Consider the following 144,179-nt stretch of genomic DNA (forward strand, 5'->3'; position numbering starts at 1 on the left):
CATGGTTTCACCACAGTGTCCCTGATCAACCTGACTGAGCTGCCGGGAAGCATTTTTTTAAATATTAGATGCGGCAATAAACTTTAATCGCCGCATCTAAAGGATTAATACCGGGCATCACCGCGATCAGTGATGTCCGGTATTAGCCACCGGTCCCTGCTAGGTGCCGGGCCCAACCCGCGTGACCCTGTGTTACAGCACGGGAGCGGACACACCCTGTGTCCTTAAGAGGTTAAGTTGATAGTGGTCTGTGTACAGGGGTTTTATTCAGTAACAGTACGGTAGTATTATCCCATCACTATATGATCGAGAGAGGCATAAGAGGCGATGGAGGCATGGGAGGTGAGGGAGACATGGGAGGTGAGGGAGACATGGGAGGTGAGGGGGGCATGAGAGGTGAGGGGGGCATGAGAGGTGAGGGGGGCATGGGAGGTGAGGGGGGCATGAGAGGTGAGGGGGGCATGGGAGGCGTGGGAGACGTGGGAGGTGAGGGAGACATGGGAGGTGAGGGGGGCATGAGAGGTGAGGGGGGCATGAGAGGTGAGGGGGGCATGAGAGGTGAGGGGGGCATGAGAGGTGAGGGGGCACATGGGAGGTGAGGGGGCATGGGAGGTCAGGGGGCATGGAGGTGAGGGAGGGAGACATGGGGGGGTGAGGAAGACACGGCAGGTGAGGGAGACAAGGCAGGTGAGGGAGACACGGGAGGTGAGGGGGACACGGGAGGTGAGGGAGGGCATGATAGATGGCCTCCTCAAAGGGTTCCCAAATGGTGATCTCTCTCTCTCTCTCTCTCTCGGAACCTAGTGTCTATTAGGATGGTGAAAGACAAAAGTTCCTCGAGATCTCTGATCACAATCTCATCTTGTATAATATGGGAGAGTCCACGAGAGAACGTGTCCACCAGCGCTTCCTTATCCCAGCACACTTCTGCTGCTACAATACACAACTCTATTGAATTCTTGGCCACAGTTCTCGTCCCGTTACATGGACATGAGCTGCTCTGCCGCAGAGGGAGAACGGACAGGGAGATTAAAGGGGTACTTCACTGCCCCAGCGGTCAGAACATTTAGTTCCAAACGCTGGGTGTGGGCTGCGGGGTCATGATGTCACACCATGCCCCCTCAGTGGGAGCGGTCGTGATGGCCTCGTACACATAGGGATATTTCTTGTCCATATTCCAGCTGTAGAATCACATTAGTTTGCATTTTGGGTGAATAGAAGAATATACAGCAAGAGAAAGGACAGAGAGATTAAAGAATTCTACACAATTACTACAGCAGAAGAATCTGTGACTCTGCTCTATATTAAGTTGTTACTACTCACCTGGGTGGTTACCTGTAGGAATGTCCTCCTTATACTGTTCATCACAGCTCACATCTGTCTCTTCTTCTTCCTCCCTATCTGTAGCATTAATATTGTGCAGATCTTTTCCTGTCGGAATGTCCTCCTTATACTGCTCATCACCACTCACATCCGTCTCTTCTTCCTTTATGTCTTTAGCATTAATATAGATCAGTTCTCTCTCTGTAGGAATGTCCTCCTTATACTGCTCATCACCAATCACATCTGTCTCTTCTTCTTCCTCCCTATCTGTAGCATTAATATTGTTCAAATCTTTTACTGTCGGAATGTCCTCCTTATACTGCTCATCACCACTCACATCTGTCTCTTCTTCTTCCTCCCTATCTGTAGCATTAATATTGTTCAGATCTTTTCCTGTCGGAATGTCCTCCTTATACTGCTCATCACAGCTCACATCTGTCTCTTCTTCTTCCTTTATGTCTGTAGCATTAATATAGATCAGATCTCTCCCTGTAGGAATGTCCTCCTTATACTGCTCATCACTGCTCACATATGTCTCTGGAGCATTAATATTGTTGGGATCTTCACCCTGATACATACGATGTGGAAGAAATATAGTAAAAGTCATCGGTCAGCAGGAGAAGTCACATGGGATGTTATAGATGAGAAGTCATGGAGGGTGAGGGGACTGACCACAAGAGCTTCACAGCCCTTCTACAGATCATAGGGAATATCTCCATCTACCTGATCATCCTGTGGAAGAAGAGGACGGGGACACCTCTCTGGTGCTGTTCTCTTACTGGATCTGACTGTAGGGAACACATACAGAGACTGAATTCATTCTTTACATACAAATAATGAGAGGACGTGTGTATATAGTCATGTCTATTACCTGGTGATGTGAGGGGCTGCTGATCCTCCATCATGACCTGATCCTTGTACTGATCCTTGTGTCCTTCTACATACTCCCACTTCTCCATGGAGAAATAGACCGCCCCCTCCTGACACCTTATAGGAACCTGACACATAATGATACAGTCATCACCCCGACCCCTCCAGTGATGTTACTGTATAATGTCTCAGCATTCCCAGCAGTGTCATCACCAGACCCCTCCATTACTGTATAATGTCCCAGCATTCCCAGCAGTGTCACCTCTCCAGTCATCACCAGACCCCTCCATTACTGTATAATGTCCCACCTCTCCAGTCATCACCAGACCCCTCCATTACTGTATAATGTCCCAGCATTCCCAGCAGTGTCACCTCTCCAGTCATCACCAGACCCCTCCATTACTGTATAATGTCCAGCAGTGTCACCTCTCCAGTCATCACCAGACCCCTCCATTACTGTATAATGTCCCAGCAGTGTCACCTCTCCAGTCATCACCAGACCCCTCCATTACTGTATAATGTCCCAGCAGTGTCACCTCTCCAGTCATCACCAGACCCCTCCATTACTGTATAATGTCCCAGCATTCCCAGCAGTGTCACCTCTCCAGTCATCACCAGACCCCTCCATTACTGTATAATGTCCCAGCAGGGTCACCGCTCCAGTCATCACCAGACCCCTCCATTACTGTATAATGTCCCAGCATTCCCAGCAGTGTCACCTCTCCAGTCATCACCAGACCCCTCCATTACTGTATAATGTCCCAGCAGTGTCACCTCTCCAGTCATCACCAGACCCCTCCATTACTGTATAATGTCCCAGCAGGGTCACCTCTCCAGTCATCACCAGACCCCTCCATTACTGTATAATGTCCCAGCAGTGTCACCTCTCCAGTCATCACCAGACCCCTCCGTTACTGTATAATGTCCCAGCAGTAACACCTCTCCAGTCATCAACAGACCCCTCCATTATTGTATAATGTCCCAGCAGTGTCACCTCTCCAGTCATCACCAGACCCCTCCATTACTGTATAATGTCCCAGCAGTGCCACCTCTCCAGTCATCACCAGACCCCTCCATTACTGTATAATGTCCCAGAATTCCCAGCAGTGTCACCTCTCCAGTCATCACCAGACCCTCCATTACTGTATAATGTCCCAGCATTTCCAGCAGTGTCACCTCTCCAGTCATCACCAGACCCCTCCATTACTGTATAATGTCCCAGCAGTGTCACCTCTCCAGTCATCACCAGACCCCTCCATTACTGTATAATGTCCCAGCAGTGTCACCTCTCCAGTCATCACCAGACCCCTCCATTACTGTATAATGTCCCAGAATTCCCAGCAGTGTCACCTCTCCAGTCATCACCAGACCCTCCATTACTGTATAATGTCCCAGCATTCCCAGCAGTGTCACCTCTCCAGTCATCACCAGACCCCTCCATTACTGTATAATGTCCCAGCAGTGTCACCTCTCCAGTCATCACCAGACCCCTCCATTACTGTATAATGTCCCAGGATTCCCAGCAGTGTCACCTCCCCAGTCATCACCAGACTCCTCCATTACTGTATAATGTCCCAACAGTGTCACCTCTCCAGTCATCACCAGACCCCTCCATTACTGTATAATGTCCCAGCAGGGTCACCTCTCCAGTCATCACCAGACCCCTCCATTATTGTATAATGTCCCAGCAGTGTCACCTCTCCAGTCATCACCAGACCCCTCCATTACTGTATAATGTCCCAGCAGTGTCACCTCTCCAGTCATCACCAGACCCCTCCATTACTGTATAATGTCCCAGCAGGGTCACCTCTCCAGTCATCACCAGACCCCTCCATTACTGTATAATGTCCCAGCATTCCCAGCAGTGTCACCTCTCCAGTCATCACCAGACCCCTCGATTACTGTATAATGTCCCAGCAGTGTCACCTCTCCAGTCATCACCAGACCCCTCCATTAATGTATAATGTCCAGCAGTGTCACCTCTCCAGTCATCACCAGACCCCTCCATTACTGTATAATGTCCCAGCAGTGTCACCTCTCCAGTCATCACCAGACCCCTCCATTACTGTATAATGTCCCAGCAGTGTCACCTCTCCAGTCATCACCAGACCCCTCCATTACTGTATAATGTCCCAGCAGTGTCACCTCTCCAGTCATCACCAGACCCCTCCATTACTGTATAATGTCCCAGCAGGGTCACCTCTCCAGTCATCACCAGACCCCTCCATTACTGTATAATGTCCCAGAAGGGTCACCTCTCCAGTCATCACCAGACCCCTCCATTACTGTATAATGTCCCAGCAGGGTCACCTCTCCAGTCAGCAGCTCCATCATCTTATTGATGAGTTCTAGGATCTTCTGTTCATCCATTTCCTCATGTATCAGGGAGTGAGGTGGGGGTCCTGGGATTGGGCTCAGGTTTCTTGCCCATCCTTCACACCCAGGGGCCCGACAGCGCCCACTAGAGGACTTCTTCACTACTGTGTAATCCTGTGTATGGAGAGACACATTAATATCACTACATACATTCCCAGAATCCCTCACCTCTCCAGTCATATCCATCTGTTATTACATAGATAAGAATGAGGTCATGTGACATCACTCCCAGAATCCCTCACCTCTCCAGTCATATCCATCTGTTATTACATAGATAAGAATGAGGTAATGTGACATCACTCCCAGAATCCCTCACCTCTCCAGTCATATCCATCTGTTATTACATAGATAAGAATGAGGTCATGTGACATCACTCCCAGAATCCCTCACCTCTCCAGTCATATCCATCTGTTATTACATAGATAAGAATGAGGTCATGTGACATCACTCCCAGAATCCCTCACCTCTCCAGTCATATCCATCTGTTATTACATAGATAAGAATGAGGTCATGTGACATCACTCCCAGAATCCCTCACCTCTCCAGTCATATCCATCTGTTATTACATAGATAAGAATGAGGTCATGTGACATCATTCCCAGAATCCCTCACCTCTCCAGTCATATCCATCTGTTATTACATAGATAAGAATGAGGTCATGTGACATCACTCCCAGAATCCCTCACCTCTCCAGTCATATCCATCTGTTATTCCATAGATAAGAATGAGGTCATGTGACATCACTCCCAGAATCCCTCACCTCTCCAGTCATATCCATCTGTTATTACATGGATAAGAATGAGGTCATGTGACATCACTCCCAGAATCCCTCACCTCTCCAGTAAGCCGGAAGAGTATCTGTAGGGTGAGGTTTATGATCCTGTCGGCCATCTTGTTCCTGTCTCTCTCCATGGTGGATGGGTCATCCAGGAGAATTCTCTTATATAGAAGATATCAGCAGAGGATCCTGGATTGGAGAAACCTGAAGGAAAGAAGAGGAGACGATGATAAACCGCACCAGATTCTATGGAGAAATAAAATCCATTTCCTGGAGATAATCTGGGGAAACATCTGAGGAGACATTATGGGAGTTTTCAGATTTCTCTATAAAACAAAATCCATTGTCCGAGGGCTGTAAAATAAGAGACTAGAGCGCACTCCCCTCTCCCGTCCAGTAGTGGCGCTCTGGTCCTCCAGGTCTTCTGAGGTCGCTCTCCCTGCTCTGCTGAAGACGTTGTGAATCCATTTCTCCTAATCTCTGAGGCTGCGGTGTATTCAGAACGTCTTCATCAGAGCAGGGAGAAGAATAGAGGGATTCAATATGACATTGTCCAATGAAGAATACTGAAATGTGTCCACTAGGGGGCACAATATACATCACAATTACATCAGGATTTTATGTGAATTGTGATATGTCCCCCCGGAAGAACCTGCTATTACCTGCAGCAGAGGCCGAGCATCATATACCGTTACACACGCAGGGTCTGGGCCACCACCGGAGTCAGGGTTTCCCAAGCAGGGTGCCTCCAGCTGTTACAGCATTTGGCTGTCAGGGCATGCTGGGAGTTGTAGTGTTACAACAGCTGGAGGCACGCTGGTTTGGACTGTCTTAAGTAATAATAGGGGCGCGGGAGAAACTTAAAAAACCTGATGCTTACATAGTCCTGTATGGAAGAAGTGGCTGATACCCGGAGAAAAGAGACTGACCAGGTGACAGGATGGGCGGGTAAGTGACCTGATACCTTCACCATCCAGACATCCCCTGGGGGGCAGTATAGGCAGGAAATCAGGAGAACAACCGCTGGTCGGCACGGCGCTCCCTAGAAAAACAACCGTACAGCGCCATGTCTAAGCCACACCCACCTACATTAATTTATTACAAAAATGGGATATAAACTTATTAGGGGAGGGGCTTCTATTACAAACCCTGAATAACGCTCTGCCATAGTGATGTGTTATCGGTGCTCGGCTTATACAGGCTGTGGAGGTGTCTGTATACTTAGAGCCCCGATCTGAGCACAGAGCACGGTAAGGGGCCCTCCGGCCGTCATCTCAGCTGATCTAGACTCCGCCCCCCAACAACTGCATTTTACTCATTTTAGATCCTGCAATCGACTTTGATCATGGAATCTAAAGGGTTAATGGCGATGAGCGTCATTAGTGGTGAGTCCTGGCTGCTTATAGCTCCTGAGCTCACAAGTCCCATATGGGGCACAGAATGTAAATATACACCGTGTCCTTAAGGGTTAATGATAAACATCCCCAATAATCCTGATCTGATGGTGACCGCACACACATACCTGTATCTATAGAGGAGCCGTGTGCTTACAGGACCTGCGATGATGTCACCTTCATGTGATCAGTCACATGGAGGAGGAGGAGTCACATGATCAGGGGCTGCTGCTCTGAGAGATCTCCACACACAACACAACAGCAGTGACTGCCCCACCAGGACCTGCTCTGTATCTGCTACATGCTGGAGGTGTAGGACCTGTGATGATGTCACAATCATGTGACCAGTACATTTGGGGGCAAAGTTTAGCAGTAAAGATGTGAGTGTGGCTGAAGGACCTGTGGGGAGGATCATGTGACAGGAGTGGGCGGAGGTCAGCAGTGCAGGATAGACGGGATGATGATTTAAGGACCTGTGAGAATGGTCATGTGACAGCAGAGTCCCGATTGATCACATGACTGTGACTTCATCGCAGGTCCTGTAAGCACACGGCTCCTGTACAGTCTGCAGGTGGAGGTATGCGTGAGGTCACATGTTGCTGTTAGATGGGTTTTTTGTACTATTAACCCCTTCAGAACCCGGTAGTTTTGAGTTTTAACCCCTTAAGGACACAGTGATTTCTCTTTTTAATGTTTTCCTCCTCGCCTTCTTATAGCCATAATGATTGCAATTTCCTCTTTACAAACCCATATGACGCTTCTTGTTCTTGTTGTTTTTTTCACCACCGGTTTGTACTTTGTAATGACATCACTCATTTTACTGCAAAATCTACAACAAGGGACAACAATTTTTATTTGTGGGGTGAAATAGAAAAAAAAAGCAATTTAAAATTTTTTTTTGGGTCTTCTGTTTGGACGCAGTGAACATTACGGTAATAATTCTCTTTATTCTTTAGGTCCAAACGATTACAATGATAAATGATTTATATAGGTTTTATTTTAATACTTTTAAAATATAAAAAATTCTAACTTATTGTACAAAAATTAGTATGTATCAGATTGTCCTACCTTGTCCCCTATAACTCTCTTATTATTCCGTATACGGGGATGTATGAAAGTCTTTTTTTGCGCCGTGATCTGTAATTTTTATCGGAACCACTTTAGTTTTGATGAGACTTTTTGATCGCTTTTTAAGACTTTTCTTTTGGACCATGAAGTTGTATTTTTTTACGTTTACGCCATTGACCGTGCGGTTACACATAAGTTTAGATTAATTTTTGTTTACATTATTTTATTTAAAAATAATTGGTAAACGGGGAAGATTAATAGTATATTAGGGGAGGGGCTTATTCACATTAAGTTAATGTTCTTTTTACCTTATTCACAGTTTTTTAGTCCCTGTAGTAGACTATTACATGGAATCTATAGATTACATACACTGATCAATGCTGTGATGCTGAGGCTGCCTGCAGGATTGGAGCGTCGTTCAGACAGCGTGGAGCGAGGTTAGGGACCTCCACCCGTTCTCTCAGCTGACCGGGACCCCGCTATTTCACTGTGGGGGTCCTTATCAGCTCCACTGAGCTACCGGAAATAGATTTTTGGCATTGGTTATGTCCTGCATTAGCAATGAGTCCCAGATGCTGATAGCAGGTAGGACCTAGGGACTATGAATCGTGCTGAACTCCTGACTGTGCTTCATAGACTGGCAGCGGCCTCCCTCCCCTCCAAATCTTATCACTTTAATGACAGGAGTCCCTGCTCTGAAAGGGGTTTCCTGCACAGGAGCAGAAGATATGCCAGATTTGATGCGTCTCCTGCTCCGGAGCTGGGCCCATGGCTGTACATTATATACCTCCTGCCCAGTCAGCCATGAAGGAGTTAAATGGTGGTGATACATTGCTACTTAACTTTTCTGGGGCCACACACTATACAGATAGCTGCTTATTGTCCCTTCTACTCGCTGGGATAAGAGCATCCAGTCTAGCTAGGGTTAAGTGGCGCACAGCACTGCCAATTCTATCCTTAGGGGCCAGACAGTAAGCAGCCATCTATATAGTCCCGGGGGAGGGGAGCAGTGATACTATGAAATATCACTTAACTCCTTACACTCCATGGGACGGGCGCTTTGGGTATAATGACCTGAACTGACAGCTGGATCATCAGACTTGCGTTCAGTTTGGGACATGTGACCATAATATAGAGGATCTGCCCCGACAAGTATTCACCTCATCATCCGAGAGCAAGAAGATAAATCATGTGCAGGAATATCCCCTCAAATGTCTCCATATAACATCCTGGAATTGTATAGAATTAAATGTTTATTCACGATACAGGTTCCTATAAGGTGTCAGGACGTGGCGGTCTATTTCTCCATGGAGGAGTGGGAGTATGTAGAAGGACACAAGGATCAGTACAAGGATCAGGTCATGATGGAGGATCAGCAGCCCCTCACATCACCAGGTAATAGACATGACTATATACACACGTCCTCTCATTATTTGTATGTAAAGAATGAATTCAGTCTCTGTATGTGTTCCCTACAGTCAGATCCAGTAAGAGAACAGCACTAGAGAGGTGTCCCCGTCCTCTTGATGAACAGAATATGGAGACATTACTACAGGGAAAGATCTGATCTATATTAATGCTACAGACATAAAGGAAGAAGAAGAGACTGATGAGAGCAGTGATGAGCAGTATAAGGAGGACATTCCTGCAGGGAAAAATCTGATCAATATTAATGCTACAGACATAAAGGAAGAGGAAAAGACAGATGTGAGCAGTGAAGAGCAGTATAAGGACAACATTCCTACAGGGAAAGAGCTAAACAATATTAATGCTACAGACATAAAGGAAGAAGAAGAGACAGATGTGAGTGATGATGAGCAGTATAAGGAGGACATTCTGACAGGAAAAGATCTGGATAATATTAATGCTACTGATATGAAGGAAGAAGAGACAGATGTGAGCGGTGATGAGCAGTATAAGGAGTACATTCCTACAAGTAACCACCCATGTGAGTAGTAACAACTTAATATAGAGACTGTAGTAATTGTGTAGAATTCTTTAATCTCTCTGTCCTGTCTCTTCCTGTATATTCTTCTATTCAGCCAAAATGCAAACTAATGTGATACTACAACTGGAATATGGACAATAAATATCCCTATGTGTACAAGGCCATCACGCCCGCTCCCATAGACTTGCACTGAGGGGGCATGGTGTGACATTATGACCCCCGCAGCCCACACCCAGCATTTGGAACTAAATGTTCTGACCACTGGTGCAGTGGAGTACCCCTTTAATCTCCCTGTCCGTTCTCCCTCTGCGGCAGAGCAGCTCATGTCCATGTAACAGGGGACGAGAACTGTGGCCAAGAATTCAATAGAGTTCTGTATTCTAGCAGCAGAAGTGTGCTGGGATAAGGAAGCGCTGGTAGACACGTTCTCTCCTGGACTCTCCGATATTATACAAGATGAGATTGTGGTCAGAGATCTCGAGGAGCTTTTGTCTTTCATTATCCTAATTTACACTAGGTTCAGAGAGAGAGAGAGAGACCACCATTTTGGGACCCCTTGAGGAGGCCTTCTATCAGATTGTCGCCCTGCCTTTCATGCCCCACTATCCCTCCCTCACCTCCCATGCCCCCCTCACCTCCAATGCCTCCACAATTACACCGCACCATGACCACTACCATTACTACATATAGAGACGGGATAATACTACCGTACTGATACTGAATAAAACACCTGTACTCAGACCACTATCACCTTAACCTTTTAAGGATGCAGGATCCGCCCGCTCCTGTGTTATAAAGCGGGGTCACGCGTGTTGGGCCCAGCACCTAGCAATGACCGGGACTGGTGGCTAATACCGGACATCACTGATTGCGGTGATGCCCGGTATTAACCCTTTAGATGCGGCGATTAAAGTTGATTGCCGCATCTAAAATTTTTAAAAATGCTTCCTGGCAGCTCAGTCAGGCTGATCGGAGACACCGTGATGAAACCGTGGTGTCCTGATCAGCTGTGAGGATGCGGAGGGTCCCCACCTGCCTCCTCGGCGTCCGATCGTTGCTCTATTGCTCCATGCCTGAGAAACAGACAGGAGCAGTGGAGCAACGATAACACTGTTCACACCCCTTTTCCCATTTGCAAACAAAAATGCAAAGAAAAATAAATACAAACATGTGGTATTGCCGCGTGTGTAAATGTCCGAACTATGAAAATATATCGTTAATTAAACCGCACGGTCAATGGCGAAGACGTAAAAAAAAAATTCCAAAGTCCAAAATAGCGTATTTTTGGTCACTTTTTATACCCTAAAAATTTTTATAAAAAGCGATCAAAAAGTGAGATCAAAACAATATTAGTACCGATAAAAACTTCAGATCAGGGAACAAAAAATTACCCTCATAGCGCCCCGTACACAGAAAAATAAAAAAGTTATAGGGGTCAGAAGATGACAATTTTAACCCCTTAACGACGCAGGACGTATATTTACGTCCTGCGCCGTCTCCCGCGATATGAAGCGGGATCGCGCCGCAATCCCGCATCATATCGCGTCGGTCCCGGCACTCATCAACGGCCGGGACCCGCGGCTAATACCACACATCGCCGATCGCGGCAATGTGCGGTATTAACACTTTAGAAGCTTTGACTGCCGCTTCTAAAGTGAAAGTGACCCGGCTCAGTCGGGCTGTTCGGGACCGCCGCGGTGAAATTGCGGCGTCACGAACAGCTTACAGGACACCGGGAGGGACCTTATCTGCCTCCTCGGTGTCCGATCGGCGAATAACTGCTCCGTGCCTGAGATCCAGGCAGGAGCAGTCAAGCGCCGATAACTCTGATCACAGGCGTGTTAATACACGCCAGTGATCTGTGCAAGAGATCAGTGTGTGCAGTGTTATAGGTGCCTATGGGATAACAATGATCAGTATAAGAGATCAGTGTGTGCAGTGTTATAGGTCCCTATGGGATAACAATGATCAGTAGAAGAGATCAGTGTGTGCAGTGTTATAGGTCCCTATGGGATAATAATGATCAGTATAAGAGATCAGTGTGTGCAGTGTTATAGGTCCCTATGGGATAATAATGATCAGTATAAGAGATCAGTGTGTGCAGTGTTATAGGTCCCTATGGGATAACAATGATCAGTAGAAGAGATCAGTGTGTGCAGTGTTATAGGTCCCTATGGGATAATAATGATCAGTATAAGAGATCAGTGTGTGCAGTGTTATAGGTCCCTATGAGATAATAATGATCAGTATAAGAGATCAGTGTGTGCAGTGTTATAAGTCCCTATGGGACCTATAACACTGCAAAAAAAAAAGTAAAAAAAAAGTGTTAATAAAGGTCATTTAACCCCTTCCCTAATAAAAGTTTGAATCACCCCCCTTTTCCCATAAAAAAAATAAAACAGTGTAAAAAAAAAAATATATAAACATATGTGGTATCACCGTGTGCGTAAATGTCCGAACTATAAAAATATATCATTAATTAAACCGCACGGTCAATGGCGTACGCGCAAAAAAATTCCAAAGTCAAAAAAGCGCTTTTTTGGTCACTTTTTATACCATTAAAAAATGAATAAAAGGTGATCAAAAAGTCCGATCAAAACAAAAATCATACCGATAAAAACTTCAGATCACGGCGCAAAAAATGAGTCCTCATACCGTGCTGTACGGGGAAAAATAAAAAAGTTATAGGGGTCAGAAGATGACATTTTTAAACGTATAAATTTTCCTGCATGTAGTTATGATTTTTTCCAGAAGTGCGACAAAATCACCTATATAAGTAGGGTATCATTATAATCGTATGGACCTACAGAATAATAAGGTGTCATTTTTACCGAAATATGCACTGCGTAGAAACGGAAGCCCCCAAAAGTTACAAAATGGCGTTTTTTCTTCGATTTTATCGCACAATGATTTTTTTTTCCGTTTCGCCGTACATTTTTTGGTAAAATGACTAATGTCACTGACAAAATCAAACCTATATAAGTAGGGGATCATTTTAATCGTATGGACCTACAGAATAAACAAAAGGTGTAATTTTTACCGAAATATGCACTGCGTAGAAACGGAAGCCCACAAAATTTACAAAATGGCGTTTTTTTTTTTTTTTTATTTTGTCCCACAAATATTTTTTTTCTTGGTTTCACTATAGATTTTTGGGTAAAATGATTGATGTAATTACAAAGTACAATTGGTGGCGCAAAAAAACAAGCTTCATATGGGTCTGTAGGTGCAAAATTGAAAGGGCTATGATTTTTAAAAGGTGAGGAGAGAAAAAACTAAAGTGCAAGAACGGAAAAACACTGAGTCCTTAAGGAGTTAAGACCATTTTCACCTTAACCCCCTAAGGACATAGGGCGTATCCATACGCCCCCGTTTCCAAGTCCTTAAGGACCGAGGGCGTATGGATACGCCCTGAGCATTTCCGGCCCCCGCCGCTAGCCGGAGGGGAGCCGGGGCCGGTTGCCTGCTGAAATCGTTCAGCAGGCATTGCGGCATATCGCCCAGGGGGGTCATTATGTCCCCCCATGTCGGCGATTGCCGCAGATCGCTGGACAATTCAGTCCAGCGATCTGTGGCGGATTCCGAATTAATCGGGTCTCCAGTGACCCGATGACCCGGAATTACTGGCTGATCGGGGCCGTCAGAGACGGCCCCGAACAGCCAGAGCCTGCAGGGGTGAGGTGGCACTGGTGCCACCTCACGATCGCCCTGATTCGTCGGCCGGATTACCGGCCGACCAATCAGGGCGCCTGCTGCGGGTGTCACTCCCGCACCCGCTCCGCCCCTCTTCCGGAGAACGTGAGCGGGTGTGGGATGTGCACCCCGGGTGCTGGGGACCCCGATCCCCGTTGTCAATGTTGGGAACGGGGCCCCAGGAGCGGCGGCGGCGGTGACGACGAGGGACTGACCTGTGTGCCGGCAGCAGCAGGAGGTGAGTGACAGCCTCCTGCTGTTGCTTAGCAACAGCTCCCAGCATGCAAAAAGGGCATGCTGGGAGCTGTAGTTATGCAACAGCAGGAGGCAGACCACCACAACTCCCAGCATGCCCTTATGGGCATGCTGGGATTTGTAGTTTTGCAACAGCTGGAGGCACATTCTTTCTATGGAAAAGTGTACCTTCAGCTGTTGTATAACTACAACTCCCAGCTTGCACAATCAGCTAAAGTGCATGCTGGGAGTTGTAGTGTTGCATCTGGTGGTTGCATAACTACAACTCCCAGCATGCCCGTTGGTTGTCGGTGACTGCTGAGAGTTGTAGTTTTGCAACAGCTGAAGGCACACTGAGTTAAGTAGCAAACCAGTGTGTCTCCAGCTGTTGCATAACTACAATCCCCAGCATCCCCAGCCAAAGTAGTATGCCTCCGGCTGTTGCATAACTACAAGACCCAGCATGCCCTTCCGCTGTCCGTACATGCTGGGGGTTGTAGCTTTTGCAACAGCTGAAGGCACACTGGTTGCAAAACACTGAGTTTGTTACCAAACTCGGTGTTTCACAACCTGTGTGTCTCCAGCTGTTGCAAAACTACAACTCCCAGCATGCACTGATAGACCGTACATGCTGGGAGTTGTAGTTTTGCAACAGCTGGAGGTATTTCCCCCCCCCCCCCCCATGTGAACGTACAGGGTACACTCACATGGGCGGAGGTTTACAGTAAGTATCCGGCTGCAAGTTTGATCTGTGGCAAATTTTCTGCCGCTGCTCAAACTGCCAGCGAGAAACTACTGTGAACCCCCGCCCGTGTGACTGTACCCTAAAAACACTACACTACACTAACACAAAATAAAATAAAAAGTAAAAAACACTACATATACACATACCCCTACACAGCCCCCCTCCCCAATAAAAATGAAAAACGTCTGGTACGCCACTGTTTCCAAAACAGAGCCTCCAGCGGTTGCAAAACTACAACTCCCAGCATGCACTGATAGACCGTACATGCTGGGAGTTGAAGTTTTGCAACAGCTGGATGTTTCCTCCCCCCCCCAATGTGAACGTACAGGGTACACTCACATGGGCGGAGGATTACAGTAAGTATCCGGCTGCAAGTTTGAGCTGCGGCAAATTTTCTGCTGCAGCTCAAGCTGCCAGCGAGAAACTAATGTGAACCCCCCGCCCGTGTGACTGTACCCTAAAAACACTACACTAACACAAAATAAAAAGTAAAAAACACTACATATACACATACCCCTACACAGCCCCCCTCCCCAATAAAAATGAAAAACGTCTGGTACGCCACTGTTTCCAGAACGGAGCCTCCAGCTGTTGCAAAACAACTACTCCCAGTATTGCCAGATAGCCACTGACTGTCTAGGCATGCTGGGAGTTTTACAACAGCTGGAGGCCCCCTGTTTGGGAATCACTGGTATAGAATACCCCTATGTCCACCCCTATGCAAGTCCCTAATTTAGGCCTCAAATGCGCATGGCGCTCTCACTTTGGAGCCCTTTCGTATTTCAAGGCAACAGTTTAGGGACACATATGGGGTATCGCCGTACTCGGGAGAAATTGGGCTTCAAATTTTGGGGGGTATTTTCTGCTATTACCCTTTTTAAAAATGTAAAATTTTTGGGAAAACAAGCATTTTAGGTAAAAAAAAATTTTTTTTTTTACATATACAAAAGTCATGAAACACCTGTGGGGTATAAAGGTTCACTTAACCACTTGTTACGTTCCCCGAGGGGTCCAGTTTCCAAAATGGTATGCCATGTGTTTTTTTTTTTGCGGTTCTGGCACCATAGGGGCTTCCTAAATGCGGCATGCCCCCAGAGCAAAATTTGCTTTCAAAAAGCCAAATGTTACTCCTTCTCTTCTGAGACCTGTAGTGCGCCAGCAGAGCAATTTTCACCCCCATATGGGGTGTTTTCTGAATCGGGAGAAATTGGGTTTCAAATTTTGGGGGGTATTTTCTGCTATTACCCTTTTTAAAAATGTAAAATTTTTGGGAAACCAAGCATTTTAGGTTAATTTTTTTTAATTTATTTTACATATGCAAAAGTCGTGAAACACCTGTAGGGTATTAAGGTTCACTTTACCCCTTGTTACGTTCCCTGAGGGGTCTAGTTTCCAAAATGGTATGCCATGTTTTTTTTTTTTTTTTGCTGTCCTGGCACCATAGGGGCTTCCTAAAGGTGACATGCCCCCCAAAAACCATTTGTCGCTCCTTCCCTTCTGAGTCCTCTACTGCACCCGCCGAACAATTAACATAGACATATGTAGTATGTGCTTACTCGAGAGAAATTGGGTTTCAAATACAAGTAAAAATTTTCTCCTTTTTACCCCTTGCAAAAATTCAAAAATTGGGTCTACAAGAACATGCGAGTGTAAAAAATGAAGATTGTGAATTTTCTCCTTCACTTTGCTGCTATTCCTGTGAAACACCTAAAGGGTTAATACACTTACTGAATGTCATTTTGAATACTTTGGGGGGTGCAGTTTTTATAATGGGGTCATTTATGGGGTATTTCTAATATGAAGACCCTTCAAATCCACTTCAAACCTGAACTGGTCCATGAAAAATTGTGAGTTTGAAAATTTTGTGAAAAATTTCAAAATTGCTGCTGAACTTTGAAGCCCTCTGGTGTCTTCCAAAAGTAAAAACTCATAAATGTTATGATGCAAACATAAAGTAGACATATTGTATATGTGAACCCAAAAAAAATATATTTTGAATATCCATTTTCCTTACAAGCAGAGAGCTTCAAAGTTAGAAAAATGCAAAATTTTCATTTTTTTCATCAAATTTGGGGATTTTTCACCAAGAAAGGATGCAAGTTACCACAAAATTTTACCACTAAGTTAAAGTAGAATATGTCACGAAAAAACAATCTCGGAATCAGAATGATAAGTAAAAGCATCAGAGTTATTAATGTTTAAAGTGACAGTGGTCAGATGTGCAAAAAATGCTCTGGTCCTTAAAGGTGAAAAAGGGCTCGGTCCTTAAGGGGTTAAAGGGGTACTCCAGTGGAATTTTTTTTTTTTTTTAAATCATCTGGTGCCATAAAATTATACAGATTTGTAAATTACTTCTTTTATAAAATCTTAATCATCCCAATACTTATCAGCTGCTGTATGCTCCACAGGAAGTTTTTGTTTTTTGCACTTTTGCTTTTTTCCTTATGACCTTCTAAAAATCATAATGCGTTCAATTTTGCACCTACAGACACATATGAGGCTTGTTGTTTTTGCGTCACCAATCGTACTTTGTAATGACATCAATTATTTTATAACATAATCTGCGGCGAAACAAAAAAGAAATTTTGTGGGGGGGAAATAAAAAATAAAAAAAAACACGCCAATTTGCCTCTTTCAAGGGCTTCCGTTTTTACGCAGTGCATTTTTCGGTAAAATTAACACCTTATCTTTATTCTGTAGGTCCAGACGGTTACAAGGATACCCAAGTTAAATAGGTTTTATTTTATTTTACTACTTTAAAAAATTCATGCACCAACATTAATATGTTTAAAATTCTCCTCTTCTGAGCTCCATAACTTTATATTTTTACGTATACGCGTCTGTATGAGGGTAATTTTTTGCGCCGTGGTCTGTAGTTTTTATCGGTACCATTTCTGTTTTAATGGGACTTTTTTGGTTGCATTTCATTAATATTTTTATAGTATATGAAGTGACCAAAAATGCACAATTTTGAACTTTGGTATTTTTTTACGTGTACACCATCGACCGTGCGGTTTGGCCAACCTTATATTTAAATAGTTCGGACATTTATGCACGTGGCGGTACCACGTTTTGTTTTGTATATTTTTTTTAATTACATTTATTTATTAGGGGAGGGGCTTATTTACTTTTATTAGGGGAGGGGCTTATTCACATTTATTAACTTTTTCTTTTTATTTGACACTTTTTTTTTAGCCCCCATAGGGGACTATTACCTGCAATGTTCTGATTGTATATACTGATCAGTGCTATGCCATAACATTGATCATTGTTATCAGTGCTCTGCTGCTTCAGTCTTGGAGTAATAGAACACTGATCAGACAGCGAGGAGGCAGGTAAGGGCCCTCCCACCGTCCTCTCAGCTGATCGGGACATCAGGATTTTGTGGTGATAAAGGAATAAAAGGGATGAATAATTGCACCACATCATGACCACCACCATTACCACCATATAATGACGGGATAATACTGCCATACTGATACTGAATAAAACCCCTGTACACAGACCAATATCCCCCCATACAGTGCCCCCAGCTCTATACAGGCGCTGCAGACCATATAAGTGATTACAGTGCAGTTACATGTGGTGAATCACAGGGGGCGTCTTCCTGAAGTCGTTCTCTTTCCTTTTCATCCCCACAGAATCTGCCAGAGAAACACGTTAGGCGCCGCACGTTTCCAGCACATTTCCCAATTCTTTCCTACCCTCAGTGCCCTAAATAGTGTAGATAATGCCAGTATAAAGGCAGATAATGGCGGTAGGTAGATAGCATTGGTAGGTAGACGGTGTAGGTAGGTAGTGGTGGAAAGTAGATAGATAATTTTACCACCAAAAAATAAATAAAAATACATCATTTGTGGGCTTCCATTTTTATGCAGTGCACTTTTCCCCCCACGTCTCCACGACAGCACCCATGAGATTATCTCCTCCTCCTGATTGGGACAGGAAAAACACTGAGAGGTTAAATTCCCCACCCCTTCCTCTCCACACCAGTGTTTTTTCCTGTCCCTGTCAGGGAAGGAGCTGAGAGGTGCAGGGGGGTCTTCTCTCCTGCATGAAAAAAATTGGAAGGTCCTTACCGGGGCCTTGCAGACTCGGGGTGCTGGCACAGCACACCCCCTGTCTTGTTCTCTCCCATAGGTCCGGTCCGTGCTGTGGGTCCACTCCAGGAGTATGGAGCAGAGAAAACTCTGCGGGAGCACTGCAGGTGCTGGCGGCGTTCTTGCAGCGGTCTCTGCTCTTAGTGTGTCCAGGGCTTTGCCTCACGCGAGCGCTTCCTTGTTTAAAAGTCCCGATGAGCAGTCTGCAGAATCACCTTCCATCCGGAACGATGGAGTCTGACGTTACTTCCAGCCGCCATAGGTCGCGGAATTTGAATCTGGAGACCGGCTTTTTTCCTATAAGAAGCCCCTCTCCCAGATGGAAGCTGCTCTACCTGATTCCAGCGTTTGTTATTACAAGGCTGCATCATGAGCTCGCCTGCAAAGATTCCAGATCCTCCAGCGGTCCAAGGATCAGTGAGTACTGAGGGCCTATGCGTTCTCCCTGGCCTATCTTCGTTTGCATGGTGTTTTATCCTTCTCTTCCTTCTAATTGCAGGGAGACAAGGATTCTGCAGGTTCAAAAAAATCTAAACCCCAAAAAATGTGTAATGTGCTACAAAGAGTTTCCTTAATCTGCTTCTAAACTTCTGTGTAAAGCATGCATGGCATCAGCGGTTAAAGATGATTCTCCCACACTCATGCAAGAAATTAACTCCATGATTCATTCAGAGATTCACTCTGCATTGGCTTCTTTTACACCTGTTACCCCTGTGGCATCTACTATGGTTCATTTCTCAGCTGTAAAAAAAGACCAAAACGGTATCCTTTTCGGATTCTGAAGAAAGTGTATCTCCAGAATGGAGAATATGTGGAAAATCCTCATGAAGAGGAAGATTCTTCTTTGAATTCTGACTATATCGAATCCTTAATTAAGTCCTTTCGTACTACCTTGAATTTAGAGGAAGTTCAGGAGACTAAGTCTATCCAGGATGAGCTTTTTGGAGGCCTAGGAGACAGGAAATCCTGTACGTTCCCTGTTCATGCGAATTTACATAAAATTATTAAGGATGAATGGGCAAAGCCAGAAAAGAATGCTATTATTCCTAGGGGGTCTAAAAAGGTGATATCCCTTTGATGACGCAGACTCTACTACCTGGGACACGATACCATTAGTAGACGTCTCGGTTGCTAAGGTAGCAAAGCGTACCTCTCTGCCTTTCGAGGATGCTACACAACTTAAGGATCCCATGGATAAAAAGGCAGAGAGTTTGCTTACAAAGAACTGGGAAGCTGCTTCTTCACTGTTAAGGCCTCTACCTGTGTGGCCAGAACTTTAGGAGTTTGGTTAGACCAACTGGAATATCACCAGTCTGATACCCATAAAGGCCAAATTTTGGAATCCTTGCCTCTGCTCAAAATGGCATCTAATTTTTTATCAGATGCCTCTGCAGAATCGGTAAAACTTGCTTCTCATACTGCTGTTTTGTCCAATACCACTAGGCGTGTACTGTGGCTAAAATCTTGGTCGGGAGACATGACTTCAAAAAGTAAACTCTGCTCCCTTCCTTTCCATGACATTTTTTTATTTGGTCCAGAGCTGGATTCTGTATTGGAAAAAGCAGCAGACAAGAAAAAAGGACTATTCTTAAATAAGGTCCAACCTATGAAATCTCCTTTTCGTATTTTTTCCCAGTCAGACCAATCTTTCAGAGGAGGTAAAGGGAAAACAGGATGGTGGTCTTACAGGAATAGGGGTAGAAATATCTTCACTAACCCCGGTCAGTCCTCTTCCAACCCTAAACAATGACGCCAGGCCAGATTGGGGATCAAGTTGTCATCACCTCCCCCTCCGAGATACGTTGTTACTAGTCAGAGTCCAAAAAATTTGTGGTTTACAAAAAATTCAAGATTGAATCTGTGAAATCTGCAGTTCAGTTGATAAAGAAGGGGACGGTGATGGCGACAATCGATCTTCGAGATGCTTATTACCATATTCCCATCCATTCAAATTCCCAAAAATTTTTGAGATTTGCCATCCAGTGGGGGTCCAGTGTCCGCCACTTTCAGTTTGTCTGTCTCCCATTCGGCCTGTCATCTGCGCCTTGAATTTTCATCAAGGTCTTGGCAGAGGTGGTTGCCCTTCTCAGGAAAGAGTCTATTCTAATTATTCCTTATCTAGACGACATTCATTTACAAAGAACTATTCTTGTTCTCCAGAAGTTGGGCTGGATTCTAAATGTGGACAAATCAGATCTTATTCCCAGTCAGAGGAAGATATTCCTGGGTACCCTCTTGGATTCAAGGATTCAGACCTCCTTTCTTCTGGATTCCAAGAGGGTATTACTGCAGGCATTAGTGTCCCGGTTCCTATCCTTCCACTTTTGTACAATCAGGACGGCAATGTCCACTCTGGGTCATATGACATCATGTATCCAATCTTTAGCTTGGGCTCAGTTTCACTCCAGGCCTCTACAAAAGTGGATTCTAGCCATTTGGGACAAGTCTCAGAAGTCTTTAGACAAAAGAGTGATAATTCCCTCTCAAGTAAAAACCCATCTAAGAAAAAATTAGAGAAGGGAGTAGGTTGGTTCCAGACAAACCAGTTACTCATAACAACAGATGCCAGTGCAGGGGAATGGGTGCTCACTCAGAGATTCGAGTAGTCCAAGAAAAGTGGGATCCTCAGACAGCAAGGAAGTCTTCCAACTTCAGAGAGCTACTGGCAATATGGATGACACTCCAAGAACTGGAGGAAAACTGCAAGAATCGACATATCCTCATTTACTCGGACAACATGACTGCAGTGGCCTTTATAAGATGTCAGGGGGTCCAAGACATACTGCTCTTCAATCAATTTCTCATCAAATATTTTATTGGGCAGAAAACAAAGTACTTTCGATATCAGCAATCCATCTCAGAGGGATCTGGAACTTAGAGGCGGACTTCCTGAGCAGACATATATTAGACCAGGGGGAATGGTCTCTAGCCCCGTGGACGTTCGGTATGATTATGGAGAGATGGGGGGTTCCTCAAATAGATCTGTTTGCAACCAGGATAAATCACAAGATGGATCTATTCTATTCCTTAAATCCAAAAGACTCTCCTCTAGCAGTAGATGCTTTGGCTCAGGATTGGACATTCAGTATGGGATATGCATTTCCTCCCCTACCTCTGATATCTCGGGTCCTTCAAAAACGAATGAACTGCCATTGCATTCTAAGCCTAGTAGCCCCATACTGGCCAAAGAAAAGCTGGTTTTCTTGACTAAAAACTCTAAGTATAGAGGATCCCATCTGCCCTTTCATCGTCATATGAAAAACCTCAGCTTGACAGCATGGAAATTGAAAAGTCCATTCTGCTGAAGGAAGGTTTCCCTGAAAAGGTAGTAAATACACTTCTATCTAGCCATAAAGATACTACCTCTAGAATCTATGCTAAAACTTGGAAGAAGTTTATTTCTTGGTGTGGGGATTCTTTTTCTATCAACACTCCGGTGATTCCAAAAATTCTAGACTTCCTTCAGCAGGGATTTGATTTAGGTCTTTCCCCTAGTTCTCTCAAAGTACAGGTTTCTGCTCTCAGTGCTCTCTATCATGTAAAATTGGCTGATAACATGTGGATTTCAAGATTTATTAAAGCGTCCAGCAGACTCAGACCTAAGACTTTAAATATCTGTCCTCAGTGGAATTTAAATACAGTTTTAGGGGCTCTTCCTCTGGATCCCTTTGAGCCTCTGGATTCTATTTCTGAAAAATGTTTGACTCTGAAAACTATATTTTTAATTGCCATCACTACAGCTAGGAGAGTAGGTGAAATTCAGGCTCTTTCTATCCGGGAGCCTTATATCAGAATTTTGGATGACAAAATAATTTTTAAGCTTTATCATAACTTCCTTCCTAAAGTTGTCTCTACCTTTCATAGATCACAGGATATTGTGGTTCCATCCTTCTGTTCAAATCCAAAAAATGACTTAGAAAAATCATATAGTCTCTTGGATTTTAGAAGAGCTGTTCTCCTTTACATTGAAAGAACTAGTCAGTGGAGGAGGGATGATAATCTGTTTATTCAGTTTGCTGGCCCTAATAGAGGCAAGAAATCCTCTAGGAGTTCTATAGCCAGATGGATTAAGACCTCAATTTCAGAGGCTTATGTGGCCCGAGGTAAAGCCTCTCCTATACAATTGAAGGACCATTTTACTAGAGCAATTTCCTCATCATGGGCAGAGAGAGCAGGAGCTTCTGTAGAACAGATTTGCAAAGCTGCCACTTGGAAAAAACTCAATACTTTTTCCAGACATTATAGAGTTCACATTTTGTCTTCTGAGGATATGGCCTTTGGACGTAAAGTTCTCAGTGCTATAGTCCCTCACTAATAAATTCTTTGGTATTTCTCATGGGTGCTGTTGTGGAGATGTGGGGGGAAATGGTGAATTATACTCGCCAATAATTCCTTTTCTGGAAGTCTCCACGACAACTCCCATACATCCCACCCTTTGTTTTTTTATTGTGGTGTTTTATTGTACTTTTTTTCCTTTTCCTTCTGCGTTCTTTATAAATATGTACAAAGAAAGTTCCAACTGGCACTACTGTAATTGCTGTGGAGTGTTGCAAAAGTCCTGTGCCGAGTTCTAGGTCACTTATGGTAGCCTGTGGTGGTGCTCAGCGTACCAAAGTCAACACAACCGTAGTATACTTCAATAGAAGAAAAGAAAGTAGGCGGCAACTCACCAAACGTAGCTTTAGGCTTCTTTTATTGTATCAGGTTGTAGCAGAAGAAACACAGTATTATGTGAAACGGACGTCGCTCTCTGCATGTGAGTTTGCACTTGTTTGTTCACCTGCTACAATAAAAGAAGCCTAAAGCTACGTTTGGTGAGTTGCCGCCTACTTTCTTTTCTTCTATTGAAGTTCTTTATAAATACACTGGTGTGGAGAGGAAGGGGTGGGGAATTTAACCTCTCAGTGTTTTTTCCTGTCCCAATCAGGATGAGGAGATAATCTCATGGGAGCTGTCGTGGAGACTTCCAGAAGTGGAATTATCGGTGAGTATAATTCACCATTTTTTTTATCAACTGGTGCTATAAAGTTATTCAGAATTGTAAATTACTTCTATTTAAAATTCTTAATCCTTCCAGTACGTAGCCGCTGTTGTATTCTTCACAGGAAGTTGTGTAGTTCTTTTGAGTCTGATCACAGTGCTCTCTGCTGCCACTTCTGTCCATGTCAGGAACTGTCCGGAGAAAGAGAGGTTTGCTATGATGATTTGCTCCTGTTCAGGAAAGTTCCTGACACGGACAGAAGTGACAGCAGAGAGCACCGGGGTCAGACTGGAAAGAACTACACAACAAAAAGAACATACAGCAGCTGAAAAGTACTGGAAGGATAAAGATTTTTAAATAAAAGTAATTTACAAATCTGTTTAACTGTGCTCATCAGACCACATGGACCACCCAAAGTATAGTGGATAAGATGTCTGTGGGCAGGGTACCCCTTTAAGGTTCCCGGTTTAGGTTGTATTGTGTCTGTAGTCACTGACTGTGTTATGCAGCTGTCCTCACTCTGTATACATCGTGCTGAATGGTATTTTGTCATAGGCTTCCATGGTCTGTGCTTACACTGTACGTCTCTTTACTCTCTTTTCAGTAAAATAAGTTTAAAAAATAAAAAAGGAGTAAAATATAATGCTATGTTATACATATCGATCGTACCAACCTGATCTATGAGGAGAACAAGTCAATTTTACGGCACATAACATGATTGTTCCCGCAAAAAACAAGCATAAGGGTCTAGAGGTGGAAAAATGAGTGATGGCTCTTAGGAGAGGAGGAAACAAATGAAGATGAAAAAATGTAATTTCCTGGGTCGTTATTGGATCTAAATAGTGTAGGGCACCATTGAAATTGTGCTGGGGAGCAGGGACACCTGCCAAAGACAATGTTCCTGCTCCTAGTAAGGTGTCCCTGCTCTGCTATCATAGCTGCTTTGTGATAGAAGTAGCAGAGACAGATCCCTGCAGATATTACCGTAGAATAACAGGCAAGAGATGGAGCAGTGATTTATGGGACGACTTTTATATTACACAATGGAATCAGATGGTTAAAAGTGATTGATGAAAGGGCATAGGTCATGTGATCTGTACATGGGGGAGGGGAGGAGAGAGCGGCCGATGTGGGGAGAATGGGAACAAGGATAGAATGACAGAGGAAAGGAGACTGGGAACAAGGAGGAGCTATACACAGCGAGGAGAATATTATCATAGAGACATTACAGGATACTATACACAGCGAGGAGAAGATTATCATGGAGACATTACAGGAGACTACAAAGGGTGGAGAAGATTATCATGGAGACATTACAGGACTATACACAGCGAGGAGAAGATTATCATGGAGACATTACAGGATACTATACACAGCGACAGGAAGATTATCATGGAGACATTACAGGAGACTATGCACAGCGAGGAGAAGATTATCATGGAGACATTACAGGAGACTGTACACAGCGAGGAGAAGATTATCATGGAGACCTTACAGGGACTATACACAGCGAGGAGAAGATTATCATGGAGACATTACAGGAGACTATACACAGCGAGGAGAAGATTATCATGGAGACATTACAGGACTGTACACAGCGAGGAAAAGATCATCATGGAGACATTACAGGAGACTATACACAGCGAGGAGAAGATTATCATGGAGACATTACAGGAGACTATACACAGCGAGGAGAAGATTATCATGGAGAAATTACAGGAGACTATACATAGCGAGGAGAAGATTATCATGGAGACATTACAGGAGACTAGACACAGCGAGGAGAAGATTATCATGGAGACATTACAGGAGACTATACACAGCGAGGAGAAGATTATCTTGGAGACATTACAGGACTGTACACAGCGAGGAGAAGATTATCATGGAGACATTACAGGGACTATACACAGCGAGGAGAAGATTATCATGGAGACATTACAGGAGACTATACACAGCGAGGAGAAGATTATCATGGAGACATTACAGGAGACTACAAAGGGTGGAGAAGATTATCATGGAGACATTACAGGACTATACACAGCGAGGAGAAGATTATCATAGAGACATTACAGGATACTATACACAGCGAGGAGAAGATTATCATGGAGACATTACAGGAGACTACAAAGGGTGGAGAAGATTATCATGGAGACATTACAGGACTATACACAGCGAGGAGAAGATTATCATGGAGACATTACAGGATACTATACACAGCGACAGGAAGATTATCATGGAGACATTACAGGAGACTATACACAGCGAGGAGAAGATTATCATGGAGACATTACAGGAGACTATGCACAGCGAGGAGAAGATTATCATGGAGACATTACAGGAGACTGTACACAGCGAGGAGAAGATTATCATGGAGACCTTACAGGGACTATACACAGCGAGGAGAAGATTATCATGGAGACATTACAGGAGACTATACACAGCGAGGAGAAGATTATCATGGAGACATTACAGGACTGTACACAGCGAGGAAAAGATCATCATGGAGACATTACAGGAGACTATACACAGCGAGGAGAAGATTATCATGGAGACATTACAGGAGACTATACACAGCGAGGAGAAGATTATCATGGAGAAATTACAGGAGACTATACATAGCGAGGAGAAGATTATCATGGAGACATTACAGGAGACTAGACACAGCGAGGAGAAGATTATCATGGATACATTACAGGAGACTATACACAGCGAGGAGAAGATTATCTCGGAGACATTACAGGACTGTACACAGCGAGGAGAAGATTATCATGGAGACATTACAGGGACTATACACAGCGAGGAGAAGATTATCATGGAGACATTACAGGAGACTATACACAGCGAGGAGAAGATTATCATGGAGACATTACAGGAGACTACAAAGGGTGGAGAAGATTATCATGGAGACATTACAGGACTATACACAGCGAGGAGAAGATTATCATGGAGACATTACAGGATACTATACACAGCGACAGGAAGATTATCATGGAGACATTACAGGAGACTATGCACAGCGAGGAGAAGATTATCATGGAGACATTACAGGAGACTGTACACAGCGAGGAGAAGATTATCATGGAGACCTTACAGGGACTATACACAGCGAGCAAAAGATCATCATGGAGAAATTACAGGAGACTATACACAGCGAGGAGAAGATTATCATGGAGACATTACAGGAGACTATACACAGCGAGGAGAAGATTATCATGTAGACATTACAGGAGACTATACACAGCGAGGAAAAGATTATCATGGAGACATTACAGGAGACTAGACACAGCGAGGAGAAGATTATCATGGAGACATTACAGGAGACTATACACAGTGAGGAGAAGATTATCGTGGAGACATTACAGGACTGTACACAGCGAGGAGAAGATTATCATGGAGACATTACAGGGACTATACACAGCGAGGAGAAGATTATCATGGAGACATTACAGGAGACTATACACAGCGAGGAGAAGATTATCATGGAGACATTACAGGAGACTATACACAGCGAGGAGAAGATTATCATGGAGACATTACAGGAGACTATACACAGCGAGGAGAAGATTATCATGGAGAAATTACAGGAGACTATACACATAGAGGAGAAGATTATCATGGAGATATTACAGGAGACTATACACAGCGAGGAGAAGATTATCATGGAGACATTACAGGAGACTATACACAGCTAGGGGAAGATTATCATGGAGACATTACAGGAGACTATACACAGCGAGGAGAAGATTATCATGGAGACATTACAGGAGACTATACACAGTGAGGAGAAGATTATCATGGAGACATTACAGGAGACTATACACAGCGAGGAGAAGATTATCATGGAGACATTACAGGACTATACACAGCGAGGAGGAGATTATCATGGAGACATTACAGGGACTATACACAGCGAGGAGAAGATTATCATGGAGACATTACAGGAGACTATACACAGCGAAGAGAAGATTATCATGGATACATTGCAGGAGACTATACACAGCGAGGAGAAGATTATCATGGAGACATTACAGGAGACTACAAAGGGAGGAGAAGATTATCATGGAGACATTACAGGAGACTATACACAGCGAGGAGAAGATTATCATGGAGACATTACAGGAGACTGTACACAGCGAGGAGAAGATTATCATGGAGACCTTACAGGGACTATACACAGCGAGGAAAAGATCATCATGGAGACATTACAGGAGACTATACACAGCGAGGAGAAGATTATCATGGAGACATTACAGGAGACTATACACAGCGAGGAGAAGATTATCATGGAGAAATTACAGGAGCCTATATACAGCGAGGAGAAGATTATCATGGAGACATTACAGGAGACTATACATAGCGAGGAGAAGATTATCATGGAGACATTACAGGACTATACGCAGCGAGGAGAAGATTATCATGGAGACATTACAGGAACTATACACAGCGAGGAGAAGATTATCATGGAGACATTACAGGAGACTATACACAGCGAGGAGAAGATTATCATGGAGACATTACAGGAGACTATACACAGCGAGGAGAAGATTATCATGGAGACATTACAGGAGACTATACACAGCGAGGAGAAGATTATCATGGAGACATTAGAGGGACTATACACAGCGAGGAGAAGATTATCATGGAGACATTACAGGAGACTATACACAGCGAGGAGAAGATTATCATGGAGACATTACAGGAGACTATACACAGCGAGGAGAAGATTATCATGGAGACATTACAGGAGACTATACACAGTGAGGAGAAGATTATCATGGAGACATTACAGGGACTATACACAGTGAGGAGAAGATTATCATGGAGACATTACAGGAGACTATACACAGCGAGGAGAAGATTATCATGGAGACATTACAGGAGACTATACACAGCGAGGAGAAGATTATCATGGAGACATTACAGGAGACTATACACAGCGAGGAGAAGATTATCATGGAGACATTACAGGAGACTAGACACAGCGAGGAGAAGATTATCATGGAGACATTACAGGAGACTATACACAGCGAGGAGAAGATTATCGTGGAGACATTACAGGAGACTATACACAGCGAGGAGAAGATTATCATGGAGACATTACAGGAGACTATACACAGCGAGGAGAAGATTATCATGGAGACATTACAGGAGACTATACACAGCGAGGAGAAGATTATCATGGAGAAATTACAGGAGACTATACACATAGAGGAGAAGATTATCATGGAGATATTACAGGAGACTATACACAGCGAGGAGAAGATTATCATGGAGACATTACAGGAGACTATACACAGCTAGGGGAAGATTATCATGGAGACATTACAGGAGACTATACACAGCGAGGAGAAGATTATCATGGAGACATTACAGGAGACTATGCACAGCGAGGAGAAGATTATCATGGAGACATTACAGGAGACTATACACAGCGAGGAGAAGATTATCATGGAGACATTACAGGAGACTATACACAGCGAGGAGAAGATTATCATGGAGACATTACATGGACTATACACAGCGAGGAGAAGATTATCATGGAGACATTACAGGAGACTATACACAGCGAGGAGAAAATTATCATAGAGACATTACAGGAGACTATACACAGCGAGGAGAAGATTATCATGGAGACATTACAGGAAACTATACACAGCGAGAAGAAGATTATCATGGAGACATTACATGGACTATACACAGCGAGGAGAAGATTATCATGGAGACATTACAGGGACTATACACAGCGAGGAGAAGATTATCATGGAGACATTACAGGAGACTATACACAGCGAGGAGAAGATTATCATGGAGACATTACAGGAGACTATACACAGCGAGGAGAAGATTATCATGGAGACATTACAGGAGACTATACACAGCGAGGAGAAGATTATCATGGAAACATTACAGGAGACTATACACAGCGAGGAGAAGATTATCATGGAGACATTACAGGAGACTATACACAGCGAGGAGAAGATTATCATGGAGACATTACAGGAGACTATACACAGCGAGGAGAAGATTATCATGGAGACATTACAGGAGACTATACACAGCGAGGAGGAGATTATCATGGAGACATTACAGGAGACTATACACAGCGAGGAGAAGATTATCATGGAGATATTACAGGAGACTATACACAGCGAGGAGGAGATTATCATGGAGACATTACAGGAGACTATACACAGCGAGGAGAAGATTATCATGGAGATATTACAGGAGACTATACACAGCGAGGAGAAGATTATCATGGAGACATTACAGGAGACTATACACAGCGAGGAGAAGATTATCATGGAGATATTACAGGAGACTATACACAGCGAGGAGAAGATTATCATGGAGACATTACAGGAGACTATACACAGCGAGGAGAAGATTATCATGGAGACATTACAGGAGACTATACACAGCGAGGAGAAGATTATCATGGAGACATTACAGGAGACTATATACAGCGAGGAGAAGATTATCATGGAGACATTACAGGAGACTATACACAGCGAGGAGAAGATTATCATGGAGACATTACAGAAGACTATACACAGCGAGGAGAAGATTATCATGGAGACATTACAGGAGACTATACACAGCGAGGAGAAGATTATCATGGAGACATTACAGGACTATACACAGCGAGGAGAAGATTATCATGGAGACATTACAGGAGACTATACACAGCGAGGAGAAGATTATCATGGAGACATTACAGGAGACTATACACAGCGAGGAGAAGATTATCATGGAGACATTACAGGACTATACACAGCGAGGAGGAGATTATCATGGAGACATTACAGGAGACTATACACAGCGAGGAGAAGATTATCATGGAGACATTACAGGAGACTATACACAGCGAGGAGAAGATTATCATGGAGACATTACAGGAGACTATACACAGCGAGGAGGAGATTATCATGGAGACATTACAGGAGACTATACACAGCGAGGAGAAGATTATCATGGAGACATTACAGGACTATACACAGCGAGGAGGAGATTATCATGGAGACATTACAGGAGACTATACACAGCGAGGGGAAGATTATCATAGAGACATCACAGGAGACTATATACAGCTAGGAGAAGATTATCATGGAGACATTACAGGAGACTATACACAGCGAGGAGAAGATTATCATGGAGACATTACAGGAGACTATACACAGCGAGGAGAAGATTATCATGGAGACATTACAGGAGATTATACACAGTGAGGAGAAGATTATCATGGAGACATTACAGGAGACTATATACAGTGAGGAGAAGATTATCATGTAGACATTACAGGAGACTATACACAGCGAGGAGAAGATTATCATGGAGACATTACAGGAGACTATACACAGCGAGGAGAAGATTATCATGGAGACATTACAGGAGACTATACACAGCGAGGAGAAGATTATCATGGAGACATTACAGGAGACTATACACAGTGAGGAGAAGATTATCATGGAGACATTACAGGAGACTATACACAGCGAGGAGAAGATTATCATGGAGACATTACAGGAGACTATACACAGCGAGGAGAAGATTATCATGGAGACATTACAGGAGACTATACACAGCGAGGAGAAGATTATCATGGAGACATTACAGGAGACTATACACAGTGAGGAGAAGATTATCATGGAGACATTACAGGAGACTATACACAGCGAGGAGAAGATTATCATGGAGACATTACAGGAGACTATACACAGCGAGGAGAAGATTATCATGGAGACATTACAGGGACTATACACAGCGAGGAGAAGATTATCATGGAGACATTACAGGAGACTATACACAGTAATCATTAACACAAGGTAGGATGATGATTGTTCCATTGTGTAATGATCTGGACAAGATTTAACAAAAATATATAAACATTTTAACCCCTTAATGACTTATGATTTTTATTTACCTCATGGGGCAGTTAAGGGTGTATGGGGTGGCCCCGGGACCTGTGCCCCCTCTGTATCTGTTGGATCTTGGCCACATTCTTCAGCTGAGGGCGGCTGCTAATAGCTGACACAGAGCAATCTCTGATGCTGGATATTAACCACTTAGATGCTACAGTCAAAGCTGACATCAGCATTTATACAGCCTTACTGAGAATCATTGGTGGTGCAATACAGTGTAAGATCGGTCCCACAAAAACAAGCTCTTAAACCCAGTGTAGATGGGAAAAGAAAAGAGTTTAGGCTGGGAGGAGAGGAGGAAAAAAAAAGAAAAACACAAAAGCTTAAATATCCTGGGATGTTAAGGGTTAATACTGATAAAATCTGTTTTATTCTTGGCAGATTCTTGTAGCAGGAGATCAGAGGAGAATCTTATATCTTCAGATTATAAAGCAGATGATGATATCACACAAGATACATATGAAGAACATTCCATTATCCCAGATACACCCTCAGCCCTTCACAGCCAAGATCTGTCATCTCATCCTTATTTACAGGTCCTGTCTTCTCAGTCATCACAGGATGTTCAGCAAAAAAACGGTCACAGAAGGGATGTTGGACATCAACGAGCTCATACAGGAAAGAAACCATATTCATGCTCAGAATGTGGGAAATGTTTTCCTTTTAAATCACGTCTTGTTGTACATCAAAGAAATCACACAGGAGAGAAGCTATTTTCATGCTCAGAATGTGGGAAATGTTTTCCTTTTAAATCCGGTCTTGTTGTACATCAAAGAACTCACACAGGAGAGAAGCCAATTTCATGCTCAGAATGTGGAAAATGTTTTACTCGGAAATCACATCTTATTCAACATCAAAGAACTCACACAGAAGAGAAGCCATTTTCATGCTCAGAATGTGGAAAATGTTTTACTCGGAAATCACATCTTATTCAACATCAAAGAACTCACACAGGAGAGAAGCCATTTTCATGTTCAGAATGTGGGAAATGTTTTACTTTAAAATCAAGTCTTGTTCAACATCAAAGCGCTCACACAGGAGACAAGCCATTTTCATGTTCAGAATGTGGGAAATGTTTTACTCTGAAACCAAATTTTATTAAACATCAAAGAACTCACACAGAAGAGAAGCCATTTTCATGCTCAGAATGTGGGAAATGTTTTACTGTAAAATCAAGTCTTGTTCAACATCAAAGAGCTCACACAGGAGAGAAGCCATTTTCATGTTCAGAATGTGGGAAATGTTTTACTGTAAAATCAAGTCTTGTTCAACATCAAAGAGCTCATACAGGAGACAAGCCATTTTCATGTTCAGAATGTGGGAAATGTTTTACTGTAAAATCAAGTTTGGTTCAACATCAAAGAACTCACACAGGAGATAAGCCATATTCATGTTCAGAATGTGGGAAATGTTTTACTTTTAAATCCGGTCTTGTTGTACATCAAAAAACTCACACAGGAGACAAGCCATTTTCATGTTCAGAATGTGGGAAATGTTTTACTCTGAAACCAAATCTTATTCAACATCAAAAAACTCACACAGAAGAGAAGAAATTTTCATGCTTAGAATGTGGGAAATGTTTTACTCAGCAATCACATCTTATTCGACATCAAAGAACTCACACAGGAGAGAAGCCATTTTTATGTTCAGAATGTGGGAAATGTTTTGCTCTGAAATCAAGTCTTGTTGTACATCAAAGAACTCACACAGGAGACAAGCCAATTCAGATCAATAAATGATGCAGATAACACATCTATATATTATCCATGTACATAGGATATCTGACATTTATACATATATCATATGCTGCATCTCCAAACTTGTTACCAATGGTTAATAAAAGTTTTCTTTCTTATATTATTTATTATTCTTATAATCATCTCCGCACACTGGACTTATAATAAATGTAATATTGTCCCTGACGTTGTATATAGGGAATGTAACGCGTCAGTGTTGTCCCCGCCCCCTTCTCATTATGATTATAGAGACTTTAATTCAAGGCATCAGACGCCTTCAGATCCGCGCGTCTCCCTTGAAGACCGTCTCTTCTGAACATAAGACGCTGCAGATACTTTTATTTATCACAAACCCTAGACGAGCGTTTCCCGTCTTGACGTCTATTTTCGGTCTCAAATCTTAAAATCCATTTTTCTATATGAGAAGTCGTCAATATCTCAGCGTCCCCCGGGTTCAGTAAACATCGGTGTAATTCTTTTCCTTTTCTTTTTCCTCCCCGGGGTATAAAATCCCTAGAGATCTGATCACATCTGGTACAAGATCTCTTTACTTCACACTTTGCGCCATTATTACACGGATTGAAGACCCAGTTACACGCTCGTAAATTCCCATATATGTCGTGGATTGGAAGGAAAAAGGTTCTTAAATCTTATATTTACCAATAATATTTTATATTTGTACAGTCCGTCCCTATCATAGTACGGAATTGTTATTTTTCTTCTATCCGATGGTTATTTTGTAATTTTGTTATGATTCAGAAGAGACCACGTGTCCCGTATAGACGCTCACCCTGAAGACATTAGACGGCGGTTTTGTGTTTCCGGATTTACACACTTATTATAAATCTTTTCCTTCGTCTGGATTATTAGAGCTCGTTCGCTCTTCTTTTTCTCCTCCTCCCCTTTATATTCCTCCTCATGTGGATATGGAATTCTCCTCAGTCCCTCCTTCTATAGGGCCCATTTTGTGGCCCCCGCACTCCTCCTTGGCCTCTCTAGTTCTTTCCTCTTTTATATATAACTTTGTCGGTATTACGAGACTGCTCTACGACTGATTCTGATTTCCCTTCTCCCCTAACCCCACTTTCTTTATACCCTATGGTTATTACTAAACACATTTTCCCTATTCCCCTTTGTGGGAACGTTTACATTCTTTTACGTTACGAGATTTATATTCTTCTACTAAGACTTTGGCCATAGAGGAATCTCGGGCTTTCTGGGGTTTTATAAGTAAATTTATCTTTACTCTCCAATGTTTTAAGCATTATATTAACATACGTCCCCGAAATTGGTTAGAGAGATTGTATTTATTTCCTAAATAATAATACTATCTAAGCTTTATTCTTATTTGATTTCTTCTGCTCCTAATAGTAACCAAAATGCATCTTATATGAGAAGAGGAGCTGAATATCCAACTCTCTGAAGAACAGTGCGGATTCATCTCTAGTGCTCATGTGGCTTCTCCCCTGTATTCGTGAACAGGAAAGTTCATATAAGTTATATTGTCGGGGGTATGGGACTCCTCTCATTTTTTTTTTAAGTATTTATTTATTAAATTTTGCAAAAAATAAAGAAAGTGCAACATACAACCAGAGTCTCTGTAGGTCCATAAGACAACTCCATCACAATGACATGGATACGACAACAGAGTGGCAATCAAACACATAGGGAAGGAGCATCTCTGGCACCGTCCAGAGAGACCCAACACACAAGCATACATTCACACTACCACACATCCCAGTGACTCCGACCCCCTCCCAGAAGGATGGAAGGTCACCCGACACATCCAGTAAAAGCCAAGGAGTCCACACCTTATCAAACTTCCTCGGGCACCTACGACTCTTATACAAAGCTTGGTATAATGGGACATATTTATTTACCATATTCACCCACGTCATCACAACCACCTTATGGCACAAAATAATGAAAAACGGATCAGTGTACATCTATGCGCACCAGAGACCACCTCATTGAGGACTCCCAGCGGGCATATTACCAGGGTAAGCAAGAAATCTAGATTGTCTGCCAAAAACCCCATCACCTCCCTCGAAAAGGAGGCTGTAACAGGACATTCCCAAATCACATGTAGAAAAGTACCTACCTCAGCAGAACAACGAAAACATAAATGCGATGAAGACAACTCTATACATTTCAGCTTAGCAGGCGTATAATATAACCGCAAAACATACCGTGATTGAATCAGCATATCTCTGCTACTCATCACCATTGAGTTATATGAGCCCTCAACTTCCTTCCACTGGCCCTAAGACAGATCAGGGATATCAGCCACCCATTTATGATAAGCATTCGCAAATGGGCTAGGTTCTAGAGTCTGGAGAAGAGCATAGGAGCCAAACTGCGCCTGGACCGCGTGTTGAAGCTGAAGATACCTATAAAAGACACTGCCAGGGATATCATATCTGTCCTTCATTTCCGCAAAGGAGAGGAAAACCTGATCCTCCCGGAACAAGTGAAGCACAAATCTGACTCCATGAGAACTCCAAAAGCCGGCCTCCTGTAACACATGTAGGTGAGCTAAATTTACATTCCTCCACAAGGGTGCCCTAGGAGTTGCCAACGGTTGCGGAAACCTGCTCGACACCACGGACCACACCTTAGCTATAGTTTGCAAGGGAAGGGGATAAGAGGAGCCAGAATGATACCTGTAGAGTGAGTTAGTGAGAGCTTCATACAAACTCATCAGGGCTCCAGCCAAGGCAAGAAAATAGTTAGACATCGGGAGAAGCTAATCCACCATGCCTTTTAGGAGCTTGAAGGAGAGCCCGACCGAGTCTGGGAGACCTCCCCTGCCAATAGAAGGATCAGCACCACACAAAGTATTAAAATACAGGGTGGGCCATTGGATACACCTTAAACAATTGGGAATGGTTGGTGATATTAATTTCCTGTTTGTGGCACAGTAGTATATGTGGCTGGGGAAACTTTTCAAGATGGGTGGTGACCATGGCGGCCATTTTGAAGTCAGCCATTTTGAATCCAACTTTTGTTTTTTCAATAGGAAGAGGGTCATGTGACACATCAAAATTATTGGGAATTTCACAAGAAAAACAATGATGTGCTTGGTTTTAACATAACTTTATTCTTTCATGAGTTATTTACAAGTTTCTGACCACTTATAAAATGTTTTCAATGTGCTGCCCATTGTGTTGGATTGTCAATGCAACCCTCTTCTCCCACTCTTCACACACTGATAGCAAAACCGCAGGAGAAATGCTAGCACAGGCTTCCAGTATCCGTAGTTTCAGGTGCTGCACATCTCGTATCTTCACAGCATAGACAATTGCCTTCAGATGACCCCAAAGATAAAATTCTAAGGGGGTCAGATCGGGAGACCTTGGGGGCCATTCAACTGGCCCACGATGACCAATCCACTTTCCAGGAAACTGTTCATCTAGGAATGCTCGGACCTGACACCCATAATGTGGTGGTCACCATCTTCAGTGCATAAAGAGGGAAACACCATCATGTAGCAATTTTGCATATCCAGTGTCCTTGAGGTTTCCATTGATGAAGAATGGCCCCACTATCTTTGTGCCCCATATACCACACCATACTATCAATTTTTGTGTTCCAACAGTCTTGGAGGGATCTATCCAAAGTGGGTTAGTGTCAGACCAATAGCAGTGGTTTTGTTTGTTAACTTTACCATTCACATAAAAGTTTGCCTCATCACTGAACAAAATCTGAGTTTTTCCAGCAAGATGGTGCACCACCACATTATGGGTGTCAGGTCCGAGCATTCCTAGATGAACAGTTTCCTGGAAAGTGGATTGGTCATTGTGGGCCAGTTGAATGGCCCCCAAGGTCTCCCGATCTGACCCCCTTAGACTTTTATCTTTGGGGTCATCTGAAGGCAATTGTCTATGCTTTGAAGATACGAGATGTGCAGCACCTGAAACTACGGATACTGGAAGCCTGTGCTAGCATTTCTCCTACGGTGTTGCTATCAGTGTGTGAAGAGTGGGAGAAGAGGGTTGCATTGACAATCCAGCACAATGGGCAGCACATTGAACACATTTTATAAGTGGTCAGAAACTTGTAAATAACTCTTGAAAGAATAAAGTTATGTTAATACCAAGCACATCATTGTTTTTCTTGTGAAATTCCCAATAAGTTTGATGTGTCACATGACCCTCTTCCTATTGAAAAAACAAAAGTTGGATTCAAAATGTCCGACTTCACAATGGCCGCCATGGTCACCACCCATCTCGAAAAGTTTCCCCCCTCACATATACTAATGTGCCACAAGCAGGAAGTTAATATCACCAATCATTCCCATTTTATTAAGTTGTATCCATTAAAATGGCCCACCCTGTACTTCCTGGGGGGGGGGTCACAGGAACCAGATGGAAGAGATAAAGGAATTTAGGCAGATAAATAATTTAAAAAATATTAATCCTTCCAGCTAGGGAGGGAGGACCAGGCATTCAACCTATCTACCGTGGAAAACAAAAGTGGGTCTAAATTCAGGGACACAATCTGTCAGAGATGCAGTAACCTCTACCTCAAGATATCTAAATCAGGAAACCACTTGCACCCCTGCTGGGAGAGAAGAGGAAAGAGAAATGTCAGGTGAGAAGGCCACGAGAGAGGATTTGCCCCCAATTAACCCGCAAACCCGAAATGGAACTAAACCTGCCTAGCAAGTAAATCAGAGAAACTAGTGAACCCCCGGCATCTGCCAAATAAACTACGGTGTCATCCGCATAGACAGAAACCTCCACAATGGATTCCCTGGGGATGACTCAGATAGTGGGATCTCTATGTATAGCCACTGCTAAGGGCTTAATTGGAAGGGGATAGGGGGCACCCTTGTTTAGTCCCCCGGTCCAATAAAAAGGGGGAAGAAACATCTAAGTTAGTACAAATACGGGCCCTGGGGCAATCATACAACAAGCGGACCCAGGCACAAATCCTAGGGCCAAACCCAAACACTCCCAAGACCTCCCGGAGATATGGCCACAGTACAGAATCAAAAGCTTTATAGACAAAAGACTAGAGATGAGTGAACTTTTCAAATATTTGATTCGGACGATTTGCCGAATTTTCCGAAAAAGTTTGTTTAGATCCGAAATTTTTTGTGGCGAATCTATATTAAAAAAGGCTATTTCTAGCCTACATACAGCCTCTATAGGGGTATAGAACACTTTGATGTGTTTTAAAATGCATATGGAGTGTGCTGGAGTGAAATAATACTGTTATTCAGAATAACATGCAGAAAAATCAGCAGTGTTCGGTACAAATCCTATGGAACTAAAAACGGACCCTTTATCTACCAAACACCGCTGGAAGCTGCCGCCCACCCTCTATTTGGTCATTTATATGTTTCAATGTGTTTTCATGTTGTGTTCTGGGATGGAGATTGTCTCTGTCCTGGGAGATAATTGGATTTCTTCATCCTGGGAGATAATTGGATTTCTTCCCCGTTTTCTGGGGGATAGAGAGGAGGGAGGTATGGGTAAAGGGGGAAGGGCTTATGTTGAAGCCACTGCGATTGGCTACTGTCCACTATGTTTTACAGTCTTCCATCAGGTCCCCTAGGGGAGTGTCCACCTGGTGGAGACCTGCATAAATACCGGGCAGGTAGCCCCATTAAAGTCATTCCTGTTTGACCCTCAAGACAGAGCTGGTCTCGTTTGTGGGGGGAATTACTATTGGGACAGCGCTTTCGTTATTTCTAGCTATGGAAGGAGTTAGACTGATTTGCTGATCGGGAGCGTCCGCGTTCGTATCCTCCAGTCGGGAGTTGGACGATCAGCTGGAACCAACCTGCGTTCCTGGAGAAGGGGATCATTCCAAGCGGCGACTTCCTCTACCTGTCGGGGAGTGTCGTAACAATTGGTGGCAGCGGCGGGATGAATCCCATCGCCCAGAAGGCCAGCTACACATCCCAGGATGGAAATGCAGTATGGAGAATTAAGGCGGGCTACCCTTAATGATATATTGGAAATCAGAGGACGATCAGCTAGTAATCTCAAGAAAAGAGAGATTATTGCCATATTATTGGAAATGGATGCGGCACAGGGAATGGAGAGAGCTAATGTGCCTGGCATACTGAATTTAACACCCGAGGAGGTACAATTTAACCGGGCAGTCCAGATAAGGCTGGCACACTTTGGCCCCAACCCTGCAGCAGATATTGTAGTGCAGGTGCAAGCAGCAGTAGCAGCACAGCAGGCGCCTCAGGGAAGAGGACCCGCAGCCGCAGAATAAAAATATTGGAAGGAGGAGGGTACCCTTTGCTGCATTTAAAAATTTTGTTGAATCAGAAGGAGAGATTGACGAGTTCCTGGCTGATTTTGAAAGGCAGTGTGCCTTGCACCAGGTACCCGCAGAAGAATGGGTCACCATCCTTTCTGGGAAGTTATCCGGCCGGGCCAGTGAGGCGTTGTGGGCCATCCCAGAGGAGGAAATCACAAGTTACCGGGCAGTAAAGGATGCCCTTTTGGCCAGATACGCTGTAACCCCTGAGGCGTACCGGTGGCAATTCCGGGACACTAACAAACAAGCTGGCAATTCCTATGTGGAGTGGGCATGCAGACTACACCGCACCGCAGCCCACTGGATGGCAGGGTGCCAAGCGGTAACTGGGGAAGAGGTGCTACAAGTGTTTTTGTTGGAGCACTGCTTTGATCGTTTACCTGCAGGAGTCAGAGAGTGGGTTAGGGACCGCAAACCCGCTACCTTACCCGAAGCTGCTCGTCTGGCTGAGGAGTACACAGATGCACGGAAGCTGGACCAGGAAACAACCAAGGTCCCTACCCGAGTGGAGTACAAACCGGCAGCACCTCCAACCTCTACTGTGTATCACCCCCCAGCGCAACGCAACCCCACGATGCCACCAGCGAACAATTATGTTCAACCAGCCCGATTGATTGCCCGGGATTACTCCCAGCCTATCCGGTGCTATGGGTGCAAACAATTGGGGCACAAGAGACCAGAGTGCCCGTTGAGCAATTCCAACCAAGCCCAGTCATGGAGAAGACCAGCAGGCAGAAATCAGCAGCTACCCCAATCCTCCGCTCACTGTCTTGAGCAGGAGGAAGTTTGGGGTATACTACATGAGGCGGATCCAGTACAAGCAGCCCAGCAGGATAACCATCAACAGCACAGGCAGACCTTTAAACTGAATGGCAAAATGGTCACTGGTCTGAGAGACACCGGAGCCACTATGACCCTGTTTCAAAAGAACCTGGTTTCGGTACACCAACTTACTGGAAATACAGTAGCAGTGAGGGTAGCAGGAGGCGCCGTGTTCCGCCTACCTCTTGCCCGGGTTCATTTGGATTGGGGAGCGGGCTCTGGACATGTGAATGTGGGGGTCATGAAAGACTTACCTGCAGATGTTTTGCTTGGGAATGACTTGGCCCCTTTGGTTTCCGCTTATGCTCCAATGGGACCTGTGGATGTTAACCCAGTGACTACCCGTGCTCAGACCCGTGCTGCTGGAACCAGCTCACCTGCTGTTGAGACCCAGGTAAGACCCGATTCCCCGACTGGTAACCTAGAACCGACCTTTGTTAGCTGGGATTCCCCGGAGGAGTTTGGGAGGGAAACCCAAGCAGATCTGACGCTCCAGAAGTACAGAGACAGGGCGGATACTGAAGAAGAAGGAGTAGATGGGGAGCGGTATGAGTGGGTGGGGGACAGGTTATATAGGATCCCTAAGCCTTCCCCAAGGAGTGTTGCCCCTCCGCCGAATCGACAGCTGGTAGTACCCGCAAAATAGCGGCAGGAGATTCTGCGGATAGGGCATGACGTTCCGCTAGTTGGACATCTAGGATCCCGCCGCAAAGCCTATAGGATCCTGCAGAACTTCTTTTGGCCAAATTTCAATCAGGCTGTGCGGATATATTGTTGTACGTGTGACACTTGTCAATGGGTAGGAAAGTGGGGGGACCACCCAAGAGCTAGGCTTATTTCTATGCCTATCATTGGGGAGCCCTTTGCCCGCATAGCCGTTGACATTGTAGGTCCACTGGCCAGGGCTAGCCCATCCGGTAAGAAATATATTCTCACCGTGGTGGACTACGCCATACACTACCCAGAGGCAGTAGCGTTGTCTAATATAGAGGCAGAGACAGTTGCTGATGCCCTGGTTAGGATTTTTACCAGGGTTGGGTTCCCTAAGGAGATTCTCTCTGACCAGGGAACCCAATTTACCGCTGTGCTCACCCAACAACTGTGGAAGGTGTGCGGCATTAAACCACTGCTTCGCTCAACTTATCATCCACAGACTAACGGTCTCTGTGAGCAATTTAATGGCACCCTCAAACAGATGTTGAGGACCTTTTCCGACACTTGCAGAGACTGGGAGCGATTCCTGCCTCATCTGTTGTTTTCCTACAGAGAGGTGCCCCAGGAATCTACTGGGTTCTCATCCTTTGAGTTGCTATATGGGAGAAGGGTCCGCGGGCCCCTAGATCTCATTAGAGGCCACTGGGAAGGGGAGACAGAGCAAGAAGGGACCCCCATAGTGCCGTATGTCCTGGAACTCCGGGACCGCACGGAGAAACTGTCTCTGATGGTAAGAGAAAATATCCAGGTGGCCCAGGGGAGACGGAAGAGGTGGTACGATCAGGGTGCCCGACAGTGAGTCTTTCAGGTTGGGCAGAAAGTGCTAGTGCTCAAACCTGTAAAGGCGACCAAGATGCAAGCATCTTGGCAGGGCCCGTATATGGTGTTAGCTCAGGTATGTGATACTACCTATCTTATAGCCAGCTGTTCAGATGAGAGGATCCAGCGATCCTTTCATGTGAACATGCTGAAGGAGTATCAGGAGAGACCGGAGGATATCGCTGCAGTATGTGCCCCTGCTGCAGACGATACAGAGAGTTTACCCTTACCAGATTTGTTAGAGAGGGACTCCCAGACTGACCTTACCAGCCTTGTACAGTTAGGTGACCGATTGAGCCCCATAGAGAAGGAACAGGCAAGACAGCTTCTGTGGGAGAAGCAGGCGACATTCTCCCAAGAGCCCGGCTACACTACCCTAGCTGTACATAAGGTAGAGACCCCTGGACAGAACCCTCTGCGACAACCCCCTTACCGTATCCCTGAAGCAGTCTGAGAAGGAATGCGGAAGGAGATACAGGAGATGACCCAGCTTGGGGTAATCGAACCCTCCGATAGCCCGTGGGCTTCGCCTGTAGTCTTGGTGCCTAAGAAGGATGGGACCACCCAGTTCTGTGTGGACTACAGGCGATGCCCCGGGTAGATGAATTATTAGACCGCATTGCCAGGGGGCGCTATCTGACCACCATAGACCTGTGTAAAGGCTACTGGCAGATTCCCCTGGCTGAGGATGCTATCCCCAAGTCGGCCTTCATCACCCCATTTGGCTAGTACCAATTCAAGGTCATGCCATTTGGGATGAAGAATGCCCTGGCTACCTTCCAGCGATGGATTCCAGGAATTTGTAGGGGTAGTCCTGGACAAAGTTCGGGCCGCTGGCCTGACATTGATGCCAGAAAAGTTCCTTTTAGGCATAGCTGAAGTGCAATACCTGGGTCACAGAGTGGGGTGTGGGAGCAAGAGACCCGAGCCAGCCAAGATAGAGGCAGTAGCTAACTGGCCCACACCTATCACTAAGACCTAGGTGCTAGCCTTCCTAGGGACAGCAGGGTACTATAGACGCTTTGTTCCCTACTACAGCACTATTGCTAAACCCCTGACTGACTTGACCAAGAAAAATCTCCCTAAGCAGGTCCTGTGGTCTCCAGCTTGTGAAGCTGCGTTCAAGCCCTTAAACAAGCTCTTATGAATGCCCCTGTCCTGAATGCCCCTGGATGCAGATGGATTGTTTCGGCAAACCAACTTTCTTACCACCTCCTAGTCCGGTCATCCCCAAGTTGACCCGCCAAAAGGGTCAAGCCGGGTCTATCGGAGTGTCCCACAAGGGGGGAGCTGTGTGACGGATCCATCTGCTGGTTAACCTCTTGGCCCCAATTAGAACGTTGTGGTTAACTGCAGACACCTCTCCATTCCATTCGTACGGGTGGTCGTCGTTCTCCGACCACGAGGCGGCGGCCGTTTTTGGGACCCGAGGAAAAATTAGCAGTGTTCGGTACAAATCCTATGGAACTAAAAACGGACCCTTTATCTACCAAACACCGCTGGAAGCTGCCGCCCGCCTTCTTTTTCGTCATTTATATGTTTCAATGTGTTTTCTTGTTGTGTTCTGGGATGGCGATTGTCTCTGTCCTGGGAGATAATTGGCTTTCTTTGTCCTGGGAGATAATTGGATTTCTTTCCAGTTTTCTGGGGGATAGAGAGGAGGGAAGTATGGGTAAAGTGGGAAGGGCTTATGTTTAAGCCACCTCGATTGGCTACTGTCCACTATGTTTTACAGTCTTCCATCAGGTCCCCTAGGGGTGTGTCCACCTGGTGGAGACCTGCATAAATACCGGGCAGGTAGCCCCATTAAAGTCATTCCTGTTTGACCCTCAAGACGGAGCTGGTCTCGTTTGTGGGGGGGGGGGGGGAAATTACTATTGGTACAGCGCTTTCGTTATTTCTAGCTATGGAAGGAGTACGACTGATTTGCTGATTGGGAGCGGCCGCGTTCGTATCCTCCAGTCGGGAGTTGGACGGTCGGCTGGAACCAACCTGCGTTCCTGGAGAAGGGGATCATTCCAAGCGGCGGCTTCCTCTACCTGTCGGGGAGTGTCGTAACAGGTCTTTCCCATGGTAAGGGTCCCCTTAATCAGAGTCACTTCATGCCCTTGGCTCTGATCCCTGTCTCCCCGTGGACGTTTATGACAAGAACCCTATTTCTTCTTCTATATTCTCTGCCAGTTATAATTGAAGTTGTATAAATTGTATAGTATATGTGATTGGTGATATATAAAACCTTAAGTCATGTGATACGTTTATCATGTGATATTTGTATAGAGTTATATGTTTGGACCTGCGAGTCATGTGAGGTACCCATGATTCAATGGTCACAGGTAACTAAACAACTACCACCAATGAGCATTAGTCTAGCCCACACTATATAAAGGGCTGTACAGTGACCCCCCCGACATACGATGGCCCCCGACATATGATCAAATCGACATACGATGGCCTCTCAGAGGCCATCGCATGTCGATGTCAGCATCAACATACGATGCCGTTTTATGTCGGGGCCATCGCATTAAGTGCTATCCGGCAGCACAAAATGCTTAAGCTGCTGCCGGATAGCAGCTTAATGTTCCCCGTGTGTTGCGGTGAGTATTACTTACCCCTCCACGATGCTCCGGGGTGCCCTTCGGGTCCAGCGCTGGTCTTCCGGAGTCTTCTCGGCCCTCTCCGGTGACGTCAATACGCTGTTTTGCACGCCGTCCCGTCATCCAATAGGAACGGCGTACGCAGTGGCGTAATGACGTCGCTACGCAGGCCCAGTAAGGCCTTGCGGAAGACAGCGGAGGACCGGAGAAGACCAGGAGAGCCCAGCGGAGGCCCGGGGTCACCATCGGGAGCGGCGGGACGCGGTCCGGAACGGCGGGGACAGGTGAGTACAGCTTCCTATACTTTACATTGCACGAATCCCTCAACATACGATGGGTTTGACAAACCATGGCTTGTTTGGAACGAATTACCATTGTATGTTGAGGGACCACTGTATTCTGATCCTTCTTCCTGTTTGTTCCTGTTTTAGTTCCGGTATTCATCAGATAAGACAAGCACAGATTTATCTCTTATCTCTACTCATCTCAGATAGGCCTCAAGCCATCTCAAAGCAGCCACTTATAACTCCTTGACTACTTCCAAGCCAAAGTAACAGTAGCACATTGGTTCGCTCAAGTATGTGCTTAGTCCTGGCAAGTGTGCGAGGTTACCTGCAAACCAGATACCTCAGAACCATAAAGACTGTTAACACCTTAAGGACCAAGGACGTACCGGTACGTCCTTGGTCCTGCTCTCGTGATATAACACATCATATGACGGCAGGCCCGGCATCATAGTGAAGCCGGGACCCGCCGCCGATCGGCGCCACACGCTATTAACCCTTTAGCCGCGCGCTCAGAGCTGAGCCACGCTAGTAAAAAGTGCCGGTTAACTCAGTGGGCTGTTCGGGATAGCCGCGGCATCCCGAACAGCTTACAGGACAGCGGGAGGGCCCCTACCTGCCTCCTCGCTGTCCGATCGCCGAATGACTGCTCAGTGCCTGAGATCCAGGCATGAGCAGTCAAGCGGCAGAATCATCAATCACTGGTTTCCTATGAGAAACCAGTGATCAATGATAAAGATCAGTGTGTGCAGTGTTATAGGTCCCTATGGGAGCTATAACACTGCAAAAAAAAAGTGAATGAATATCATTTAACCCCTCCCCTATTAAAAGTTTGAATCACCCCCATTTCCCATAAAAAAAAAACAGTGTAAATAAAAACATATATGGTATCACCGCATGCGGAAATGTCCGAATTATAAAAATATATTGTTAATTAAACCGCTCGGTCAATGGTGTATGCGCAAAAAAATTCCAAAGTCCAAAATAGTGCATTTTTGGTCACTTTTTATATCATTTAAAAATGAATAAAAAGCGATCACTAAGTCCTATCAATGCAAAAATGGTACCGTTAAAAACTTCAGATCACGGCGCAAAAAATGTGCCCTCATACCGCCCCATACACAGAAAAATAAAAAAGTAATAGGGGTCAGAAGATGACAATTTTAAACGTATTAATTTTCCTGCATGTAGTTATGATTTTTTCCAGAAGTACGACAAAATCAAACCTATATAAGTAGGGGATCATTTTAATCGTATGGACCTACAGAATAAAGATAAGGTGTAATTTTTACCGAAAAATGTACTACCTAGAAACGGAAGCCCCCAAAAGTTACAAAACGGAGTTGTTTTTTTTCAATTTTGTCGCACAATGATTTTTTTTTCCGTTTCACCGTAGATTTTTGGGAAAAATGACTGACGTCATTACAAAGTAGAATTGGTGACGCAAAAAATAAGCCATAATATGGATTTTTAGGTGCAAAATTGAAAGAGTTATGATTTTTTTTAAAGGCAAGGAGCAAAAAACGAAAATGCAAAAACGGAAAAAAACCCGGTCCTTAAGGGGTTAATGGTTGTTATTGCTGCACAAGCTACAAGTAAAGAGTTAACGTTCTGCATAACTTCAGCCGTGGACATTCTATTACTTCCATCACCGTTTCTGGGCAGATTAGCGGCAGTGAACCAACTGGAAAACCTGCACCCTGGCATCACGATACAAGTAAGGGGTTAATACCAACTCGCCCCCACACAGGTTTAATACCACCAGACCTTGCAGCTAGCTTGCATCACCCGACTACCACACTACTTCCCCCTAATGATCTGCACTACTGCCCCCCTAATGATCTGCACTACTGCCCCCTAATGATCTTTGACACTGCCCCCTAATGATCTGTACTACTGCCCCCCTAATGATCTGTGCCCCTGCCCCCCTAATGATCTGCACTACTGCCCCCTAATGATCTGTACCACTGCCCCCCTAATGATCTGCACTACTGCCCCCTAATGATCTTTGACACTGCCGCCTATTGATCTGCACCAACGCCCCCTAATGATCTGCACTACTGCCCTAATGATCTGCACCACTGTCCCCCTAATAATCTGTACCACTGCCCCCTAATGATCTTTGACACTGCCCTCTAATGATCTGCACTACTGCCCTAAAGATCTGCACCACTGCCCCCCTAATGATCTGCACCACTGCCCCCTAATGATCTTTGACTCTGCCCTCTAATGATCTGCACCACTGCCCCCTAATGATCTTTGACACTGCCCCCTAATGATCTTTGACACTGCCCCCCTAATGATCTGCACCACTGCCCCCTAATGATCTTGGACACTGCCCCCTAATGATCTGCACCACTGCCCCCTAATGATCTTTGACACTTCCTTCTAATTATCTGCACCACTGCCCTCTAATGATCTGCACTACTGCCCTAATGAACAGTTTAGATGTTTTCAGAATACTTTACCCAGTTCCCTGCTTGTCTTTCCATTAACCTGTAGACCTGACCTCTTGGTTCCACTCAACACCCACCAGCAATCTTCTTTTGTTACTATTGCTTATTTTTACATGTATACTAGCTGAGTACCAAGTGTTGCCCGGTTTTTCCTTCCTAATCCTTGTTGGGGAGGAAAATAAACAAAGGAGGAAGCTTTTGTCTTCATATCCCGTCCTCATATATTGTTGTCATATCCCGACCTCCTATTCCGTCATCATATCCCGTCCTCCTATCCTGTCCTCCTATCCTGTCCTCCTTTCCCATCCTCATATCTCAACCTCCTTTCCCGTTCTCCTTTCCCGACCTTTTATCCCGTCCTCCTATCCCGTCCTCCTATCCCGTCCTCCTTTCCCATCCACCTTTTCCGTCCTCCTTTTCCGTCCTCCTATCCTGTCCTCCTATCCCGTCCTCCTATCCCGTCCTCCTATCCAGTCCATCTATCCCGTCCTCCAATCCCATCCTCCTATCCCGACCTCCTATCCCGACCTCCTATCCCGTCCTCCTATCCCGTCCTCCTATCCTGTGCTCCTATCACGACCTCCTATCCCGTCCTCCTATCATGACCTCCTATCCCGTCCTCATATCTCGACCTCCTATCCCGTCCTCCTATCAGGACCTCCTATCCCGTCCTCCTATCACGACCTCCTATCCCGTCCTCATATCTCGACCTCCTTTTGGTCTGAACTTTTGCTAATAATCAGAGGTGGCTCTCCTATTAGGCGAGCTGGGCTGCTGCCTAAGGCCTCGCGCTGGAGGGGGGGGCCTTAAGGGGGCTGTCTCTGCTTCTACTTCCTAAATGGGGCTTCTGCTACTACTGTCTAAAAGGAGCTGCTAATACTACTGCCTAAAGGGGGCTGCTGCTACTACCCCTTTCTAAAGGGAGCTGCTGCTACTATTGTCAAAGAAGGCTACTACCACTGTCTAAAGGGGGGGGGGTACTATTTATTTTACCGAAAAGGGGCTTCTGATTTTCCTACCTAAAGGGGGCTGCTTCTACTATATGCTGGGGGCTGCTACTACTATATAGGGGGACCTACCTACAGGTGACACCTACTTACTTGAGACACCTGTGTAATGCAGAAACCATGTAAGGAGAATCTATCTACCCTTCCCCAAACCCACGTATCTACCCACTCTACTATGTGGGACACTCGTGTTATTATTACTGTATAGAGCGCTAAAGGTGCTAGAAAAATCTAAAATGTTTGTCTGGCAGGTTCTGTGGAGTTGTGGCTGAAAGAAATCGTCATGACGGTCTGGGCTGTATAGAGAAGGAAAAGGAAAGTGATGAGAGAAGACGTCACCTGATATAACTGTATGTAATCAGTACTGTTATATGGTCTGTAGGGCCGGGGTCACTACTGTCTGTGTATAGCGGTGTTATAATGTGTAGTCATCGTGTGGTACAATCATTTGTCCCTTGTATAGTGGTGTTATTGGTGATACTGTGTATAGCGGTTTTATCCAGTATCAGTATGGTAGTATTATCCTGTCACTATATTGTGGTCATTAGGGCTGCAGCTAACCATTATTTTAATGGTCAAACAGTGAAGCTTTATTGATGATCGGTCAGAATCACATAGGAACTAGCAAAATAGCCAGAAAATTGGCAATAACATATGGGCCTACCAAGGCCAACATAACAAGAACATAGGTACAGATACATGAATTATACATTACATAGTCCACTGCAAACATGTATTCAGAAACAATGGCGGCTGGCGGTGGCAACTCAGTCTCATATCATACACAATTAATAGATTACATGAAACTCCATCAGTACATATTCATGCACTGACGAACATGAGAACAATATGCAGAAGACAACCAAGGTTCCCAAAGAGTATTAAACCTCTCTACCGTATCATCTCTTATCGCTGACAATTTTTCATTAATCATAATAGAGTTCACCCTCTCAATGCAAAGCGGGGATATGTCAGGACAAAAGGCATGAAGGCGAGCTGGGACCATGTATGTACGATGTAATACCTTCAACGCAGTCTCCATTAGGGGAATCTGCCAACTGCCCTTACTCAAAGTCTCGCAACAATCATGCCATTGGGCAGGTGTTAACATTACATGCAAGTCAGCTTCCCACGCCACCATGAACGGGAGCTTACTATCTGCTGTAGGAGCGTTGAGGTGGGCGTACAACAAGGAGAGCAGTCCAGTCGCTAATGGCCTATAGATGATAAAGGCTTCATAGAATGTCGGCCTCGGGATCTGGGATATGGCAACCTGGGACCTTATGAAAGAAAAAATCTGATGGGCTCTAAACAGCTCGGTGGAGGGTAAGTCTAGTCTGTTAGTCAGAGAGGTGAGAGTGTGGAAAGAACGGTTGTCTATGAAGTCATGTATCTTAGTCAGTTTCCTGTCAATCCACCATTGAAAGGTCTGTCGAGAGAGTCCAGTAGGAAAGAGATGGTTAGAAAATATAGGGGTCATAAGGGTATAGTGAGATTGGAGTTTGAATTTAAAGCGAACCTGACGCCAGAGTGCAAGCGAATACAGGACCATACGGGCAGAGCTGGGGACTTTACAAGTTACAGGACCAGTGCTCCACATGAGGGCCTCATAGGAAACAGTGACAGTAAGGTGTTCTCCAGTCGGGTCCACCTGGGTGCCCCCGGCCTGGCATTAACCAGCGCCAATTGAGCCAGTCTCGCAGAATAATAATATTTGAGGAAGTGGGGAACAGATAAACCGCCTACCTTTTTATGATAATGCATAAGTGCCCGAGAAATACGGGACCGCTTACCCGCCCAAATATAAGTAAATGTATCTCGCTGTAATGCCTCAAGTTCCCTACGCACGATGGGAGAGGGGTCCTGTTGGTGTGCATAAGTCAGTCTCTGTAACTTTGCCTCCAATGCTATCTGCTGGTTAGTACGGTCCCTCTTGATTCCACTAGCCAAAGCAATGATCCGGCCCCGCATATAAGATTTGTGTGCTAGCCACGTCCAAGAGGGTGCCGAAGTTGGTCCAGCATTGGAGGCAAAGTAAGAAGTCAGGTCATCCTGCAGTTGATGCTGTACTCTAGGCATGGTGAGCAGTGCCTCGTTCAGTCTCCACCGAAATGGAAAAGTGGAACGAGGCTGGAAATCGAAGGAGGCATGCACCATGTCGTGATCAGACCAGGCTGACGGGATATGACGTGCATAAAGGAGATGAGGCAAGATGTTAGTGGTGGTCAACACCCAATCAATTCTAGAAAAATTTTTGTGCATAGGAGAGTAATATGTGTAACCCCTGGAAATCCCATTATGCTCTCTCCATACATCAGCTAATGAGAGCGTAGCAAAAAGGTTCTGTAACCATTTCTGTTGGGAGCCTGATCGTCGGAGTGGGGTCTGTGAGGAGCGGTCAAGCCGTCCATTATAAACCATATTAAAGTCACCTGCCCAAATCAGCTCGTCAAAGACCAGGCTCTCAAGCTTCCTGCACAACATACCAAAAAAAGTCAAAGGTTTATCCGTAGGTGAGTAAGAATTTACTATACATAAAGTTCTGCCATAGAGTGAACCCAACAGGATCAGATATCTCCCCCCCTGTATCCCTGTATTCTGACTCAATAGTATAAGGGAAGGAATTGTGGAGCAAGGTCATCACTCCCCTACATTTGGACTGAAAAGAGGAGTTATAGTAACGAGTGTAGGAGCGGTGGTAAAAAGCGGGGGTAGAAGTCATGGAAAAATGTGTCTCCTGGAGGCATATCACCTCAGGACGTTGTTTAGTATAGTCCATGAACGCTTTCCTCCGTTTCATAGGAGAGTTAAATCCCCTGACATTGTGTGACAGCAATTTAACCATAACTAACTATGGATAGAGTGCTAAGTAGTACATTACCCCCGGCCCACACAGCAGTATACTCAAAAGCATCTAGACTGGTCGCCACCGCCGCCACATCATTCAATCTGCAGCAAAATGAACCTTCTCTGTACCTAAAAACAAAAAATAAACATAAAGAAACAAAACAAAACATTAGGACTGCAATTGGGGCAGTCCGCAGAACAGGAAAGGCGGACGGGGTTAATAGAGCGCCCGTCGTACTTCCTGACCCTGTGTGCAGGGATGGAGAGGCACAATAGTCCGTCCACGGCATTGCCATCGGTGCTATGAGTCCCAGGAACAACAGTCTTAATAAACGTTAGGGGTCCTCTAAAAGTAAAGCTTCCCAGTCTAGGGTGCAAGCAAGGCATCCGCATGATCAATGAAGGCACCTCAGCGTCCCACACAACAACGAGGCAGTCCCGCAGACGAAAAGTGGGTCACCCAGCCCAATAGAGAGATCTTAGTTGGGGGAACAGGTCAGCGGGGAGATGTCGGGGCTGCCCGCGTGTGCCGAGGTGAATTGTTGCCCCCCCCGACCGTGGTCCACCCACGATCCACCCGTTTAGCTCGTTGAGGTTCTTTTGCTTCGGATAAGGTGCGCACAGTATGTGTGCGATTATTGACCCGGAATACCATGGAGAATGGGAATCCCCACCTGTAACGGACCCCCTCCCTCTGAAGAGCAAGCGTTACTGGGCGAAAGTCCCGGCGTTTAGCCAAAGTGGAAGGGGCTAAGTAAGAGTATATGCGTACTGACCCTGGGACCCCCGGGAGAGATGGAGTGTTTCTAGCCGCCTGAAGTAGGGTGTCTCTCACCTCGGGATAGTGCAGTTTCAGGATCACATCGCGTGGCAAGTCCGGGTTCTTTGGGCGCGCCAAGGTTCTGTGGATCCGATCGAAGCGGAGCATCTCTGGCTCCAGTTGAGGAGCAAGTTCGTAGAACAGGGCAGAGATCGCCTTCGATACATCAGTCACCTCCTCTGGTAGCCCGCGGATCCTTAGATTGGCCCTTCTGGAGCGGTTTTCAAGGTCCTCGAGTTTCAGTTCGAGGGCCTGCAGCTGTTCGGTGTGATCTTCAATCTCGCGGCGATCAGTCTGCACAGCCTCTGCAAGGTCATCAATACGGGTCTCGGTGTCGGCCACCCTCTGGCCCAGATCTCGTAACTGCGAAGAGAGGTCAGTAACCACCTTAGCAAGCTCCGTCTGGAAAAGCTTCTTAATGGTCTGAAACATAGCCGTTGGTGAGAGAGCAGCGGCATCGTGGGACTCGTCTTCAGAGTTCTCAGTAGGCGAGTCACTGCGGGAGGCCGCCATCTTAGAGCGTGATGTCGCTCGGAAGATATCCGTGATAGACTGGGATAGTCTTTGGGAGTGCGCCTTCCGACCCTTGTGTTGGGAACGTGGCATATTCCCCCTGCAGAAGGAGCCGTTCCCGGTGCGAAGGAGCCTAAAATAGGCGCTTAGAGAGGCTGTAACACCGCGGTCGGCACAGAGCTCACACTACTTCCGTCCTTCCTCGTAAGCCGCGCGCATGCGCCCCCCAGCTAACGATTATTTTAGTGATCAATTAGTTGCCGATTATTTCATCGATTAATCGGAAAAAACGTCAAAATGCCAAAAAAAAAGAAAAAGGGGTTCAGCTGATTCTACTTGAAAAATCATGTACAAAGGTCATATTAAAAGTTTGTAGCATGTGATTTGACCAAACAGCAGAATTTTTATTTTTTTATGTTTATGCCGGTTGCTGTCATTATTAATGATCCTGTACAAAAACCAGCGTAAATTTGATACTGCTGCATGGGTAACTGTCTGAACTATTAAAATAAAATGTTAATGATTTACTAACATTTAATTTTAATAGTTCAGACAGTTAGCCACGCGGCAGTATGTAAAAAATAGTTTTTTTTAACTTTTTTTGTATAGCAATAGGAAAAGGGGGAGCTAATTTTTATTGGGGGAGCAGTTTATTTCCATTTTTTTTTTTTTACTTTACACTTTTTATATAGCACTCCTATACACATGTGGGTATGTGCAGACTGCAGAGCATTGCACCCGACCCATGTCTGTTGTACAGACTCTGTAGTACAAACACTACAGTGCAAATGCTCTGCAGCCCCCCATGTGTATAGCAGTGTATATGTACTACAAACACACTGCTTTACCCATGGGGGTATGTGCATAGCATTGCATCCTAGTGTCTGTAGTACAGACACTAGGATGCAATGCTCTGCACATACTACCATGTGTATAGCAGTGTGTATGTAGTACACACTTATGCTGCTTACACACTCAGCTCTGCTACATACACACACTCACACACTCAGCTCTGCTACATACACACAATCACACACTCAACTCTGCTGCATACACACACTCAGCTCTGCTACATACACACACTCACACAGCTTTGCTACTTACACACACTCAGCTCTACTGCATACACACACACACTCAGCTCTGCCACACACACAATCACACATAACTCTGCTGCATACACACACTCAGCTCTGCTACACACACACACTAAGCTCTGCTACATACACACATTCACACACTTAGCTCTGTACATACACACATTCACACACACACTGCTACATACACACACACTCAGCTCTACTACATACACACAATATCGCACTCAACTCTGCTGCACACACACAACTCAATTTTCACAAAGTCTAGAGCCGCTCATAGAACTCTAGGCTTATATGTATTATGATCGTGTCATCAATGTTGTTGAATGTTTTGATTCTATGATTTTCACTTTTACCTTTTTCATGTATATTTAGTCCACAATATGACAGGTTTCTTAGGTTTATATATATTTATTATAAGACACACACTAGCACTTAAACCCTTCTAAAATAAAGTGAAGTCCTGTGCTTCTTAGTTGGGCCATTGACAGTCAGCACTGTAATTGCGGTGGTGGTCTTACTTTTCCTTTGTAGGAAATTTGGTTATGATACCGTTCTGTAGACACGTTATGAGATGTCCCCTTATTGCCGCGTGGTCATATGTCACCTCTGGGTCTCCATCCTTTGCCAGCAACTCATAAGCAAAAGCGATGGCAAACACTCCACAGTCGTAGTTATTACTCTGCTGGTCTACGTCCAGAAAGTGCAGATGATTAAGGGGCTCGTGTACCACTCCACTGTATAGGTTTGTTATCTGGTCACGTATGGAAGGTGACAGATTGTGGGTTCTTATGCTGTCGGCCACCATGATCTTGCCATCTCTATAGCAGGTGGTTAGCCAATGCATTCTTTACCAATCGTTATGGATCTGAACGGCATCTTTTGTTACCTCGTACCCGGGAAAGAGGACAGCAGCCACAGGCTGGAGGCTATCGGAGTCGGGGAATTGCCTTTGGAGGAGATCTTGAGCCATGTTGATGATCTCATCGTCCAGCATGCCGTCATAGCCTTGACTTTGCAGCACTGACATTTGTCCAGGAGACAGGTCCTTGGTGTTCTGTGGTGTGCAGATATTGGGCTCATCCTGGGATGGACCTTCATCTTCACCACTTTTATCACACTTGCCTTCTGTCCTGGGTTTCTTGGCTGGTGGTGCGGTGTCAGGCTCCTCCGAGGCCGCAGCCTTTCTCTTGAGGGTCGCAGTGGGACCTTCTGTGGCCGAGTCCTGATCAATCCTCTGAATTTTAGGAGGCGGTTCATGGTAGTCCAGGAAGGTCTCTGCATCTCCTATGTCTCGAGGTCTTTTAACTCTTGAGAGCCCCTCTTGGGCATTATCAGCACCCTGATGGGCAGCATCATGTCCAGTCATGGAGTCATCTCTGTAGGTAAGAGTCTTTTCCTCGGGTCCTTGGCTTCTGTCGTGGTCTTTCTTAAGAGAAAATGAGGAGAAGAACCATTGGATACCTTTCATGGCTCTTGGCTTCTTCAGGTTCTTGCATCTCTCATAAATCTTTCTGAACGGGGTCAGAATGATGGATCCAATGGATGTCCGAGAGGATGTAGTGGTGACCGGCGGCCGCTGATCACCTTTTGAACGCTTGTCACTCATGGTGGCGTCAAAGTAAATTCCTTATCACTGTTCAATTCGTCCTTCAAGCTCGAAGTCCAAACAGTAAAGTGACCGTGTTTGTGCATCAGCCTCCTGTAGGCACTGACCCCCATTGTGATGTCATCAGCGCCCAACATTCCATAGGATGATGTCAGCACCATACTCTTTCATGATCTAGACCGGTGTAAATAAACTAAGATATCTGGATTTTGTTTATTAGAAAAGGGATATTCCAGTGTTATTTCTTTTTATTAGTTTGTACAGTAGGACATTATACAGTCTTAATAAAGCTTCACAGGATAAATAGCTTCACAGTTCACAATTTCTCTCTTATATCAATGCAGTTGACCCCTGTCTGCTCTATAGAATGGTATAGTCCATGGATCAGTCCTGTGTAATGCATACATGGGTCGACCCATGAGAGGTAACATCACGTCTGTCAGGTGACTATCTCTAGGACAATGGTCTATAACATGTGGCTCTCCAACTGTAGCAGAACTACAACTCCCAGCATGCTCAGACATAACTGTTGCTGATCTCCATCCTCCAGGGCATGCTGACAGTTGTAGTTATGAAGCAGTCGGAGAGCGGCAGTTTATAGATCACCAGGGGATGAATAAACCGTCATACCGTCCTATAGACTGACAGAGGTGATGAGATGTTACTATGTATAGAATTGGGGGTGTAACCTGGGGGGTATTTTAGTTTTGTACTACCCTAGGCCGCCCTAGGTATATGTATGTATGTTCTTCTATAATATTCTCCACTACTGTACACAAGACCCCGCACATACCCCCCCACACTCCATCCATGGTTTATAGAGCAGGGTCTCTCCATAGAGAATGCATGGAGCGCTGGTCACTCTCTTCATTTCCGGGACATTACTCCTCCATTCTGGGGATCCCCTCGGTCAGACCCCACTGATCACTGGATATCCTCTGTCTTGTGGATAGGGGGTCATTTATAAATTGGGGAAAACCTCTATAAGCAATAAAGTTATCAGCATGTCACCTGAGGGACCTCCTATACTGCAAACAGGCGGACAACAACCCCCATCATCACCTCCACAGCCCATATACAGTGTATGTGTATATATATATATATATATATATATATATATATACACACACACACACACAGCAGGGAGTTGTAGTCCCAGTTATGTGTGTGTATGCTAGTGTTTACAAACCAGTGTGCCTCCAGCTGTTGCAAAACTACAACTTCCAGCATACCCTGACAGACTTTGGGCATGCTGGGAGTTGTAGATTTGCAACAGCTGGAGGCACACTGGTTGGGAAACACTGTTCTAGCCTATTCAGCATACACATCATGTTACACCAGTGTTTTTTAACCAGTGTGCCTCCAGCTGTTGCAAAACTACAACTTCCAGCATACCCTGACAGACTTTGGGCATGCTGGGAGTTGTCGTTTTGCAACACCTGGAGGCACCCTGGTTGGGAAACACTGGTGTATGCCCTATAGAGGTGTGGTGAACTACAACCCCCAGGAGACTACAGAGGCAGTATGCTGGTATTATACCACAGACTGAAGACTCCTGAATGACACATGCTGGGAGTTGTAGTCCCTTTTGTGTGTGTATGACAGTGTATCCCAACCAGGGCTGATTATATTAGTGTGCTGTGTATAAGGGGCGAACCCGGGAAAACAGTAGGGTGGGTAAAGGACGGAACAAAAAAAGGAGCCGCCCTAAACCAGCAAGGCATGTGGCATGCTGGGATTTGTAGTTTTCAGCACAGCAAGAAACAGGAAATAGAAGCAAAGATAGGAAAACAAAGTGGGGGATAAAAAGACAACAAAGAACGGAAGTAGAGTCGGCTAAATAACAATAATAGAAATGAAACAAAACAAATAGGGTAAGTCACAAACAGAAAAACACGTTGACCACCGGAGTACCCCTTTAAGGACCAGGGGTTTTTCTGTTTTTGCACTTTTTTTCCTCCTTACTTTTAAAAAATGATAACTCTTTAAATTTTGCACCTAAAAATCCATATGAGGGCTTATTTTTTGCGCCACCAATTCTACTTTGTAAGGACATCAGTAATTTCACCCAATAATCTACGATGAAACGGGAAAAAATATCATTGTGCGACAAAATTTAAGAAAAAACATAATTTTGTAAATTTTGGGGGTTTACATTTCTACGCAGTACATATTTCGGTAAAAATGACACCTTATCATTATTCTGTAGGTCCATACGGTTAGAATGATCCCCTACTTATATAGGTGATTTTGTCCTATTTCTGGGAAAAAATCATAACTATATGCAGGAAAATGTATACGTTTAAAATTATCATCTTCTGACCCCTATAACATTTTTATTTTTCTGCGTATGGGGCGGTATGAGGGCCCATTTTTTTCGCCGTGATCTGAAGTTTTAACCCCTTAAGGACTCAGCCCATTTTGGCCTTAAGGACTCAGACAATTTAATTTTTACGTTTTCATTTTTTCCTCCTCGCCTTCTAAATATCATAACTCTTTTATATTTTCATCCACAAACTAGTATGAGGGCTTGTTTTTTGCGCGACCAGTTGTCCTTTGTAATGACATCACTCATTATATCATAAAATGTATGGCGCAACCAAAAAACACTATTTTTGTGGGGAAATTAAAACGAAAAACGCAATTTTGCTAATTTTGGAAGGTTTCATTTTCACGCCGTACAATTTATGGTAAAAATGACGTGTGTTCTTTATTCTGAGGGTCAATACGATTAAAATGATACCCATTATTACATACTTTTATATTATTGTTGCGCTTAAAAAAAATCACAAACTTTTTAACCAAATTAGTACGTTTATAATCCCTTTATTTTGATGACCTCTAACTTTTTTATTTTTTTTTTATTTTTTTTTTATTCAAAGGAAGTATTTATTAATACAATAGTAAACAACAAGGGTCCGCATGAATCACATATCGCTGAAAGTGTAACAACGTAGGTAAGTTTAGCTATAGCTAGCCACAGTCAACGTAAGTCTAGCAGTATATAGAACACTGGAATGGCAGGGAAGTGGACCATCTACAAACAAAAAGAAAAAAAAAAAAAACTCCATTCTCAATGTAAGCATTCTCTACGTTGGTAGTGCGGACATCACAACTATCAAATCCATAGAACACATTAGTATCAAAGAGAAAAGTAAACCACAACAAACAAAAAAAAAAAAAATGTATATAGATATGAAACGTCAGTGAGAGAAGGTGGGGCAAGAGAAGTGAGAAGGAGAGAAAGAAAAGGAGTGAGAGGGGAGGGACAAAAGGTAGAGACATTGGGGTGGGGGGGCAGGAGAGGTAGCAAAGTCGGGGGCTAGTGGGGAGAGGGCACGCAGACTACTAGAGTATGGGTAAAAGAGAGTAGTACACTCACCGCAAACGGATCTAGTCCATCCAGCCCCACGGCTCCAGCCTCGTTCTCCCAAGGAAACCGCCGTCTGTCAAGTAGAGTAGGGTCACGTCTCATGGGCTATCTCTAGCTGTGTAGAGTGTGGAGTCAATGAAGGCCAGCCAGGGTCGCCAAATTGAAATGTACCTTTCCTGTCTACCATGAGAGTCTGCCATCAACTCTTCCATCCGGCACAGGAAGAGAACTTCCTTGTACCATTCCGAGATGGTCGGAGGGAGGGGACTCCTCCAACGTCTGGGTATAACCGTCCGTGCAGCCATCAATAGGAAGTGTGCTAATCTCTTAGAGGGTGTTTGTCTGGAAACCGGTAGAATGGATAGCAGCAGAGCTTTAGGATCATTTGGGTAAGATACTCCGGAGATGTGCGCTATATGGGACAGCACAAGCCCCCAAAACTCTCCAAGCACAGGGCATGACCACCAGATATGGGTCATTGACCCATGGGGGGTGTCACATCGCCAGCACAAGTCAGGCACGGTCGGGAAAAAACGGTGTAGAACAGAGGGGACTCTATACCAGCGGGACAACAACTTGTAGTTGGTCTCCTGTGCTCTGCATGAAATGGACAGGCGATGACACATAGTGAATGCTGCAGTCCAGTCAGAAGGCGCATAGGTTGTGTGCAGCTCTGACTCCCACTCCGCCACAAACCGGGGTGGAGACTGGGCCGCCTCCTCTAATAATAGGCCATAAATCTGGGAGACTGGTCTGGCCAGAGCGGAGCCAGAAGAGCACATCTTCTCCAGGGGTGACAGTGATCTGGCCAATTGTAGAGTCTGTCCTGTTGTCTTAATGAAGTGGTCCAGTTGCAAGTATTGCATATATGTATGAGGCGTGCGGAGGGTAGTGGGTATTAAGTCTGCGTAAGGTCTTATCAGGGTACCGTTTAGAAAGGATCTCAGGGGGAGAGGCACGTCCCGCGGTCTCCCCAAAAACTCATTGCAGTGTAGGCCGGGTTCAAAAAGCGGGTTACCTAGTACAGGCGTCAGTGGTCCATTAGGGCTAATCAATCCACGTCCCGTAATGTATCGACGATACGCCGTGACCAGTTCCTTAGTCACCCAAGGCAAGTCCCCCAAAACTCTCTGCGGGATAGCACTACGGGGTAACCACGGGAAGGAGGTGGTGAGGCCACTTACTGTTATCTCCAGCGCCACCCATCTCTTGGAGGTTCGGCCATGGAAGAAATCCAAAAGTCTCGCCAGTGTAGCCGCGATATAATAGGCTTTGCAGTCCGGGACCGCCAGGCCCCCCGCTTGCTTACGTCTGACCAAGATCTGTTTGGCTATCCTCGACGGTCTACCAGCCCAAATGAACGCTCGGAACAAGCTGTCCAGTTTTTTAAAGAAGGAGGGTGGAAGTGCTATCGGGACCGTCTGGAATAAATAGAGCAGCCTTGGGAGCACGTTCATTTTTAGAATGTTCGTTTTCCCCAACCATGAGAAAGTCCCCCTAGTCCATTTACGTAGGTCCCTATCAATGGACAACAATAGGGGTTGGAAGTTTAGGGCATAGCTATCGGAAAGGTTTGAAGGAACCTGAACCCCAAGGTATTTGATCGAGACTGAGTTCCATCGGAAAGGGTGATCACGTTTAAGTTGATCCACCATCACCTCCGGGAGCGTGACATTGAGGGCCACACTTTTGGAGAAGTTAATTTTGTGGTTACTAAAATGGGAATACAATGCAATAGCCCGTAGTATGGCAGGGAGAGATGACTGCGGCGATGTGACATACAAAAGCAGATCATCTGCAAATGCTGAGCAGACATGTCGCTCCCCACCCCGCTGGAATCCAGAGATAGCCTGGTCAGATCTGAGTGCGTTAAGTAAGTGTTCCGTACATAAAACATACAGCAGGGGGGAGAGCGGACACCCCTGTCTTGTCCCATTCCGAATCTGTATAGGGGAAGAGAGGGAGCCATTAATCCTAATTCTCGCCTGAGGGTCACTGTAAAGCGCAGAAATGCGGCCCAACATAGCTGGTCCCAGACCGATCTGCGATAGGGTAGCCTTCATGAATCCCCAATCCACCCTGTCAAATGCCTTCTCGGCATCAAGCGACAGTAACATCAATGGCTGACGGTCGGTTCTAGCCAGATGGATGATGGAGAAAGCTCGTATGGTGTTATCACGCGTTTCTCTAGTCTTGATAAAGCCAGATTGGTCAGGGTGGATCAGGGGTCCAAGAACAGTGGTCAGGCGGTCTGCTAGTAACTTAGCGAATAGCTTGGTATCTACGTTGAGTAGGGAGATGGGGCGGTAGCTAGCGCATAGGTTCGGATCCCTACCCTCTTTGGGTATCACTGTTATGTGTGCAGTCAGCGAATCAGGGGGAAAAGTGGAGTCTTTGGAAATGACGTTGAAGGCACCGCACAATATCGGGAGCAGGTCTCCCTTCAGTGTCTTGTAGAACTTGGCGGTATAACCGTCAGGACCTGGACTTTTACCAGCCGGCAAATTGGATATGGCGGCGGCTATCTCTTCCTCCGTGAACGGTGCCTCCAAGGACTCAATGTCAGCGTCTGTCAGTCTAGGAAAGGCTGTGCTGGACAAATAGTCGGTCAGGGAGAGGGGGGGAGAGGAGGAGGGGAAGGTCGGGGATGGAGAGGGAATGTTGTATAAATCAGTGTAATATCTTTCAAAGGCAGTTAAGATTTCTCTCGTGAGAAATGTCCTGCCCCCTTGGGGAGTTGTGATAGAGGGGACGTACAACGCCTCTCTCCTGTCGCACAGCGCCCTAGCCAAAAATTTCCCAGGCTTGTTACCCCATTCGTAAAACGCCTTAGAGCAATGTTGTCGGTAGTATTTGTAACTGTCATTCAGAAGTGTACAGATGTCATGTCGGGTTTTGATCAGGGCTCGCAGAGACGATTCCTGCCGGGATCGTTTGTGTTGGGCCTCAAGGGTCGCTAGAGAGTCGAGTAGAAGCTTCAGCTTGTCCGACTTCGCCTTTTTAAGGCGAGAGCCATGCCTAATCAACACCCCTCTCAGTACACATTTAAGTGCCTCCCACTGAGTGGGAAGCGGTGTGTCATCTCCTGCATGGTCGGTCAAGAAATGGGCTATGGTGGACTTTAGGTCGGTCAGGCATAGTGAGTCTAACAGTAGAGACTCATTCAGTCTCCAGTTATACTGGGGTCTACTGAGGGAGGGTATCAAAACCGTACAGTGGACCGGGGCGTGGTCAGACAGAAATATGTTACCTATGTGGGAAGAGGATAGACGAGATAGATAAAAATGGGGTAAAAAAATATAGTCCAGTCGGCTATAGGAGTCATGGGGGCTAGAGTAGAATGTGTAGTCCCTATCGTTGGCATGTTGGAGTCTCCACACGTCACACAGCTGCAAGGAGTGTAAGAGTTTCTTAAGTTTGCTGAGCTGACAGTACGAAACAGCGGAGTGCCGTGCTGAGGTATCCAACAACGGGTTCAAAGCAAGATTCAGGTCACCCCCCAGAATGAGCATGCCCTGTGCGAAGGAGGACAAGTCCTCTAGTGTCTTCAATAGGAATTGTATCTGTAAGCTATTTGGGGCGTATATCGTCGCTACAGTCACCACCTGGTCTAAAATCGTGCCCTTAATAAACAGAAAGCGGGCATCCGGATCGGACTTAACCTCCAAAATTCTGAACGGTAGGGTACGATGGAATCCAATCGAGACCCCCTTCGAGCGTGATTCAGAATTTGTGCTATGGAACCAGGTGGTGAAATAGCGCCCGAGACGCTCTGGCGTGTGTCCTGTCTTGAAATGCGTTTCCTGTATGCATAAGATTTTAGTGTGCAGTTTGTGTAAGTGGTAAAGGATTTTGGATAGTTTCTCTGGGATGTTAAAGCCCTGAACATTCAACGTGGTTACCTTTACGTCCGTCATGATGTTGAAGACGGAGGAGTCCTGTCGGAGAGGCTTGGAGTACGCGGCTCGGCCGAGAGATCCGAAACCTAGTGAGGGGGAGAGAAACACACACAATAGGAGGAGAGGTTATTGAGAGGACAAAAAGGAAGGGTAAGAAGAGAAAGAGAAACGAAAAAATAAAAAGCAAGAACACTTGCAAAAAATGTCTAACCGCAGAACAGATCTTCTGGCAAAAAGGTGTATAAAAACTACACCAGCCCTATTAGGGGAGGAAACTAAGGCTAAAGGAGAGGTCCTTCCAGATAACAGAATACGTTAATGGACAATCAAACACATAAGCAGAGTCAGTCCGTCTGCTCAAGGCCTATAGTAGACAGAAGCTAAACTAGCGGTATTAACATAACAGAGATGTGGGGACGTGTTAGAAATAAGGGCGATGAGCACTAGGGGGCATCAGGGGGGATCGAGGGGGGGGGTAGATGGGGGAGGGGGGGCCAGTAAATGTATAATCTCAGTCCAGCTTGTAGAAACGTTGAGTCTATGGCAGGTGTCAGGGACTTAGAGGGTTAGGGTGGAAGGAGAGGCAGTTAAGACTAGGGTGAGCGACTGGAACAGTCATTCAGAGCCGGTCAGGGCTCTATGCCATGGTCCTCCGGACCGTTTATTCGTCGTCTCTGTCTCTGGGGTAGAGGTTCTCCGGCTGTCCGCCTGCGAGTAGGGGTTCTTTGCGACGCTCGTGGCACTGGTGGAGGGGCATACGGGTCCCTCAAGAAGGCTATCCAATCCGGGAGCAACAGCTGTGGCAGGTCCAGGGTATCGAGGAAGGTCTGTAGGTCGCCTGGGTGGCGCAGAGTAGCAGTAGTGGAGCCAGAGGAGACATGTAGGGCAAACGGGAAGCCCCATCTGTACTGGATATTGCGTTCCTGTAGCATACGTAGTAATGGTCGCAGTAAGGCTCTTTGGCGAAGTGTACGCCGAGATAGATCAGGGTAAATTTGGAGAGTAGCCCCGTCAAAGTCCACATCTCCCATATGGCGCACCTTTTGCATAAGTTGTTCCTTCACTGTATATTTGTGTATACGGCAAATGACATCACGGGGGCGAGATGGATCCGTGCTGGGTGCTCTCAATGCACGGCGCACCCGGTCAAGCTCTATGTGGGTCTCCGGGGGGCGTCCTAGGATCAAGTTGAAAACTCCAGTGATCGTAGCGTGTAGGTCAGGAGCCCTAGTGGCTTCTGGGAGGCCACGTATACGAACATTGTTCCTGCGGTTTCTGTTTTCAATGTCGTCCAGGTGGTCAGCTAGGGCGTGGTGGGTGGACGTTTGAGCGTTCAGGGCTGTTTGCATCTCTTTCATTGAGGTAATGACAGATTCACGAAAGTCCTCCAAAACACAAACCCTTCCCTGTAAGTCTGCTACATCGCGCTTAACAGGTTGTAGATCCTGACGCCACGCAAACTTAAGATCAGAGGCCATGGCGGACATCTCAGACTTGGTAGGGAGCAGCGCCAATAATGCTTGCAGTTCAGGGTGCCCCTTTAAAAGTGCCACAGCTTGAGCGGGTGGAGGGAGGGAGGATGCAATGTAATCACTGCCTTGGGAATCATTAGTCACTATGGGAGCATGAGTCCCCGAGGATCGTGGATCTCCTTGCGGCCATACTTGGGGGGTTAGATCCCCGTTTGCATAATCCGTGTGTGAAGCAGGGTAGGGAGACAGATGTGTGGGCGGTCGAGTGCAGGACTCTCGGGCAGCTGCACAGGGCCCCACCAGTGGCTCAGGCAAATATCTTAGTCCCTGCATCAATCCCTCTTCAGGTGGGTACAGCTGGGAGGTGGGCGAGGGGGGTCCCCTCTGACTCCCAAACATGGACGGGGTGCTGGGTGCGGGTGAGTGGTCCACGTGGGGCTTCTGTGCAGGTGGGGTCAGTGGAGTCAGGGGCCGGTGTGATGGCTCAGCTGTGTCCCCCTCAGCACTCACCTCCATCGGGAAGACGGACGGGTCGGAGGCTTCCCCGGAGAGCCGCTGTCGGTCCCGCCCGCTCTCTCGCACGCTGGGGATCATTAGGCAGTCACCGTCCCGTAGTGTCTCCGTGGGGCGCTGCGCTCCCGTTCGCGCTGTGCTCAATGCGTGTGGAGGCGGCGGACGTGCTGTCTCTTCGCTGGTGAGGAGTAGGTTCGGTGCGGCCGCGGCTCTGTGGGCCCCAGTGGGTAAGTGGGTCTTCTGTGCTGCCGTGGAGTTAGTCGCGGCACGTTGCCTCGTTGTCGGCGGGGAGGAGGCGGGAGTAGATGGTGGCGGCTGCTCCCGCGCCATTTTGGATTGACCCGTCAGTTCTTTCGGCGGCTCCGAGAGCCTGCTCAGGGGACTGAAGAAGTTTTTGATGGGGACCCCTAAGTGCCTGGGTGTCCCTGCAGAGTGCCCCCTCTTTCCTGGGCGCCTAGTGCTCATGAAAAGCTGTGGATTCCCCGTTTGTAGAGGCCAGGGAGACGGAGCTCAGCTCTCCTGCGTCTGTCTCACTCCATAGCCGGACACGCCCCCTAACTTTTTTATTTTTCCGTATAAGTGGCGGTATGGGGGCTCATTTTTTGCGCCATGATCTGTACTTTTTTTTGATACCACATTTGCATATAAAAAACTTTTAATACATTTTTTATAATTTTTTTTTTAATAAAATGTATTAAAAAAGTAGGAATTTTGGACTTTTTTTTATTTTTTTCCGTTCACGCCGTTCACCGTACAGGATCATTAACATTTTATTTTAATAGTTCGGACATTTACGCACGCGGCGATACCAAATATGTCTATAAAAAATGTTTTTTACGCTTTTTGGGGGTAAAATAGGAAAAAACGGACGTTTTACTTTTTTATTGGGGGAGGGGATTTTTCACTTTTTTTTTACTTTAACCTTTAAATTTTTTTACATTTTTTTTTACACTTGAATAGTCCCCATAGGGGACTATTCATAGCAATACCATGATTGCTAATACTGATCTGTTCTATGTATAGGACATAGAACAGATCAGTATTATCGGTCATCTCCTGCTCTGGTCTGCTCGATCTCAGACCAGAGCAGGAGATGCCGGGAGCCGCACAGAGGAAGGAGAGGGGACCTCTGTGCGGCGTTATGAATGATCGGATCCCCGCAGCAGCGCTGCGGGCGATCCGATCGTTCATTTAAATGGCGAACTGCCGCAGATGCCGGGATCTGCATTGATCCCGGCACCTGAGGGGTTAATGGCGGACGCCCGCGAGATCGCGGGCGTCGGCCATTGCCGGCGGGTCCCTGGCTGCGATCAGCAGCCGGGATCAGCCGCGCATGACACGGGCATCGCTCCGATGCCCGCGGTTATGCTTAGGACGTAAATGTACGTCCTGGTGCGTTAAGTACCACCTCACCAGGACGTACATTTACGTCCTGCGTCCTTAAGGGGTTAATCGGTACCATTTTTGTATTGATCGGACTTTTTGATCGCTTTTTAATCATATTTTCATGATATAAAAAGTGACCAAAAATACACTATTTTGGACTTTGGAATTTTTTTGCGCACACGCCACTGACCGTGCAGTTTAGTTAATGATATATTTTTATCAATTGGACATTTCCACACGCGACGATACCACATATGTTTATTTTTATTTACACAGTTTTTTAGTTTTTTTAAATGGGAAAAGGGGGGGGGTGATTGAAACTTTTATTAGGGAAGGGTAATCCAAAACAAAAGGGCACTATCCAAGATTCAGTAGAACACTGGTGCGTCACTAATACACGTAAATCCCCAAACACCACAACACATAAATAGAGTGAAATTCATAATGCTTTATTACACAAAAATAAATAAAAACACTTTAAAAGAGACAACAACAAGCAGAAAACCTTCTGCCGCTAATCACATAAGGTATATAAACAGGACAGGGATGCAGATATATATAGAAAGTGACTAATGCGATCTATAAAGATACAAAAGTGCAGCGTACATAGATGGAAGCAATGGAAACACTTCAATGGTTAAGGCAATTGCCAAAAGATATATTGCACATATCCCAAAAGTGACAACAAATCCTGGAGAATCATATCGGCAATTGTTCCAACCTCTAAGCCCGGTAATGAAGGCCGATCAAATGTGGAGGCAACAGGACACAACCAAATCCACATGCAGGTCTGCTTGGAGGCCAAATAATGTATTTACCAAAGAGGAGGGACAATTACCTAGTCACATAACACATACCCATGCAGCACGTCACACCCCAACGCGTTTCACTGTGAAGGCTTCCTCAGGGAGTGTGTACATAACGGTCCTTATATATAGGCGATTGCCAATCACAATCCAGAATAGATAAAGAGACACAGGTGCCAACTAGATTTACCTTAATGTGAAACGCCACCTATAATGGCGGCCGCCATGATGGATCGCACTGCGCATGCGCAATGACGTGACGCGACCGCCAACGTCATCCCATCAGAGACGGGGATTTGCACATGCGCAATGCAGATCTCCGGTGGAGCACATATGGAATGCGCTCCGACCGCGGCCAATCACGGCCGTGCACTGAGAATCGCCAGGCGCGCATGGGCACAAGTGCGTCCATCAAAAATAAAGACAATAAAGTAATATCAGTGAGCGGATGCATTTACACTAAATGAATGAAGAATAAACATGTCTAATACATAGTATGTGAGATAGAATGGGGAAATAATTCTATGAATGTGAGAAAATAATAAAAAAACGCCTGGTGCGCATTGGACTCAAAATAGAAAAGGGACCGGCTGGTATACAGCGGAAATGTGAGAAATTACAGGAAGAGACAGAAGAGACGAAAGAAAAGAAAGGAAAGAAAGAGAGAGAGAAAGAAAAGATATGTAGAAAAGAAGGAAAAAGATGTGAAAAGGTGATAAACTGCACAACAAACACACAAAATGCTAAAGAGGAAAAAGTGGAATAAAGTTGCAGTGAAATCTAGTAATAGTATTTAAGGGGCAGTGAATAGGAAAAAGACGACAACAGTCACATGTGTAACACATTGCATTAGTGTATAGATGAGAAATCTTATTAATCCACGGGACATATAAAGATATTCAGAATGTTCATGTGATGGAGAATTCATGAAAAGTGCAAAACGGGAATGTGAGAGAATGGAAAAAACAAGTGAAAGTGCAGCAGACGAGAGAGGTGTAAAATGACAATTGGTGGATAGTAATGTCAGAAGAAAGGGAGTAAGGTGTCTGATCACTGCTGAAATCTATTATACATAGCAGATAGTATACATGTAAATATATATACATAATAGTAGAATATCCAGGGAGAACACAGGGTGGAAGCCATCTTCATTTAACCAGGTAAAAGGCATCGGTGAGAAAAAGGAAGAAAAAAGAAGAAAACAGCAAAAGAAAACCAGGAGAAAAAGAACATAGGAAAAAGAAGAGGAAAACGACAAAAAGGAGAAGGAAGGAAGGAAGGAAGTAGAGAGAAAAGAAAAGAGGAAAAAGAAAGGGTAAGTGTGCAGAGAAAGAAGAAAAAGGTGATAAAACCAATTAATACATAAAATTATAAAACCAAATAGACCAAAAAATCAGAACAGAACAATAGCAACATAACTATATGAATCCGCCATATGCATTTTATTAGGGAAGGGGTTAAATGATCTTTGATAACTTTTTTTTTTTTGCAATATAATAGCTCCCATAGGAGACTATAACACTGCACACACTGATCTCTTATACTGATCATTGTTATCCCATAGGAGACTATAACACTGCACACACTGAACTCTTATACTGATCATTGTTATCCCATAGGAGACTATAACACTGCACACACTGATCTCTTATACTGATCATTGTTATCCCATAGGAGACTATAACACTGCACACACTGATCTCTTATACTGATTATTGTTATCCCATAGGAGACTATAACACTGCACTCACTGATCTCTTATACTGATCATTGTTATCCCATAGGGGACTATAACACTGCACACACTGATCTCTTTTACTGATCATTGTTATCCCATAAGTGACTATAACACTGCACACACTGATCTCTTATACTGATCATTGTTATCCCATAGGAGACTATAACACTGCACACACTGATCTCTTATACTGATCATTGTTATCCCATAGGGGACTATAACACTGCACACACAGATCTCTTTTACTGATCATTGTTATCCCATACGGGGACTATAACACTGCACACACTGATCTCTTACACTGATCATTGTTATCCCATAGGGGACTATAACACTGCAAACACTGATCTCTTACACTGATCATTGTTATCCCATAGGAGACTATAACACTGCACACACTGATCTCTTACACTGATCATTGTTATCCCATAGGAGACTATAACACTGCAAACACTGATCTCTTACACTGATCATTGTTATCCCATAGGAGACTATAACACTGCACACACTGATCTCTTATACTGATCATTGTTATCCCATAGGGGACTATAACACTGCACACACTGATCTCTTTTACTGATCATTGTTATCCCATAAGTGACTATAACACTGCACACACTGATCTCTTACACTGATCATTGTTATCCCATAGGAGACTATAACACTGCAAACACTGATCTCTTACACTGATCATTGTTATCCCATAGGAGACTATAACACTGCACACACTGATCTCTTTTACTGATCATTGTTATCCCATAAGTGACTATAACACTGCACACACTGATCTCTTATACTGATCATTGTTATCCCATAGGAGACTATAACACTGCACACACTGATCTCTTATACTGATCATTGTTATCCCATAGGGGACTATAACACTGCACACACAGATCTCTTTTACTGATCATTGTTATCCCATACGGGGACTATAACACTGCACACACTGATCTCTTATCCTGATCGTTGTTATCCCATAGGGGACTATAACACTGCACACATTGATCTCTTATACTGATCATTGTTATCCCATAGGAGACTATAACACTGCACAAACTGATCTTTTACATTGATCATTGTTATCCCATAGGAGACTATAACACTGCACACACTGATCTCTTATACTGATCATTGTTATCCCATAGGAGACTATAACACTAAACACACTGATCTCTTATACTGATCATTGTTATCCCATAGGGGGGCTATAACACTGCACACACTGATCTTTTACATTGATGATTGTTATTCCATAGGAGACTATAACACTGCACATACTGATCTTTTACATTGATCATTATCCCATAGGAGACTATAACACTGTACACACTGATCTCTTATACTGATCATTGTTATCCCATAGGAGACTATAACACTGCACACACTGATCTCTTACACTGATCATTGTTATCTCATAGGCAACTATAACACTGCATACACTGATCTTTTACATTGATCATTGTTATCTCATAGGAGACTATAACACTGCATACACTGATCTCTTATACTGATCACTGTTATCCCATAAGGGACTATAACACTGAACACACTGATCTCTTATACTGATCATTGTTATCCCATAGGGGACTATAACACTGCACACACTGATCTCTTATACTGATCATTGCTATCCCATAGGAGACTATAACACTGCACACACTGATCTCTTATCCTGATCATTGTTATCCCATAGGAGACTATAACACTGCAAACACTGATCTCTTACACTGATCATTGTTATCCCATAGGAGACTATAACACTGCACACACTGATCTCTTATACTGATCATTGTTATCCCATAGGGGACTATAACACTGCACACACTGATCTCTTTTACTGATCATTGTTATCCCATAAGTGACTATAACACTGCACACACTGATCTCTTACATTGATCATTGTTATCCCATAGGGGACTATAACACTGCAAACACTGATCTCTTACACTGATCATTGTTATCCCATAGGAGACTATAACACTACACACACTGATCTCTTACACTGATCATTGTTATCCCATAGGAGACTATAACACTGCAAACACTGATCTCTTACACTGATCATTGTTATCCCATAGGAGACTATAACACTGCACACACTGATCTCTTTTACTGATCATTGTTATCCCATAAGTGACTATAACACTGCACACACTGATCTCTTATACTGATCATTGTTATCCCATAGGAGACTATAACACTGCACACACTGATCTTTTATACTGATCATTGTTATCCCATAGGGGACTATAACACTGCACACACAGATCTCTTTTACTGATCATTGTTATCCCATACGGGGACTATAACACTGCACACACTGATCTCTTATCCTGATCGTTGTTATCCCATAGGGGACTATAACACTGCACACATTGATCTCTTATACTGATCATTGTTATCCCATAGGAGACTATAACACTGCACAAACTGATCTTTTACATTGATCATTGTTATCCCATAGGAGACTATAACACTGCACACACTGATCTCTTATACTGATCATTGTTATCCCATAGGGGGGCTATAACACTGCACACACTGATCTTTTACATTGATGATTGTTATTCCATAGGAGACTATAACACTGCACATACTGATCTTTTACATTGATCATTATCCCATAGGAGACTATAACACTGTACACACTGATCTCTTATACTGATCATTGTTATCCCATAGGAGACTATAACACTGCACACACTGATCTCTTACACTGATCATTGTTATCTCATAGGCAACTATAACACTGCATACACTGATCTTTTACATTGATCATTGTTATCTCATAGGAGACTATAACACTGCATACACTGATCTCTTATACTGATCACTGTTATCCCATAAGGGACTATAACACTGCACACACTGATCTCTTATACTGATCATTGTTATCCCATAGGGGGCTATAACACTGCACACACTGATCTCTTATACTGATCATTGCTATCCCATAGGAGACTATAACACTGCACACACTGATCTCTTATCCTGATCATTGTTATCCCATAGGGGACTATAACACTGCACACACTGATCTCTTATACTGATCATTGTTATCCCATAGGAGGCTATAACACTGCACACACTGATCTCTTATACTGATCATTGTTATCCCATAGGAGACTATAACACTGCACAAACTGATCTTTTACATTGATCATTGTTATCACATAGGAGACTATAACACTGCACACACTGATCTTTTACATTGATCATTATCCCATAGGAGACTATAACACTGCACACACTGATCGCTTATACGGATCATTGTTATCCCATAGGAGACTATAACACTGCACACACTGATCTTTTACATTGATCATTGTTATCCCATAGGAGACTATAACACTGCACACAATGATCCTTTACATTGATCATTGTTATCCCATAGAATAACATTGATCAATGATTCTGCCGCTTGACTGCTCATGCCTGGATCTCAGGCACTGAGCAGTCATTTGGCGATCAGACATGCAGGAGGAAGGTAGGGACCCTCTTCGCGTCCTCCAGCTGTTTGGGACGCCACAGTGGTCCCCAAAAACCCACTGAGCTACCGAGAGTTTAGTTTTACTTCAGACACAGCAAACAACTTTGAACGCTGCGTCTAAAGGGTTAATAGCGCGAGGCACCGGGTCGGGCCCGACCCGCTATGATGCCCTCTATCCTTAAGGAGTTAAGGGGGGGGTACTATGGTGGAAAACTTTTTTTTTTATAAATCAACTGGTGCCTGAAAGTTAAACAGATTTGTAAATTATTTCTATTAAAATATTTTAGTCCTTCCAATACTTATTAGCAGCTGTATACTACAGAGGGCTTCTTTTTGGATTTCTTTCCAGTCTGACCACAGTGCTCTCTGCTGACACCTCTGTCCATTTTAGGAAATGTCCAGAGCAGGAGAGGTTTGCTATGGGGTTTTGTTCCTGCTCTGGACAGTTCCTGACATGGCCAGAGGTGTCAGCAGAGAGCACTGTGGTCAGACAGAAAAAAAAATTTCCTCTGTAGTATACACTGGAGTACTGGAAGGGTTAAGATTTTTTAATAGAAGTAATTTACAAACCTGTTTAACTTTCTGGCACCAGGTGATGTAAAAATAAGATTTTTCCACCAGAGTACCCCTTTAACCCCTTAAGGACGCAGCGTTTTTCTGTTTTTGCACTTTCATTTTTTGATCATCACCTTCTAAAAATCATAACGCTTTCAATTTTACACCTAAAATTCCATGTTATGGATTATTTTTTGCGCCACGAATTCTTCTTTGTATTGACATTAGTCATTTTACCAAAAATCCACAGTAAAACAAAAAAATTATAATTGTGCGACAAAAAAAAATGCCATTTTGTAACTTTTGGGGGCTTCCGTTTCTACGCAGTACAATTTTCAGTAAAAATGACACCTTCTCTTTATTCTGTAGGTCCATACGGTTATAATGATCCCCTACTTATATACAGTCATGGCCATAAATGTTGGCACCCCTGAAATTTTTCTAGAAAATGAAGTATTTCTCACAGGAAAGGATTGCAGTAACACAGGTTTTGCTATACACATGTTTATTCCCTTTGTGTGTATATATATATATATATATCTCCTCTCCTCTGTATATATATATAGATCTCCTCTCCTCTGTATATATATATTGCAGTAACACATGTTTTGCTATACACATGTTTATTCCCTTTGTGTGTATATATATATATATATATCTCCTCTCCTCTGTATATATATATAGATCTCCTCTCCTCTGTATATATATATATAGATCTCCTCTCCTCTGTATATATATATAGATCTCCTCCTCTGTATATATATATATATATTGCAGTAACACATGTTTTGCTATACACATGTTTATTCCCTTTGTGTGTATATATATATATATATATATATATATATAGATCTCCTCTCCTCTGTATATATATATATATATTGCAGTAACACAGGTTTTGCTATACACATGTTTATTCCCTTTGTGTGTGTATATATATATATATATATATATATATAGATCTCCTCTCCTCTGTATATATATATATATAGATCTCCTCTCCTCTGTATATATATATATATATATTGCAGTAACACAGGTTTTGCTATACACATGTTTATTCCCTTTGTGTATGTATATATATATATATATATATATATATATATATATATATATATATATATATATCTCCTCTCCTCTGTATATATGTATAGATCTCCTCTCCTCTGTATATATATATATATATTGCAGTAACACAGGTTTTGCTATACACATGTTTATTCCCTTTGTGTGTATTGGAACTAAACCAAAAAAGGAGGAAAAAAAGCAAATTGGTCATAATGTCACCAAACTCCAAAAATGGTCTGGACAAAATTATTGCCGCCCTTTCTAAATTGTGGATAAATAAAATTGTTTCCAGCATGTGATGTTCCTTTATACCCACCTGGGGCAAATAACAGGTGTAGGCAATATAAAAATCACACCTGAAAGCAGATAAAAAGGAGAGAAGTTCACTTAGTCTTTGCATTATGTGTCTGTGTGTGCCACACTAAGCATGGACAACAGAAAGAGGAGAAGAGAACTGTCTGAGGACTTGAGAACCAAAATTGTGGAAAAATATCAACAATCTCAAGGTTACAAGTCCATCTCCAGAGATCTAGATTTGCCTTTGTCCACATTGCGCAACATTATCAAGAAGTTTGCAACCCATGGCCCTGTAGCTAATCTCCCTGGGTGTGGGGGGGAAGAAAAGAATTGATTAAAAGGTGTCAACGCAGGATAGTCCGGATGGTGGATAAGCAGCCCCAAACAAGTTCCAAAGATATTCAAGCTGTCCTGCAGGCTCAGAGAGCATCAGTGTCAGCGCGAACTATCCGTCCACATTTAAATGAAATGAAACGCTATGGTAGGAGACCCAGGAGGACCCCACTATTGGGGAGACCCAGGAGGACCCCACTATGGAGGAGACCCAGGAGGACCCCACTATGGAGGAGACCCAGGAGGACCCCACTATGGAGGAGACCCAGGAGGACCCCACTATGGAGGAGACCCAGGAGGACCCCACTATGGAGGAGACCCAGGAGGACCCCACTGCTGACACAGAGACATAAAAAAGCAAGACCACATTTTACCAAAATGAACTTGAGTAACCAAAATCCTTCTGGGAAAATGTCTTGTAGACAGATGAGACCAAGATAGAGCTTTTTGGTTAATCACATCATTCTACTGTTTACCGAAACCGAATGAGGCCTACAAAGAAAAGGACACAGTACCTACAGTGAGATATGGTGGAGGTCAATGATGTTTTGGGTTGTTTTGCTGCCTCTGGCACTGGGGGCCTTGAATGTGTACAAGACATCATGAAATCTGAGGATTACCAACGGATTTTGGGTCGCACTGTACAGCCCAGTGTCAGAAAGCTGGGTTTTGTCCGAGATCTTGGGTCTTCCAGAAGGACAATGACCCCAAACATACGTCAAAAAGCCCCCAAAATTGGATGGCAACAAAGTGCTGGAGAGTTCTGAAGTGTCAGCAATGAGTCCAGATCTAAATCCCATTGATCACCTGTGGAGAGATCTTATAATTACTGTTGGGAAAAGGCGCCGTCCAATAAGAGACCTGGAGCAGTTTGTAAAGGAAGAGTGGTCCAACATTCCGGCTGAGAGGTGTAAGAAGCTTATTGATGGTTATAGGAAGAGTGGTCCAACATTCCGGCTGAGAGGTGTAAGAAGCTTTTTTTGTTTAGTTCCAATATACACAAAGGGAATAAACATGTGTATAGTAAAACATGTGTTACTGCAATCCTTTTCTGTGAGAAAAAAAAAATCCTAACTACATGCAGGAGAATTTATACGTTAGCAATTGTCATATTCTGACCCCAATAACGTTTTTATTTTTCCGTGTACGGGGCGGTATGAGGGCTCATTTTTTGCACCATGATCTGAAGTTTTTATCGGTACCATTTTTGTTTTGATTGGACTTTCTGATCGGATTTATTCATTTTTTGTGCTATAAAAAGTGACCAAAAATACGCTATTTCCGTTTTTTTTTTTGCGTGTACGCCATTGACCATGCGGTTTAATTAATCATTTATTTTTATAGATAAAGCATTTCCGCACGCAGCGATACCACATGGAAAAAGGGGGGTGATTCTTACTTTTATTAGGGAAGGGGTTAATTCATCATTAGTAACTTTTTTTTGTTGCTATATTATAACCGCCTCTAGTGGCTATAACATGCATTACATTAATTCCTAATACTGATCATCAGCATAGAACTACATGGGGATGATCAGTGTTATCGGGGCTTGACTTCTCCTGACTAGATCTCAGGCATGGAGAAGTCAATCCCCAATCGGACGCACCGCGTCCTAGCTGATCGGGACATCACGATTTGACTGACCTGCCGGGATTTTTTCAACTTTAGACACGGCGATCAACTTTAATTGCCGTGTCTAAAGGGTTAATAGCACGTGGCACAACGATCAGTTCCGCACGCTATTAGCCCAGGGTCCCGGCTTTCATTAGATGCCGGGACCAACCTACTATGTTATAGACCGGGACAGGCACAGGGCATACAGGTACGCCCTGCGTCCTTAAGAGGCTAAGGGTACGGTCCCACATACCGCTTACCCAAACTCACTGCAAACACAGAGCTGCCGCCAGAAAGCCCTATGTATATGGTGATCGGGGATAATGCAGCAGATTTAGCGCAGCGTGAAATAGGCTGCGTAAGCGGTATGTGGGACTGTAACCTTAAGATGTATTCGATATGTTAAATGGTTCATACTTTAAATAAATCTTCTTCCCATTATAGTCTATGGACATTCCATTTTGTCATTCACCTTTGCATTCTATAATAAACAGCTATAATCCCAGGTCATTTCCATTTTACACTGTGCGGCTCTGTCTGGGGACACTTGTGGTAAAAGATAATTTGATATGGTAAATGGTTTAGGCTCCAAATAAAATGTTCTTTCCATTATAGTCTATGGACATTCCATTGTGTCATTCACCTAGTATTCCATAGAAAACATCTGTAATCTTCATTCTCAATAATCGCACTGAACTCGCACAGTATGTCTGATAAACATCTATTGGATAATTCGCTCCGTGCTGGATGACTGGCGATGTGGGGCGGAGGCTCGTAACGTCACGGCCACGCCCCCTCAATTAAAGTCAATGGAAGTGTCGTGACGGCCATCAGGAGCTTGGCTGTGACATCATGACGGGGCGTGGCCGTGACGTCACAAGCCTCCTGCGCTGCAGCCAGCATTCTAAACGAACATCGGTGCAGCAGGGAGATCCCATCAGTGGGACCCCCACAATCAGACATCTTATCCCTTCTCCTTTGGATAGAGAATAAGATGTCTAGGGGTGGAGTACCCCTTTAAAGTACAAGTTAGTACAAAGAATACCTGCTATGTATGTTTTGGAGTTTTTTTGTAATAATATACGGCTTTATTGGGACAGGGACCATACGTTTTTATTTAGGACCTGAAGCTGCTTTCGTCTAATCGCTGTTATACTACACCACCATACATCTGTACTACAGCGCAGTATAACTGTCAGTGTTACCGAGTTCGGGCCTCATAGGCAACAGCGCCTGGTAGACCTGGAGGCCATGACTGGGGGAGCAAGACAGTTTAACCCTATAGATGCCACAATCAGTACTGACTGCGGCATACATAGGGTTACACTGCCAAGACAGTCAGGAAAGTAATCCCGCCCAGGACATAAAAGTACATCACGGGGTGGTGAGGGGGTTGTGTCATCTATCCCCTGTATCTCAATAACAGGGACCCCAGTGTCCCCAGGTAGGGAGGAGGTACATTCACTATGGGAGCTGCAGAAACAGCCGAGCACAGAGTGAGGTGTCCAGTGATCGGACGCCACATGATCAGCTAGGATCGGGGATAACACAACCTTTCTAAAAGGGTCTCAGCAGGTGAAGCCCTGACCGTCCTGGAATTCTTCATCACTGGAATAAGTCCCTTCTCTGTGAGGTGTTTGGGTCTCCAGTAGCAGCTCCCCATGGATTATGCCTGTTGGGTCTTCTAAAAAGAACGATTGGGAACAAGTTTGGAGATGCAGCATATGATATATGTATAAATGTCAGATATCCTATGTACATGGTGAATATATAGATCTGTTATCTGCATCATTTATTGTTCTGAATTGGCTTCTCTCCTGTGTGAGTTCTTTTATGCCTATAAAGACTTGTATAATGAGTAAAGCATTTCCCACATTCTGAACATGAATATGGCGTCTCCCCTGTGTGAGTTCTTTTATGCTTAGTAAGACTTGAATTGCGAGTAAAACATTTCCCACATTCTGAACATGAACATGGCTTCTCTCCTGTGTGAGTTTTCTGATGTTTAAGAAGACTTGATTTATCAGTAAAACATTTCCCACATTCTGAACATGAAAATGGTTTCTCCCCTGTGTGAGTTATTTTATGTCGAGTAACATCTGATTTGCAAGTAAAACGTTTCCCACATATTGAGCATGAAAATGGCTTCTCCCCTGTGTGAGTCCTTTTATGTTGAACAAGATTTGATTTATCAGTAAAACATTTCCCACATTCTGAACATGAAAATGGTTTCTCCCCTGTGTGAGTTCTTTCATGTCGAGTAACATCTGATTTGCAAGTAAAACGTTTCCCACATTCTGAGCATGAAAATGGCTTCTCTCCTGTGTGAGTTCTTTGATGTTTAACAAGATTTGATTTTTCAGTAAAACATTTCCCACATTGTGAACATGAAAATGGCTTCTCTCCTGTGTGAGTTCTTTGATGTTGAACAAGACTTGATTTTTCAGTAAAACATTTTCCACATTGTGAACATGAAAAAGGCTTCTCCCCTGTGTGAGTTCTCTGATGTTTAACAAGATTTGATTTTTCAGTAAAACATTTTCCACACTGTAAACATGAAAATGGCTTCTCCCCTGTGTGAGTTCTTTTATGTTTAATAACAACTGATTTCTTAATAGAACATTTCCCACATTCTGAGCATGAATATGGTTTCTTTCCTGTATGAGCTCGTTGATGTCCAACACCCCTTCTATGACCCTCTTTTTCCTTAACATCCTGTGATGAGTGAGAAGACAGGACCTGTATATAAGGATGAGATGACAGATCTTGGCTGTGAAGGGCTGAGGGTGTATCTGGGATAATGGAATGTTCTTCATATGTATCTTGTGTGATATCATCATCTGCTTTATAATCTGAAGATATAAGATTCTCCTCTGATCTCCTGGTACAAGAATCTGCAGAGAATAACACAGATTATATAATTGAGTATTAACCTTATTTACATTTTTCCATCTAGAGTCACATCAGAGTTTGTTTTTTGTGGGACCAATTTTACTGTGAAACCGAAAACAAATTGTGGGATAAAATTCAATTGAAATAAAATGCAATTCTGCAAATTTGGGATTTTTTCATCATCTACCATACAACGTGATGTCACAACTGACGTTATACTTATCCATCAGGTCAGTATCATCATCCAACTTGTAGAGTTTTCCTTATATTTTAATAAAAAAAACAATGCTTTAACCCCTTAAGGACTTTTTAAAGGTTTTTTCACTTTTGTTTCTTCCACCTCACCTTCTAAAAATCAGAACGCTTTCAGTTTTCTACCTACAGACCCATATGAGGTTGTTGTTGGTTTTTGTGCTACCAATTTTACTTTGTAATGACGTCAATCATTTCACCACAAAATCTACGGTGAAACCAAAAACCAAAAATAATTTGTGAGGCAAAAATTTAATTAAAAAACACTATTTTGTATCTTTTGGGGGCTTCTGTTTCTACGCAGTACATTTTTCGGTAACAGTGACACCTTATCTTTATTCTGTAGATCCATACGGTATAAGGACACCCAACTTATATAGGTTTGATTTTGTTACTTCTTTAAAAAAATAAATTGAACTTTTTGTACAAAAATTAGCATGTTTAAAATTGTCCTCTTCTGACCCCTATAACTTTATTATTTTTCCGTATACAGGGATGTGTGAGGGTCATTTTTTGCGCTGAGATCTGAAGTTTACATCTGTACCATTTTTCTATGGGACTTTTTGATCACTTTTTATACATTTTTTTAGGGTATATAAAGTGACCAAATCTACGCAGTTCTGGACTTTGGTATTTTGACCGTGCAGTTTAAAAAACCTTAATTTTTTATAGTTTTTTTTATATGGGAAAAGGGGGTGATTCAAACTTTTATTAGGGAAGGGGTTAAACTGCTAAGACTTGTTCTTATTTTCAAGCTTCATATCCTGTACATTCACTTTGCTGACATGGCTTTAGCTGAACTGTCCTTCCCATAGGGTCTATGACTGATCGTCCGGCATCTAGGTCTCTTCCTCCCAGTCTCTACTGAGCAGCAATGTTTCCATCCAGGGGTGTAATGATCATGGCTGAAACCTTTGTTTGCAATTACAGAGATCAAACGTTTCCTGTAGTTCTTGACCAGGTTTGCACACACTGCCGCAGGGGTTCTGGCCCACTCCTCCATACAGATCTTCTCCAGATCCTTCAGGTTTCGGGGATGTCACTGGGCAATAAGGATTTTCAGCTCCCTCCAAAGATTTTTTACTGGGTTCTGGTCTGAAGACTGCGCCACTCCAGGACCTTGAGATGCTTCTTACGGAGCCACTCCTTAGTGCCCTGGCTGTGTGTTTCGGGTCGTTGTCATGCTGGAAGCCCCAGCCACGACCCATCTTCAATGCTCTTACTGAGGGAAGGAGGTTGTTGGCCAAGATCTCTCGATACATGGCCCCATTCATCTTCCCCTCAATACGGTGCAGTCGTCCTGTCCCCTTTTCGGAAAAGCAGCCCCAAGGAATGATGGGGGATATTTATCCAAACCTGTCCAGAGGAAAAAACCTCCAATCAGATTGCTTCTTTCATTTTTAAAAAGGCCTACGAAAAATGAAAGAAGCGATCTGATTGGTTGCTATGGGCAACTCAACAACTTTTCCTCTGGACAGGTTTTGATAAAATTCCCCTGATGTTTCCACCTCCATGCTTCATGGTTGGGATGGTGTTCTTGGGGTTGTACAGGGGGGGCTCCTCTGGGGGTCCGGGGTATATGTCTCAGCTCCTCGGGGGAGCACCGCTTCAACTGTCTCCGCTTCTTTGTCTCTCTGCCCAATGATTTCCCCCCCACTTATATCCCGCAGACAGTGTTCTGGAGCAGCTAGTAATGTCTGCCAGGAACAGGCCACATGATCAGATCATAAAGTAGCCAACACCAGGTGACTTCTGCCGGAGGACACAGCTGCTCTGGGGGGATGATGGGGAGAGGTATTTATTCTTCCACTGGAACAAAGTGGGTATATACACAGTGTGGGGTGAAGAGAAGATGCAGAACAGTCTGTGGGGCACAGTAATAGTGTGGGGGCATAAAAGGTGTAGAATCTATAGTAAGAGCGCACAGAAGGCCTTGGAGCCCCCCAAAAACCTCTAGTTACACCAATAGAGTTACACCCAAGAATAACTGCAGCCAGTGACCAAGAAGAATCTGTGACTGTTCTCTGCATTTAGTGGTTACTACTCACCTGGGTGGTTACCTGAAGGAATGTCCTCCTTATACTGCTCATCACCACTTGCATCTGTCTCTTCCCTTAAGTCTGTAGTATTACTATAGATCAGATCTTTCTCTGTAGGAATGTTCTCCTTATACTGCTCATCACTGCTCACATCTGTCTCTTCTTCTTCTTCCCTTAAGTCTGTAGTATTACTATAGATCAGATCTTTCCCTGTAGTAATGTCCTCCTTATACTGCTCATCACCGCTCACATCTGTCTCTGGAGCATTAATATTGTTCGGATCTTCACCCTGATTCATAAGATGTGGAAGAAATATAGTAAAAGTCATCAGACAGTAGGAGAAGTCACGTGGGATGTTATAGATGAGCAGGAGATGAGGAGTCATGGAGGGTGAGGGGACTGACCACAAGAGCTTCACAGCCCTTCTACAGATAGGGAATAGGGAATATCTCCATCTACCTGATCATCCTGTGGGAGAAGAGGACGGGGACACCTCTCTGGTGCTGTTCTCTTACTGGATCTGACTGTAGGGAACACATACAGAGACTGAATTCATTCTTTACATACAAATAATGAGAGGACGTGTGTATATAGTCATGTCTATTACCTGGTGATGTGAGGGGCTGCTGATCCTCCATCATGACCTGATCCTTGTACTGATCCTTGTGTCCTTCTACATACTCCCACTCCTCCATGGAGAAATAGACCGCCACGTCCTGACACCTTATAGGAACCTGACACATAATGATACAGTCATCACCCCGACCCCTCCAGTGGTGTTACTGTATAATGTCCTAGCATTCCCAGCAGTGTCACCTCTCCAGTCATCACCAGATCCGTCCATTACTGTATAATGTCCCAGCATTCCCAGCAGTGTCACCTCTCCAGTCATCACCAGACCTCTCCATTACTGTATAATGTCCAAGCAGTGTCACCTCTCCAGTCATCACCAGACCCCTCCATTACTGTATAATGTCCCAGCAGTGTCACCTCTCCAGTCATCACCAGACCCCTCCATTACTGTATAATGTCCCAGCAGTGTCACCTCTCCAGTCATCACCAGACCCCTCCATTACTGTATAATGTCCCAGCAGTGTCACCTCTCCAGTCATCACCAGATCTCTCCATTACTGTATAATGTCCCAGCATTCCCAGCAGTGTCACCTCTCCAGTCATCACCAGACCCCTCCATTACTGTATAATGTCCCAGCAGTGTCACCTCTCCAGTCATCACCAGACCCCTCCATTACTGTATAATGTCCCAGCAGTGTCACCTCTCCAGTCATCACCAGACCCCTACATTACTGTATAATGTCCCAGCATTCCCAGCAGTGTCACCTCTCCAGTCATCACCAGACCCCTCCATTACTGTATAATGTCCCAGCAGTGTCACCTCTCCAGTCATCACCAGACCCCTCCATTACTGTATAATGTCCCAGCAGTGTCACCTCTCCAGTCATCACCAGACCCCTCCATTACTGTATAATGTCCCAGCAGTGTCACCTCTCCAGTCATCACCAGACCCCTCCATTACTGTATAATGTCCCAGCATTCCCAGCAGTGTCACCTCTCCAGTCATCACCAGACCCCTCCATTACTGTATAATGTCCCAGCAGTGTCACCTCTCCAGTCATCACCAGACCCCTCCATTACTGTATAATGTCCCAGCATTCCCAGCAGTGTCACCTCTCCAGTCATCACCAGACTCCTCCATTACTGTATAATATCCCAGCAGTGTCACCTCTCCAGTCATCACCAGACCCCTTCAATACTGTATAATGTCCCAGCAGGGTCACCTCTCCAGTCATCACCAGACCCCTCCATTACTGTATAATGTCCCAGCAGTGTCACCTCTCCAGTCATCACCAGACCCCTCCATTACTGTATAATGTCCCAGCAGTGTCACCTCTCCAGTCATCACCAGACCCCTCCATTACTGTATAATGTCCCAGCAGTGTCATCTCTCCAGTCATCACCAGACCCCTCCATTACTGTATAATGTCCCAGCAGTGTCACCTCTCCAGTCATCACCAGACCCCTCCATTACTGTATAATGTCCCAGCAGTGTCACCTCTCCAGTCATCACCAGACCTCTCCATTACTGTATAATGTCCCAGCAGTGTCACCTCTCCAGTCATCACCAGACCCCTCCATTACTGTATAATATCCCAGCAGTGTCACCTCTCCAGACATCACCAGACCCCTCCATTACTGTATAATGTCCCAGCAGTGTCACCTCTCTAGTCATCACCAGACCCCTCCATTACTGTATAATGTCCCAGCAGTGTCACCTCTCCAGTCATCACCAGACCCCTCCATTACTGTATAATGTCCCAGCAGTGTCACCTCTCCAGTCATCACCAGACCCCTCCATTACTGTATAATGTCCCAGCAGTGTCACCTCTCCAGTCATCACCAGACCCCTCCATTACTGTATAATGTCCCAGCAGTGTCACCTCTCTAGTCATCACCAGACCCCTCCATTACTGTATAATGTCCCAGCAGTGTCACCTCTCCAGTCATCACCAGACCCCTCCATTACTGTATAATGTCCCAGCAGTGTCACCTCTCCAGTCATCACCAGACCCCTCCATTACTGTATAATGTCCCAGCAGTGTCACCTCTCCAGTCATCACCAGACCCCTCCATTACTGTATAATGTCCCAGCAGTGTCACCTCTCCAGTCATCACCAGACCCCTCCATTACTGTATAATGTCCCAGCAGTGTCACCTCTCCTGTCATCACCAGACCCCTCCATTACTGTATAATGTCCCAGCAGTGTCACCTCTCCAGTCATCACCAGACCCCTCCATTACTGTATAATGTCCCAGCAGTGTCACCTCTCCAGTCATCACCAGACCCCTCCATTACTGTATAATGTCCCAGCAGTGTCACCTCTCCAGTCATCACCAGACCCCTCCATTGATGTATAATGTCCCAGCAGTGTCACCTCTCCAGTCATCACCAGACCCCTCCATTACTGTATAATGTCCCAGCAGTGTCACCTCTCCAGTCATCACCAGACCCCTCCATTACTGTATAATGTCCCAGCAGTGTCACCTCTCCAGTCATCACCAGACCCCTCCATTACTGTATAATGTCCCAGCAGTGTCATCTCTCCAGTCATCACCAGACCCCTTCAATACTGTATAATGTCCCAGCAGTGTCACCTCTCCAGTCATCACCAGACCCCTCCATTACTGTATAATGTCCCAGCAGTGTCACCTCTCCAGTCATCACCAGACCCCTCCATTACTGTATAATGTCCCAGCAGTGTCACCTCTCCAGTCATCACCAGACCTCTCCATTACTGTATAATGTCCCAGCAGTGTCACCTCTCCAGTCATCACCAGACCCCTCCATTACTGTATAATGTCCCAGCAGTGTCACCTCTCTAGTCATCACCAGACCCCTCCATTACTGTATAATGTCCCAGCAGTGTCACCTCTCCAGTCATCACCAGACCCCTCCATTACTGTATAATGTCCCAGCAGTGTCACCTCTCCAGTCATCACCAGACCCCTCCATTACTGTATAATGTCCCAGCATTCCCAGCAGTGTCACCTCTCCAGTCATCACCAGACCCCTCCATTACTGTATAATTTCCCAGCAGTGTCACCTCTCCAGTCATCACCAGACCACTCCATTACTGTATAATGTCCCAGCAGTGTCACCTCTCCAGTCATCACCAGACCCTTCCATTACTGTATAATGTCCCAGCATTCCCAGCAGTGTCACCTCTCCAGTCATCACCAGACCCCTCCATTACTGTATAATGTCCCAGCAGTGTCACCTCTCCAGTCATCACCAGACCCTTCCATTACTGTATAATGTCCCAGCAGGGTCACCTCTCCAGTCAGCAGCTCCATCATCTTGTTGATGAGTTCTAGGATCTTCTGTTCATCCATTTCCTCATGTATCAGGGAGTGAGGTGGGGGCCCCGGGATTGGGCTCAGGGTTCTTCCCCATCCTTCACACACAGGGGCCCGACAGCGCCCACTAGAGGACTTCTTCACTACTGTGTAATCCTTTGAATGGAGAGACACATTAATATCACTACATACATTCCCAGAATCCCTCACCTCTCCAGTCATATCCATCTGTTATTACATAGATAAGAATGAGGTCATGTGACATCACTCCCAGAATCCCTCACCTCTCCAGTCATATCCATCTGATATTACATAGATAAGAATGAGGTCATGTGACATCACTCCCAGAATCCCTCACCTCTACAGTCATATCCATCTGTTATTACATAGATAAGAATGAGGTCATGTGACATCACTCCCAGAATCCCTCACCTCTCCAGTCATAGCCATCTGTTATTACATAGATAAGAATGAGGTCATGTGACATCACTCCCAGGATCCCTCACCTCTCCAGTCATATCCATCTGTTATTACATAGATAAGAATGAGGTCATGTGACATCATTCCCAGAATCCCTCACCTCTCCAGTCATATTCATCTGTTATTATATAGATAAGAATGAGGTCATGTGACATCACTCCCAGAATCCCTCACCTCTCCAGTAAGTCGGAAGAGTATCTGTAGGGTGAGGTTTATGATCCTGTCGGCCATCTTGTTCCTGTCTCTCTCCATGGTTGATGGGTCATCCAGGAGAATTCTCTTATATAGAAGATATCAGCAGAGGATCCTGGATTGGAGAAACCTGAAGGGAAGAAGAGGAGACGATGATAAACCGCACCAGATTCTATGGAGAAATAAAATCCATTTCCTGGAGATAATCTGGGGAAACATCTGAGGAGACATTATAAGAGTTTTCAGATTTCTCTATAAATCAAAATCCATTGTCCGAGGGCTGTAAAATAAGAGACTAGAGCGCACTCCCCTCTCCCGTCCAGTGGTGGCGCTCTGGTCCTCCAGGTCTTCTGAGGTCGCTCTCCCTGCTCTGCTGAAGACGTTGTGAATCCATTTCTCCTAATCTCTGAGGCTGCGGTGTATTCAGAACGTCTTCATCAGAGCAGGGAGAAGAATAGAGGGATTCAATATGACATTGTCCAATGAAGAATACTGAAATGTGTCCACTAGGGGGCACAATATACATCACAATTACATCAGGATTTTATGTGAATTGTGATATGTCCCCCCGGAAGTACAACCAAAAAATAGAAAAGAAAAAGCAGAAAGTGATAGCACACCAAAAATATATATATATCAAAGTAATTCTTTATTGTACAAAAAATAGCCATATAATGTTAAAAACATTTAAAAAGGAAGTCCACAACATCTCGGACCGACCTAAAGCCATAGGGAGGGATCCCAGTCTTGCTCTGGCACTCCCCCCACAAACAAAGACACCCGTCTAATATCTATATGTCTAAAGAATAAGATGCAATAATCCCCCTGTGACTTCTGGCCCCAACACAGTATATTCTAGGGTGCACAAATGGCAGCTCTTATGAGTAAACAATGTATACAGTCTAGCTGCAAAAAGTGCAGTTTCTACATCAACCAAGCTTAACAATCCATACACTGCTGCTGCAACAATAAATAAATCAAATAACCAAGTCACATGATATGATCAAGGGAGCAAATACATATACATCACACTGTCAGGTAGAGAGCGGGTGTCTCACAAAATCCCTAAGTTCCCACACGTTTCGTCACTCTTGGTGACTTCCTCAGGGGCTCATGGCTGTCATATCACAAACATGTCTTTATATAACACAAGTATTTAGTACCTCAGTGCCGACAGGTGTGAACGCCATCCATCCATTCATGCACACGCACTCCATGCAACTAGTTCCGGTGTCACAGACTATGACTAGTTCCGGTATCCTGCCTCACTCCCATAACAGGCGCAAGCGCATACTGTCGGCCTAATATGTTACTTACAGCCCATTTCCCCGCGCATGCGCAGGTTCCATAATTTTTCCTCTGTATCGCGCAATTGAATTCGCGCATGCGTGGTGAATCACTTCATAGATCCAAAGCCATGGCGCACGCACAGTAAGTGTCAGAGCCAAAATAAGTGGCCCCAGCAATCAATATTATAAGACGTAAGCATTTTAAATAATGTAGTGAACAATAATCCTGATATCATATGGTACATAGATCACTCACATAAATAAAGTGCGTCTCAATATTCCTAAAATATCTCCCTATGGCCAGCTGCGCATGCGCCAAAGCCAACCAAATGTCCCCCCGGAAGAACCTGCTATTACCTGCAGCAGAGGCCGAGCATCATATACCGTTACACACGCAGGGTCTGGGCCACCACCGGAGTCAGTGTTTCCCAAGCAGGGTGCCTCCAGCTGTTACAGCATTTGGCTGTCAGGGCATGCTGGGAGTTGTAGTTTTACAACAGCTGGAGGCACGCTGGTTTGGAAACACTGTCTTAAGTAATAATAGGGGCGCGGGAGAAACTTAAAAAACCTGATGCTTACATAGTCCTGTATGGAAGAAGTGGCTGATACCCGGAGAAAAGAGACTGACCAGGTGACAGGATGGGCGGGTAAGTGACCTGATACCTTCACCATCCAGACATCCCCTGGGGGGCAGTATAGGCAGGAAATCAGGCAAACAACTGCTGGTCGGCACGGCGCTCCCTAGAAAAACAACCGTACAGCGCCATGTCTAAGCCACGCCCACCTACATTATTTTATTACAAAAATAGGATATAAACTTATTAGGGGAGGGGCTTCTATTACAAACCCTGAATAACGCTCTGCCATAGTGATCAGTGTTATCGGTGCTCGGCTTATACAGGCTGTGGAGGTGTCTGTATACTTAGAGCACCGATCTGAGCACAGAGCACGGTAAGGGGCCCTCCGGCCGCCATCTCAGCTGATCTAGACTCCGCCCCCCAACAACTGCATTTTACTCATTTTACATCCTGCAATCGACTTTGATCATGGAATCTAAAGGGGTTAATGGCGATGAGCGTCATTAGTGGTGAGTCCTGGCTGCTTATAGCTCCTGAGTTCACCTCAAAGTCCCATATGGGGCACAGAATGTAAATATACATCGTGTCCTTAAGGGTTAATAACAAACATCCCCAATAATCCTGATCTGATGGTGACCGCACACACATACCTGTATCTGTAGAGGAGCCGTGTGCTTACAGGACCTGCGATGATGTCACCGTCATGTGATCAGTCACATGGAGGAGGAGGAGTCACATGATCAGGGGCTGCTGCTCTGAGAGATCTCCACACACAACAGCGGTGACTGCCCCACCAGGACCTGCTCTGTATCTGCTACATGCTGGAGGTGTAGGACCCGTGATGATGTCACAATCATGTGACCAGTACATTTGGGGGTAAAGTTTTGCAGTAAAGATGTGACTGTGGGTAAAGGACCTGTGGGGAGGATCATGTGACAGGAGTGGGCGGAGTTTAGCAGCCAGTATAGAAAAGATGGTGATTGAAGGACCTGTGATAATGGTCATGTGACAGCAGAGTCCTGCATACACTGAGCAGATGAGCCTAGAGCAGCAGCCCCTGATCATGTGACTCCTCCTCCTCCATGTGACTGATCACATGACGGTGACATCATCGCAGGTCCTGTAAGCACACGGCTCCTCTACAGATACAGGTATGTGTGTGCGGTCACCATCAGATCAGGATTATTGGGGTTGTTTATTATTAACCCCTTAAGGACACAGTATATAATAACACTCTGCACCCTCTATGGGGACTTTGAGGTGAGCTCAGGAGCTATAAGCAGCCAGCACTCACCACGATTATTAGTCATCATCATTAACCCTTTAGATCTCACAATCAAACCTCTGTGCCGCCCAGCACTCATTTACCTGACCTCCTGCCTATACTGCCCCCCAGAGGATGTCTGGATGGTGAAGGGCTGCAGGTCACCTCCCCGCCCATCCTGTCACCTGATCAGTCTCCTTCCTCCGGTATCGGACACTTCTTTTGGAGGCTACGATCCTGAGCGGCCTCCAGATATTAATCTAAGATGGCCGCCACTATGGTCCTGGTGGATCTCCCCACCTCCCTTCGTTACCTAAAACAATGTGTTCCAGATGAAAAGGGTCCATAACGTGGGTACCTGGAGGGACAACATCCACGTCAGGATTCAAACTCCCAACATAGTGTGGTACCAACCCTGGAGACCAGATTGGCTTTCTGCCCAGATTCTGGATAATTATGTAACATTCCGGGATAATAATTCCCAGTGTGATGCGGATCCATTCACCTATGATCCCACCAACACTTTATGTGAATCCGAGTACGAAAAGCGCAGAAATGTGTCATGTGACCGCGTCAATAACTGAGGAGGACAATGTGGTAAACGCTGTTATAATACAGGACAGATGTCAGCGCCGTTTACCCAATATGACCGTTATATCCAATGATCAAGTCCTGATGAAAGTCATCGCCCGACCGTCTCCCGTAACTCCAGGATTATGATCGTGCTCTGTATCCTAGTGAGATAGAGGACATTGAGGGGAAGTGGAGACGCCTTCCGTAACCGGGAAATAGTCATTTACCCTGACTTGGCATTTCTTCTAGATCATAAGCCCAGCCGTACGGCCCCAATGGTCATCCGTAATGATGATGTCACCGTGGTATGCTGCGCTCTACTTTTGAGGATTTCTGCAACAACTAATCGGTGCGCGATTTATCGGTAAAGAAAATCGTCGACAGCGATTACCAATATTGATTTTCATTGAAAACATCCATTAATCCCTTCTCATCCCCCATGTGATCACCGTCCAACAGAGAAAGTGAGGTCCTGTTCCTGGATCTCGGAGAAGACAATGGGCCGGATCCTGTGTAGAATGCAGGAAAGAGAAAGCGAAAGTTCCAGCTGCCAGCAAAAAATATACTTAAAAACGAAACCGTGTTGAATTATCTCCATATTTTGCCCATCCCCCATGACTCCGCCCCAGACTATGATGGATCCCCTGACTAGGTTTACAGCCTCCAGGATTGTGACTATAATGTCTCCTCAGATGTTTCCCCAGATTATCTCCAGGAAATGGATTTTATTTCTCCATAGAATCTGGTGCGGTTTATCATCGTCTCCTCTTCTTCCCTTCAGGTTTCTCCAATCCAGGATCCTCTGCTGATATATTCTATATAAGAGAATTCTCCTGGATGACCCATCAACCATGGAGAGAGACAGGAACAAGATGGCCGACAGGATCCTAAACCTCACCTTACAGATACTCTTCCGGCTTACTGGAGAGGTGAGGGATTCTGGGAGTTATGTCACATGACCTCATTCTTATCTATGTAATAACAGATGGATATGACTGGAGAGGTGAGGGATTCTGGGAGTGATGTCACATGACCTCATTCTTCTCTATGTAATAACAGATGGATATGACTGGAGAGGTGAGGGATTCTGGGAGTGACGTCACATGACCTCATTCTTATCTATGTAATAACAGATGGATATGACTGGAGAGGTGAGAGATTCTGGGAGTGATGTCACATGACCTCATTCTTATCTATGGAATAACAGATGGATATGACTGGAGAGGTGAGGGATTCTGGGAGTGATGTCACATGACCTCATTCTTATCTATGTAATAACAGATGGATATGACTGGAGAGGTGAGGGATTCTGGAAGTGATGTCACATGACCTCATTCTTATCTATATAATAACAGATGGATATGACTGGAGAGGTGAGGGATTCTGGGAATGTATGTAGTGATATTAATGTGTCTCTCCATACACAGGATTACACAGTAGTGAAGAAGTCCTCTAGTGGGCGCTGTCGGGCCCCTGTGGGTGAAGAATGGGGAAGATCCCTGAGTCCAATCCCGGGGCCCCCACCTCACTCCCTGATACATGAGGAAATGGGTGAAATGAAGATTCTAGAACTTATCAACAAGATGATGGAGCTGCTGACTAGAGAGGTGACCCTGCTGGGATATTATACAGTAATGGAGGGGTCTGGTGAGGACTGGAGAGGTGACACTGCTGGGACATTATACAGTAATGGAGGAGTCTGGTGATGACTGGAGAGGTGACACTGCTGGGACATTATACAGTAATGGAGGGGTCTGGTGATGACTGGAGAGGTGACACTGCTGGGACATTATACAGTAATGGAGGGGTCTGGTGATGACTGGAGAGGTGACACTGCTGGGACATTATACAGTAATGGAGGGGTCTGGTGATGACTGGAGAGGTGACACTGCTGGGACATTATACAGTAATGGAGGGGTCTGGTGATGACTGGAGAGGTGACACTGCTGGGACATTATACAGTAATGGAGGGGTCTGGTGATGACTGGAGAGGTGACACTGCTGGGACATTATACAGTAATGGAGGAGTCTGGTGATGACTGGAGAGGTGACACTGCTGGGACATTATACAGTAATGGAGGGGTCTGGTGATGACTGGAGAGGTGACCCTGCTGGGACATTATACAGTAATGGAGGGGTCTGGTGATGACTGGAGAGGTGACACTGCTGGGACATTATACAGTAATGGAGGGGTCTGGTGATGGCTGGAGAGGTGACACTGCTGGGACATTATATAGTAATGGAGGGGTCTGGTGATGACTGGAGAGGTGACACTGCTGGGACATTATACAGTAATGGAGGGGGTCTGGTGATGACTGGAGAGGTGACACTGCTGGGACATTATACAGTAATGGAGGGGTCTGGTGATGACTGGAGAGGTGACACTGCTGGGAATGCTGGGACATTATACAGTAATGGAGGGGTCTGGTGATGACTGGAGAGGTGACACTGCTGGGACAGTATACAGTAATGGAGGGGTCTGGTGATGACAGGAGAGGTGACACTGCTGGGACATTATACAGTAATGGAGGGGTCTGGTGATGACTGGAGAGGTGACACTGCTGGGAATGCTGGGACATTATACAGTAATGGAGGGGTCTGGTGATGACTGGAGAGGTGACACTGCTGAGACATTATACAGTAATGGAGGGGTCTGGTGATGACTGGAGAGGTGACACTGCTGGGACATTATACAGTAATGGAGGGGTCTGGTGATGACTGGAGAGGTGACACTGCTGGGACATTATACAGTAATGGAGGGGTCTGGTGATGACTGGAGAGGTGACACTGCTGGGAATGCTGGGACATTATACGGTAATGGAGGGGTCTGGTGATGACTGGAGAGGTGACACTGCTGGGACATTATACAGTAATGGAGGGGTCTGGTGATGACTGGAGAGGTGACACTGCTGGGACATTATACAGTCATGGAGGGGTCTGGTGATGACTGGAGAGGTGACACTGCTGGGACATTATACAGTAATGGAGGAGTCTGGTGATGACTGGAGAGGTGACACTGCTGGGAATGCTGGGACATTATACAGTAATGGAGGGGTCTGGTGATGACTGGAGAGGTGACACTGCTGGGAATGCTGGGACATTATACAGTAATGGAGGGGTCTGGTGATGACTGGAGAGGTGACACTGCTGGGACATTATACAGTAATGGAGGGGTCTGGTGATGACTGGAGAGGTGACACTGCTGGGACATTATACAGTAATGGAGGGGTCTGGTGATGACTGGAGAGGTGACACTGCTGGGACATTATACAGTAATGGAGGGGTCTGGTGGTGACTGGAGAGGTGACACTGCTGGGACATTATTCAGTAATGGAGGGGTCTGGTGATGACTGGAGAGGTGACACTGCTGGGAATGCTGGGACATTATACAGTAATGGAGGGGTCTGGTGATGACTGGAAAGGTGACACTGCTGGGACATTATACAGTAATGGAGGGGTCTGGTGATGTCTGGAGAGGGGACACTGCTGGGACATTATACAGTAATGGAGGGGTCTGGTGATGACTGGAGAGGTGACACTGCTGGGACATTATACAGTAATGGAGGGGTCTGGTGATGACTGGAGAGGTGGCACTGCTGGGACATTATACAGTAATGGAGGGGTCTGGTGATGACTGGAGAGGTGACACTGCTGGGACATTATACAGTAATGGAGGGGTCTGGTGATGACTGGAGAGGTGACACTGCTGGGAATGCTGGGACATTATACAGTAATGGAGGGGTCTGGTGATGACTGGAGAGGTGACACTGCTGGGACATTATACAGTAATGGAGGGTTCTGGTGATGACTGGAGAGGTGACATTGCTGGGACATTATACAGTAATGGAGGGGTCTGGTGATGACTGGAGAGGTGACACTGCTGGGACATTATACAGTAATGGAGGGGTCTGGTGATGACTGGAGAGGTGACTGCTGGGACATTATACAGTAATTGAGGGGTCTGGTGATGAATGGAGAGGTGACACTGCTGGGACATTATACAGTAATGGAGGGGTCTGGTGATGACTGGAGAGGTGACACTGCTGGGACATTATACAGTAATGGAGGGTTCTGGTGATGACTGGAGAGGTGACACTGCTGGGACATTATACAGTAATGGAGGGGTCTGGTGATGACTGGAGAGGTGACACTGCTGGGACATTATACAGTAATGGAGGGGTCTGGTGATGACTGGAGAGGTGACACTGCTGGGACATTATACAGTAATGGAGGGGTCTGGTGATGACTGGAGAGGTGACACTGCTGGGAATGCTGGGACATTATACAGTAATGGAGGGGTCTGGTGATGTCTGTATCATTATGTGTCAGGTTCCTATAAGGTGTCAGGACGTGGCGGTCTATTTCTCCATGGAGGAGTGGGAGTATGTAGAAGGACACAAGGATCAGTACAAGGATCAGGTCATGATGGAGGATCAGCAGCCCCTCACATCACCAGGTAATAGACATGACTATATACACACGTCCTCTCATTATTTGTATGTAAAGAATGAATTCAGTCTCTGTATGTGTTCCCTACAGTCAGATCCAGTAAGAGAACAGCACCAGAGAGGTGTCCCCGTCCTCTTCTTCCACAGGATGATCAGGTAGATGGAGATATTCCCTATGATCTGTAGAAGGGCTGTGAAGCTCTTGTGGTCAGTCCCCTCACCCTCCATGACTCCTCATCTCCTGCTCATCTATAACATCCCACGTGACTTCCCCTACTGTCTGATGACCTTTACAATATTTGTTTCATATCTTATGAATCAGGGAAAAGATCCAAACAATATTAATGCTCCAGAGACAGATGTGAGCGGTGATGAGCAGTATAAGGAGGACATTCCTACAGGGAAAGATCTGATCTGTATTAAAGCTACAGACATAAAAGAAGAGACAGATGTGAGCGGTGATGAGCAGTATAATGAGGACATTCCTACAGCGAAAGATCTGATCTATATTAATGCTACAGACATAAAGGAAGAAGAGACAGATGTGAGCGGTGATGAGCAGTATAAGGAGGACATTCCTACAGGTAACCGCCCAGGTGAGTAGTAACCACTTAATGCAGAGAACAGTCACAGATTCTGCTCAGTTACCGGCTGTAATAATTTTTTTGGGACTCCGATGGAAAACAATAGTTTTTTTAATCAACTGGTGCTAAAAAGTTATTCAAAATTGTAAATTACTTCTATTTAAAAATCTTAAGCCTTCCAGTACTTATCAGCTGCTGTATGCTGCAGAGAAAGTTGTGTAGTTCTTTTCTGTCTGACCGCAGTGCTCTCTGCTGACACCTCTGTCCATGTCAGGAACTGTCCAGAGCAGGAGAGGTTAAAAATAAACAAATGTTTATCTCTAGGACAGGCTAGGTGGCCTCTCTTCTTCTTCTCCCCATTTTATTATGTGTCTCCTTTCTCCTTGGCACTAAGAACACTAAGGCCGGGTTCAAATGGCTGAAAATGTGCGGAATGAACACCCAGAAAACACGGGCGGACATTCCGCAGATTTAAAGTGTATCTGTCGTAGTTTAAAAAAAAAAAAAATGTTACCCGGTCCCTAATCCTGATCGTGTACATATATGTTTTATGTCTGTGGGATCTTTATTTCCAGAGATATAAGCATTTATCTGTTGCTCAGTTACTTTTTCATTGTGCAGGCTGGAGGGGGCGTGTCTGTCTGTCTCCCTCACAGTGATGACTCATCTGCTCTGAGATCGGGAGGAGCCTGGGCAGTCAGCCAACTCTACTCTGTTACACAGAGGAAGATGCTTGGAGCTTGCCTGCAGTAATCAGAAGACATTATGGCGAATTCATAACAGGATAAAATGTATAAATATAAGAATAGATCTTTATAAAATTAGTGCAAGGATTTTATAGATAAAAGTACAGCATTTTTATCAATACGTTTTCTATCTGTTTTATATGTTCACACTACGTATTTCCCGCTGAATTCCGTGCTGTGAACATTACCATCAGTGTGAATGGGTCTTCCGTGAGACCTGTTCACACTGCGGAATTTCAGCAGCGGAAATTGTTCCGCGCAAAGAAAGAACATGTTCATTCTTTGCGCATAAGTCCGCGAACACTGCATAGCCGTCAATGGTGACGGCGCAGTGTCGCACGGTCCTACCGCCGGCGGAATTCTGCGAGCGGAGATTCCGTTCACACTCCGTAGTATGAACATACCCTAAAGTTGGATACTAATCCACATAGCTGTCACTAGCTGGCACTGGAATTCCCCCACAATAGGTACAGGCACCAGAGTTCCCTCACATTAGCTACAGGCACCCGAGTTCCCCCACAGTAGCTCCAGGCACCAGAGTTCCCCCACAGTAGCTCCAGGCACCAGAGTTCCCCCACATTAGCTCCAGGCACCCGAGTTCTCCCACAGTAGCTACAGGCACCCAAGTTCCCCCACAGTAGTTACAGGCACCCGAGATCCCCCACAGCAGCTACAGGCATCAGAGTTCCCCCACAGTAGGTACAGGCATCGGAGTTCCCCCACAGTAGGTACAGGCATCGGAGTTCCCCCACAGTAGGTACAGGTACCAGAGTTCCCCTACAGTAGGTACAGGCATCGGAGTTCCACCACAGTAGGTACAGGCATCGGAGTTCCCCCACAGTAGGTACAGGCACCAGAGTTCCCCTACAGTAGGTACAGGCATCGGAGTTCCCCCACAGTAGGTACAGGCACCAGAGTTCCCCCACAGTAGGTACAGGCACCGGAGTTCCCCCACTGTAGGTACAGGCACCAGAGTTCACCCTCAGCAGCTACAGGCATCAGAGTTCCCCCACAGCAGCTACAGGCATCAGGGTTCCTCCACAGCAGCTACAGGCATCAGGGTTCCCCCACAGTAAGCACATGCATCTGAGTTCCCCCACAGTAAACACAGGCATCTGAGCTCCCCAACAGTAATCACAGGAATCTGAGTTCCCCCACAGCAGCTACAGGCATCTGAGTTCCCCCACAGCAGCTACAGGCATCTGAGTTCCCCCACAGTAGCACAGTTTACCTACATTAGGTAGACGTTCCCCCACATTAGGTAGCCGCTCCCCCACATTAGGTAGCAGCTCCCCCCACAATAGTAGTTCACCCTCATTTGGTAGCAGCTCCCCCACAATAGCAGTTCCCCCACATTTGGTAGCAGCTCCCCCACATGTGGTAGCAGTTCCCCCACAATAGCAGTTCCCCCACATTTGGTAGCAGCTCCCCCACAATAGCAGTCCCTCACATCTGGTAGCAGCTCCCCCACATGTGGTAGCAGTTCCCCCACAATAGCAGTTACCCCACATTAGGTAGCAGCTCCCACACAATAGCAGTTCCCCCACATTAGGTAGCAGCTTCCCCCACAATAGTAGCAGCTCCCCCACAATAGCAGTTCCCCCACATTTGGAAGCCACTCCCCCCACAATAGTAGCAGCTCCCCCACAATAGCAGTTCCCCCACATTTGGTAGCAGCTCCCCCACAATAGCAGTTCCCCCACATTTGGTAGCAGCTCTCCCACATGTGGTAGCAGTTCCCCCACAATAGCAGTTCCCCCACATTTGGTAGCAGCTCCCACACAATAGCAGTTCCCTCACATCTGGTAGCAGCTCTCCCACATGTGGTAGCAGTTCCCCCACAATAGCAGTTCCCCCACATTTGGTAGCAGCTCCCCCACAATAGCAGTTCTCCCACATTTGGTAGCAGCTCCCCCACATGTGGTAGCAGTTCCACCACAATAGCAGTTCCCCCACATTTGGTAGCAGCTCCCCCACAATAGCAGTTCTCCCACATCTGGTAGCAGCTCTCCCACATGTGGTAGCAGTTCCCCCACAATAGCAGCTCCCCCACATTTGGTAGCAGCTCCCCCACAATAGCAGTTCTCCCACATCTGGTAGCAGCTCCCCCACATGTGGTAGCAGTTCCCCCACAATAGCAGTTACCCCACATTAGGTAGCAGCTCCCACACAATAGCAGTCCCCCCACATTTGGTAGCCGCTCCCCCACAATAGTAGCAGCTCCCCCACAATAGCAGTTCCCCCACATTTGGCAGCCACTCCCCCCACAATAGTAGCAGCTCCCCCACATTTGGTAGCAGCTCTCCCACAATAGCAGTTCCCCCACATTTGGTAGCCGCTCCCCCACAATAGCAGTTTCTCCACATTAGGTAGCAGTTCCCCCACAATAGCAGCTCCCCCACATTAGGTAGCAGCTCCCCCACAATAGCAGTTCCCCCACATTAGGTAGCAGCTCCCCCATATTAGGTAGCAGTTCCCCCACATTTGGTACCAGCTCCCCCACAATAGCAGTTCCCCCTCATTTGGTAGCCGCTTCCCCACAATAGCAGTTCCCCCACATTGGGTAGCAGCTCACCCACAATAGCAGTTCCCCCACATTTGGTAGCCGCTCCCCCACAATAGCAGTTCCCCCACATTTGGTAGCAGTTCCCCCACATTAGGTCGAAACACACACAGACATACACAGACATACATACATACATACACAGACATACATACATACAGACAGACATACATACATACACAGACACACATACATACACAGACATACATACATACACAGACATACATACATACAGACAGACACACATACATACACAGACACACATACATACACAGACATACATACATACACAGACATACATACACAGACACACATACATACACAGACATACATACATACACAGACATACATACAGACAGACATACACACCTACATACACAGACATACATACAGACAGACATACATACACAGACATACATACATGCACATACACATACATACATACACAGACAGACAGACATACATACACAGACATACATACACAGACACACATACATACACATACGCACATACATACATACATACACAGACATACATACATACAGACATACATACACAGACATGCATACACAGACATACATACACAGACACACATACATACACAGACATATATACATACAGACACACATGCATACACAAACATACATACATACATACACAGACACACATACATACACACATACACAGACACACTCACCCGCCCTGCACAGTGCTTCTCTCCGGCGACGGACATCCCTGACATACAGTCACCACTTCAGCCCAACATATATACACAGACATACATACACACATACACAGACATACATACATACATACATACACAGACACACATACATACAGACAGGCATACATACATACACAGACAGACAGACATACATACAGACACACATTCATACACAGACACACATACATACACAGACATACATACATACACACATACATACACAGACATACATACATACACACATACATACACAGACATACATACATACACAGACACACTCACCCGCCCTGCACAGTGCTTCTCTCCGGCGACGGACATCCCTGACATACAGTCACCACTTCAGCCCAACATACATACACAGACATACATACACACATACACAGACAGACATACATACATACACAGACAGACAGACAGACAGACATACAGACACACATTCATACACAGACACACATTCATACACAGACACACATACATACACAGACATACATACATACACATACATACACAGACATACATACATACACACATACATACACAGACATACATACATACACACATACATACACAGACATACATACATACACAGACACACTCACCCGCCCTGCACAGTGCTTCTCTCCGGCGACGGACGTCCCTGACATCCTCTTGCATGGGCTGCCGGCGCTGTGGTGGAGGAGGTAGGAGCAGGTCTAACCGTAGCCCCGGGAGGGTGTTTGCTGGGGTCAGCGGCATCATGGAACGGGCATAGTAGAAGGATGGGGGGGCGGTGCAGGTGCTGAATGTGCGGCCGCAGCTGAAAAAAAAGCCGCGGCGATCCCGAACAGCTCCCTGAGCTAACCGCCATGCTTTCACTTTCATTTTAGACGCGGCGTTCAACTTTGGACGCCGCATCTAAAGGGTTAATAGCGCGCGGCACCGCGATCAATGCCGCGTGCTATTAGCCACGGGTCCTGGGCTTGACCCGCTGTGGCCCCCCGTTATAGAACAGGAGCGGACTCAGGACATACAAGTACACCCTGGGTCCTTAACTGGTTAAAGTTCCCGGTAGAGGGATGCACTGGGATTGAGATCCCGCGGGACCCAACCCAAAATATGCAGACGGTCAGGAGGCTGTTGCGTGCGGGCAGTCAGGCACTGTGCCTGTGGGTCCCACAAATCCTGCATCAGCCTCCATATAGCTCGAAATGAGACAGTGGCTGACTGTCCCACACTCAGAGTGCTGCTCCCGGTAGTCTCCTCCCCCTCCCAGTAGTCTCCTCCCCCTCCCAGTAGTCTCCTCCCCCTCCCTGTAGTCTCCTCCCCTCCCTGTAGTCTCCTCCCCCTGCCCCCACCCGCTGAGCTCATCCTGCCCTGGAGGATCGTGTACTGTACTCTCTCCATCTTTTCCTGTCAACAATACAAAGAGAATCCAAACTGACACCGATTTACATATATGTCCCTCATGGCTACATAGAGTCTAACAAGATCCTATTTTATAGCGGAAAAACTCAAACATAGACATAAAACCTGAAAGAATCAGGTCACACTGTACCGCTTATATAAAATATTCTCCTCTGTTTGGTCGCTCGGCCTATTGTCTGAGGCCCTCACTTGGTCCAGATTATGAGACAGCTGTAATATATAGTATATAAGCGGTACAGTGTGACCTCTGTTTCTTTCCTGTCAGCCCAGCAGGTCAGAGCCGCCACCAATGTTCAGCAGCACGAGCACAGAGACATAAAGTGCGCTGTGCTCGTGCTGCTGCCCCCGCTGGGTGTGTAAGTGACTGCATCTTGGTGATCCTCCCAGTCAGGGCCTCTGCACTGCTATTCACATGGGGGTTAATGCACTGCAGAGCATTGCACCCTAGTATCTTCTACAGACCCTAGAGTACAATGCTCTGCAGTCTGCACATACCCTATGGGAGCTATAACAAAAAGTAAAAAGTGTAAAAAAATTAACCCTTTCCCTTTAACCCCTTCCCTAATAAAAGCTTAAATCCCCCCATCCTTTCCCATATATCAAACCTATATAAATTGGGTATCATTATAACCATATGGACCTACAGAATAAAGATATTTTACTGAAAAGTGCACTGCATAGAAATGGAAGCCCCCAAAAGTTTCAAAATGGGGAGTATGTGCAGAACATTGCACCCTAGTGTCTGTACATTACTATGTTAGCGGGCGGGATTGGACAAACATTTTAGAGGGAGCGGGCGGGAGTGGAGCAAACACCCTACGTGTTGGCGGGATTGGACAAAAAAATCATTGGGAGCGGGCGGGAGTGGGATTGAACAACCAGTTCTGCGCAGGCTCTAGTTCCCGGTTTAGGTTGTATTGTGTCTGTAGTCAGTGACTGTGTTATGCAGCTGTCCTCACTCTGTATACATCATGCTGTGCTGAATGGGATTTTGTCATAGACTTCCATGGTCTGTACTTACACTGTACGTCTCTTTACTCACTTTTTAGGAAAATAAGTTTAAATAAAAAATTTAAAAAAACGGAGTAAAAGATAACGCTATGTTATACATACCGATCGTACCAACCTGATCTATGAGGAGAACAAGTCAATTTTACTGCACATAACATGATTGCTAGGACTCTGTCACTGCCGGGACTCTGCTATTCATACAGCCTGTCTATGGTCGGCTCTAATGGATCAATGCAGTAAATACTGTACTGATCTGTATGAGCAATCCAATGACTGCTCATACAAGTCCTATAGAAGGACCAAAAAGTGTAAAAAAAAAAAAAATTCAAAAGATGCTTTTAAAAATGTAAATGACCCCCCTCCCCCTCCAATAATATTTCAACTTTTTTGTTGTAAAAATGTAAAAGCTATTTTTGTTGTAATTGTTTTTACAAAGTAGTAAAGTGTAATGAAAACTATGCAAATTAGATATCGCTGTGATTATATGGACCGGACTTATATTTTAATGCACAGTTAATACAATATAAGATCGGTCCCACAAAAAACAAGCTCTCAAATGCAATGTAGATGGAAAAATAAGAGTTATGGCTATGAGGAGTGGAGGAAAAAATTAAGACACAAAAGTTAAAATTTCCTGGGTTGTTAAGGGGTTAATACTGATAATAAAATCTGTGTTATTCTCTGCAGATTCTTGTAGCAGGAGATCAGAGGAGAATCTTATATCTTCAGATTATAAAGCAGATGATGATATCACACAAGATACATATGAAGAACATTCCATTATCCCAGATACACCCTCAGCCCTTCACAGCCAAGATCTGTCATCTCATCCTTATATACAGGTCCTGTCTTCTCAGTCATCACAGGATGTTCAGCAAAATAAAAGCCACAGAAGGGGTGCTGGACATCAACAAGCTCATACAGTATTTAAACTATATTCATGCTTAGAATGTGGGAAATGTTATATTTCTAAATCAGAGTTTGTTGTACATCAAAGAACTCACACAGGAGAGAAGCCATTTTTATGCTCAGAATGTGGGAAATGTTTTACTTCTAAATCAGTTCTTGTTAAACATAAAAAAACTCACACAGAAGAGAAGCCGTTTTCATGTTCAGAATGTGGGAAATGTTTTACTTTTAAATCACATCTTGTTAGACATCAAATAACTCACACAGGAGAGAAGCCATTTTCATGTGCAGAATGTGGGAAATGTTTTACTCTCAAACCAAATCTTTATAAACATCAAATAACTCACACAGGAGAGAAGCCATTTTCATGTTCAGAATGTGGTAAATGTTATACTGAGAAAGCAAATCTTGTTTACCATCAAAGAACTCACACAGGGGAGAAGCCATTCTCATGTGCAGAGTGTGGAAAATGTTTTGCTAAGAAATCAATTCTTGGTGAACATAAACGAACTCACACAGGGGAGAAGCCATTTCCATGTGCAGAATGTGGGAAATGTTTTACTCAGAAATCAAGTCTTGTTAAACATAAAATAACTCACACATGAGAGAAGTCAATTCAGAGCAGTAAATGATGCAGATAACACATCTATATATTAACCATGTACATAGGATATCTGACATTTATACATATATCATATACTGCATCTCCAAACTTGTTACCAATTGTTAATAAAAGTTTTCTTTCTTATATTATTTATTATTCTTATATTCATCTCCGCACACTGGACTTATAATAATGTAATATTGTCCCTGACGTTGTATATAGGGAATGTAACGCGTCAGTGTTGTCCCCGCCCCCTTCTCATTATGATTATAGAGACTTTAATTCAAGGCATCAGACAGGATCCGCGCGTCTCCCTTGAAGATCGTCTCTTCTGAACATATGACGCTGCAGATACTTTTATTTATCACAAACCCTAGACCAGCGTTTCCCGTCTTGACGTCTATTTTCGGTCTCAGATCTTAAAATCCATTTTTCTATATGAGAAGTCGTCAATATGTCAGCGTCCCCCGGGTTCAGTAAACATCGGTGTAATTCTTTTCCTTTTCTTTGTCCTCCCCGGGGTATAAAATCCCTAGAGATCTGATCACATCTGGTACAAGATCTCTTTACTTCACACTTTGCGCCATTATTACACGGATTGAAGACCCAGTTACACGCTCGTAAATTCCCATATATGTCGTGGATTGGAAGGAAAAAGGTTCTTAAATCTTATATTTACCAATAATATTTTATATTTTTACAGTCCGTCCCTATCATAGTACGGAATTGTTATTTTTCTTCTATCCGATGGTTATTTAGTAATTTTGTTATGATTCAGAAGAGACCACGTGTCCCGTATAGACGCTCACCCTGAAGACATTAGACGGCGGTTTTGTGTTTCCGGATTTACACACTTATTATAAAGCTTTTCCTTCGTCTGGATTATTAGAGCTCGTTCGCTCTTCTTTTTCTCCTCCTCCCCTTTATATTCCTCCTCATGTGGATATGGAATTCTCCTCAGTCCCTCCTTCTATAGGGCCCATTTTGTGGCCCCCGCACTCCTCCTTGGCCTCTCTAGTTCTTTCCTCTTTTATATATAACTTTGTCGGTATTACGAGACTGCTCTACGACTGATTCTGATTTCCCTTCTCCCCTAACCCCACTTTCTTTACTCCCTATGGTTATTACTAAACACATTTTCCCTCTTCCCCTTTGTGGGAACGTTTACATTCTTTTACGTTACGAGATTTATATTCTTCTACTAAGACTTTGGCCATAGAGGAATCTCAGGCTTTCTGGGGTTTTATAAGTAAATTTATCTTTACTCGCCAATGTTTTAAGCGTTATACTAACATACGTCCCTGAAATTGGTTAGAGAGATTGTATTTATTTCCTAAATAATAATAATATCTAAGCTTTATTCTTATCTGATTTCTTCTGCTCCTAATAGTAACCAAAATGCATCTTATATGAGAAGAGGAGCTGAATATCCAACTCTCTGAAGAACAGTGCGGATTTATCTCTAGCGCTCACGTGGCTCCTCCCCCTGTATTCGTATACAGGAGAGTTCATATAAGTTATATTGTCGGGGGTATGGGACTCCTCCTCTCCTTTTGTCACATGGTATTCCAGAATCTTCTCAATGTTGGAGGTGTGGGAGTGAGTCATGGACTCTTTTACATATATAGGGGTCCTGCTTGAAAATTCAATCTTTCTGGCAGGTTATTTCGATTGCCATATATACTCGAGTATAAGCACCTTTTTTTTTGTGCAGAAAATGTCCCCCTCGGCTTAAACTCAAGTGAAAAAAAAAATAATAGTGACATCAGTCCAGCCATTCAGGTAGGGGGGGGGGGGGGAGCCATCCATCTTTACCGGGACGGCCCCGGACTCATCCAGAGTAGGGACGCTGAAGGGACTGTCTGCGCAGGGACCGTCCGCATACCAGTGGGAAAAGTGAGCTGGTCTGGTCCATCCACCTTCTCCACTCTGGGCTGGCTCCGGAATAGTGATTCTGGGGTAGGGTCGCTGCTGCGCATTAAGGCCACCATGCAAGGACACCCCTGATGTCACGGAGTGTACCTTTCTCTACTGCCAGGCAACAGGAAAAGGTGATTAGACGATAAGCGAGGGGGATGATGACACGAGGGGGATGGATGATGACGGGGAATGGGTGTTTGTGTCAGTGTATGATGACAGGGAGGATGGTTGATGATGGGGGATGGGTGTCTGTGGCAGTGGATGATGACAGGAGGGGGATGAATGATGACAGTAGAATCTCCCAATAGCGGACACTCACAGGGAATAAAAGTGTCCATTATTGAGAGATGGCCCCTATTGGGAAAAAGGCTCCAAATTCTTCCTAAATGACTGAATACTGTCCTGTGCTAACTCCAGAGTGTAATTACCTATAAAACACAATAAAAAACAATATTACAGTAGAATCTCCCAGTGTCATTTAATCACCCCCTGTATCATTAATCACCCCCTCCCTTTTTTTTACCCAGTGCCATCTTATTCCCCTGTGCATTGTGCCTGATTATCCCCCCCCCCTTACCCCCTGTGCCACATAATTTCCCCTTGATCCCCCTGAGCCATTCATTCTCCCATTAGTACCTTCTGTATAAATTCATCTCCACCTCTTTATAAAGTGGCAGAGGGGGTGATGAATATGCACAAAGGGTAATAAAGGGGTAATGAAATAGCACAGAGGGGGATCAAGAGGAAAGGATGTGGCACAGGGGGTAATAAAGGGAGGGGTGATTTGTCACAGGGGAAATAAAGTGGCACAGGGGGCCAGTCATCTTATTTGGATATGGGATGAGATGTCTAGGGACGGAGTACCCCTAAGTAAGTCCATTCTTTATTCATTCTTTGACCATCCTTCATGATCAGTTATGTCCCCTTAAGACTAACGTCTGTTATTTTTGACGGGGCAAATAACGGTGCATGCACTCATTTTTGTCCCGTCAAAAATAACGTTGGATTAACAGACGTTAAAATTTTAACATTGAAGCCTATGGATGATGAATGTTCACAAATGACATCCGTTAGCACCCAGTATTTTTATATTCCGTTATGATCCCTTATTGCTACTGAGCATGCTCCATACAGCGTCACAACCAGAAGGGGTTAAAACGGACATAAAATAACGGACTATAACGGTGCATGACGGATGAAATAATGGGTAGTAATGGATGGAATATGTCAATTATTTTGATAGAATTCCCATTATAATAATGTACATTGGGCATCAGTTATCACCCGATATGTTCAGTTATTGTATCTATTTTTTAATTATCTGTTTTTGCAGAATAACGGGTGTCAGAAGGCAGGAAGATGGCGGTAGTGTGAAAGAAACCTAACGTGTCATGTGACTATGCGGCACCATAATAGCGTCACACTCCATCTCATTTTTTTTTTTTAATTTGTGTCAGTTTTGCCGAGCCCTGTAGTATCACCTTGTTCTATCATTTTCCATTACTTGCCCCTAGGTATATTATCTGGGTCACATGACATTTCACCTCTCTTTATCATGTCCAGAGTCCTGATGTGGAGTCAACAGTTTGTAGGGTTTGTGGTATAATGATTCCTATACGGAGAATTATAGGGTTTGTGGTATAATGATTCCTATACGGAGAATTATAGGGTTTGTGGTATAATGATTCCTATACGGAGAATTATAGGGTTTGTGGTATAATGATTCCTATACGGAGAATTATAGGGTTTGTGGTATAATGATTCCTATATGGAGAATTATAGGGTTTGTGGTATAATGATTCCTATATGGAGAATTATAGGGTTTGTGGTATAATGATTCCTATATGGAGAATATGTTGTGATACATGGTGGTTTTCCACATCCTGGTCCTTGTGTATTAGACTGAAAATTGTTCTTGGTGTCGGCACCGCAGTGGGCGCAGCTATAAGGCAGGTGGATATAGGATCATCCGCACTCAGCACATTCTTCACACAAAAGTGCCAAACGTTCAGAATTTGTCCACGTGTCCATATGTTCTCAGGATACACCAGTAATTGAATAATCTGTGAGGGTTCTGGTGCCAAAAAATATTAGTCCTGAGGTAAAAATCCTGATGAGTGTCGGGTGTTTTATGTGGTATCTGGTGAGGTGACTTTGGTACAAGGACTGGCATGGATCCACATAGGCTTTCCTTCCTATTACTGCAGTGGTTGTTGTCAGCAGGACTTGGAAAGGCCGGTCACATGGAGGTCAGGACTCTTTGTGTCTCTTTATCACCACCCGATCTCCAGGATCTAGATCAGGAGTTTTACCATCTGGAATAGAATAAAGACTTGTGTATGCGCTTGTTGTACGCGCTTGTGTACCGCCGCGCATAGCTAGATAGGTGACTGTGTTACATCTGCAGTAGCTGTGGACAGTACAACCCTGTTCTAGGAGCACAACCAAAAAGTGTCCCATAAGGAGACAACCCGCTGCTTCTTCATAACAACCAAAAAGTGGCCCATAAGGAGACAACCCACTGCTTCTTCATAACATCGTTCATAAGGTTGTAAAAGACCTGAGTCCATAAAGGTCAATCCATATCCCTATTGTGTCCCTACTGTGCTGACCCGGAGGAAGGCAAAAAACCCTTATGAGGCTGATTCCCATCGCCCCATGACGGGGGAAAAATTCCTTCCCAACTCCAAATGTCAGAATAAATCCCTGGATCAATGTTCTGTCCCAATAAATCCATAACCTGCTCCTATTACCTGCATCATAATTCATCCAGTAAAGTGCGACCTCCATCACTATCAATAACTTCTGGAACTACCTACCATATCCTTCACAATCTGCCCTGCTGCCATCTTTACATCGCCATTTCTCCCCGGATAGGCCTTAGGCCAACCTGAAAAGAGATCCACACACACCAAAAAGTATTCATACCCTCCTCACAAGGAGACCGGAATATAGTCTATGTGCAGTCGCCAAAACAGGTAAATCCAGTGGCGTTGCTAGGGTTGGTGTCACCCGGTGCGGTAGAAAATGGTGTCACCCCCATACCTCCCCCCTCCCCCCAGTAAGTTTTTGGCCAGTTGTGACAGACACCACTGTTGTAGCGCACTGTGAGAAATTCTAGTATAATAATCAGATATACCAGTTGCCACAGAATGGGAAAGTGTTAAAGAAGTTTTCACCATTTAAATATACAGCTCCCAGAATTACTTAAAGGGGTACTCCACTGGAAAACATTTACTTTTATATCAACTGGTGCCAGAAAGTTAAATAGATTTTTAAATTACTTCTATTTAGAATCGTAATCCTTACGGTACTTATAAGCTGTTGTATTCTTCACAGGAAGTTGTGTAGTTCTTTCCAGTCTGTCCACAGTGCTCTGTCTGTCCATGTTAGGAACTTTCCAGAGCAAGATTGGTTTGCAATGGGGATTTGCTCCTACTATGGACAGTTCTTGACATGGACAGAGGTGTCAGCACAGAGAACTGTGGCCAGACAGAAAATAAATTAAAAAAGAAAAGAACTTCCTGTGAATTGCTTATACAGCAGCTTATAAGTACTGGAAGGATTCAGATTTTTAAGTAGAAGTAATTTATAAATCTGTTTAACTTTGTAGCACCAGTTGATTACATTTTTTTTTTTCCAGTAGAGTACCCCTTTATGCAGTGGTGAGGTTATGCTGGGAGTTGAGATTCACTGACCTAACTGTAGAATTGACAAGCGACTACAGCTCTGATAGGACATAGTGAGGACAATGATATCAGTGACTACAGGTGACGTCTTCTCTATAGTGAGGAGAATACAGAATAATATCAGTGACTACAGGTGACGTCTTCTCTATAGTGAGGAGGATACACAATGATATCAGTGACTACAGGTGACATCTTCTCTATAGTGAGGAGAATACACAATGATATCAGTGATTACAGGTGACGTCTTCTCTATAGTGAGGAGAATACACAATGATATCAGTGACTACAAGTGACGTCTTCTCTATAGTGAGGAGAATGTACAATGATATCAGTGACTACAGTTGACGTCTTCTCTATAGTGAGGAGAATACACATTGATATCAGTGACTACAGGTGACGTCTTCTCTATAGTGAGGAGAATACAGAATAATATCAGTGACTACAGGTGACGTCTTCTCTATAGTGAGGAGAATACACAATGATATCAGTGACTACAGGTGACGTCTTCTCTATAGTGAGGAGAATACACAATGATATCAGTGATTATAGATGACCTCTTCTCTATAGTGAGGAGAATACACAATGATATCAGTGACTACAGGTGACGTCTTCTCTATAGTGAGGAGAATATACAATGATATCAGTGACTACAGGTGACGTCTTCTCTATAGTGAGGAGAATACACAATGATATCAGTGACTACAGGTGACGTCTTCTCTATAGTGAGGAGAATACACAATGATATCAGTGATTACAGGTGACGTCTTCTCTATAGTGAGGAGAATACACAATGATATCAGTGACTACAGGTGACGTCTTCTCTATAGTGAGGAGAATACAGAATAATATCAGTGACTACAGGTGACGTCTTCTCTATAGTCTTCCCTTATCTAATTCAGATGGTACATACCGCCTGGTCCAGCTAAAACTTCTCTCTGCAGAATGTGACGCCCAGACGTCTCCTCACTATGTCAGTGGATTCTCATCCTCTATATGAAAACAAGTATTATTATAAACCTGAGAGACACTGTATCTTCTAAATATAATACTACTATACACTATACTCTTTGATTATAAACCTTATATACACCGTACCCACTGAATATAATACTACCACACATTGTACATTCTGAATATAATACCAACACATACTGTACACTCTGAATATAAATCTGCCACATACTGTACCCCTGAATATAATGCCGCCACACACTGTAACCTCTGAATATAATACTACCACCCACTGCGCCCTCTGAATATAATACCAACACATACTGTACACTCTGAATATAAATCTGCCACACACTGTACCCTCTGAATATAAATCTGCCACATACTGTACTCTCTGAATATAATACCAACACATACTGTACCCTCTGAATATAAATCTGGTGGTGTTGCTATTGGATGATGGGGGTGCTAGTACTGGGGGGGTGTTGCTGGAGGATGATGAGGGTGCTACTGGCCATCCCCCCTGGCAGTATCACCCCCATCATCCATCGGCAGGATCGTCCTCCTGGCAGGAGCACCCCCATCATCCACCATCAGGATCTGCTGATGGAGGTGCTGCTGAGGGGGTTTGCTGGTGGATGATGAGGGTGCTACTGCCAGGGGGGGAGCATTAGATAGGCAGCAGTTCCCCCACTTAAGGTAGGTAGCAGTTACCCCACATTAGGTAGCATAGATTCCCCACATGTGGTACCAGTTACCCCACATTAGGTAGTAATTTCCACACATTAGGTAGCACAGATTCCACACATTAGGTAGCACAGATTCCACACATTAGGTAGAAGTTTTCCCACATTATGTAGCAGCTTTCGCACATTAGGTAGCAGTTTTCCAACATTAGGTAGCAGTTTCCTCACATGAAGTAGCATAGATTCCCCACATATGGTAGTAGTTTCCCCCCATTAGGCCGCAGGTTCCCTTGCATGTTCCCCACAATAGGTCAAAGTCTCCCCACATTAGATCGCTGGTTCAAACAAACCCCCCCCTCCCCCCACACAAAAAAAAACACACACACACCACAGAGACACACACAGATAGAGACACACACACTCACAGACAGAGAGACACACAGACTGAGTCACACACAGTCACACACACACAGTCACACACAGACAGAGAGCCACATACAGACACACACAAACACACACACATACATACACACAGAGACACACACACACACAAAGACAAAGAGTCACACACACAGTCACACACAGACAGAGACACACAAACAGAGATAGAGTGAGACAGACACACACTCACTTACCCATCCAGCGCAGCGCTCCTTCTCTCCGGCGCTCTGCGAGTGACGTCACGTCCTCCTGCGCGGCCCTGCGGAGTGACGTCGGGCCGGCGCAACAGAAGACGTGGGGGCGCAGGCAGGTTCACTGTGCAGGTGACGGGGGTGGGGGGGTGGGGGTGCTTCTACTAGTACAGAGACAAGTGAGACAGCGAAAAAGTGAGGACGGGGGGGAGGGTGAGGGGTACTATTACAGAGGCAGAGCAAGTGAGGAGCAGGGGCGTACCTGGTGTCACTCCATCAGGATGGTGTCACCCGGTGCGGGCCGCACCCCCCGCACCCCGGTCGCAACGCCACTGGGTAAATCCGCCACGTTTAGGAGGCACCTGCACTGCTTTGCCTACATTAGGTCTTGCACAGGTCATGCCGGCCAGTGTTTACCTGGTGACCACTGTGGTAAATCCTGAGGCTATCCAGTGATCACTCACCAGTGATATTATAGTCATTTTCCAGTTGTGGGTGACTCCATGAGTCTCCGGGGCCATCATTGGGCACAGAACCTTTGGTAGACAGATTTTATTCTTGTTGTTTTTATACAGACCGGTATCATTCAGGGCAGCTCGTTCTTTACCCACTTGCCCTCCTCGGTGCCTCTGGAGACTTTTTAAGATGGTTGCGTCAACCACATCAGGTCCATTGTGCTTTTCTTACCTGTAATAGAGAAACAGACTTGTCCTGGGCCCTCAGCCCCTATCCTCTTGTCTGCTCAGCAGAAAGTGAGAACATTAAAGGGACACTCTGGTCCTAGACAGATGGAAATGTGGGAGAATATGTCTTAGGATGGGTTCACATTGGCCCTCATTTACTATTCTAAACCCGACCTCTTTTGTCGGGGTTTTTTGGCGCAGCTTTGTCTGCGCCATGTCGCAGACATCGTGCGCTAGTCTGCGACACGATGCAACATTTTTTCCCGACGGACCCGATGTGGATTCTCCCAAACCCGAAAAAGGGGCGTAAACCGACATTTCTGAGCTTTCCCACGTATTTATAAAGGTTTCTAACTCGAATTTGTTGAATTGTTGTGGATTTTTTCCCGACAGCTCAGAGGAGTTGGAAACCAAAACCAACAAAACCCACGTGCGACAAACAGGATGCGACATAATAATAAATACCAGGGGAAAAAAGCAGTCGGGTAAGAAAGCAACATAGACTTACAACCCGATTTTATTAGTAAATGAGGGCCATTATGTTTTTCCACATACAGTAGCGCATTTTTTTTTTTTTAGGCAGCTCTCTGAAGAAGTTTGGTCACAAACGAAACGTTAGAGCATCTATACACTTTTAGACAGGAATACAGGCTGTGTCTAAGTGTGGAGTGACTATGTAACGGTAGTGAACCGGCATAGGGGAAAAAGAGAACTCCATAACTTACACTGTAGCACCATCTAGTGGGCTATCATTGGAAGACACCCGGTATTTCCTGATAGTTTTAAATCACTACATTTGATTTTCACGTTTCCCATGTTATTTTAATCAATAACAATAAAAGTTACATTTTATTTGGGTTATAAGTTAGGGCATTGTTCCCCGGAAAAGGGGGGGTTTCCCCTCCTGAAGGGGATTGGAGATTTATTCAGTAAGAGCCCATAACCCAGTGGGACCTCTCTGTTGTACGGCAGGGGGGGAACTAAAAACTTGCGCTCACGAGTGTAATTCATTTCAATAAGCCGACCAGAGTGAAACGTTCGGTCCGGTCGGCTCATTGAAGTGAATTACATACGGGAGAACAAGTTTTTAGCTCCCCCTGCCGTTTGCGCTCCCATATGGGGAAAAATGTAATGTGAACCCACCCTTATTCAGCAATGTTGTTCAGACGCCTTGAGCTTTAACCCCTTAAAGGACAACTGTAGTGGTCAAAAATCCCTGCCCAAATGTTCCCCAAACAAAAGTTATACAATTCAGTCAATTAGTCCTATTTACCTATATGCAGCCGTTTCTGAGATATTAGAGTTGCCAGCATAGCCCAGTAGTCCTGCGTCCGTCCCCTATTCATTACATTGCAGCCGCCATCTTGGGGACGGAGATCTCTTCCTCCCAGCAGTGTTTGTGCTCCCCCTAGCCTCTGTCAGCTCCTCCCTGCTTATGCATATGCATGAGCGGGTGCTTTGTGAGGCAGCCATTGGCTCATCCTCAGAAACGCCCCTATCTGTAAGATTGAAGCAGGGGGAGAATGAGGACGTCCACAGCTCCTCCCCCCTCCCCTGCTCTGTCTACATAGGACCTCACTTATCACCGGGAGGATTCAAGTTATCACGGGGGAAACACAGAGCAAACCACAGAGCAGGGAGGGGAGGACGTGTGTGTGAAGGAGACATATTACACTGCACGGGCTGGTGGTGTATACAGGGAATAAATATCATACTGGGGGGGGGGGACTACTGAATGACACATGCTGGGAGTTGTAGTCCCTGTTATGTGTGTGTGTGTATGCCAGTGTTTCCCAACCAGGGAATGCTGGGAGTAGTAGTTTTGCAACATCTGGAGGCACCCTGGTTGGGAAACACTGGTGTATGAACTACAACTCCCAGGAGACTACAGAGATACAATAGAGGTGTTTGTGAACTACAACTCCCAGGAGACTACAGAGATACAATATAGGTGTTGGTGAACTACAACCCCCAGGAGACTACAGAGATACAATAGAGGTGTTGGTGAACTACAACTCCCAGGAGACTACAGAGATACAATAGAGGTGTTGGTGAACTACAACTCCCAGGAGACTACAGAGATACAATAGAGGTGTTTGTGAACTACAACTCCCAGGAGACTACAGAGATACAATAGAGGTGTTGGTGAACTACAACTCCCTGGAGACTCCTGATACAATAGAGGTGTTGGTGAACTACAACCCCCAGGAGACTACAGAGATACAATAGAGGTGTTGGTGAACTACAACTCCCAGGAGACTACAGAGATACAATATAGGTGTTGGTGAACTACAACTCCCAGGAGACTACAGAGATACAATAGAGGTGTTGGTGAACTACAACACCCAGGAGACTACAGAGATACAATAGAGGTGTTGGTGAACTACAACTCCCAGGAGACTCCTGATACAATAGAGGTGTTGGTGAACTACAACCCCCAGGAGACTACAGAGATACAATAGAGGTGTTGGTGAACTACAACTCCCAGGAGACTACAGAGATACAATAGAGGTGTTGGTGAACTACAACCCCCAGGAGACTACAGAGATACAATAGAGGTGTTTGTGAACTACAACTCCCAGGAGACTACAGAGATACAATAGAGGTGTTGGTGAACTACAACTCCCAGGAGACTACAGAGATACAATAGAGGTGTTTGTGAACTACAACTCCCAGGAGACTACAGAGATACAATAGAGGTGTTGGTGAACTACAACACCCAGGAGACTACAGAGATACAATAGAGGTGTTGGTGAACTACAACTCCCAGGAGACTCCTGATACAATAGAGGTGTTGGTGAACTACAACTCCCAGGAGACTACAGAGATACAATAGAGGTGTTGGTGAACTACAACCCCCAGGAGACTACAGAGATACAATAGAGGTGTTGGTGAACTACAACTCCCAGGAGACTACAGAGATACAATAGAGGTGTTTGTGAACTACAACTCCCAGGAGACTACAGAGATACAATAGAGGTGTTGGTGAACTACACCTCCCAGGAGACTACAGAGATACAATAGAGGTGTTGGTGAACTACAACTCCCAGGAGACTCCTGATACAATAGAGGTGTTGGTGAACTACAACTCCCAGGAGACTACAGAGATACAATAGAGGTGTTTGTGAACTACAACTCCCAGGAGACTACAGAGATACAATAGAGGTGTTTGTGAACTACAACTCCCAGGAGACTACAGAGATACAATATAGGTGTTGATGAACTACAACCCCCAGGAGACTACAGAGATACAATAGAGGTGTTGGTGAACTACAACACCCAGGAGACTACAGAGATACAATAGAGGTGTTGGTGAACTACAACTCCCAGGAGACTCCTGATACAATAGAGGTGTTGGTGAACTACAACTCCCAGGAGACTACAGAGATACAATAGAGGTGTTTGTGAACTACAACTCCCAGGAGACTACAGAGATACAATAGAGGTGTTTGTGAACTACAACTCCCAGGAGACTACAGAGATACAATATAGGTGTTGATGAACTACAACCCCCAGGAGACTACAGAGATACAATAGAGGTGTTGGTGAACTACAACACCCAGGAGACTACAGAGATACAATAGAGGTGTTGGTGAACTACAACTCCCAGGAGACTCCTGATACAATAGAGGTGTTGGTGAACTACAACTCCCAGGAGACTACAGAGATACAATAGAGGTGTTGGTGAACTACAACCCCCAGGAGACTACAGAGATACAATAGAGGTGTTGGTGAACTACAACTCCCAGGAGACTACAGAGATACAATAGAGGTGTTGGTGAACTACAACCCCCAGGAGACTACAGAGATACAATAGAGGTGTTGGTGAACTACAACTCCCAGGAGACTACAGAGATACAATAGAGGTGTTGGTGAACTACAACCCCCAGGAGACTACAGAGATACAATAGAGGTGTTGGTGAGCTACAACTCCCAGAAGACTACAGAGATACAATAGAGGTGTTGGTGAACTACAACCCCCAGGAGATTACAGAGATACAATAGAGGTGTTGGTGAACTACAACCCCCAGGAGACTACAGAGATACAATAGAGGTGTTGGTGAACTACAACTCCCAGGAGACTACAGAGATACAATAGAGGTGTTGGTGAACTACAACTCCCAGGAGACTCCTGATACAATAGAGGTGTTGGTGAACTACAACTCCCAGGAGACTACAGAGATACAATAGAGGTGTTGGTGAACTACAACCCCCAGGAGACTACAGAGATACAATAGAGGTGTTGGTGAACTACAACCCCCAGGAGACTACAGAGATACAATAGAGGTGTTGGTGAACTACAACTCCCAGGAGACTACAGAGATACAATAGAGGTGTTGGTGAACTACAACTCCCAGGAGACTACAGAGATACAATAGAGGTGTTGGTGAACTACAACTCCCAGGAGACTACAGAGATACAATAGAGGTGTTGGTGAACTACAACACCTTTATACACTCAAACAGCAGAAAGCTGACAGGGCATGCTGGGATTTGTAGTCTTGCAACAGCTGGAGGCACCACTGGAATTCCCAGCATGCCCGAACAGCATATAAAATAACTGGGCATGCTTGGAGTTGTAGTTGTGAAAAAGATGGAGGGACCCCTATCAGGACAGTTTTATAGACAAACAATTATGTTTTTTTTACCATTTTTCCTTTCACTCTCCACTCTCCAGTGTCCACACTACAGTGAGCACGGAGGCAGCTGCTTCATCACTGGACAGGAGCAGCATGGGGAGGGGGAGATGAGCAGAAGGGGAGGGTGTATGCAAGGGGGGGGGGGATAGAACAGGGGGAGGGCAGCAGCTTACAGGAAGTAAGCACAAGGCATGATGGGAGGTGTAGTTTTATTTTCACTTCTCCTCCGTAATTCGTGTGCTGATAACGGGAGAAAGACTGGGCCAATTTTGATGGGGGAGACATCGTTGGAAAGGTCTTTCAAAGACCTATTAAATGAGGTAAAAAAAAAGTTTTTTTGCCCAGCACTGCAGATGTCCTTTAAGAACTGAGCCCTTTTTCACCTTAAGGACTGAGCCCTTTTTTGCAATTCTGACCACTATCACTTTATGCATTAATAACTCTGCGATGCTTTTACCGATTATTCTGATTCCGAGATTGTTTCTTCGTGACATATTCTACTTTAATACAGTGGTAAATTTTAGCATTTTTCTAACTTTGAAACTCTCTGCTTGTAAGGAAAGTTGATATTCCAAATAAATGATATATTGATTCACACATACAATATGTCTACTTTATATTTTCATCATAAAGTTGACATGATTTTACTTCTGGAACACATCAGAGGGCTTCAAAGTTCAGCAGCAATTTTCAAATTTTTCACAAAATTTTCAAAATTGGAATTTTTCAGGGACCAGTTCAGTTTTGAAGTGGATTTGAGGGGTCTTCATATTAGAAATACCCCATTATAAAAACTGCACCCCCCCCCCCCCCCCAAAGTATTCAAAATGACTTTCAGAAAGTGTATTAACCCTTTAGGTGTTTCATAGGAATAGCGGCAAATTGAAGGAGAAAATTCAAAATCTTTATTTTTTACACTCTCATGTTCTTGTAGACCCAGTTTTTGAAATTTTACAAGGAGTAAAAGGAGAAAAAGCCCCCCAAAATTTGTAACCCAATTTCTCTCGAGTAAGGAAATATCTCATATGTGTATGTCAAGTGTTTGGCGGGCGCAGTAGAGGGCTCAGAAGGGAAGGAGCGACAAGGGGATTTTGGAGAGTGAGTTTTTCTGAAATGTTTTTTGGGGGGCATGTCACATTTAGGAAGCCTCTATGGTGCCAGAACAGCAAAAAAAAAAAACATGGCATACTATTTTGGAAACTACACACCTCAAGGAACGTAACAAGGGGTCCAGTGAGCCTTAACACTCCACAGGTGTTTGACGACTTTTCGTTAAAGTCGGATGTGTAAATGAATTTTTTTCCACAAAAATGCTGGTTTTCCCCGAAATTTTACATTTTTGCAAGGGGTTATAGGAGAAAATGTCCCCCAAAATTTGTAACCCCATCTCTTCAAAATATGGAAATACCCCATGTGTGGACGTCAAGCACACTGCGGGCGCACTACAATGCTCAGAAGAGAAGAAGTCACATTTGGCTTTTGGAAAGCAAATTTTGCTGAAATGGTTTTTGGGGGGCATGTCGCATTTAGGAAGCCTCTATTGTGCCAGAACAGCAAAAAAAAAACACATGGCATACTATTTTGGAAACTACACCCCTTAAGGAACGTAAGAAGGGGTACAGTGAGCCTTAACACCCCACAGGTGTTTGACAAATTTCTGCTAAAGTTGGACAGGAAAATGAAAAATTTTATTTTTTTAAATTAAAATGCTGATGTTACCCCAAATTTTTCATTTTCACAAGGGGTAATTGGAGAAAAAGCCTCCCAAAATGTGTAACCCCATTTCTTCTGAGTATGGAAATACCCCATATGTAGATGTAAAGTGCTCTGCGGGCGAACAACAATGCTCAGAAGAGAAGGAGCGCCATTGAGCATTTGGTGAGAGAATTTGGTTGGAATAGAAGTCAGGGGCCATGTGCGTTTACAAAGCCCCCATAATGCCAGAACAGTGGACCCCCCCCCCCACATGTGACCCCATTTTGGAAACTACACCCCTCACAGAATTTAATAAGGGGTGCAGTGAACATTTACACCCCACTGGCGTTTGACAGATCTTTGGAACAGTGGATTGTGCAAATTAAAAATTAAATTTTTCATTTTTATGGACCACTGTTCCAAAAATCTGTCAGACACCTGTGGGGTGTTAAAGGGGTACTCCGGTGAAAACCTTTTTTCTTTTAAATCAACTGGTGGCAGAAAGTTAAACATATTTGTAAATTACTTCTATTAAAAAATCTTAATCCTTCCTGTACTTATTAGCTGCTGAATACTACAGAGGAAATTATTTTCTTTTTGGAATGCTCTCTGATGACATCACAAACACACTGCTCTCTGATGATGTTATTATAATAATAATAATGCTTTATTTATTGTTGTCCTTAGTGGGATTTGAACCCAAGTCCCTAGCACTGCATGGCAGCAGTGCTAACCACTGAGCCACCATGCTGCCCTTAGCATACATCTGCTATGCACGGTTGCTAAAATGGACAGAGATGTCAGCAGAGAGCACTGTGCTCGTGATGTCATCAGTGTTCCAAAAAGAAATGAATTTCCTCTGTAGCATTCAGCAGCTAATAAGTACTGGAAGGATTAAGATTTTTTTATAGAAGTAATTTACAAATATGTTTAACTTTCTGCCATCAGTTTATTTAAAAGAAAAAAGGTTTTCACCGGAGTACGTCTTTAAGGCTCACTATACCCCTTGTTACATTCCGTGAGGGGTGCAGTTCCCAAAATGGGGTCACATGTGGGTATTTATTGTTTTGCGTTTATGTCAGAACCGCTGTAAAATCAGCCACCCCTGTGCAAATCACCAGTTTCGGCCTCAATTGTACATAGTGCGCTCTCACTCCTGAGCCTTGTTGTGCGCCCGCAGAGCATTTTACGCCCACATATGGGGTATTTCCGTAATCAGGAAAAATTGAGTTACAATTTTTGGGGGTCTTTTTTTTTTTCCTTTTACCGATTGTGAAAATTAAAAGTATGGGGCAACACCAGCATGTTAGTGTAAAATTATTTTTTTTACACTAACAGGCTGGTGTAGACCCCAACTTTACCTTTTCATAAGAGGTAAAAGGAGAAAAAGCTCCCAAAAGTTGTAACGCAATTTCACCTGCGTACGGAAATACCCCACATGTGGCCCTAAACTGTTTCCTTGAAATACGACAGGGCTCCGAAGTGAGAGAGCGCCATGCGCATTTGAGGCCTAAATTGGGGATTTGAATCCACCACAAAAATACCCCATGGCAGTGTTTGCCAAACAGGTTGCCTCCAGCTGTTGCAAAACTCCCAGCATGCCTGGACAGTCAGTGGCTGTTCGTCAATACTGGGAGTTGTTGTTTTTCAACAGCTGGAGGCTCCGTTTTGGAAACTCTGCCGTACAAGACGTTTTTTTTTATCGTTTTTTTTTTATTGGGGAGGGGGGAACTGTGCAGGGGTATGTGTATATGTAGTGTTTTACTTTTTATTTTGTGTAGGTTTAGTGTAGTGTATTGTTTTTAGGGTACATTCACACGGTTGGGTTTACAATGAGTTTGAGTTGTGGCAGAAAATTTTCTGCATCTCAAACTTGCAGCAGAACTTGCTGTAAACCCACCCGTGTGACTGTATCCTGTACATTCACATGGGGGGGGGGGGGGGGGGGCAAACCTCCAGCTGTTGCAAAACTACAACTCCCAGCATGTACTGACAGACTATACATGCTGGGAGTTGCAGTTATGCAACAGCTGGAACCACATTGGTTGCGAAACACTGAGCGTTTGTTACTTAGTGTTTCGCAACCAGTGTGCCTCCAGCTGTTGCAAAACTACAACTTCCAGCATGTACAGTCTCTCGGTGCATGCTGGGAGTTGTATTTTTGCTACAGCTGGAGGCACACTGGTTGCGAAACACTGAGTTAGGTAACAAACTCTGTTTCACAACCAATGTGTCTCCAGCTGTTGCAAAACTGCAACAATCAGCATGCGTTGACAGTCGAAGGGCATGCTGAGCGTTGTAACTTTGCAACAGCTGGAGGCACACTGCTACAACTCCCAGCATGCACAGACTACCAAAAAGGAGGTAGAGGAGGTGAACAGGCTCACCTCCTGCTGTATCCTGCCGCCGGGACCGCGTGCTGTATCCTGCTGCTGGGACCGATCCTGCTGCTCCTGTCTCCGCCACCGATCATAAGGGGACCCCCGCCAGTCCAGGGCAAGGTAGGAGGCCCCCGCCGATCTCCACCCAGCAGGTCCGTGATTGTTCAGTTGTTCCGACCGATCAATCGTGATCGTGAGGCGGCACCCATGCCACCTCACTCCTGCTGGGTATGGGTGAATGGGGCTGACCCATTCACCCTTTTTTTCCGGGTCATCAGAGACCCGATTGACCTGGAATAGCGGAAAATCACAGGTCTGAATTGACACGCGATTTGCCGCTATCGCCGACATGGGAAGGTCTCAGGACCCCTATGGGCGATATGCTGGGATGACTGCTGATAGATATTAGCAGTCATCCTATTCCGATCACCGTGCCCAGAGACACGGTGATCAAGGAAAGCTGCGCCGTAAATGTATGGCGCTGTGGGCTAAGTACTTCTTGGCAGCGCCGTACATTTACGGCGCATGTCCTTAAGGAGTTAAACTGGTACTCCGCTGCCCCAGAATTTGGAAAATTATGTTCCGAAGGCTTGGAGCAGGTGGCGGGGATCGTGACATCACAGACACGCTCCTTGTGACATCACGCCAGGCTCCCTAAATGCGAGTCTATGGGAGGGGCATGGCCATGACATCATGGCCCCGCCGCCAGCACCATGTGTTCAAAACCAACACCGGATGCTGCACAGAGATCGCGGGGATCCTACCTGTGTGACCCCCACGATTGTTACGCCGAGCGCTCCGGGTCCCCGCTCCTCCCCGGAGCGCTCGCTACACTTCCCTCACTGCAGCGCCCCGGTCGGTTCCACGGACCCGGGGCGCTGCGTTACTACCTCCGGCCGGGATGCGATTCGCGATGCGGGTAGCGCCCGCTCGCGATGCGCACCCCGGCTCCCGTACCTTACTCGCTCCCCGTCAGTTCTGTCCCGGCGCGCGCGGCCCCGCTCCCTAGGGCGCGCGCGCGCCGGGTCTTTGCGATTTAAAGGGCCACTGCACCGCTGATTGGTGCAGTGGTTCCAATTAGTGTTTACACCTGTGCACTTCCCTATATCACCTCACTTCCCCTTCACTCCCTCGCCGGATCTTGTTGCCCTAGTGCCAGTGAAAGCGTTCCTTGTGTGTTCCTTGCCTGTGATTCCAGACCTTCTGCCGTTGCCCCTGACTACGATCCTTGCTGCCTGCCCCGACCTTCTGCTACGTCCGACCTTGCTTCTGTCTACTCCCTTGTACCGCGCCTATCTTCAGCAGCCAGAGAGGTTGAGCCGTTGCTAGGGGATACGACCTGGTCACTACCGCCGCAGCAAGACCATCCCGCTTTGCGGCGGGCTCTGGTGAAAACCAGTAGTGACTTAGAACCGATCCTCTAGCACGGTCCACGCCAATCCCTCTCTGGCACAGAGGATCCACTACCTGCCAGCCGGCATCGTGACAGTAGATCCGGCCATGGATCCCGCTGAAGTTCCTCTGCCAGTTGTCGCTGACCTCACCACGGTGGTCGCCCAGCAGTCACAACAGATTGCGCAACAAGGCCAACAGCTGTCTCAACTGACTGTTATGCTACAACAGTTACTACCACAGCTCCAGCAATCATCTCCTCCGCCAGCTCCTGTACCTCCTCCGCAGCGAGTGGCCGCTTCTGGAATACGACTATCCTTGCCGGATAAATTTGATGGGGACTCTAAGTTTTGCCGTGGCTTTCTTTCCCAATGTTCATTACACTTGGAGATGATGTCGGACCAGTTCCCCACTGAAAGGTCTAAGGTGGCTTTCGTAGTCAGCCTGCTGTCTGGAAAAGCCCTGGCTTGGGCCACACCGCTCTGGGACCGCAATGACCCCGTCACTGCCTCTGTACACTCCTTCTTCTCGGAAATTCGAAGTGTCTTTGAGGAACCTGCCCGAGCCTCTTCTGCTGAGACTGCCCTGTTGAACCTGGTCCAGGGTAATTCTTCCGTTGGCGAGTATGCCGTACAGTTCCGTACCCTTGCTTCAGAATTATCCTGGAATAATGAGGCACTCTGCGCGACCTTTAAAAAAGGCCTATCCAGCAACATTAAAGATGTTCTGGCCGCACGAGAAATCCCTGCTAACCTACATGAACTCATCCATCTTGCCACTCGCATTGACATGCGTTTTTCCGAACGGCGTCAGGAGCTCCGCCAGGATATGGACTCTGTTCGCACGAGGCGTTTCTTCTCCCCGGCTCCTCTCTCCTCTGGTCCCCTGCAATCTGTTCCTGTGCCTCCCGCCGTGGAGGCTATGCAGGTCGACCGGTCTCGCCTGACACCCCAAGAGAGGACACGACGCCGCATGGAGAATCTCTGCCTGTACTGTGCTAGTACCGAACACTTCCTGAAGGATTGTCCTATCCGTCCTCCCCGCCTGGAAAGACGTCCGCTGACTCCGCACAAAGGTGAGACAGTCCTTGATGTCTACTCTGCTTCTCCACGTCTTACTGTGCCTGTGCGGATGTCTGCCTCTGCCTTCTCCTTCTCTGCTGTGGCCTTCTTGGACTCTGGATCTGCAGGAAATTTCATCTTAGCCTCTCTCGTCAACAGGTTCAACATCCCGGTGACCAGTCTCGCCAGACCCCTCTACATCAATTGTGTAAACAATGAAAGATTGGACTGTACTATACGTTTCCGCACGGAGCCCCTTCTAATGTGCATCGGATCTCATCACGAGAGGATTGAACTTTTGGTCCTCCCCAATTGCACTTCTGAAATCCTTCTTGGACTTCCCTGGCTTCAACTCCATTCCCCAATCCTGGATTGGTCCACTGGGGAGATCAAGAGTTGGGGGCCCTCTTGTTCCAAGGACTGCTTAAAACCGGTTCCCAGTAAACCTTGCCGTGTCCCTGTGCTTCCTCATGTAACCGGTCTCCCTAAGGCCTATATGGACTTTGCGGACGTTTTTTGCAAAAAACAAGCTGAGACTCTACCTCCTCACAGGCCTTATGATTGTCCCATTGACCTCCTCCCGGGCACTACTCCACCCCGGGGCAGAATCTATCCTCTGTCCGTCCCAGAGACTCTTGCCATGTCTGAATACGTCCAAGAAAATTTAAAAAAGGGCTTTATCCGTAAATCCTCCTCTCCTGCCGGAGCCGGATTTTTCTTTGTGTCCAAAAAAGATGGCTCTCTACGTCCTTGCATTGACTACCGCGGTCTTAATAAAATCACGGTTAAGAACCGCTACCCCCTACCCCTCATCTCTGAACTCTTTGATCGTCTCCAAGGTGCCCATATTTTTACCAAACTGGACTTAAGAGGTGCTTATAATCTCATCCGCATCAGAGAGGGGGATGAATGGAAAACGGCATTTAACACCAGAGATGGACACTTTGAGTATCTGGTCATGCCCTTTGGTCTATGCAACGCCCCTGCCGTCTTCCAAGACTTTGTTAATGAAATTTTTCGTGATCTACTATACTCCTGTGTTGTTGTATATCTGGACGATATCCTGATTTTTTCTGCCAATCTTGAAGAACACCGCCAGCATGTCCGTATGGTTCTTCAGAGACTTCGTGATAATCAACTCTATGCCAAAATAGAGAAATGTCTGTTTGAATGCCAATCTCTTCCTTTTCTAGGATACTTGGTCTCTGGCCAGGGACTACAAATGGACCCAGATAAACTCTCTGCCGTCTTAGATTGGCCACGCCCCTCCGGACTCCGTGCCATCCAACGTTTTTTGGGGTTCGCCAATTATTACAGGCAATTTATTCCACATTTTTCTACCATTGTGGCTCCTATTGTGGCTTTAACAAAAAAAAATGCCGATCCCAAGTCTTGGCCTCCTCAAGCGGAAGACGCCTTTAAACGACTCAAGTCTGCCTTTTCTTCGGCTCCCGTGCTCTCCAGACCTGACCCATCTAAACCCTTCCTATTGGAGGTTGATGCCTCCTCAGTGGGAGCTGGAGCTGTCCTTCTACAAAAAAACTCTTCCGGGCATGCTGTTACTTGTGGTTTTTTTTCCAGGACCTTCTCTCCGGCGGAGAGGAACTACTCCATCGGGGATCGAGAGCTTCTAGCCATTAAATTAGCACTTGAGGAATGGAGGCATCTGCTGGAGGGATCAAGATTTCCAGTTATTATTTACACCGATCACAAGAACCTCTCCTACCTCCAGTCTGCCCAACGGCTGAATCCTCGTCAGGCCAGGTGGTCTCTGTTCTTTGCCCGATTTAATTTTGAAATTCACTTTCGGCCTGCTGATAAAAACATTAGGGCCGATGCTCTCTCTCGTTCCTCAGATGCCTCTGAAATTGAACTCTCTCCTCAACACATCATTCCTCCTGACTGCCTGATTTCCACTTCTCCAGCCTCCATCAGGCAAACTCCTCCAGGAAAGACCTTTGTTTCTCCACGCCAACGCCTTGGGATCCTCAAATGGGGTCACTCCTCCCATCTCGCAGGTCATGCGGGCATCAAGAAATCTGTGCAACTCATCTCTCGCTTCTATTGGTGGCCGACTCTAGAGACTGATGTGGTGGACTTTGTGCGAGCCTGCACTATCTGTGCCCGGGATAAGACTCCTCGCCAGAAGCCCGCTGGTTTTCTTCATCCTCTACCTGTCCCCGAACAACCTTGGTCTCTGATTGGTATGGATTTTATTACTGACTTACCCCCATCCCATGGCAACACTGTTATTTGGGTGGTCGTTGATCGATTCTCCAAAATGGCACATTTCATCCCTCTTCCTGGTCTTCCTTCAGCGCCTCAGTTGGCTAAACAATTTTTTGTACACATTTTTCGTCTTCACGGGTTGCCTACACAGATCGTCTCGGATAGAGGCGTCCAATTTGTGTCTAAATTCTGGAGGGCTCTCTGTAAACAACTCAAGATTAAATTAAATTTTTCTTCTGCATACCATCCTCAATCCAATGGACAAGTAGAGAGAATTAACCAGATCTTGGGTGACTATTTACGACATTTTGTTTCCTCCCGCCAGGATGACTGGGCAGATCTTCTACCTTGGGCCGAATTCTCGTATAATTTCAGAATCTCTGAATCTTCCTCCAAATCTCCGTTTTTCGTGGTGTACGGCCGTCACCCTCTTCCCCCCCTCCCTACCCCCTTGCCCTCTGGTCTGCCCGCTGTGGATGAAATTTCTCGTGATCTTTCCACCATATGGAAAGAGACCCAAAATTCTCTCTTACAGGCTTCTTCTCGCATGAAGAGATTCGCAGATAAGAAAAGAAGAGCTCCTCCCATTTTTTCCCCTGGAGACAAGGTATGGCTCTCCGCTAAATATGTCCGTTTCCGTGTCCCGAGCTATAAGTTGGGACCACGCTATCTTGGTCCTTTTAAAGTTTTGTGTCAAATTAATCCTGTCTCTTACAAACTTCTTCTTCCTCCTTCTCTTCGTATCCCTAATGCCTTTCACGTCTCTCTTCTTAAACCTCTCATCCTCAACCGTTTTTCTCCTAAATCTGTTCCTCCCACTCCTGTTTCCGGCTCCTCGGACATCTTCTCTGTCAAAGAGATTTTGGCCTCTAAAAAGGTCAGGGGAAGAACTTTTTTTTTAGTGGATTGGGAGGGTTGTGGTCCAGAAGAGAGGTCCTGGGAACCTGAGGACAATATCCTGGACAAAAGTCTGATCCTCAGGTTCTCAGGCCCCAAGAAGAGGGGGAGACCCAAGGGGGGGGGTACTGTTACGCCGAGCGCTCCGGGTCCCCGCTCCTCCCCGGAGCGCTCGCTACACTTCCCTCACTGCAGCGCCCCGGTCGGTTCCACGGACCCGGGGCGCTGCGTTACTACCTCCGGCCGGGATGCGATTCGCGATGCGGGTAGCGCCCGCTCGCGATGCGCACCCCGGCTCCCGTACCTTACTCGCTCCCCGTCAGTTCTGTCCCGGCGCGCGCGGCCCCGCTCCCTAGGGCGCGCGCGCGCCGGGTCTTTGCGATTTAAAGGGCCACTGCACCGCTGATTGGTGCAGTGGTTCCAATTAGTGTTTACACCTGTGCACTTCCCTATATCACCTCACTTCCCCTTCACTCCCTCGCCGGATCTTGTTGCCCTAGTGCCAGTGAAAGCGTTCCTTGTGTGTTCCTTGCCTGTGATTCCAGACCTTCTGCCGTTGCCCCTGACTACGATCCTTGCTGCCTGCCCCGACCTTCTGCTACGTCCGACCTTGCTTCTGTCTACTCCCTTGTACCGCGCCTATCTTCAGCAGCCAGAGAGGTTGAGCCGTTGCTAGGGGATACGACCTGGTCACTACCGCCGCAGCAAGACCATCCCGCTTTGCGGCGGGCTCTGGTGAAAACCAGTAGTGACTTAGAACCGATCCTCTAGCACGGTCCACGCCAATCCCTCTCTGGCACAGAGGATCCACTACCTGCCAGCCGGCATCGTGACAACGATCAAAGATATTGGGGGGCATTTACTAATCTTTTACTATGTAGTCAGGTTTTTACCCTGTTTTTTTCTACTTCATTTTTGACTATGTGCGACAAATTTACTAAATTGCTGCACAGCATTAATAAATTTGGCGCACATAGGCAAAAGTGGGAAATTTACTTCATGTAGTAGAAAAAATAGTCTGTTCCTTTTTCCTGTTGTCTGAATAGGTTTGGCTGCTGGTTTCCTTCTGGATCTTTTGTTTTTGAGTTTTTTTTTAGCTTTTTCACCACATCTAAATAATTCAATAACTACAGTGGTCCCTCAAGTTACAATATTAATTGGTTCCAGGAAAACCATTGTAAGTTGAAACCATTGTATGTTGAGACCATAACTCTATGGAAACAGGGTAATTGGTTCTAAAGGCACCAAAATGTCATCCAAAAATAGGAAAAAGTGACAAAGAAAAATAAGTAGATAACTGATATAGATAAAGCAAATCCTTACATATAAAAGTAAGAAAGATCTGCTGGGAGCTGTAAATCACTGTCTATGTCAGTGTTTCCCAAGCAGGGAGCCTCCAGCTGTTGCAAAACTATAACTCCCAGCATGCCTGGACAGCCAAAGGCTGTCCGGGCATGCTGGGAGTTGTAGTTTTGCAAAAAATGGGGCCACCCTGCTTGGCAAACACTGGTCTATGTAGAGGACAGGAGCTTCTTCAGGGGTCCTGTACAGTACAGGCAATGTCCAAAACAAGTAATGGAGTTGCCCTCACCTGGTGTCCAAAAGAGCAGCTAACCCTGATACAGGTAAAGTGTACAGAACATGTAATACCAGTCAGTGCATACACTTCAGTAATACAGGGGTTTTACCAGTGAATGCCCATTTTGATTGGTTGGTTCTTCCAGCCATTGACACGTTTTACAGATCTGGACTGTCTGTAGCATTGTATGTTGAGTCTGGTTTCAACTTACGATGGTCCAGAAAAGACCATTGTATGTTGAAACTATTGTATGTTGAGGCCATTGTAAGTTGAGGGATCACTGTAAATTGTAGTCATGGCTCAGAAGTGGTAAACGGCGTTTAGTGTGTGTGTGTGTGTGTGTGTGTTTATTACATTTTTTTAACACAGTTTTTTTCTCCCTAAATGTACTTACACTTTTTTTTTTTTTGGTTACTTCTTCTACAGATCTGTGTATCCTGTGGACTCCTTCGGATTCGGTGGACTACTTCGATGACCAGCGTTTTTCTTTGCTTGATGTTAATAAAATGGTTAACGAGGGCTTGTGGGGGAGTGTTTTTTGTAATAAATTTTTTTTAAAACCTGTTGTGTTTTATTTTTATTTTACTTTACTAGACAGGCTTAGTAGTGGAAGCTGTCTTATAGACTGAGTCCATTACTAAACCGGGCTTAGCGTTAGCCACAAAAACAGCTAGCGCTAACCCCCAATTATTACCCCGGTACCCAACACCACAGGGGTGCCGGGAAGAGCCGGTACCAACAGGCCCGGAGCGTCAAAAATGGCGCTCCTGGGCCTAGGCGGTAACAGGCTGGCGTTATTTAGGTTGGGGAGGGCCAGTAACAATGGTCCTCGCCCACCCTGGTAACGTCAGGCTCTTACTGTTTGGTTGGTATTTGGTTGAGAATAAAAATAGGGGGACCCTATGCGTTTTTTTAATATATTTAATTATTTATTTAAAAAAAAAAAACGCATAGGGTCCCCCCTATTTTCATTCTCAGCCAAATACCAACCAAACAGTAACAGCCTGACGTTCCCAGGGTGGGCGAGGACCATTGTTACTGGCCCTCCCCAGCCTAAATAACGCCAGCCTGTTACCGCCTAGGCCCAGGAGCGCCATTTTTGACGCTCCAGGCCTGTTGGTACCGGCTCTTCCCGGCACCCCTGTGGCGTTGGGTACCGGGGTAATAATAGGGGGTTAGCACTAGCTGTTTTTGTGGCTAGCGCTAAGCCCAGGTTAGTAATGGACTCTGTCTATAAGACAGCTTCCACTACTAAGCCTGTCTAGTAAAGTAAGAAAAAAACACAACAGGTTTTAAAAAATTTTTATTACAAAAAACACTCCCCCACAAGCCCTCGTTAACCATTTTATTAAAATCAAACAAAGAAAAACGCTGGTCATCGAAGTAGTCCACCGAATCCGAAGGAGTCCACAGGATAAACGGATCTGAAATGAGAAGAAAACAAAAAAAATGGGTTAGTACATTTATTATCACCTGCTCACACATCTCCCGCCCCGCACGACTACAACTGCCAGCATGCCCTTACAGTAAGGACATGCTGGGAGTTGTAGTTGTGTGGTGCAGGAGATGTGTGAGCAGGTGATAATAAATGTGACAAGCTTGTCCCCTGCCCCCAGCTGCAGGACTACAACTCCCAGCATGCCCTTACAGTAAGGTGGGGCGGAGGCCGGGCACAGTGTTTCCCAACCTGGGACTTGTAGTTTTGCAACATCTGGAGGCACCCTGGTTGGGAAACACTGTTTTAGGCCAGTGTTTCCCAACCAGGGTGCCTCCAGATGTTGCAAAACTACAAGCCCCAGCATGCCTGGACAGTCAAAGGCTGTCTAGGCATGCTGGGAGTTGTAGTTTTGCAACATCTGGAGGCAACCTGGCTGGGAAACACTGGCCTAAAACAGTGTTTCCCAACCAGGGTGCCTCCAGATGTTGCAAAACTACAAGTCCCAGCATGCCTGGACAGTCAAAGGCTGTCTAGGCATGCTGGGAGTTGTAGTTTTGCAACATCTGGAGGCAACCTGGCTGGGAAACACTGGCCTAAAACAGTGTTTCCCAACCAGGGTGCCTCCAGATGTTGCAAAACTACAAGTCCCAGCATGCCTGGACAGTCAAAGGCTGTCTAGGCATGCTGGGAGTTGTAGTTTTGCAACATCTGGAGGCAACCTGGCTGGTAAACACTGGAATAAAACAGTGTTTCCCAACCAAGGTGCCTCCAGATGTTGCAAAACTACAAGTCCCAGCATGCCTGGACAGTCAAAGGCTGTCTAGGCATGCTGGGAGTTGTAGTTTTGCAACATCTGGAGGCAACCTGGCTGGGAAACACTGGCCTAAAACAGTGTTTCCCAACCAGGGTGCCTCCAGATGTTGCAAAACTACAAGCCCCAGCATGCCTGGACAGTCAAAGGCTGTCCAGGCATGCTGGGAGTTGTAGTCTTGCAACAACTGGAGGCACCCTGGTTGGGAAGCCTGCGCAACTTACCGGCTTCCGTAGGATCCAGCGCTGCACGACACTGCCGCGCGACACTGCCGCGCGACGATCTCCGACAGCGATCGTCGCTGGAGCCTCGGAAGGGTAAGTGAACCTCTTCGCCGGTCCCCTTCAGCTGTTTAGTTTTGCAACAGCTGGAGGACTACAGTTTACAGACCACAAACCAGGGGTCTGCAAACTGTGGCCCTCCAGCTGTTGCAAAACTACAACTCCCAGCATGCCTGGACAGCCAATGGCTGTCCAGGCATGCTGGGAGTTGTAGTCTTGCAACATCTGGAGGCACCCTGGTTGGGAAACACTGTTTTAGGCCAGTGTTTCCCAACAAGGGTGCCTCCAGCTGTTGCAAAACTACAACTCCCAGCATGCCCGGACAGCCAAAGGGTGTCCAGGCATGCTGGGAGTTGTAGTCTTGCAACATTTGGAGGCACCCTGGTTGGGAAGCTTGCGCAACTTACCGGCTTCCGTAGGATCCAGCGCTGCACGACACTGCCGCGCGACAGTGCCGCGCGACGATCTCCGTCAGCGATCGTCGCTGGAGCCTCGGAAGGGTAAGTGAACTTCTTCGCCGGTCCCCTTCAGCTGTTTAGTTTTGCAACAGCTGGAGGACTACAGTTTACAGACCACACACCAGTGGTCTGCAAACTGTGGCCCTCCAGCTGTTGCAAAACTACAACACCCAGCATGCCCTGACAGCCAAAGCCTATGGCTCTCAGGGCAGGAGCCCGGGCTGACATTACAGTGCAGCCGCCCGGGCTCCTCATACGGTCTCCCCGCTACCCCCCTTGTCTCCCGTCCGGGCTCCTCACACGGCCTCCCCGCTACCCCCCCCCCCTTGTCTCCCGCCCGCGCCGCTCAGCTCCCGCTGCTCCAAGACTACAACTCCCAGCGTGTCCTCACTGTAAGGCCATGCTGGGACTTGTAGTCTTGCAACAGCAGACAGATGGGAGTTGTGTGGCGCTGGCAGGTGAGAGGGGTGGGATGTAAATCACTGTAGTGACTGCAGTGTCCCTGTAGCGCAGTGAGGGTAGCGGGGAGAAAGTATGTCGGAGCCCGGGCGGCAGCAGCTTTTCCTGCTCCATGTTGGAGCTGGAGTAAATTTAGTCAATTTTTACGGCCGTTGCGACAGTTTATTGCGCAACTGCGACTGTCTCAGTTAATAAATTCCTGACCACTGCAAGTAAAAACTGAAAACTTGCGTAAATTAAGCGGGAAAAAAAAATTTGACTTTCTAGCTCTTGCTAGGGAAAGTCGCACAATTTATAGGGTAGGCGCAATTGCGACAATTTTGCGCCAAAAATAGTCAGAAAAAAATGACTAAACCCCTTAGTAAATGCCCCCCATTATCCCCAAACCTTTGGATAGGAGATAAGATGTCTAGGGGTGGAGTACCCCTTTAAATGATGTCTAACAAGTCCTTTCCTTGAACGGAGAGCGCACAGCTGGCTTCATCCCCTCAGAGAGCTGGGAACCAACCATAGAGCCACCTGGTTAATTCTTCTCCGCACTTCGGCCGAATACAACTTGTTCTTCCCTCTATAACCTAAGGAAGGACCCTGTGTAGAGTAGGAGACCCCACTAATCTAACACCTATAGGATCAGAATGTCCTAGAAGCCAGAAGTGATTTTATATGTCTAATCTGCTCATGTCCTGTTACCTTGTAGCCATATATGAGACTCTTTACCTCCCATGTAAAATTATAGAGATGACATCGCTGGATCGGTGACTACGTTATAAAAGAAAAACGTATTTTTCCCAATGTCTCTTTTATTGTTAACAAAAGAAAAAAAGTCAACACCAACAACAAAAGCGTCAGCAACAAGGATGTATGAAACATTACAAAAATGTATTTATTGAAAATCATATAAAAAATGCATCATAGCAATTAAAAAGCACAGTGTACACAGCTGGAAGAAAAGGCAGAAACATACAGGCTCAAGGGGTATTTAAATAAAGAGAACACTGACAAATGTTGTATAAACAAGGGACTAATATGAAGAGATGCAAACTTATGCAATGAAGTTCAATGGATTGAGTACAAATACAACAGCGGTCAGAAACAATGACAGAAGTATATTACCACAACCGAGCCATGTAGTTACCTGCACCTACCCCAACGTACGTTTCACGCCAATGCGCTTCATCACGCCCCCTGACGATTTTCAATAAATACATTTTTGTAATGTTTCATACATCCTTGTTGCTGACGCTTTTGTTGTTGGTGTTGAATTTTCCCAGTGGGTGGCCTCGGCAACATATTCTTTGTTGTACTGCCTTATAGGTGACAAAAGAAAAAAAGTAACAAATCACCGTTACACCACAATAATATCCATATTGCCCCAATAATACAAAAATTACAAACAAACTCTTAATAAAAGATAGAGATAAATAGGAAAAGAAATAGATAAACCCGACGTCTTGGATAAAACATAATAAACAATTATTTAATGAAAAGGTTCTAATATAAATATGGCGCAACAACATATTTATAATGCAGCATACTACATACGGTGGAGTACTGGAGAAAGACCTGGATTTCTTTTTCTAGACAAATATGTCCCCAGATACACGTCCTGCGCTCCTCTGGATCACTGGGGTACATTAGAGGGTCGTTTATTAAACTTGGACATGAGTACAAGAAACAAGATAACACACGACTGGACATGTTAAAGGGATACTCCGCTCCCCATTTAGTTTCTAATGCTGGGTGAGGGCTCCCGTGGTCGCCCCGCCCCCTTGACATTAATTCCCCCCCCCTCAATGCAAGTCTAGGGGAGGGGGTGTGATGGCCGTCATGACCCCTTTTCATAGACTTGAATTGAGGGGGCGGGGTGTGACATCACGGGGACAGGGAGTGATGTCACGAGGGGATGGGGCGACCACGGAAGCCTGCACTCAGTGTTTGGAACTAAATGTTCCGGATGCTGGGGAGCGGAGTACCCCTTTAATAAATAAGCAACAAGAATGAGAAAACGATCTCTTCGTCTTTTATTTTAATGACATCACTCATTTTACCATATAATGTACGGCGAACCTAAAAATTATTTTTTTAGTGATAAAATTTTAATGAAAACAACAATATTGTAAATTTTGGAGGGTTTTGTTTTCACGCTGTACACTTTACAGTAAAAATTACATGTTTTCCATATTCTCTTAGTCAATACAATTCTACTGCTTTTGACAAAAGAGACAAAAAAACAGCAATTTTTTCTTTTTTTCTTTTAACGTTTACGTCGTTCCTTTTACGCTTTTTGGGGGTAAAATGGGAAAAAGGGATTTACATTTTATTGGGGGAGGGGATTGTTCACATTTAATTGTTTTTTTAAACTTTTTTTTATACCCTTTTTATGTCCCCATAGGGGACTATTTATAGCAATAATTAGATTGCTAATACTGTTCAGTGTTATACATAGGACATAGCACTGATCAGTATTATTGGCAATCTTCCGCTCTGGTCTGCTTGATCTCAGACAAGAGCAGAAGTTTAGGGGACCTCTGTCGGCCATTTTAGATGATCGGATGCCTGCGGAAGCGCCATGGGCAATCCGACCTTCAATTAAAAAATGCGCATTGCTGCAGATGCTGTGATCTGTATTGATCAAGGCATCTGAGGGGTTAATGGTGGTATCAGTGTGATTGCTGATGTCCACCATTACCGGCGGGTCCTTGGCTGCTGATAGCAGGCGGGTCCTGCAGTGCATGATGTGAGCATTGCTCCGATCCTCGCGGTCATGTACAGGATGTAAATGTACGTCCGGGTGTGTGAAGTACCTCTATAATGATTCTGATTGTTAATCAATATATTAATACTTAGATGCTATTGCTAATGCTGCAGAAAGATATTTGTTACCCTTACACTACATATCAGTTTGCTATTTGCTTGAAGACCTTGGGACGACGCCGAAAGATGCAAGATAAAGAAGAAGCTGGAAGTTGGAGACAAAACATTTGAGAAAATATACAGACTGTGCAGAATGACTGATACATCTGGAATTTTCTGTTAGAATAGAGAAATTGCAACATAAGTGACCAATTATTAGGAAGCAAATGAATGCTTAAAATGTTAATATATACATATGCAATACTCAAATAACCAATCAACATATAAAACAATGCCCGCTGCTCTGCTCCCCGTCCCCTGTTAACTCTCAGGGAACGGGGAACAGAAAGTAGAGCAGCGGGCGCCGCTAAAGTAGTACTGCACATGCGCAGCACTACACAAATAGCATAGGTAGGTAGCGTAGCCGTACATTAGTGTAGGTTGTAATTTAGCATAGTTTAGCATTAATAGTGAAAGGAAGTTAGGCACCACAACTCCCAGCATGGGAGTTGTAGTTTAGGACTACAACTCCCAGCATGCCCAGACAGCTAAAGGCTGCCCAGGCATGCTGGGAGTGGTAGTTAAGCTTAGATTAGACAGCGAAGGGACCACAACTCCCAGCATGCCCAGACAGCTAAAGGCTGCCCAGGCATGCTGGGAGTTGTAGTTTAGCTAAGATTAGACAGCAAAGGAACCACAACTCCCAGCATGCCCAGACAGCTGAAGGCTGCCCGGGCATGCTGGGAGTTGTAGTGCAGTGAAGGCACCAGAGCTCCCAGCATGCCCAGACAGCTGAAGGCTGCCCAGGCATGCTGGGAGTTGTAGTTTTACACAGGTATAAAGTAGTTAGCGTAGCGTTAGCTCAATTTTAGCGTAGCTTTAGTTTAGTGTTAGCGCAGTTGTAGCTTATTTAGCATAGCGTAGTGTTAGCGCAATTGTAGCGTAGCTTAGTGCTAGCGTACTTTTAGCGTAGTGTAGTGTTAGTGCACTTTTAGTGTAGTGTTAGCATACTTTTAGTATATTTAGCGTAGCGTATTGTTAGCGTAGTCTTAGATTAGTTAGCGTAGTGTAGTGTTAGTCCAGTTCTAGCATAGTTGGTGTAGTTGTACACGGGTGTAGTGTAGCTAACTTAGTTTTACAGGCAGATGAAGTGTAGTTTAGAGAGTTTAGCGTGGGGTGTAGCTTAGCTTAGTCATAAAGTGAAGGGGCTACAACTCCCAGCATGCCCAGAGAGCCAAAGGCCGTCCGGGCAGGATGGAAGTTGTAGTTTTGCAAAAGTAGCAGAGGCAGTTGCGCTCTGCTACGTTAATTCAGTATACAGCCACTTGTATAGATGGCTGGATACGGTGATCACAAGGCCACTTACCCACCTCCGTTCCTGCTCCGTCACTGGACTATTAGCAATACAGGAAGATGACGGAGCTGGAACGGGGGTGGTAAGTTAGGCTCTCCAGGTAATAACCCATTTTTTTTGTGTTTTTCTTCTCTTTTCAGATACGTGAATGCGGAGGACTACATGGGAATCGGTGGACTACGATGATGACCTGCATTTTTTTCTTTTCTTTTAATAAAATGGTTAACGAGGGCTGTGAGGGAGTGTTTTTCCTAATAAAAATGTTTTAACTTGTGTGTGCTTTTTTTTTCTTTGTTATTACTTTACAGGCTTAGTAGTGGAAGCCCTCTTGTAGACGAAGTCCATTACTAAGCCGGGGCTTAGCGTTAGCCCCAAAAACAGCTAGCACTAACCCCCAATTATTACTCCGGTATCCTACGCCACAGGGGTACCGGGAAGAGCCGATACCAACAGGCCCAGAGTGACAAATATGGCGCAATTGGGCCTGGGCAGTAACGGGCTGGCGTTATTTAGGCTGGGGAGGGCCAGTAACGATGGTCCTCACCCACTCTGGTAACGTCAGGCTGTTGCTGTTTGGTTGGTATTTGGCTGGAAATGAAAAGACGGGGAACCACACACGTTTTTTTTTTTTAATTTTTAAATTTTTTTTTTAGTCGCCGCCGAAAAGTGACCTCCGTGATGCCGTGCAGAGGAGCCGGGAGAGAGCGTAACTCATCTGCTTCACTGACCCCGCAAGACAGCCGAAGTGCAGACAAGTAAGGAAAGGGGAAGAGTGGTCTTCAACCTGTGGACCTCCAGATGTTGCAAAACTACAACTCCCAGCATGCCCGGACAGCAGTTGGCTGTCCGGGCATGCTGGGAGTTGTAGTTTTGCAACATCTGGAGGTCCGCAAGTTGAAGACCACTGAATGCCATAGGAGGAACATGATGGGGGAATAATGAGACAGGGAAATGATGAGGGGGGGAAGAGACAGGGGGAAATGATGAGAGGGAAGAATGATGGGGGATGAGACAGGGGGAAATGATGGGGGGGGGATGAGACAGGGGGAAATGATGAGGGGGGATGATGGGGGGATGAGACAGGGGGAAATGATGAGGGGGGATGATGGGGGGATGAGACAGGGGGAAATGATGGGGGGGGATGATGGGGGGATGAGACAGGGGGAAATGATGAGGGGAGGTGATGGGGGGATGAGACAGGGGGAAATGATGAGGGGGGATGATGGGGGGATGAGACAGGGGGAAATGATGAGGGGGGTGATGGGGGGATGAGGCAGGGGGAAATGATGAGGGGGGGTGAGACAGGGGGAAATGATGGGGGGGATGAGGGGGGATGAGACAGGGGGAAATGTTGAGAGGGGGGATGATGGGGGGAAGAGGGGGGAAATGATGAGGGGGGATAAGACAGGGGGAAATGATGAGGGGGGGATGAGACAGGGGGAAATGATGAGAGGGAAGAATGATGGGGGATGAGACAGGGGGAAATGATGGGGGGGGGATGAGACAGGGGGAAATGATGAGGGGGGATGATGGGGGGATGAGACAGGGGGAAATGATGAGGGGGGATGATGGGGGGATGAGACAGGGGGAAATGATGGGGGGGGATGATGGGGGGATGAGACAGGGGGAAATGATGAGGGGGGATGATGGGGGGATGAGACAGGGGGAAATGATGAGGGGGGTGATGGGGGGATGAGGCAGGGGGAAATGATGAGGGGGGATAAGACAGGGGGAAATGATGAGGGGGGATGAGACAGGGGGAAATGATGAGGGGGATAAGACAGGGGGAAATGATGAGGGGGGGGGGATGAGACAGGGGGAAATGATGAGACAGGGTGGGGGATGATGAGGGGGGAATAATGAGACATGGGGAGATGATGAGACATGGGGGGTGGCGATGAGAGGGGTAAATGTGGCACAGGAACTGATAAAAGGGAAGGAATGATGTGGCACTGGAGGGGACGGGACCAAACTGAGGTGCAGAAGTAAACGAAGTTGGGGGGATGATGTGGCATTTAGTCCAAGTCATTTATTTTACATTTTATTTTTTTTACTTAAATTTCCCTGTTAAAATGGGGGTGCGTGTTATACACCGATAAATACGTTAGTTATGACTTCTTCCAGAAGTATGACAAAATCAAACCTATATAAGTAGGGTATCATTTTAATCGTATGGACCTACAGAATAAAGATAAGGTGTCATTTTTACCAAAAAATGTACTACGTAGAAACGGAAGCCACCAAAAGTTACAAAACAGCGGGGGTTTTTTCAATTTTGTCTCACAATGATTTTTTTTTCCATTTCGCCGTAGATTTTTGGGCAAAATGACTGACGTAATTAAAAAGTAGAATAGGTGGCGCAAAAAATAAGCCATCATATGGATTTTTAGGTGCAAAATTGAAAGAGTTATTATTTTTTTAAAGGCAAGGAGGAAAAAACGAAATTGCAAAAACTGAAAAACCCTCGGTCCTTAACCCCTTAAGGACTCAGCCCATTTTGGCCTTAAGGACTCAGACAATTTAATTTTTACGTTTTCATTTTTTCCTCCTCTCCTTCTAAAAATCATAACTCTTTTATATTTTCATCCACAGACTAGTATGAGGGCTTGTTTTTTGCGCGACCAGTTGTTCTTTGTAACGACATCACTCATTATATCATAAAATGTATGGCGCAACCAAAAAAAACTATTTTTGTGGGGAAATTAAAACGAAAAACGCAATTTTGCTAATTTTGGAAGGTTTCGTTTTCACGCCGTACAATTTCTGGTAAAAATGAAGTGTGTTCTTTATTCTGAGGGTCAATACGGTTAAAATGATACCCATTATTACATACTTTTACATTATTGTTGCGCTTAAAAAAAATCACAAACTTTTTAACCAAATTAGTACGTTTATAATCCCTTTATTTTGATGACCTCTAACTTTTTTATTTTTCCGTATAAGCGGCGGTATGGGGGCTCATTTTTTGCGCCATGATCTGTACTTTTTTTTATACCACATTTGCATATAAAAAACTTTTAATACATTTTTTATAATTTTTTTTAATACAATGTATTAAAAAAGTAGGAATTTTGGACTTTTTTTTTTTTCGTTCACGCCGTTCACCGTACGGGATCATTGACATTTTATTTTAATAGTTCGGACATTTACGCACGCGGCGATACCAAATATGTCTATAAAAAATGTTTTTGTACGCATTTTGGGGGTAAAATAGGAAAAAACTGACGTTTTACTTTTTTATTAGGGGAGGGGATTTTTCACTTTTTTTTTACTTTTACTTTAACATTTTTTTACATTTTTTTTACACTTGAATAGTCCCCATAGGGGACTATTCATAGCAATACCATGATTGCTAATACTGATCTGTTCTATGTATAGGACATAGAACAGATCAGTATTATCGGTCATCTCCTGCTCTGGTCTGCTCGATCACAGACCAGAGCAGGAGACGCCGGGAGCCGGACAGAGGAAGGAGAGGGGACCTCCGTGCGGCGTTATGAACGATCGGATCCCCGCAGCAGCGCTGCGGGCGATCCGATCGTTCATTTAAATCGCGCACTGCCGCAGATGCCGGGATCTGTATTGATACCGGCACCTGAGGGGTTAATGGCGGACGCCCGCGAGATCGCGGGCGTCGGCCGTTGCCGGCGGGTCCCTGGCTGCGATCAGCAGCCGGGATCAGCCGCGCATGACACGGGCATCGCTCCGATGCCCGCGGTTATGCACAGGACGTAAATGTACGTCCTGGTGCGTTAAGTACCACCTCACCAGGACGTACATTTACGTCCTGCGTCCTTAAGGGGTTAAATAAAATAATTTTTCCAATGTGTTTTTTTTAAATGAATTTTCAGGGTTAGTAGTGGAAGCTGGTCTTATTGACTGAATCCATTACTAAGCCAGGGCTTAGCGCTAGCCCCAAAAACAGCTAGCGCTAACCCCCAATTATTACCCCGGTACTTACCGCCACAGGGGTGCCGGGAAGAGCCGGTACCAACAGGCCCGGAGTGTCAAAAATGGTGCTCCTGGGCCTAGGCGGTAACAGGCTGGCGTTATTTAGGCTGGGGAGGGCCAGTAACAATGGTCCCCGCCCACCCTGGTAACGTCAGGCTGTTGCTGTTTGGATGGTATTGTGCTGAGAATGAAAATACGGGGAACCCTATACGTTTTTTTTTTGTTTTCTTTTTAAATAGTTGTAGTTCTGTAACATCTGTCCCTTCAGATTTAGCAATTTAAAAAAAAAAGCAAAAATATGTCCATTTTATGATGCCAACATAAAGTGAACATATTGTACTTGTGAAGAAAAATAAAATTTATTGTGAATATCAATTTTCCTTACAAGTAGAGAGCTTCAAAGTTAGAAAAATGCAAAATTTTCAAAATTTTCATTAAATTTGGGGATTTTTCACCAAAAAAAGGATGCAAGTAACGCCGAAAATGTACCACCAAAATAAAATAGAATATGTCACGAAAAAACAATCTCAGAATCAGAATATTCGGTAAAAGTGTTTTCGCGTTATTAATTCGTAAAGTGACGGTGGTCAGAATTGCGAAAAAGGGCCCAGTCTTTAAGGTGAAAAAGGGTTGCGTCCTTAAGGGGTTAAGAAACACCTTATTTTCTGTGCGCCAATACAAAATTCTCTAATAGTGCCCCTCCCGAGACTAGACTCTGGATCCGCCCCTGGTTGTGGTTAAACTTTACTTTCCTGGAAAAGTTTCTGAGTTGCCCATAGCAACCAATCAGATTGCTTCCTTCATTTTTCAGAGGCCTTTTCAAAAATGAAAGAAGCAATCTGATTGGTTGCTATGGGCAACAGCACAACTCTTCCTCTGCACTGGTTTTGCTGAATCTCCCCCAGAGAGGAAGATTTATCAAAACCCAAAACCTGTCCAGAGGAAAAGTTTCTGAGTTGCCCATAGCAACCAATCAGATCGCTTCTTTAATTTTTCATAGGCTTTTTCAAGAATACAAGAAGCAATCTGATTGGTTGCTATGGGCATCTCAGCAGCTTTTCCACTGGTCAGGTTTTGATAAATCTCTCTCTATGGGGGAGATTCATCAAAACCAGTGTAGAGGAAGAGTTATGCAGTTGCCCATAGCAACCAATCAGATTGCTTCTTTCATTTTTGAAAAGACCTCTGAAAAATGAAGGAAGCAATCTGATTGGTTGCTTTGGGCAACTCAGAAACTTTTCCAGAAATGGAGGATGCCAACTTTTTGTATCTTATATGGAATTATTCCTATATTCATACATTTTGGAATCATCGATGTTATTGAAAAAAGGTATAACATTAAGATCGAACGAGACCCTTAGATGCTTATCCTTGGAGATGTCGGGGAGTCTATATATAAGAAAAGTTTAATTAGACTATTTCCTTATGCAAAGTTGCTGTCCGGGCATGCTGGGAGTTGTGGTTTTGCAGCGGTTGGGGGTTCACAGCTTAGAGACCACTGCTATAGAGGGTGCAAATGTATCCGAGCCCTGGAACTCAAATAATGTGAAATATGAGATGATCAAAATGGAGCCCCTGCACTAATTACTTGGGTTCTGGGGTCTGTAAGGTCCATAGTAGAAACATCAGGTTCTGTCCATAGCAGATACTAAATCATGGCAGCTCTAAGAAACAAGCAGTCATCGTGACATCAGACATGTGATGTCATAGACAGCTGGAGTCCTGACATTCCACTGACAGCCGCCCGAGCCTTCATTCTGTAGATTGTTACAGTGCGATTAGCAACTTCTATTTCTTCTTCTTGACTGAGATGGAGCTAAAAGGTTTGGGGTTCGTCCCCCTTCTGTTGGCGTTTTGGTGTGCGGCCTGGCTTGCCACCAGCTACATCGTGACGGTCGTCCTCGGCCATGCCGCCTCGCCACTGATGCACATCAGGTAAGATAAACAAGCACAAGATTCTTATTTCATGGGTTGGGAGTGAGGAAATATCCACAATAACATTGGTTTCTTTTCCTTCACAGTGACGTGGGAAATTTCTTTCCCGAAAACATATTATTGAGAATTGGTTTCATAGGGACATCCATTGGCACTTTGGTACTAACCTTTCTTATTTATAAGTATATGGTTATGCATACTGAAGAGTTCAGGGGTCATCAGGTCCTGATCCAGAGGATCCTGCTCGCCATTGTGTGGGCCTCCTGTTTTGGTACAGCTGTCATGCATGTATTGTCCCCCGAAGAATATCCCAGGATACACTTTGTCAGCACGATAATTTCCATTACATGTGAAGCCTTATACTACCTTGGGCAGTCCATCCAGATGTATAAATTACCAGGAGCAAACAAAGTCATCCACCATAGTAGATGCACCTGCTGTGGCCTGACTTTTACCTGCGCAATTTTCTACTTTGGATATAAAACATTACAGGAATTATTCTATGATGATGAAGACTGGGACGAGATCCGTGAAATCACCACCATAATCATCGAGTGGGTGATGCTTCTACTGATCCTGATAAACACCGTGACCTATTATTCCACCATGCAGAGGTTAATGTTAACCGTCTCCAGGAACAGCTGCAAACTCTCTCTTAGAGTAAGAATTGATGACTTCGGGGTGTAGACCACCACGTGGGCCATCAAGTGGACTTCTGGGAGAGATACTGCACAGGACACGGGAAAACCATAAAAAAAATAATATGAGCTGGTGATATTACCTATACAAAAAAATAATATGAGCTGGTAATATTACCTATACAGAAAAATAAAAAAACATAAAAGAAAAATATTGGTGTGTGACGTGTAATACCTACCGTATATACTCGAGTATAAGCCGAGTTTTTCAGCACAATTTTTCGTGCTGAAAACGCCCCCCTCGGCTTATACTCAAGTGATCTCTCCGCCTGTCAATCCCTTTTCAGTGGTCTTCAACCTGCAGACCGCCAGATGTTGTAAAACTACAACTCCCAGCATGCCCGGGCATGCTGGGTGTTGTAGTTTTGAAACCTCTGGAGGTCCGCAGGTTGAAGACCACTTCGGCCTTCGTCATCATCCAGGCCCCCCCCCCTCTTTTGTTTTGTACTCACCCCCCCAGTTTGGGTGAGCTGGTCCGGGCCATCTATGCTGCAGGGACCATCCGGTGGGGAGGGATACTCGTTCCGGGCTGTCCATTTTCACCGGAGGGCCCTCTTCATGCGCAACGTCCCTGTGCGTCGTCATCAAGGCAACATCACTAGGACCAGCTCACCCTAACTTCCTGCCAAGGGGAGGTGAGTACAAAACAAAAAGGCCACAGTGGTCTTCAACCTGCGGACCTCCAGAGGTTTCAAAACTACAACTCCCAGCATGCCCGGACAGCCGATAGCTGTCTGGGCATGCTGGGAGTTGTGGTTCTGCAACATCTGGAGGTCCGCAGGTTGAAGACCACTGATGAAGGGATTGACAGGCGGTGATGATGAAAGGGAGGGGGATGATGATTAAGGGGGGGATGATGATGAAGGCCGCAGTGGTCTTCAACCTGCGGACCTCCAGAGGTTTCAAAACTACAACTCCCAGCATGCCCAGACAGCCGATGGCATGGTGGGGCATATGGGCATGCTGGGGGTTGTAGTTTTGCAACATCTAGAGGTCCGCAGGTTGAAAACCACTGATGAAAGGATCGACAGGTGGTAATGATGAAGGGGGGGGGGGGGGATAATGACGGGGGTCTGGATGATTACATGGGGGGATGAGGTATTTCCCACCCTAGGCTTATAGTCGAGTCAATAACTTATTTTTATTTTTATTTTTTTATTTTTATTTTTGGGGGGGTAAAATTAGGGGCCTCTGCTTATATTCTGGTCGGCTTATACTCGAGTATATACGGTAGTTAGAAAACCAGAATCAAATTCATCATTATAACCTCCCTCTGCATTACCCTGTTTATTATTTTCCAAGCAAGCACTTTGTTCTAATTCGTCCACTCTCTGGCGTGCTCCTTGTATAAGGGGTTTGGGATACACTTTTTGTATAAAACGATCCTCCAGGTTATCTAGTTGTTGCTGGCATTTGTGTGTGGAAGAACAATTCCTCCGGATTCTTTTCATTTGACCGAATGGAATGTTCTTCTTCCATTGTTTCCGATGGCAACTGTTAAAGTCGAGGTAGTTCCTTAAAATAGGTGTCAGTATGCGAACAGCCATCCTGAATATAGATATTTAAATCCAGGAACTCAAATGTTTTGGGGGGACTGATGCAGCTCTGCCTTTGGCAATCTCTGGCTCTGCCATAGCGCTTTTTTTGAAGGGGCGTGTCGGCTGCCGCTTCGTCTGGTGGTCAACACGCGCTATCTGGCCAGCGAGCCAGGGCCCCGTACAGGAGATCGCGGGGGCCCCCAGCGGTCAGACCCCTCCCCCGCAATCTGAAACTTATCCCCTACCCTTGGGATAGGGGATGTTTTTCAGCACTGGACTACTCCTTTAAGCCCTTCATGATCTAGCCCATTTTCACCTTCAGGACCTGGGCATTTTTTGAAAATCTGACCACTGTCACTTTAAACATTAATAACTCTGGAATGCTTTTACTTATCATTCTGATTCCGAGATTGTTTTTTCGTGACATATTCTACTTTATGTTATTGGTAAAATTTCACTGATATTTTCATCCTTTCTTGGTAAAAAATCTAAAAATTTCATGAAAATTTTGGAAATTTAGCATTTTTCTAACTTTGAAAGTCTCTGCTTGAAAGGAAAATGGATATTCCAAATAAATTACATATTGATTCACATATACAATATGTCTACTTTGTGTCTGCATAAAAAAATTGACAAGTTTTTACTTTTGGAAGACACCAGAGGGTTTCAAAGTTCCGCAGCAATTTTCCAATTTTTCTCAAGATTTTCAAAATCGTAATTTTTCAGGGCCCAGTTCAGGTTGGAAGTGGATTTTAAGGGTCTTCATATTAGAAATACCCCATAAATGACCCCATTATAAAAACTGCACCCCCCAAAGTATTCAAAATGACATTCAGTAAGTGTTTTAACCCTTTAGGTGTTTCACAGGAATAGCAGCAAAGTGAAGGAGAAAATTCTAAATCTTCATTTTTTACACATTTTCTTGTAGACCCAATTTTTGAATTTTTACAAGGGGTAAAAGGAGAGAAATCACCCTAAAATTTGTAACCCAATTTCTCTCGAGTAAGGAAATACCTCATATGCATATGTAAAGTGTTCGGCGGGCGCAGTAGAGGGCTCAAAAGGGAAGGAGCGACAATGGGATTTTGGAGAGTGAGTTTTTCTGAAAGGGTTTTTGGGGGGCATGTCCCATTTAGGAAGCCCCTATGGTGCCAGAACAGGGGACCCCCCCACATGTGACCCCATTTTGGAAACAATACCCCTCATAGAATTTAATAAGGGGCGCAGTGAGCATTTACACCCCATTGGCGTTTGACAGATATTTGAAACAGTGGACTGTGCAAATCAAAAATTTTATTTTTCATTTTCACAGACCACTGTTCCAAAAATCTAGCATACACCAGTGGGGTGTAAATGCTCACTGTACCCCTTATTACATTCCGTGAAGGGTGTAGTTTCCAAAATGGGGTCATATATGGATATTTATTGTTTTGCGTTTGTCAGAACTGCTGTAACAATCAGCCACCCCTGTGCAAATCGCCTCAAATGTACATGGCGCACTCTCCCTTCTGGGCCTTGCTGTGCGCCCCCAGAGCACTTTGCGCCCACATATGGGGTATCTCCGTACTCAGGAGAAATTGCATTACAAATTTAGAGGGTCTTTTTTCCCTTTTACCTCTTGTGAAAATGAAAAGTATAGGGCAACACCAGCATGTCAGTGTAAATAATTTATTTTTTTACTCTAACATGCTGGTGTAGACCCCAATTTCACCTTTTCATAAGGGGTTAAAGAAGAAAAAGCCCCCCAAAATTTGTAAGGCAATTTCTCTTGAGTACGGCGATACCCCATATGTGTCCCAAAACTGTTGCCCTGAAATACGACAGGGCTCCAAAGTTAGAGAGCGCCATGCGCATTTGAGGCCTGAATTAGGGATTTGCATAGGGGTGGACATAGGGGTATTCTATGCCAATGATTCCCAAACAGGGTGCCTCCAGCTGTTGCAAAACTCCCAGCATGCCTGGACA

The 144,179-nt window shown here is 45.2% G+C and overlaps 2 protein-coding genes across 2 annotated transcripts; one reads left to right on the forward strand and one right to left on the reverse strand.

The window, feature by feature from the left end:
* The first annotated feature begins 7,289 nt into the window (after positions 1–7,289).
* Positions 7,290–102,119, forward strand: LOC130298026 (uncharacterized). The gene is made up of 12 exons (XM_056550908.1): positions 7,290–7,318; positions 9,078–9,204; positions 9,288–9,757; positions 31,811–33,163; positions 39,456–40,815; positions 41,908–42,193; positions 89,839–89,940; positions 90,439–90,618; positions 93,341–93,467; positions 93,551–93,615; positions 93,782–94,055; positions 101,179–102,119. The coding sequence occupies exons 3-12, from the start codon at positions 9,685–9,687 to the stop codon at positions 102,003–102,005; spliced, it is 4,647 nt and encodes a 1,548-aa protein (XP_056406883.1). The 5' UTR covers positions 7,290–7,318; positions 9,078–9,204; positions 9,288–9,684; the 3' UTR covers positions 102,006–102,119.
* On the reverse strand, positions 76,686–85,432 carry LOC130298030 (oocyte zinc finger protein XlCOF7.1-like). Its single transcript, XM_056550913.1, has 6 exons — positions 85,290–85,432; positions 84,612–84,791; positions 81,370–81,496; positions 81,222–81,286; positions 80,772–81,051; positions 76,686–78,473 (listed from the first exon to the last, which is right to left on the reverse strand). Exons 1-6 carry the CDS (start codon positions 85,365–85,367, stop codon positions 77,368–77,370), a joined length of 1,836 nt encoding a protein of 611 aa, XP_056406888.1. The 5' UTR covers positions 85,368–85,432; the 3' UTR covers positions 76,686–77,367.
* Positions 102,120–144,179: the final 42,060 nt, after the last annotated feature.

The sequence above is a fragment of the Hyla sarda genome (genome assembly GCF_029499605.1).
Source record: "Hyla sarda isolate aHylSar1 chromosome 1 unlocalized genomic scaffold, aHylSar1.hap1 SUPER_1_unloc_17, whole genome shotgun sequence".
NCBI lineage: Eukaryota > Metazoa > Chordata > Amphibia > Anura > Hylidae > Hyla > Hyla sarda.

Bases quoted from the DNA above. Each gene is read 5' to 3' on its own strand.
- LOC130298026 (XM_056550908.1), top strand. From the start codon at position 9,685: ATGAAGGAAGAAGAGACAGATGTGAGCGGTGATGAGCAGTATAAGGAG. The intron at 33,164-39,455 runs AATGATGCAGAT...TTGTTGAATCAG, and splicing joins CAAGCCAATTCAGATCAATA to AAGGAGAGATTGACGAGTTC. The intron at 94,056-101,178 runs GTGAGTAGTAAC...TATTCTCTGCAG, and splicing joins TCCTACAGGTAACCGCCCAG to ATTCTTGTAGCAGGAGATCA.
- LOC130298030 (XM_056550913.1), bottom strand. From the start codon at position 85,367: ATGGAGAGAGACAGGAACAAGATGGCCGACAGGATCATAAACCTCACC. The intron at 81,052-81,221 runs GTAGATGGAGAT...CTTATGAATCAG, and splicing joins TTCTCCCACAGGATGATCAG to GGTGAAGATCCGAACAATAT. The intron at 78,474-80,771 runs GTGAGTAGTAAC...TATTCTCTGCAG, and splicing joins TCCTTCAGGTAACCACCCAG to ATTCTTGTACCAGGAGATCA.